The sequence below is a fragment of the Mirounga leonina genome, unplaced genomic scaffold (assembly GCF_011800145.1).
Source record: "Mirounga leonina isolate KUSES-001 unplaced genomic scaffold, KU_Mleo_1.0 Mir_53, whole genome shotgun sequence".
In the NCBI taxonomy this organism is placed as follows: Eukaryota; Metazoa; Chordata; class Mammalia; order Carnivora; family Phocidae; genus Mirounga; species Mirounga leonina.
Genome location: NW_023270807.1, coordinates 16,652,236 through 16,764,834, shown reverse-complemented (window position 1 = coordinate 16,764,834; position 112,599 = coordinate 16,652,236). Strand labels below are relative to the sequence as shown.

General features: G+C 39.6%; 1 protein-coding gene across 1 annotated transcript; it reads right to left on the bottom strand.

Moving 5' to 3' along the window:
* Window positions 1–28,242: 28,242 nt before the first annotated feature.
* On the bottom strand, window positions 28,243–89,403 carry TFAP2D (transcription factor AP-2 delta). Its single transcript, XM_034990830.1, has 8 exons — window positions 89,365–89,403; window positions 87,848–88,345; window positions 84,233–84,293; window positions 74,469–74,634; window positions 74,173–74,291; window positions 59,558–59,699; window positions 53,839–53,952; window positions 28,243–28,462 (listed from the first exon to the last, which is right to left on the bottom strand). Exons 1-8 carry the CDS (start codon window positions 89,401–89,403, stop codon window positions 28,243–28,245), a joined length of 1,359 nt encoding a protein of 452 aa, XP_034846721.1.
* Window positions 89,404–112,599: the final 23,196 nt, after the last annotated feature.

The window sequence follows — 112,599 nt, the reverse complement described above, 5'->3', positions numbered from 1 at the left end:
AAAACAACCCTCCAAACGGCAGGTGAGAAACCCTGCTAGTGATATTGGAATGTGCATTTGACGGACTGATATTTTTTATGGTTGTAGTTGAAGGTGGAGTTCTAAAGCTAATGAAGTGACTCAAGGTGAATTGGATTCCACTAGACACCCCCCAACCCGAACTTGGGTCCTGAAGCCTTTGTGTGCAAGGCCAGAGGGAAGCTGGCCAGAGCTAGGAGGGGTTCTGAGCAGAGAGACTGAGATCCTCAGGGATGTGGAAATGATGGAATTTTTAAAATTTATTTATTTATTTATTTATTTATTTATTTATTTGACAGAGAAGGAGCACAAGCAGGGGGAGCAACAGGAAGAAGGAGAGGGAGAAGGAGGCTCCCTGCTGAGCAAGGAGCCCGATGCGGGGCTCGATCCCAGGACCTTGGGATCATGACCTGAGTCGAAGGCAGACGCTTAACTGACTGAGCCACCCAGGCATCCTAAGAAATGATGGAATCTTCTTAACAGGATTGTGCTATGGAGACAGTCCACACCTTCAAAGTGCATTTAATAATCTGTTTCTTCATCTAGCCAACCATCTCACTCAGTGGGAGAAAAAAACCAAACAAACAAACCCACAATTCCATTTTCTCGGTGACCAGAAATGTGCATAGGATGAAGGCATAATTGGCTCACTGATGTAGTCAAATATTTTTGGTCTGCAGAGTAACTAAAATATTATGTATAGTGAATTAATAATAAAAAAAAGAGCAGCAACAACACCATCTTTGTTTTAATAACACTAGTTAATTAGTTTAAAACAATATTCTAGAGAAATTGTAACAAAATACTAAAGCCTAGGTATGAAATTTCATTTATGTGGTTCATTAGAAATATGTTAAAACTACATTCTACTAATTTACCATAATAATTGTGGGAGGAGGGCTACCTAAAGTTGACCTAATACAAGAGAGGTCTGGTTATCATCTTGTTCTGCAGGGAAAACAGGAAGAATGGTAAGGTTAAGGGACAATCCTGGGCCCATGCAGTGAGCGAGAAGCATCACTTGTGTCATTAGGGAGACCAATCTGTTTTGCAAGCAAATCTGGCTCTATTTTTACTAATTGATTTAGTGTTTGCTTTTACCTTCTTTGATTTTTTTTCTAGTGGCTCTCATTTGCCCCATTCCCTAGATCATTACTCATGTAATCTTTAAAAGGAAGTTATTAGAAGCTGTTGACATTCTCTGTCCACAGGATTTGAAGTCAGGAATAAATTATATGAAAAATCATATTTAAAAAGTTCTGTATAAAAGGGATTTATAATTAAAATCAGACATTCCAGATTAATCCCTCATACAAAATGAAAGGAATAAAATGAATGAAATACGGTGAAGGAAGATAAATAACAAATGCTGATAAAGAAAACATGTTTCTTTCATTTCCATGTAGCTTGGGTTTCATGAGGAATGAAACTTCATATGGCTCTGAAAATTTGAATTTTGGCATACTTTGCCATTAGACAATGGGAGAAAATAGAGCTTTCATTCTCTATGCAAATAATAGCAATAGTATACTTGGGCATTCATGGGAAAAAGAGACAGAAATTTCATTTTAACAAATACTTTAAGATTTTCTTAAAATATTTTGATCTGAGTGAGAAGCCTAAACTAATTTCAGGAATTGGTTCAAAAATCACACAATGAACAATATTGTGTCTTTCTAATTCTGAAACATTGGATGGGAACTAAATGTTCCCTTCAATTGCCTGGATTCTGGGTCTACATATTTATATACAAAGAAATAGTGAGAACATAGTTGGTTGGACACAAAGGGTGGAGCACATTATGGAAACTCAGAAACCCATACATGACCATGAGCAAGAAAACATACTTCGCATTCTTTTTGTAGCACTCACCCTTCTCTTGCAAATGATCTAGATCTTAAAGCAAATAAGGTAGTTGAACTCAGTACTCGTGATATAATTTCACATGGTTCATCATGCAATTACAACAGAGAGACAAGGGAAGCATGGAAAAGAAGTCATTGTGCTTGAATGGTTTTGGCATATTACAAGAAATAAAAGAATGACATTAGATTCAGTTTATGCATTTTTGGCAGGAATAGCACAGGAATTATGTGTTCTTATTGCATCATATCAGAAAGCAAATGATGTCAATCTGTGCTATGGCTGGTGATATTAATGTTGATCATTTGTCTCTAATGGTGTCTGCTGGGAGTCCCCGCTGTAAGTCACTCTTTTTCCCTTATGAGGAGGGAATGCTGGACAAAATTTAGAGCCATACTACAAAATAATTGCTAATATCATAAAAGAAAGAACAAGGACCTGTTCCATATTCAAATAGATTAAAGAGATATGACAACTGAATGCAATGTGAGATCTGATACTTTCTTTTAGTATAAAAGATGTTGTTGGTGTAATTGGCAAAATCTAAATAAGGTGTAGATTTTAAATAGTATTCTATCAACACTAAGTTGCTGATTTTGAGAATTGTGTTGTGGCTATATAAAAGAATGTCTTTGAATTTAGGAAATAGACACTGAGGTATTTAAGGATAAAGCATTATGTCTGCAATTTATTCTTAAAAGGATATATATATATGCATATATATATATATGAAGCACATGATGTTAATATTTGAAAAATATGAGTTAAGTGTATATTAACACATTCTCCAGCAATCTATAAGGCAGAACAAAAAAAAGGCCCAGTTTTGGTAGCTGGCCCTTATTTTGATTTCATGCCTAATCATAGGAAAAATATGTAGACATCTTGTTCTTTACCTCAAAGATCACTCTCACTATTTTGTACCACGGTCTGTTCCCATCTGTAAAGACTTTCTCAGATTTTCAAATGCAGTTACTTTATAGCCTTGGTGAGCTCAGTTTTACTAGGAATAAACCTTGTTGAAAGACTATCTTTTCCAGGCTCAGCTGATCATAGAGTCAACATGATAACTGAACTATCAGTGCAGTGTGGTCTGACATTTCAGGAAGGGTGCTCAAAGACAGTGCACTTTCAGCCAAGGAGGGCACATTTAAACTTTTCTCTCTCCCTCACTCCTCTTGCCTGCAAAATGGGTATGATAGCAGTCATCTTGGACCGTGAGTTGAATCTTAAAGATGGAAGTCAGGGCTCAGACGGTGGAAGTGAAGGCTGGAAAGAGCCTGGCCATTGATGATTGGAGTTACTGAGAGAAATAAACTTTTATCTCACTTAAGCCATTGATATTTTGGATTTTGTGTTAAACCCTTTCTCAGCTGATTGACCACATTACTCTGAGATTCTCAAGAAGACAGTTTCTCCAGGCACTTACTATATTAAGATATCAAACCTACGTTAATGATATTTTCCCCAGCTTTCCAAATTTGGAATGCATTATGGAATGAGTATACGCTGAAGACTAAGTTATTGTTCTTCAGTTTAGTGGAGGAAGATTGAGTCAAACTTTTGCTTCACCTTTTGGATCTTCCCATATAGGTACAGGTGGAGGACCCAGAGGTATAGTGATGATGGTTTTCTTCCCGTACACAGGTGGTACATATATATATGTATATATGTTCTTCTCTTATTCCAAGGCTTTGGAAGTTCACGAGGTCTTAAAAGGGAAGGCTTCCAATCATTGGGAGAGGCCAACAATGTCAGGACATGCCCACTCTTCAGAGAAACTTACAGTAGAATCGGTCTCCAGCACAGATCCTCCTAAGATAGCACTGTCAATGGCTCTCCTTCATGCTGAAGAATTCCACTGGCCCTCTAATGCATCAAACCCTCTGCTGGACTGGAAGACCTCCAACATGTTTTTCCATGCCCTTTATTTGGCTGATTATTTCTCTCAATCTGATCAAGAAATTCTCATCTTTGTAAATCAGCTACATCATTCCAGTTCCCATCACTAGACTTTTCTTACTCTCTGCCTAATTTTATTTCAGGTTTTATTTTTTAATCTTCCTAACTTTAATATTATTTGGGCACCAGTCCAAGTTTCACGTTCTCCTTGAATTGGCCACCAGTTAGCTGAGTGCTCACTGATTTCTCCAATTGCAGTGGGATCAGCAGCACACAGTTTAGTAATTAATCATCCTTATATCTTTCATGGCGTGGCCATCTCCTTGGACGAGATTAACACTTCCTTGAGGGTGGACAACACGGCTCTATCTCTCAATATATCCCATAGACCTATGGGATATATTCTTTTGTATACATGGCTTTCTGTATCCGTGCTGTTTTACTAGATTTCAAAACACTTGAATGAAGCAAGTAAAAGGCATTTAAAAAGACAATCACTTAATGGAAAGGAAAGCTGTGAGGCTAACAAAAGCAAAATAATTAGAAATAAATAGAAAATAAATTGGAAATAAGAATTAAAACTTACTTCCTAGCTCTTCCTCTTCCATTAGGTAACACATGTTAGAATGCAAGCTCCATGAGGGCAGGCACAGTAGTTTACTTTATTTGCTGATAGATCCCCAGTGCTTAGAAGAGTGTCTAGAGCATAGTAGGTCCTCAATAAACATTCATTGATTTACTGAATGGGGGCTTTTGAGCCTAGACAAGAATTCGGCTCATTATTAAAAAGGAACTTGGACATATTCTTCAAGAAGGTGCCAGAAGAAGTTTAGTCTATTTGACTGCAAGAAACAAATAAAAAATGGAAGGTGTTGGGGCACCTGGGTGGCTCAGTTGTTAAACGTTTGCTTTTGGCTCAGGTCATGATCCCAGGGTCCTAGGATCGAGCCCTTTGTTGGGCTCTTTGCTCTGCGGGAAGCCTGCTTCTCCCCCTCTCACCACCCCCTGCTGTGTTCCCTCTCTTGCTGTCTCTCTCTCTGTCAAATAAATAAATCTTAAAAAAAGGTATCATGTATAATAAAGAAAAATATGCATAAATATATATGAAGCACCTGTTTCTTTCATGTTCTTAGCTGATTAAATGAGGCTTCAATAAATAGGTTAGTAAATTTGCTATTTTTTTGTGTTTGTGAAACAAAGCATGTTTTTGAAACATGAAGAGAAATCATTTCATTAAAAAGGAAGCTAATAATTTAAGAAGTGAATAATTCTCTATACATGTGACTCTATCACTATATAAATTTGTCTAATCATATGACAGGTTTGCCTGAAGAGCAGCAAACTGATGATGAGGGAATGCGGACCAGGTTCTTTTACCCATCAACCTTCCACAAACATCCCACCCATGTTAATAGTTATCCTTATTGATAGATGGTGGGACTCCTAGATGGAAATATTTACAGGGTAGGAATTTAGAGTATGTTTTAAAATAGCGATATCACATGCCGCTGGGATGCCCTGATTAGTACCATGGAAACTCACCTGAAGTTAAATGGAAAGCCCCTCAAATTGCCCAACTTAGAGTCATAAAAGCCTGTTTCACCGAAGGGTTTATAAATGAACGATGTAATTTTGTGGCTCACAAGTAAGGTATAGTAATGACACCTTCCCATTTGGTATTTACTTCTACAGGTTGGAGCAGCGGACACCTGAGGAAAGATCTGAAAATTAACGTTTTGATCCTTTGGAGGAACCACAACAAATGGTGGGGGCACCCAAGGAGTGTAAACAGTCTCTACAGGAGGAGACATTATGGAAGGGTCACTGGAGTAACCAGGGCTGAAGACTTACTGCCAGGAAACAACAGACATTCTCCTAACACCACAGAAACTTCTGGGAGGACACCTGCATTGCCCAAGGGTGCTCTATGAGTCAGGAATGGCAATGAATACAGCTCTACTGTGGGCTCCGGATCTTAACGTTGCTTCTAGATAACAGCTCGAGAGAATAAACGGATTCTCACCTTTTCTATGCCTTTGCGACATGTAGATTCTTAGAATAGAAGTAATTAGTTCAATTAGAGAGAACTGGCCCCGACCTAGGTGAATCATGGGATTGCCCTAGTAGTTAAGATGGGGGTGCTGGAGGTAGAAAAATGTCACTTTTACAACCACTGTGGTTGTACGTAAAATTTCAAGTTGGGGAAGGGGAAACCATCTTAGGGCTGTGTCTACCCATCTTGGTCATGGATAGGTGAGGGGAAAGGAAGAGCCAGGGATGTCATGGCACATGTGAAGTGAAGGGTATTTTTCTCTTCCTTTCCAATGCCCCATGGGGACTCCATTTTCTCTCAACTTGTCACAGTCTCACGGACCTCCACAACGCTCTCAGTTAGCCCTTCCATCTCCTGCCCCCCATCTTTCCTTTATCCTGGATTCTCTGGCAGTGCTTGAGCTACTTTAGGGAGACAGGTATGCTTTTCTGTGCTTCTTTCTGTCCTCAGCAGACTGGCCAGGGAGGAGTCCTTGAAACCCACTGACCCTACAAAGTCCTGAGATGACCTCATTGTATGCGATTAACTCACCCCAAACTGCCTAGTGATTTCCATGGAGATTTTGCCAGTGTTGGAAAGGTATTATGATACTGAATCTCAATATGCTGCAATAAATTAAGAAATGGGATTAAAACCAACAATCCTTAGCACACACTCATACACATCCATAAATACTGCTCTGAAATTCAGAGGTCTCTTCTAGCCTCACAGTTCCCATTTTTACCAAGAAAAGGCAAAAGGAAACAGAAAGAGACAGAGAGGGAAAGAGAGAGAGATTATGGTGGATGGGGGTGGAGGGATGGTGGGAGAAGAGAAGAAAATTAGGGAATCAAAACAGACCCAGTCCTGGGGATGCAGGGATCAGAGATATACTTTGCTGCCCTCTCTGTTCTAACCTTAGCTCCCTGTTCTAAGGTAGTAATTTCCAAACTTGAAGGTGCTTTAATGGGGAGTGCACGGCTAATATGAATTCTCAGGCTCACCCCTAAACATCATGATTCTGTAAATCAGGAGTAGGACCTAGGGATTTTCCTTTTAACAAAGACTTCAGAAAATTCAGATTCAGGTGAAAGTTTGTAGGTGGTAGTGTGTGCGTGTGTGTGTGTGTGTGTGTGTGTGTGTGAGAGAGAGAGAGAGAGAGAGAGAGAAAGCTTGTTTGAAATAAATGTGAACATATTGGAAATTCAGGGCTAAGTTATTTTGACCAAAAAAAAAAAGGGGGGGGGAATGTCCAAATCAAAGAAGGAAAGGGAAAACTTTATCTATCAAATAGGGGAGATGTAGTGTAATTATTTTTCTGTTGTACTTTTTCAACGGACATATGTGATGTGATGAGGTTTAGGATCAGAGCTCACCAAAACTGCAGCCTAGGCTTCCTCACAAAACTTTCGGTTGGTGGGGCCATTCAGACAACAAGCTATATTAGGAGAAAAGAGAGTGATAGAAATGGCATACCGATCTGAAAATGCGGAGTTCTGGGTCCAGCTTTGGTGCTGCTGGGGGCAAATTTTTTGTTCTCTAGCATCATTACTCTTACCTCTAAAATGAAGAGTCTGGGAAAGATGGTCTTTTGGTTCTCTTCCAGCACTGAATTTTGAATTCTGCAGGAAGGCCCTATAGTGGCCTTATTGAGTGATCCATTGTTTTTAAAAACTGGATGTCAGGTTAGTCCATAGGCACCAAGTTGTTAAAAGACAAAATACTAGCAACAATTTTACTAGGCCTCTACCTGGTACCAGGATCAGAGCTTCACCCTTGATGTGTGTTTTCCCCATTCTCCCCCAAATCCAGTGAGCTGGGTTTCTTTACTATCATTTTGTGATTTAGGATAATATGACTGAGGGAAGAGAAGTGGCATAATGTAGGGCTTGAAAGCAAGGATTCTAGAACCTTGAGCCCTGGGCTTGAATCCTGACTCCACCACCTACTGACTCAGGGACTTAAGTCCGGAAAAGTTACTTAACACTCTCTGAGCCTTAGTTTCCTCATTGGTGAATGAGGATTATAATGGTGCTTCCCCCAGGGGGCTCTTGTACATGATACATATTATGCAAGTGTTTGCTTTAACGGTTATTAAATGTTTTGTTAGAGTTGAGATTCAAAGCCAAGTTTGTTTGAATCTGAAACCCATGCTAGTTCCTTGCCCAGCGATTGGAATAACGTTGCCGAGCGAGTGTCCAAGCCCAAACACAACCCCAGTGAGTCAAGATGCATCATTCAAAGGTGAACGTCAATAGTAGTCGGCAAGGGAGCATACAAACTGTCCCCCAAGTAGGACTGATTAAAATTTTAAGCCATTATATTTCATATAAACCTTCAGGAAGCTTTGAATGAAACCCATGGTTCAGATAAAATTATGCGATTAAATCTAAAAATCATATTATAAGAAAATTCACACATACACATAAACACTGTTTGTCACCGTCAGTCTGTGTGTAATGTTGGAGTAAAAACTTTGAAGGTCAGTGAACTGAGGCACAAAACCATGTAACTATTTACTGAATGTTAAGTGCTCTCTTGGACTCAATAGTCTAGTAGGGCTCATAATTAAAGAAAGAAATGTATTAAAGAATTGTTGTGATAAGGTCTTTACCCACACATTTATTATTTGTTTATTATTTGACACCAATTTCCCTGTGTTCTACCCTAGATCTTTTCCCTCTGTGGAGGAGCTTCAGTTTATCAGTTATCTGGACATCGTGTAGGATCATCTTCTTTCGCATTCTCTACTGGTCAAATGCTTATCATTTTAAGTGTGATCCCAGCTTTATTCTGCAGGTTTGTAGAAGTTTAGCTTAGTTCTGTAAATACATGTAATATAGTTGCAGAATATAGATACTCAGTATTGCCTCTAAATAATATTCGTATCTATCTATCTATAACCTATGTCAAATGATACAATGGCTAGCAGGTGGTAAATAACAACTTGTTAAATGAAATAAGAGAGTAGCCATCCTTCCGCCGGCTCCGGCATCTGGTTGGTGGGTGAAAACTCGCCCCATCTTCCAGCAGAGGGCAGTAGAATACGCTCTCTAGCTTATCGAGGCCTTCGAGCTACGGCTGGTACTTTAAAAAGAAGTACGGAGTTCAGATACGTTTTGAAGAAAAGAGTAATGTGAGAGTTTTGCTGAAAACAAATTCAGAGAAAAGTGGGGGTTATGAATCAAAATAAAAAATTATTTCTCACTGTAACTTTCTTCTTTAGGGAATTGGTCATTGGTGCCTCATTCTAAAACATTCATCACCACATAATCCTGTACTTTTCAAGGACCTTTGTTAATTATCTTCTATATTTAGATAATTTATCTGTATTGTATTTCCCTGTGAAATAGGTTATAGGGAATATAAATCTGCCCCTACGGTTACCAGTTTATTTAATAAAGTAAAACTGTGCCTTATAGTTACTAAAATATCTAATGGATAAGTTCATTTGTTTTTTATTAGTTTATTTATTAGTTATTCAAGAAACATTTAAAAATACCTTTAAAAAACATTTTTAGGGCAGAGATAATTTTCCAGAGCCCCACCTCTATAAATAGTTTTTTTCCCAAACCTTGTTTGTTCATGCCAAACCTGTCAATGTGATGTGTAGAAAGTTTTCTCAGTCCTTGCCCTTTGATCTCACTACCTGTTAGATCATATTTTCTTTTTTTTTTTTCTAAAGATTATTTATTTATTTATTTGCCAGAGAAAGACAAAGTGAGAGAGGGAACACAAGCAGGGGGAGTGGGAGAGGGAGAAGCAGGCTTCCCTCGGAGCAGGGAGCCCGACGTGGGGCTCAATCCCAGAACCCAGGGATCATGACATATTTTCATATTCTTTCACTCACGTGTACATATCTCCATCATCCACAAATACCCACACCTCCCTTGTCCTTCCTTCAACTGTGGTTATCAGTGTCGCTGCCAATTTTCAATGAGGAAGATAAAAAGTAAAAGAAGTAAGAAGGTCCAAACGTTCCTGCCGATCACAACTCCTTGAAGTATCCTGGTGTTGGAGACACTTAGCTGCTTCTTGGCCACCGTGAAGGTGAAACTGTAATTTGGGGGAACAAATGAATGGGGAAAGAGGGGCCACAACAGGAGAGAAAGAAGGGTTTGCTGAGCAAAGTCATATACACAGCAGCTTCTGTCCTGGATAAGATTTAAAGGCAGTATCACCTTAAACATTATATATATATTTAAGATTTTAAATTATATAAAATATATATTAAATATATATACATATATATTTAAGGTTTTATTTATTCATTTGAGACGCAGAGATACAGAGAGAGAGAGAGAAAAAGCATGAGCAGGGAGAGAGGCAGAGGGAGAGGGAGAAGCAGGCTCTTTGCTGAGCCAGGAGCCCGATGTGGGGCTCGATCCCAGGACCCTGGGATCATGACCCGAGCCGAAGGCAGATGCTTAACCATCTGAGCCACCCAGGCGCCCCGCCTTAAACATTATATTAATTCTTATTTTTTATAGGGCTAAGGGACTGGATCATATTCCATCTATGGTTCATTCCAACTTAAAATTATCTAAGTAACTCCTCTTACCTTAGTGTTTGAGCGGTTTGATGTAACAATCTTCGTCAACAACTTTTTCTGCCATCCCAGGCATTGTAGGGATAAGGTTTCTGTTCTCTTGTAGACTTTACAGTCCAGTAGAGATCATAAATGCATATAGAGAATAGTAAATAAAGAATTATATGGTAACAGATGGCAACTTAAACTTATCATGGTGATCATTTTATAACATATATAAATGTCAAATCACTATGTTGTACACCTGAAACTAATATAATACGGTATGTCAACTATACTTAAAAAAATAGAAGAAAATGCAAATACCCTCTGATGAAAAAAAAGAATTATAATGTTGCCCCTCCATTTAGCTTTTGTTTATTTATTTGACTAACATTTACTGATGACCTACTCTGTGCCATGTACCCCACCTCCATGGAGACAGGAAATAAATCATTCAACAAATAAACAAATAACTTCAGATAGTGGCGAGTGCTATGACAAAAGTAAATACAGTCACATAATATGGATTGAATGGGAGAAGAATGTGTCCTGATTGGATCTAATTTGGTTTAGAGGATAGTTTTGGTAGTGGTGAGGGATATCACAGAATGCTTACCAAAGGATGCGATATGTAAATTGAAGCCCAAAGGATTCATAGGTGGGAGAAGGAAAGGGAAGGTCATGGGTAGAAAGCATTTCAGTATATGCAAGATCTAGGTCATACTACTTGCCTTCTCAGGTTGCTGAAAATGTGCGAAATCTTCCCAGGATCTCTGATGAGTGTGGTGGGCGGTGTGGATGGGGAAGCTAGCAGGGCAAAAACAGCAGTCAGTGGTCTCTATACCTTGTTTAGGTATTTGGACTTGTCACAAGAGTCATGGGAAACTAATATTCATTGAAATGGAATTGCTTCAAGTTTTAAGAAATATTTTCCAAATATGCTTTGGTACAGGGTGCCATTTTCTACCTTGTGAACTCTTACTTTGGGATTGGCAGAAACTTTTTTTTTTTTTTGGTAAGAACCCTGTATTAAACATCAGTTTTCCAAAATACACTTTTTTTTTTTTTTTTTTTTAATGAGAGAGAGAGACAGAGAGAGCACATGAGAGGGTCAGAGGGAGAAGCAGACTCCCCGCCGAGCAGGGAGCCCGATGCGGGACTCGATCCCAGGACTCCAGGATCATGACCCGAGCTGAAGGCAGTCGCTCCACCAACTGAGCCACCCAGGCGCCCCCAAAATACACTTTTAATTTCATTCATCTATTCATCATTATTTAAGTGACTATTTCATATAAGACATTGTTTTGGGTGGTGGGGATACATACATTAGTGAACAAAAAATTTAAATTTCCCCACACGTTCCCTAGACTTCATTTGAAGGGATAAATTGGAAGAGAATTCCTTAGGGGATAGTTTTGTCAAGAACTGTAAATGGTCTGAAATTTTACTTTATTTGGAAGCTAACAATTTAGCCCAAGACAGTTTCACAGCAGCTGGCAAAAGATAAGAGACCTCTAGGTCAGAGACAAAAGACTTTATTATTTGTGGTCGTAGCTGTAGCCAGAATGTAAGCATCTGTGTCAGTTCCTAGGACCCCAGGACAATGTGAAGGAGCCAGTTGATACCTATACATACAGTGGGTCATGTTATAAGAGAGGAAATCTAAGTTAATGAAACATAAATCTTTTATAAAGTGCAATAAAAAAAAGCATGGCTCTCCTGTCCTCTAGCAGGAGATATCATCTCTGTTTTCCAAGACTTGGCAAACTTGCTCTTTGCTCCAGAGGGAGATACTATTTCTATTTTCCAGGCCTGTTCACCATATGAACATCCTTGAGGAGCTGGTTCAGATGAAAGTAGTTAGTGCAAAAGATGTGTGGAAACACGAGAGACCCATGCAGATTCGTCTCCCAACAGGTTTGTCTTTGTTTTAGTCAACTCAAAGCATGGGCCACAGAATTATCATACGGCCAAAGTAAGACTGAAACTTCATCTGCTTCTTTTATTAGAAATAGTATATCTGGATATATCCTTCGTGGGCCTACAAAGGTGAGCTGCATAGCTGGCTTCAGTGCATTGGATCTGTACGGTTTAGTCCTATCTACAGACATTTTCTCAGAGAGGCTAAGGGGTTTGAGGGTTCTATATACTCCCTTTTATACTGCTTGGTTTTTTTAACACCTTTTAGCATGCTTCAAGGCTGCCCGTTCTGTTTATGTTGAATTTGTGTGCTTATATAAGATGAAAAGAATTAGGTATCATAAAATGTGCTCAGAAATGAGTTTCTCCTCAAAAATTAATTTGTAAAATGGTCAAGGCATTTGTAGCTCTTTTGGAGCTAAACCCTGAGATCAAGACCTGAGCTGAGGTCAAGAGTTGGACACTTAACCAGCTGAGCCACCTACGTGCCCCAAGGTGGTACCTCTCGAGAAATGGTCATGAAGAACTTTCTCGCCAAGCTTTTTTTTTTAAATTTAAATTCAATTAGCCAAAGTATATTGCATCATTAGTTTTTGACATGATGTTCAATGATTCATCAGTTGAATATAATGCCTAGTGCTCATCATATTACAAGCCCCTGGCCAAACTTTTAATAGATACTTAAGATTGGGGGTCCTTTGGCTACTTGCCAGTGCTGTTAAATGATTTTCAATCTTATATATAGTATTTTAATTATGACTAATTACTTTTAACTCTAGCAGTCTAGTTAATTTGAAATTCAATATTACAGTATTTTCATAGAGCATATTTAGTTCTTTATGCAATAATTATTATGAATTTTTATTTCTTATTCTTTTTTAAAGATTTTATTTATTTATTTGACAGAGAGAGAGAAAGAAAAAAACATGAGCAGGGAGAGGGGCAGAGGGAGAAGCAGTCTCCCCAAGGAGCAGGGAGCCAGACACGGGGTCCCAGGACCCTGGGATCATGACTTGAGCTGAAGGCAGATGCCCAACTAACTGAGTCACCCAGATGCCCCATTATGAATTTTTAAAAGGAGAAATGCTACACTTGTGAAACATACAGAGACATCTAACTTTTTGGGTTGCCTGGATAAAAGTATTTTCAAAATACTATAGGAGACAAGACCAATGATGTACTTAGGTAGGCATAGGATTTTTTAGAAAAAAAAAATCACACTTGAAAGATTCATTTTGTTTAAAACGGTTGCTCAATCCAAAGAAACATTCAACTTTACACACTCTCTTTTTTTTGAAAAACAATTGCATGGTAAATCCAGAAGACTTTTACCTGAAGTATTTAAACAGGTGTAGCTTTTCCATTTTTTCTCTCAAAGATGATAGGGTTGGAATTCTTTTAAAAGATCTTATTTATTTGAGAGAGAGAAAGCGAGAGAGAGCGTGCTCACACATACGCATGGGGGGAGGGGGAGAGGGAGAGAGAGAATCCCAAGCAGCCAAGCAGACCCTACACTGAGTGTGGAGCTGCCCTGGACCTGGGACTTAGTCTCATGTTCCTGAGATCATTACCTGAGTCGAACTCAAGAGTGGGTTGCTCAACCGAGCCACCCAGGCACTCCTGACCTTGTCTGTATGGAAAATTAAGTTCAGTTAAAACAGTTGGCTATGTATGGTGATGCATGGTAACTAGACTTATCATGGTGATCATTTCACAATATATACAAATATGGAAGCATTATGCTGTAGAGCTGAAACTCATATAATGTTATACGTCAATTATATCTCAAATAAAAACAAAACAAAAACAAACAAAAAAACACTTGAGTATTGTTTCCAGAAATATTTGGAATATGTCTAAAATTTCAAGTTCACTTTCTAAGAAATCCACGCTGAAGATAAAAGATGATGTTGCTAATGTCTGCAAATCAATTGATTGTCAGAGCCACTATCAGCAAGCATCCTCCCAGGAGCTAGAAAACTTGGGCACCAAAGGGAATGGCTCCTTGATGATCTTTGGTTGGGTGTCTACACTGAGGACATCAGCAACCCTGGGTTTTGAAGAGGAGCATCATCTTGCTCACATCTGTGTCCCTGTGTCTGAGGGTTAGGGTGGGTGCTGAGGGCTGGGCAAATACTAGAGTCTCCCCTTGGGACCTTGCCCATGCTCCTTGTCTACCTGGTCCCACAGGCACATACTTGCTTTCCTAATAAGGTTTTATTTTATTTTTAAAATTATGTTCAGGTATATACAAATTCTATTTTGATTTTTAGAATATTGTAATTTGTTTGGACCCAATGTGAATTACACTTGTATCCCAACCAATTCAAAATCCATTTCTACTCCATAGATTTTTAAATTTGGCACCAAAATTGTTTTTAGTATGATGACACTCTCAGAAAAAAATTTTATTTGTGTTATTACTGAAAAGGGATTTAAAAACACTTATTTCCAAGCTCTCCATATCACCCATCTGCTTTCCAACTAGAAGCAAGCTGGAGGAAAAAAGAAAGAGTGGGATAAGAGGTCCAAAGGGTAGATGTTAAGAGACTTCAAGGACTGAAAACCTCAACTGGTTTCCCCACTTTCTGGATTTAAAACCCTCAATGGCTCCCTATCGTATTTGTGATGAAATATGGGATCTTCTGTGGGGCCACAAAGCCCAGAACATTTCTTCAGCCTCATCTTCACCCCCATTCCTAGCTCACCTGCCACTGGCTTGCTGTAAGGCCACCTCACTGACTCTGACCATTCCTATAAACTCCAAGCTCTCTCCCCACTCAGGGGCTCCACATATGCTGTTCCTCCACCAGAAATGCTCTTTCTTTCCCCCTTGGACTGGTTGACTACTACTCAACCTTCACGTCATTCTCCCACCCATCAGAGAGTTTTGCCCTCTCTCTCTTTGTCTAAATCAAATCTCTGTCATTTTGTTTATTAATTTTATAAAGTTATAGATAAATGAATATTTACTGTGAGTCAGGTATATGTTAAGTACTATACAAGATTGATCTCTTTTAATTCTCCTTCTATTATTTATCCTACCTTACAAGATTTAGAAGGGCTTTGGAACTCCCCAGGGCACACAGCTAGGTTGAGCCCATATTCCAACTGACGCAGTCTGACTCCAGCCCCCCATCACTCCTAACCCTTTGCAAAACTGCCTCCAGAATAATGTTCTCTGTGTGAGGCTCTCTGGTAAACAATTTACATGTACTTGTTTAGTCAAGCCTCACCACAGTCCTGGAAGGTAGTACTATTAGTATAATCATCTTTATATCAGAGATAAAAAAAACAAGGCCTGGAAACTAATTTGCCTTAGGTTATACCCAATTTGAAAGTGCATATTTGCACAGGCAAAAGACCTCACTGGAAAGTGGCCAAGCCAAGGTCACCATTGAGACAACTTGATTCCAGTTTCTACTTTAAACCAGTCCTATATACGGCCACCAGTGCTGCTCTCCGGCTCTGGCTCCATGGATGTAATTTTGTTTAGCATGACATACCCAGCACAATGCTAAGGTCGGAGGAGTAAATCAACGTGTATTTGTCCTATGAATGAAAAGACGGTGTTAGTCTTTTGAATCATGGTTGGAAATTTTGCTTGCTTAAGTTATTCTCCAGAAATTTACAAATACATTTGTTATATTAAGCTGTTGGAATGGTTTCCCCCATTTGACCACTGGTCCAACGCTTTTGACAATTCTATGGAGCATTTCAGATAGACAAATCAAAATCATCTTCTCACTCAGAGCAAAGGTGAGGCATCCGTCCTTGGTCCCTCAGTTTTTCAAAAAGGATGTCAACCTGTTAATAGTTTTGAATTGGCAACTGTATCAGTTACATATTGCTGGGTAACAAACCACCCCAAAACTTAGTGGATGTTAACAGCAACTATTATTTCTTACAAGTCCGAGGGTTGCCGGGGCCAACCCAATGATCTGAGTTCAGCTCCATTGTGCTTTGTTGTTACTCATGCATCTGGCTTGAGCAGGGAGGCATGAGCAGGTGATCACCTGGTAGGTTGCCTGGTGGCTCATCTCTTTTCCACAAAGTCCCTTCTTTTCTAGTTAGTTAGTCTGGATTTGTCCTCTAGACAGAGGCAGGAATTGAAGGGCTGGAGGAGGGAGAGAGAGGGAGAAAGGGAGAAAGAGAACAAGCAAGTGCTTTTTCAAGGCTCTGCTTACATCAAGTTTGTTACTTTCTCATTAGCTAAAGAAGGCCACATGGCTAAGCCCAGAGTTGGTGTGGGAGGGCACCACCAAAGGGTGTGAGTACAGGAAGGTGGGAAAAATTAGAACCATCAGTATATCAATAAGCAAAATGTCAAATAGTATTTACTTAGAAGGACAATTTTAAAGTCACTGCAACCCAATATCCGTTAGAAGTTCAGCTGAGAGGAATAGTCTTCTTAACTGGACATCAGTTAGTTACTCTAATTTTAACCCAGGATTAAGTCAGTCCAGTAGAGGGCTGAGTAACTGGCCAAAAAGGGTCTTGTTTTCACTGACCTATGTTTTGATATAATGCTATTTGTCTAAGAAACAGTCCTTTTTTGGACCTATTAAAGTGGTTCTTAATGGACAAAGCATGGCAGGGGACATGGCCTCCAGGGACAGTTAGCAATGTCTGGAGACATTTTTGGTTATCACAGCTGGGGGTGCAGTTCTACCATCATTAAATGGAGAGAGTCCAGGAATTGATGCTAAATACCCCATAATGCATGGGACATACCCGCACAGCAAAGAATTACCCAGACAATATATCAAGGGTGCTAAGGTTGAGAAACTCCAGTCTGCTGAAAGAATGTTGTCCTTGGACCTTTGTCCAAGGATTCATTTGAAAATTCTTTTTGCCCTCTAAGTGTCAGAAATAGTTGTATTTCTGCTGAGCAAATGTTTTGGCTTAATCTTCAACACAAATACAGTGAATTGAATCAGTGATCAACTTTTCCATTTTTCAATGGCTACTGGAAACCTCAGAGTTAGGGGTGCCTGGGTGGCTCAGTCAGTTAAGTGTCTGACTCTTGATTTCAGCTCAGGTCAAGACCTCAGGGTTGTGAGATCGAGCCCTGTGCCAGGCTCCGTGCTAGGCATGGAGCCTGCTTAAGCTTCTCTCTCTCCCTTTCCCTCTGCCCCTCCCCCCACAACAAAACAAAACAAAAAAAACAACAAAAAAAGAAAGCTCAGAGTTAAGTTTGTTATACACCTGTACGTAGCAAATACTCATAATTCTATTTTTATTAGCCTCATTTCTGACTCTATTTTTATTACTTTACCATTTATTTGCCTTTTTATTTCTCAGCTATTTCTAATTTACAGTATTTTATTATTTGCATAAGTTCCTGAAAGCTGCGGCACCCAGGTGGCTCAGTCGTTAAGCGTCTGCCTTTGGCTCAGGTCACGATCCCAGGGTCCTGGGATCGAGTCCCGCATCGGGCTCCCTGCTCGGCGGGAAGTCTGATTCTCCCTCTCACACTCCCCCTGCTTGTGTTCCCTCTCTCGCTGTCTCTCTCACTCTGTCAAAAAAAAAAAAAAAAAATCCTTAAAAAAAAAAGTTCCTGAAAGCTGTATTAAATCTTAGTTTTGAAGAGTTTAGAAACATAAATGCATAAATGCATAAAATAAAGTAAAGTACTTCTAGTCTGTGATCAAGACTTACTTAACAATAAATACATAATGAGAATTGCTTCTTAGAGCCACTGGAAATGAGCATGAGATCTCAGATCCAGGACTTGAAATTAATACGAATCTTGAAAAAACAAGACCAATAAAAACAAAGGACTGAAAAAGATCTAAAGTTCTAGGGCCCAATGTATGGAACATCTTCTAATATATAGTTAGCAGAGTGACTGGCATATACCAGTTCTCAATAAATATTTGTTGAATGGGGGCATCTGGGTGGCTCAGTCATTGGGTATCTGCCTTCACCTCAGGTCATGATCCCAGGGTCCTGGGATCCAGCCCCGCATCGGGCTCCCTGCTCAGCGGGAAGCCTGCCTCTCCCTCTCCCACTCCCCCTGCTTGTGTTCCCTCTCTCACTGTCTCTCTGTCAAATAAATAAATGAAATCTTAAAAAAAAAAAATTTGTTGAACGAACGAATGAGTTTAATTGGTCTCCATTCTGATAAAGGCTGTGAAAAGATTTTATTTTAAAAATTTCTGGGTTCAAGAAAGTCTTGTTGATTAAATATGATTTGTTGCTGATGATTAGAATTTTAGCTTAACCCATTTGTAAGGAAATCCAGAATTTCCAAAGTTATCATTATGCATTCCAGGAGTTACATGTCTATATGTCAATTAAATACACGCTTTCATATAATGCAAGTTTAGCCAGACAACAGGGGGAAAACATACACAGTGTGCCCAGAGCCCAGGGGTGCTTTTTCCTCCATGTCCTAAGGAAGTCACAGGCAATCTTCTCCAAATCCCTTCCCGTAAAACCATTACAAAAGTCTTCTGTCTCAAAGTCATTATAATAGCTTTATAACCTCTAGGATAAAAGACTATAATTTCCAGTGGAATTCTGTCATTCATTAAGAAAACAAAAACTTATCCAGTCTAAAATGGAAGTTAACTAATTAGAGAAAACATTTATGAAGCCAGAAAGGAAATGCAGCCTTTCCATACCCCCTCAGCTACCCTCAAAAAAAAAAAAAAAAAAAAAAAAAATCTCTACTGTGTTAGTAAATAGGCTTCAAATAGATAATTAGGATAATTAGGAACAATAAGCATTTATACCGATTTCAGTGCTGTTTGAGGATATAATTTGTACAAAGAATGCTTTGCTGTAGATGAGACAATAAGTTGTCAGTTTTATTTTCCATTACTCTTTTATTTAAAATTGTAGTTTTAACAATGTGCTTCCAGGATTTATACACTGGAGACTTGAGTGTGATAATGACTTTCTGTGTTAATGCATGAGATGTTTTGCGCCGATCACTTTCTACTCTGGCACTGTGAATCTGAAAACACTCCTAGGCTTCCAGTAATTTATGACTGTCGCCACTTCTTCCAGAGCATATGATGTATTTTCTCTATAGAACTTGGACTGGCATTGAATTTCATATTGATTCATTTGTCTCTCAGTCATTCCTGCCAGATAGGAATTTGCCAGGTAGGTACTGGGCTAGTTGCTGGAATTACAAAGATTGGCAAGATACATGGATTCCCTCTTCAAAACCTAATGATACTTAGTATTAACAATTCCACGGGGGTACCTGGCTGGTTCAGTCAGAAGAGCATGGGACTCTTCATCTCGGGGTTGTGAGTTCGAGCACCACATGTGGTGCACCTTAAATAAATAGAACTTAAAAAAAAAAAAAGCAACACAGGGGTGCCTGGGTGACTCAGTCATTAAGTGTCTGCCTTCTGCTCAGATCATTCCCGGGATCCTGGGATCAAGCCCCGAATCGGGCTCCCTGCTCCTCAGGAAGCCTGTTTCTCCCTCTCCCACTACCCCCGCTTGTGTTCCTTCTCTTGCTGTCTGTCAAATACATAAATTAAATCTTAAAAAAAAAAAGGCAACACAATTCAACTATTTGCAGTAATATATTAACAGCTAACATCATTTGGGCCCTTACTATGTCTCAGGCACTGTTATTATTGTTTTATATTGAAAATTTAATTTAATTCTTGTAACAGCCCGATGATGTAAATACCATAATCATCCTCATTTTACAGTTAAGGCAACTGGGGATCATCTAATAGGAAAGATAATTAAATAAATGATTATTAAAAAAACTTTAATAAGTGACATGCCTAGGATAAATGGTAGTAGGGGAGCACAAAGGAGAGAAAAGCAACTTGGTTTAGAGAATGAGAGAAGGCTTCTTTAGTAGGAAGAATTCTAAAGATGAACTTCCAAGATTTCCCATCTAATCCCTGGGACTCTGAATATAATGTAGTGTCACATTCATAATTATGTTACAACTTAGGGGATAAAGGAATTTTGCAGATGTAATTAATGCTACCGATAAGTTGGCTTTAAGTAAATCAAAAGGGAGATGACACAATTTAATCACGTGAGCCCCTTAAAAGCAGAAGTTTTCTCCACCTGATAGCTGAAAGGAAAGTCAAATTCACTGCTGATTCAGTGCACTGTTGCTGGCCTTGAACAGGGAGGGGGCCTGTGATAAAGAACTGAGAGGAGTCTGGGAGCTCTGAGTGACTCCTGGCTGACAACCAGCAAGGAAAGGGGGCCTTGGTTCTACAACCACAAGGAAATGAATTTTGCCAACCACCTGAATGAGTTTGGAAGTGGATTCTTCCCTAGAGGCTTTAGATAAGAGCCCAGCCTGGCAATTATCTTGAGTTCAGTCTAATGAGAGACTAAGCAGAGACCCAGTTGGGCCTGACTGGACTTGTGACCTACACAAATGGCACTAATAAGTGGATGCTAATTTAAGCCACTAAGTTTGTAGTTGTATGTTATGTAGCAATAGAAAACTCATATAGTTGCACTGAATTAGTGACTTTTAAGCTGATACCTAAAACATAAGGAGAAGCTGGCTTGGTTAAGGCGGTTAGGTAGAACCTAATGTTCCAGGCTTAGATGACTACATAGTCAGGCTTAGCTTGTGGATAGTTTCAGGAATTCAAAGACGCTTGACGTGACTGGACCACGGAGTGTGTATGTGGTGGGCCAGAGGAGGGAATATGATGAGGGAAGCCTGGATATAAATAAGATAAAGCTGGAGGAAGCTGGAGGAGGGGGCAAAGGCCAGGTAAGAAGGATATTACAAATCTTCTAGAAGAGTTTGACTTTATTTGAAGGGAACAGCAAGCCTTGGAGAGTTTTATTTAGGATGTGCAAATCAGAGTTACTTTTTAGAATGATTTTTCTAAGGAAGAGCAGGATTATAGGCAGGACAGCCAATTAGAAGGCTATTGCAATAACGCAATCAAGAACTGATGTTGTCTTGAACTAGGAAAATGGCTGCTTCATACAGCTGATCATTAGGTCCTGAAAAATTAATTTATTATAATATTATTGTATTAATTTATCAGAACCTAGTGATTAACTGTAGGAAGGGGTAGAGATAGGGAAATATTTAAGCTAACTCACAGGTTTACATCTTAGGCAACTGTATAAGGGCATCATTAACAGAAATGGAAAACTTAGAAAGAGGAAGATTGATTGAGATTGAGGGGGGGAATTGATTAGAAATCCCTATTTTGATATATGTTGATATATATCTATATATCTATATCTATATCTGTCTATTTGAAGATACTGTTTTTCATAAGGAGATACCCATAGAAAATTGATTACATGGACCTGGAGCGCAGCAGTAGTCTGGGATGAAGATATGGATTTGTAATTCACCAGCATTGTGTTAAGCTAGGCTAATGAATAGCAGCAAATAGACACTCCTGCCCAACCCACAATTTCAGTGGCTTAACATACTAGAAGTTTAGGTTGGAGTAACATGTACTTCTCTTCCACATGGTCATTCAGGGATCCAGGTACTTTCTATCTTGTGTTTCTGACATCTCTAAGACAGTAGTTCTTAACTAGAGTGATTTTGTCCCCCAGGAGACATTTAGCAATGTCTGAAGATAATTTTGACTGTCACAGCTAGGAGAGATGCTACTGGCATCTAATGCATAGAAGCCAAGGATCTGCTAAACATCCTACAACACACAGGATAACCCCTCACAATCAGGAATTATCTGGCCCAAAATGTCAGTAATGCCAAGGTTGAGAATCTTTGCCCTAGGGACTCATTATCATCTCATGCAGCTGGTAGAAGAGGACATAACATGGAGGCAAGTACATGGCTGATTTTCATTTGTAAAGTCTTTGTATCAAATATCACTTCCACTCCCCCAATGAAAAGAACTTAAGCACATAGCTAGGTGCTATTGCCCAGAGAGAATGTGTGAGGTGAGAAGATAAAAGATCCCAGTGTTTATGCACCTTATTATTGACTGCAAGAACATCCTGATTGGACTTGGAACACTAAACAGAAATATCACTGTAAGGTCCCTGCTCCAAATACCTCTTGACGTGAATGAAATAATTGAGGAAATACAATGTTAAGGGAAGAATAGCTTTGAAACTTACATCAGACTTTGGCAATAACTCACATGTACACATCTACTTGTTTTTATTCTTTTCTGCCTCTTATGGGGATTATTATTTCAAATTTTCCTACGTGTCTTATTCCTTTTGAATTCTCTGTGATGCAGATGGGAAGTAGTTCAAGTATAGTTTTTAAGTGTAGTAGTTATGAATGTCTGTCTGCCAATTTGGATATATGAGAAATGTCACTTTTTTCTGTGACATGATGTAATTTTTATATGTGAACCTTCATTTTAAATGTGGCAGAAATTTAATCTTCCATTTAGGGTCTTCTTAGTCCATTTAGGGTCTAATTTTCATATGTGAGCCTTCATTTTAAATGTGGCAGAAATTTAATCTTAGTCCATTTAGGGTCTTCTTGGGTTGCATTGATGTCCCACAGGTAGGGGAGGAGGGTTTATGGAGAACCATGTTGTGTGGAGGAACATATGGTCTGTATCTTTGTCTACTGATGCTTCATCTATTGGCACCTGCAGAGAAGCCCACTCTTGTGTATTGTGGGAGGCTGGGGTGGAAGTCTGCAAGCCATCTTTCTCACAACCCTTTGCCAGCTGGCTTCTAATTGGACTCTGACAATGGGAGACACTGGTAGGAATTCAAAGGAAGGAGGAGGTAAAAAGAATGCTCCATATATTTCTCATTTCTGTCAACTTCCCTTGAGCAGAAGCAGAAGGCTCTGGCTCCAGCCCCCAACTTCTTTTGTATTCCTAGAGTTAGCCATGCTCTATCCCCTCAGAGGTACCACCAGCATCAGTTTCTGAGGTTCAAATAACAAGCGTGGAGGGGAGGGATGTCTCAGGAGTTCCCAGAGGCAGGTAACCTCACCTCCTTCCTTGTGTCCTTCCATCTATAGGGGTGGTCACTGCTTTTTTCAATTCATAACGTTTGGGTGATTCCGTGTCTCATTTTTCATTCTTCTAGCCTTCTAACACCTGTCCAACCTATCCTCTTTAATAAATCCTTTCTCCTTGAAATCCCTAGCAGGTTTCTGTTCTCCTAAACAAACGCTAAGGATGTGCCTGAATTCCCATCTGGTCTTTGGCACACGTCTCAGGTTTCTCCTGGGCATGCTCGTGTCCAACCTGTGAGGACTCTGTATGCCTGTTGGCTGCCTGGGTTGCTCCTGGGGGCACCTAAAATATCCCCTTGCTGCTGCATCCCCTGGGGTGCGGGAATTCCTGCTGCTTTGTTGCCTGCTTGCACCCACATCGTCCTGGTACCTCTGCGCCATGTTGAAGAGAAGCTCTTTGGGAGAAAGCCTGCGGGGCTAAGACCCATCTGCCTACATACACACACACCACATAGACAGTTCTACTGTTTCTGCACTCTGCTAGGAGTTCTTCCTCCCTGGCCTTTCCTCTGGGATGGGGACATAGTTCCCTCTGCCCCCAACCTCACCCCCATGGTCCATTCTTTGAGAAATCAATCATAGCTGAGCTTCCTTACTTTTTGTGTCCTTCTTTCCCCAACATAGGGACTATTTTCTGGTCTCCAGTGTGTGCATGTGTGTGTGTGTGTGTGTGTGTGTGTAGGAAAGAAAAAGCTCCTGACTGAGATGCTTTTAAACCTCAATTCCTCCTTAGGGCCTAAGATTTTAAAACTCAAACTTATACAAAAGTTCAACTCTTTTGTTACCTGCATTCCATCAGGTCACATTCCTGCCTTGAGGCAGTACAGGCAAAATGTTAGCTGCCCAAAGATGGGGGAGGAAGGTAGGAATAACCAGAAATACAAGGTGCATCTGTCAGTTTTCAAAACAGCATCCTGCCCCAGATATTTTTAATTCACTCTTTTCCTGATCACTGTTCCCTGTCCCTGATAGTAATCCCCACCCCTCTAGTCTTTCCCCCTCCTCCCCAATTTCCTGGATGGTGCTCCAGTTTGTGTTGGGGCAACATGTGCCCATTTTCACTATGACACCATATTCTAATGGCTGGACTCTTCACAGGAGACTGTGAGAAGCTTGCAAAAAAAAAAAAAAAAAAAAGGTTCTATTCTACTCTGTATTTACAGCCTCTAGGACAGAGCCTGGCATATAGAAAGGGTCCAATAAACTGGGGATAAACTGATTTCTTGATTTTAAAAATTGTTTGTCCAAACTAAGTATTAGAGACAATAGCTAACATTCACATAGCACTAACTATGTCCCTATTTGCTCTTAGCAGATGGGATGCATTAACTCTTTGGTTCTGACAGTAAATATGAGAGTAGGGATCTATTATTGTCCTCACTTTACAGATGGGGAAATGGGCATACAGAGAGGTTCGGCACTTTGCCCAAGGTCACGCAGTAGCGAGTGGAGAAAGCCATGACTTGAACCAGGTGATTTGGCTTCAGAGTCTATGCTCTTAGTCACTAGGCCAGGCCATGCTTATTGACTTGGCTTTTATAAGGACACGGCATGCTCCTTGTGTAAAGGATTCTGATACATTTTTTAAATTGAGCTGCTCTAAAATGCCTCCAATGAGGCATAAAAGGAAGAACATACAGGGAAATGGAATTATATTATTTTACTTATCATTAACGAGGATAATTTCCTGATACATTTACCTTAAAAGCACCAGGTAACAGAAGGTCAAATTCTTATCACTGTCACAGTAGGGTCAGGATGCTCATAGGTGTGCTAAAGGGTCATGTTCTGTCCCAGACATTAAAGAGAATATACCCTCAAAGAAGGAAAAGGAAAAAGGAACTGCAAAGCCAGAAAGAATTATCCCTATTTTAAAAGCATATGAAAAGAAGGGAGCAGGAGAATAGACTAGGAATCTTGCCAAGGACTCTGATCTTTCCAGAGGAGATAAATATAGAGTAATTCAGTTTCATTTATTTTTCTAGAACCATTAAACTTAATTCAAATGGTAACTCTAATGAAATAGCCATGGAGATGGCATATAATTGGTTACTGAAACAGCCTTAGACATTTATTTTCATGGGAATTTGGCTTAATCTTTCACAAGTTTAAATATAAAAATTGTACATTTATTAATTGTGGTTGAGTATGAAATTTGGACAGTTTTTCTGGGCAAGTAATAGTTAACCTGAAAAACTTTTCCATTGCTTTATTATTTCTTATAACACTGAAAATCAAACAAATTTTTATGAGTTGCCTTCCTTTACTATAAATTATGGTATTGATTATAACTTCACTTTTGTTAAAATTCGGGTACCTACCTAGTGTTCTTTATTGTTCTATACTGAGTATATCTACTTGAAACTAATGTGATATAGTGAAAATGTTATCTTATTCAAATAAAAAGAGCTATTTATAAATTACTATGGAAAAAGCAAGCCAGATTGAAACACTGAGTATTGGGGGGGAAAAAAAAGTAGTAGGTCCTTTGGCCCATTTTGGACAAAGAACACACACACGTTCATTTACTCATTTATTTAAAAAGTGTTGAGTACCTATTATATACAAGGCAAAAGTTGGTATGTTAACAATGTCTGTTAGAATATGATAATAAATGACTCTAAACATGACCAGTCCATCAACTCATTTATGGCCTAATGGCTGGTTAAGTTAAACAATGGGTGCTGTCCCTTTAAGGCTCTTAAGACACCCAGAATCTTGGTAAATAATATGCACTGTAGTTATTTATAGCTATACTTTTGTTTCGAAGGCTAATAGATAATAACACCCCATTGAGGTGTTAAGAACCCCAGCTAGTCACAACTATGGGTGGAGAAAGTGGTACTATAAGCCAGATCTAATTTTTCATCTGATTATTGGTGAACATTTGACATGGTATATAACTACATTAAATATCTAGCAGATATGCATATCAAAATGCCATATTAAATACATATGTAATTGTTAATAATAAAAGGAATAAAAGAAAGCCAATGTGGAAATTTCATTAAGGAAATATTAGTAGCCCATATTATCTGTATAGAGCCTTCCTACTATTTATTAAACTGAAATATTCATCATTTTTGTTTCATGTGTATATTTTACAACATGGGAAATTTCATGTAAAATGGAATCATTTACTTTGTGATGAAATTTGGAACTGCAGCAGAATCCCTGCTTTATTCTATTTTATTTCAAAACTTTTTAATCCATGAATAATGGTAAAATTTAAAAAATGGAACTAGATAAACACATGAAATCACAATTCATTACTTTTACATTTATTTTAAGCTCTCCTATGGTATAACTATAAAACCCCTTTATCATAGAATTCCTTAGTAGTGTCTTCTCGTAATTGAATTTAGTTTAGAAAATTTAGTGTTTCATTGATTCTGGTTCTTTTCTGTACAAGATTGAAGATAAAGATCAAATAATTTTAAGAATTATTGTTAGGTACAAATATTTTGTGTGCTCTCTCCATGAAAAATCTCGAGCAGTTTCCTCTCAATTAAAACTAATACTAATATTTTCCATGGGATTATAATATGGCAGAGACTTTTTGAAAGTTATTGAAATGCGTTAGTAAGAGGACAGTATTTTCATGCTAAACTTGTATTAGGAGTCCAGATATTATTAAAATAATTTTTTTCATAGACGATGACCTACACCTTTATTTGCCTAGAAGTCTGTAAATTGTTAACAATAGAAAGGTCAGTACAATGTGGTACCAATCAGGTTTCTTGACACATTCAGGTTTAAAGGGACCAAACTTTCATTCAATCAGCCCCGGGCTTTTGCAGCCAGGAACCTCTTGTTTTCAGTGTCTTAACTAAAGGACAAGGAAGGTATAAGAACAAGCTATAAAAGAAGGAAGGATCTTAAAAGCAAAAGTCTTCTCTGATCATCCTGGTTTTGTTTTCTTTATTGAACACAGACCCCAATGCTTCTGTGCATCTAAAGGTTTAGAACACAGCCATGAGGCATGTTGAAGAAGCATAAAGGTAGAAAAAGAACGGCTCTTATTGTAACCACACAATCATTGGCCACTAGCGCTTCAAGGAGCCTCCACGAGTCCCCTGGGCTCCCCTCCTGTCTCTGAGGGGCAAGGGTTCCTGGAAACATCACTGTTCCTATTCCCATGCTTTTCCAGGCAGAACAAGAGCACTGCTTTCCTTCGGGAGCCCGAGAGTGGGAAAGCTACCCTTTCTTGTGTCCATCCTGCCCCAAGCCACTAAGTGCAAGTCTATTTCCTTGAACTGTTAGGTTGGGGACGTGAAGAAAATAAATAGGAGAGTGCATCTCTTAGCTCTTCCATATTATGCTGTCTCTTCCTAGTTATGGGTTGGGGAAGGTCCTAGGGTGGGGTGGGAATGCTCATACATAAAGAGGGCAGAGTTCTCTGGAATTTTTAAACACCACCAAGGCACTGGTAGTTAAGTGGGCTAGGGGTGACCAAAATTTTGGGATTTCTGTCAATTCATAGGATAAAGATTCATGACTGCCCTTTTCAGTTCCCAAAGCATTTATTGATGGATCGATTGCCAGACTGGTCTATTGAATGGAAAGAGGCACTCTTCTGTTACCAGGGGGTTAAGTGGAGAAACACTGGAGCGGTAAGCACTGGTGGCAGATTCCAGTTGGTCATGCTTTCTAATCCCTAACTACATAGTTGGATAAGAAAGTGCATCAGTTAGACGTGAAAAAGCACGTGCTGCCCCTCCAGAGTCCAGAAGTGCTTAAAAACTGTGATGTATAGAATCCGGAACAATAAGTTACGTGCACAAAAAGAGTTTATCATAACATAAAACTAAAAAGTGACAATTTCATCACACGGTTACACTGCTGTTTTCCTTTTTTTTTCTTTTTTTGGGGGAAGTTTTGTCCTTTTTGTTTCATTTTTCATTTCCATTCTTGTTTTTTATGGAGGGTTGGGGGAGGGTAGAGATGTAGTCCACTGAAGATTAATCACCCTCAATGATATATATATTAGAAAAAATATCAGCAGCAAGACTCTCTAGAAATAGATTCTGTTTGATGTAGCTAGTCTGTCTTTTCTGTTTTGCCCTCTTTCACGGCAGCCTCTGAAGTTTTCCGCAGGGGGGCTTTCTCCGAGTTGGCATGTCCTTGGCCAGAATCTGCCGCTCCGCCATTTTTGTGGGTAGTGTGCTTTTCCAAGTAGTTCAGCATTTCACTGAGGACTGTTTGGAAAGTGCTTAGGGCTGCACATATTGCTGGAGTCCCAAAGCCATGAGTGATCAAACTGGAAACGAGAAGTGGTAGGGAAAAAGAGATGAACAACTTACAGTATGATACAGAACAAGCATTTGATCCAGAACATTCAATGAAACAGGCCTTTATTGTGTTCCTAAGTGGTGTCAAGCATTAGAAAAGATAGAACACAAGTCAACGTATCGCTATTGACCATAAGAAACTCAGGATGCATTTAGAAGATTTGTCATTGATAGACTTGATATACACTAATGATCAGTAAGCCTAAGTAATTAACACATGATTTGGCTCTGATTCGCTCTCTCATTAAAAAAGCCCCAAAATTACAACTTTCTGTATGTGGGGATCATCTCATTTTTAAGAATGGCGTATATGCTGGTATGAGAACAGATCGCACAAGAAGTAAAGGCTGACTGAGTAGGCTTGATGGCTAGCTGTTCCTCCAACTTCGTTCTTCTCTTCTTCGTAGTAACAAAGTTTTATCTGGGTACACGGTCACATAGCTGGAGACTACATTTTTAAGCTTTCCTTGCAGTTACATTTGGACATGGGACAAACTTCCCACAATAGAACATGAGGGGAAGTGTTGTATGTGATTCCCACCTGCTTAAAAGGAAATTGAGTGCCCTTTATTTTTCTCTCAAAATAGTTAAGCAGCTCTGCAGATGAAGATAATCACCTTGGTGGAGGGGGAGGATAGAACAAGACTGAAGAAACCTACTCACCTTCAGTGTCCTCAGTGAGAGAAAAATAAAATTCTATCTTATGTAAGCCACTCTCTGTTTGGGTTTTAACGGCTAACTAATTAACTAATAATCAGAAATAATGAGAAAATGTAGGGAGTGTCATTGGCAACTTCAGCACAGATAAACCTTCCAGTCATGACAAATACCATCTCTAGCTGAGCAAATACGTAATTGTAGATTGACTCTTGTGAACAGAACCGCCCCACCCCCCAGCTTGTTCATTTGGTCAATTGTTTCTGAAGTGAAACTCTGCCAGGTTGCTCCCCATAATTAATACCCTGTAATAATATAAAAAGATATGCTTGACATATATTATGCATATGTTATAATGTATACAACATAGTATATATGTTATACATTCAATAAACAGAGCTATTAACTGCTCACAAGTCCTAGTATCATTGTTATGACATTTGCAGTTTTTAATCATCCTCCATAATATGTTAACTAGCTTGTTACCCTTCGTAAGGTATGTGATCTTTAGGAGCAAAAATAAGGAGATTTTAAAACAATGCAAATGAAGGATTTACGGTCCAAGGTAGCCTGCTGATATGCCTGAGTGGTGATAATAATAGGATCTATCACATGGAATTGCTTATATTAGTCCATAAAAAGGGCTCAGGATGATGCCAGACCTATAGTAAGTGTTCAGTAAATGGTAGATATTGTTGGCTATGGGATATTCATGGTAGGAGTAAAATTTTCTGCATGTCTCACATTATACTCCACAGGTTGCTAGCATCTTTCATCTGAACATTTTACAAAGCCTGCTCTGTGCCTAGGTCATAATCAACATATATTACAAAGGAAAGTCTTCAGTCTTCAATTATTTAGAAAATAAGAATGGTTAGTGCTTAGACAACTATGCTTGCCAAAATTTGAAGTATAAAACATCATCATAGTTCAAGCATCTGCATATCTTTGCTACAGTATCTTGCTTTGCTGAGCCGGAAAACTGACCTCAGCTCCATTTCTCAATGAGATACCTAGAAGGGAATCCATATGCTTTAAGATCTATCAGGGAATCTGGACAACAAATGGAATTGATAGGTGTGGTGGAAGAATTAATCATGGCTGCATCCACAAAGACAACTGAGTGAAGCCATTCATCAATGTCGAAATGCTTGGCTCTGGTTACAAACTGCCCTTCTTGCTCATGCTTTATTCCTGTTTCGAGCTCCTTGTACCCACTGGATGAATTTTATTTTCCTCTATAGTGCCATGTTCTCTTGGTGGGGACCACCCTCTTTATCTATGGCAGAGTATGCAGAATTTAGTTTCACTAGGTTAAATATTAAAGTTAATAAGCCAATATTTGAATTTTGAACATATGCCAGGCCCTGTTCTATGTGCTTCATTCTGCATCACCTTCTATAATCCTGGAAACAACACTAAAAATTAGGTATTATTTCCATTTTTACAGATGAAGACACTCATGTGCAGAGGTAAGTAATTTGTCTGAGAAATCTAATATTCTGTATTGCCTCTGTGCTTATGTTCTCAGGATGTGGGTGTGTTTTATTTATTTATTTATTTATTTTTAGGAAAGTCACATTCTGTTGGCGGTTTTAGCTTAGTTTCTCAAATTTTGTTCTGTAGGCAGACTTGTAGGCCCGGAAGGTGAGAATTCTTCTTACTCTTCTAAAGATCGGGGTTTTGAAAAATCAAGTACAAAATGAGTAGGCCTATAGAAATGCTTTAATTCTCCATGTGGAGAAGAGGTGTCCCCATAATGAAAGATTCTTAAGCTGGTCTCCTTTCTTGGCTGATGGCCTTGCTTACTTCTATACAATGCACTATCAGCAGGATGCCCTGTCACCTCTGCCCTGCACTGAGAACCAGGCATGCCAAGTCTTCACACCGGCTCTGACTTCAGGCACTTTGTGATCTGGAAGAAGTTATGTAGCTTGGTAAGATGACAGTGGTCTGACTAGGACATCTGCAAGTTCTTTCCAACCCTAACCTTCAATCCACAGGTGCTACTGCTCTTTTTTAAACCCAGGACATGGAGAGAAGGTTATGGATATTGGAAGACCACTGGGCTGAACAGAGAAGTCTAAAATTGATTGTGGAATCTTTAACACGAGAAAAGTAACTTTATGTTGTATACCTGAAACTTAATATAACATTATATGTTAATTACACTTAAATAAAAATAAACAAAACTTAAAAAAAAAGTAAAGTAACTGCTTGAAATGTTATCTTTCAACATGGGAAACAACACGTAAATTGTTAGTTTTCTTCATTTAACATCACCTGCACATCAAAAAACATACATGGCACACTGCATAGGATGATAATAAGTACAAAAGATAGCTTCTGTTCTAGCAGTTTTCAGTGAGGTTTATTAATCTAAGTAATTAAAGTAATTTAATATTGTATTAGAATAGCACAGAAAAAAAGTGTGAAATCACAGGATGATTAAAAGGAATTTCTAGAAATATCATGCTATTCTGTTGGCCCCAACCACTCCAGAAAAATAGGTGTATATCTCATTCATAGCGACATACAAAAAGGTGAAAAGGAATAATGTAGAATCTATAGAAAAATAAAAGAAAAAACAGAAATAATAAGGCTGACTTTCAGTCCTAGACAGAAAATAAACTGAGGTCATCTGTTAGTCAAATCTCTAAAATCTTTGATAACAGAGATCAATTTTTGCCTTTAGAAAATATTATTTTTCAGCCACAGACTTAACATTGACATTATACTTGGCATTTGCATATATTTTCATCAGATTAACAGGAGAGGGATTTCACAGGCAAATATTACCTGGGTCAAATAGTAGCCATGAACGGTTTGAAGTAGGTAGTCAAAATTTAGAAGTTCTTCTAAATTCAAATTCATCTAAAAGTGTATCCTCAGGAATGAGACAAGTGAAAGAGACTACTAGCATTGTGCTCAATGTGTCCTCTTCATGCCACATTTTCAAAATCGTTCCTGAAGTTGGCAGCCAGTATGAATGCTGTTATCAGATTTCCTATCATATTTGCATTTCTCAGTTCTCCTTCCTCCCCCCTTTACAGTCATGTGTTCTATTTCTTTATTTTTGAAAAGCTTATCTCAGGCTCCTCTCTTCTCTATCCCCAAACCTGTGATGGTCATTCCTATTTGGGCACCTTCGTTTGTCCTCCCTTTTCTTCTCAGCTGATCTAAAGTCCACTGACCCATCAAGTCTCCTTGGATGACATTGAAAAAAACGTGTTCATTTCCTGGTCCCTTAAGACACTGAAAAAGATTTGCTCCTGCCAAAGGATAGAAACTTGCCAAAATGATAAGAGAACTTAAATAGACTTTTTAGGAGAAAGGAGTAACATTCCCCCCCACCTCCACCCCCTACCACCACCAAATTGTAAAACTAGAGCCTGGAAAGACAATGGGAAGACAAAGACAGGGGAGGGTAAGATCTCGGTCACCAAAAGGAGGAGGACTGGAAGCCATATGCTTGGCCTCACAGCCCAGTGATAACCAAAGTATGCTAGATCTTAATAGAGTGGCAAATAAGATGCTGTATGTGTCTCTAAAAGTTTGCGGTTTGAGCTCTTACTATAAATTGGTAATCTAAAGTTATAGTCCCATCTTAAAAATACACAAGAGTTGTTAAAATAAAACAAACCACAAAGGAACAGCAACTACAAAAACAAACAGGGCTGAGATGGGTCAGTACTATCATCAGCCTATACTCTTCCTGACACTGTCAGTTGCCAGCACTCGGTTACCGAGGCAGGAGCCTCAGGGGAGAGTGGTGGTAGGGGGCGGGGTACCTCAGTGTCTGGAATGATTGGCTTACCAAAAGGCTGAAGTTTCCCTGGCTTCATTTGGAAGTCTCTGAAGCCCAGGCTGGTAGGATTCAGTGTAAAGTTAGGTTCCAAGAATGGGAAAGAGGAACGTGGCAGAGAAGGGAGGGGAGGGGAGGGACGATGGTGCGATCTCAGCAGAGGAAAGACTAAATGGTAATTAAGATACTTTGCTTTCTTTTCAAACAGTTTAATGTTTAAAACTGTCAGTGATATAATGAATGCAGTTGAGACTTTTTTTTTTAAGTATAGGAAACTCCTAATTCAGGACAAAGAAAACAGGCATGTGTTTTTGAGACACCGGAGTTGTTAGGTAATCTTTGAAAAATCTTGGAAGATAGAGAGAAGTTGTGAAATAGAGCAGAGTAACTGCCTTAATAATCAATGCAGGGCGGGGGGGTTGTTGGATGGAAAGAGACAGATTTTAGGAACTCTACCTTATTAAATTACATTTAATTAATCCCTTAACAAGTTCCTTGCAATGGGACATTTAAAAAAGAAAAGATTTATTTATTTTAGAAAGAGAAAGAGTAGGGAAGGACAGAGGCGGAGGGAGAGGGAGAGAGAGAGAGAATCTCCAGCAGACTCTGCGCTAAGCTGAACTCAGAGCAGGGCTCGATCTCAGGACCTTGAGATTACGACCCTGAGCAGAAACCAAGAGGGGAATGCTTAACCGACTGTGCCACCCAGGTACTCCTATAACAGGACATTTTTAACATCAGGTACATGGAATGTAAGTTTACATAAGGTAAGATTTATCCTTTTTAGGAATACAGACTGTTGAATTTTGACAAACCCATGCAGTTCAAACCACTATGATTACCCAAAACATTTTCTCATGTTCCTTGTCCATCAACCCCTCCTCCCCAGGCTCCTGGAAATCAGCACCCTAATTTCTATCCCTGTAGTTATTACTTTTTCCCAATTGTCCTATAAACTGAATAATAAAGTCTATAGACTGTTATAACTTGGCATAATAATTTTGAGATTCATCCATGTTGTGGTGTTTATCAGTAGATTATTTTTTATTGCTGGTTAAGTATTCCATTGAATGGATTTATTACCATTTGTTCATATAATGGGTCCTTACAATTCTGAAGTGTTAATATTTTAAAAAGGGAAGTGACCACAGAGGTGTTTAGTAAGGAGCCCAATAAAGTAACTGTATTTTTTAAAATATATATTTTTTTATTTTTAAGTAATCTCTACACCCCATGTAGGGCTTCACCTTACAACCCTGAGATCAATAGCTGCATGTTCCACTGACTGAGCCAGCCAAACACCCCAGTAACTGTATTTTTTTTTAACAAAGTGTTATTAAAGGACTAATAATGCATTTTACTATAGGATTTAAGCAATGCATCTGACCAAAATTTCCCCAAATACCATGTGATAAGTTGAGAGGACAAGTGAACTAGATGGGAGCCGACTTAGGGAAACTCACAGCTGGTTGGGCAATGATGCCCAAAGTGTAGACCTTGGACATTTGTCAACCTTGAAGCGTGTTTCCAGTGGAGTGCTGTAAGACTCTCCCATGCATCCCACTCTGCTTGCCATGTTAATTGACAATGTGATTGAAGGCATCTTAGATTTAAGTGCTGGCATTAAAATAGAGGGGAAAATTCCTACATTGGATAATGGAACCAAAATTTAAAAAAAATTTTTTGGTGGTAAAAAAGCATTGGTGGTGGGCAAAACCAAAGGTGTGAAATTTAGGGGAGATTAAGGAAAACCTATCCATTTGCAGTATGCTGACAGAGAGATCTGACCCAAGAGCAATTCTTAGGGAAAGGCTCACCAAATCAGTAAATCTAAGTTTAAAAAAAAAAAAAAGCAACGGTCAAAATTTGAGATTTGGATCACAGCTAGTCAGGCTTACAAGTTATATTCACCTTAAACTATTCTCTCTCTCTAACTAGATTCCAGCTCATTGATTTCATTTTCCTATTACTAATTTCACACTGAGGAGCAGGAAGGTTCTGACAACTTACCGGGAGCAACACAATTACCCACTGAGAAAATCCAGACTGCTGTAGTTTATGGCACCCGATGTCAGAGAAAATGCAACTTCTATTTAATAGTCATGGCCTTAATTTTATTCATGGTTTTATAAACTCCTATTCTGCCAGATCCCCCAATTAACACTCTCAAGAGCATCTTTGTGCAACATAAACCATCTTTTCAAATTGGCTGAGCTCAGGAAGACAGTAACTATGCTGGATCCAAAAGGTGAAATTCTACTTTTGACTTTCTCCCTGAGTGTTAGGATATGTTCACATTTCAGCAATTGGAGGGATAGCTTAGAGCAGAACCACAATTTTTAGGGAGAGAGTATGTTTGTGTGTGCACATGGACCTATGGACTTACACTGTTTTTTGTCTTTTTATAAGGTGGCATTCTGGGGGTACCTGGGTGGCTCAGCCTGTTGAGCATCAGACTCTTGACCTCAGCTCAGATCATGATCTCAGGGTTGTGAGTTCAAGCCACAAGTTGGGCTCCACATTGGGCAGGGAGCTTACTTAAGATAAATACATAAATGAATGAAGGAAGGAAGGAAGGAATGAATGAATAAAATAAAAATAAAATAAAATATAAGGTGACATTCTGATCTCTTCTTGACCAATGGGCTTGACCTGAGTAAGATATAGATTTCAACTTTTTAAGGGAAATGTATTGCAACAGTTCAAACTGTATTCTCTATCAGTAGGGCTAAAAATGAATAAATGGAGACAGAAATGACAGAGGTAAAAATAGAAGATGGAAAAGAAGAAATTGCTATTTGAAAGAGAATAAATTATAATCCTCTCTTCTTTTTCCCTGTGTGATTTTGCTAATAAGACATTAGGAACAATCCAGGTTTAACTCAGTGTTTATGCTTATAAACTACTTGCCATGAAAGATAAGAATCTATCAGGAAACTTCTGTATAATAGAAATTTCACAAACTTCTCTTCATACCTTGTGATCTCTCATTAAGTACATTTTTTACTTGTGGCTAAGGCCTTATAAGTTCATCTTGAAAATCTCCAGGGGTGGCTGGGTGGCTCAGTCGGTTAAATGTCTGCCTTCAACTTAGGTCACGATCCTGGGGTCCTGGGATTAAGCCCAGCATTGAGCCCCACATGGAGCCCCGCATCAGACTCCCTGCTCCATGGGGGGGACTGCTTCTCCCTCTCCCTCTGCCTGCTGCTTCCCCTGCCTTTGCCCACGTGCTTTCTCTCTGTCAAATAAATAAATAAAATCTTTTATTAAAAAAAAAAAAGAGAAAATCTCCAAAGCTTCAGTCCTTACTTGGAATATAAATTAATAGAGGATTCTGAAAAGACAACTACCTAAGAAACAAGAGCTATTTTACTTTCCTTAATCCAAGTAAATATGGTTTATACTTCAGTAGCTTTGTTGTATGCTAGAGAATTGTTACAAAGCTGTTTCCATATTGTTCGAGCTGTCCTTCAGAAATGCTTTATCATTACTTTTAATTGATTTGTCTAAACTAATTTAAATTAAAACATTAAAGCTATTTTCTAAAACATAGCCTAAAGCAAATGCCTATGGATTCTTCCGCTGAACTCTTCCTATCTAAAGAGCTGGGCTTAGGATCCAGCACATCCTTTCCAAATACTAATAAGGAAACACTGGTTTAAAACGTATTGAAAAGGTGGGGCACCTCGCTGGCTCAGTCAGTAGAGCATGTGACTCTTGATCTTGGGGTTGTGAATTCAAGCCCCACATTGGGTGTGGAGCCAATTTAACAAACAAACAAAAAAGTGAGGAATAACAAATAAATAATAAAATGTATTGAAAAGGAAATGGCAGCCTCATTAGTATTTCCTACTGAAGACTAGGTCACTCAGGTGTGTCTGACAACAATGGATGGCATTTTCTAGCTTTCTTTTGGAATACAAAAAGCTGAACATAATTAGATACTATTGAGCTACAAACTAGTAGACTGAAGATCAGTAGAAAATAGCCCACCGCCGGTGAGTGACAGCCTCGCGCTGCGGACGGGGCACAGACTCGCAGACCGGTAGCATCGGGAAAGAACTTTAGGGCAGCCCCCGCGGTGGAAAACCAGACCGGCGGGGTCGCACGCATGGAACTGCAGCCCCTGGACAGAAACCAGAGTGACAGTCGCACGCATGCGAACTGCAGCCTCCGAGATGGAAAATGGTGCGCAGGGGTCGCGCCGGTGAACTGCAACCCCCAGGGGTGGAAACCCCAATTGGCGGAGTCGCGCGCGCGCACACGCGCGTACTGGGAGCGGCTGGCGGTTTTAGAAGCACAAAGGGCAGAGATGTGCCCCAACCTGGAGGCAGGACTGGGAGCGCTGCGGAGGGGCGCACAACCCAGGCCGGTGCTGTTTATAGCAGCAGGGACAGAAACGGAGACAGTGTGGCCTGGAGAGCTCACTGAAGAACAGACTGCGGTCTCTCTGCTTTGAGGCAGACGGTTGGAAACGGTCTCTTCTGCTCTGACTCGCAGAAGAGACGTGGAAAGCCGCCAGGGAAAGGCGCCAGAGAACAAAAGCCCCAAAGACTGATTCCCACTGAGCCCATCCCCCGCCACAGGGGCGCAGGGCAACTCCACCCAAACAGGGTTGCCTGAGTAACAGCGTGGCAGGCCCTTCCTACAGAAGACAGGCTGGGAAAACAAGAGGCCAGCAACCCTAAGGTCCCAAGAAAACAGGTGCATCTTGCTTGGGTTCTGGTCAATAATTTGGACTCTATACATTCCCTCAAACACCCACCAATAGAATGACTAGGAGGAGGAACCCCCAAAACAGGAAAGACTCAGAGATTATGACTTATGCTGCAGATTTACAAATGGATGCAGACATAACCAAGATGTCAGAGATGGAATTCAGGCTAGCAATTGTGAAGACAATGGCTAGAATGGAGAAATCAATTAATGGCAACATAGAGTCTCTAAGGGCAGGAATAAAAGGTGAATTGGCAGAACTTAAAAATGCTATCAATGAGATCCAATCCAATCTAGATAATCTAACAGCTAGGGTAACTGAGACAGAAGAGAGAAAAAGCGATCTGGAAGATAGTATAATAGATAAAAAGGGAAAAGAGGAGGCCAGGGAAAAACAACTCAGAATCCATGAAAATAGAATCAGAGAAATAAGTGACACCATGAGGCATTCCAATGTCAGAATAATTGGAATCCTGGAGGGAGTGGAGGGAGAGAGAGGGCTAGAAGATGTATTTGAGCAAATCGTAGCTGAGAACTTCCCTAATCTGGGGAATGAAACAAACATTCGAGTCCTAGAGGCAGAGAGGACCCCTCCTAAGATCAAGGAAAACAGGCCAACACCCCGGCATGTAATAGTAAAACTTGCAAATCTTAGAACCCAGGAAACCATCTTAAGGGCAGTTAGGGGGAAGAGATTCCTTATGTACAGAGGGAGGAACATCAGAATAACGTCAGACCTATCCACAGAGACCTGGCAAGACATATTCAGAGTACTAAATGAGAAGAACATGCAGCCAAGAATACTTTATCTGGCAAGGATTTCATTTAGAATGGATGGAGAGATGCAGAGCTTCCACGACCAGCAGAAGTTGAAAGAATATATGACCACTAAGCTGGCCCTGCAAGAAATATTAAGGGGGGTTCTATAAAAGGAGAAAGACCCCAAGAGTGATCTACAACAGAAATTTACAGGGACAATCTATAAAAACAATGTCTTCACAGGCAACATGATGACAATTAATTCATATCTTTCAATAATCACTCTCAATGTGAATGGCCTAAATGCTCCCATAAAATGGCACAGGGTTGCAGATTGGATAAAAAGACAGGACCCATCCATATGCTGCCTACAAGAGACTCATTTTGAACCTAAAGAGACATCCAGACTGAAAGTGAAGGGATGGAGATCCATCTTCCATGCCAGCGGACCTCAAAAGAAAGCTGGGGTAGCAATTCTTATACCAGACAAATTAGATTTTAAACTAAAGTCTGTAATAAGAGACACAGAAGGACACTATATCATTCTTAAAGGGTCTATCCAACAAGAAGATCTAACAATTGTAAATATCTATGCCCCCAACATGGGAGCAGCCATATACATAAGCCAACTGTTAACCAAAATAGTCATATTAATAACAATAGGTTAATTGTAGGAGACCTCAATACTCTACTCTCAGCAATGGACAGATCATCTAAGCAGAAAATCAACAAGGAAACAAGAGCTTTGAATGATACATTGGACCAGATGGACCTCATAGATATTTAGAGAACATTCCACCCTAAAACAACAGAATACTCATTCTTCTCGAGTGCACATGGAACTTTCTCTAGAATAGACCATATACTGGGTCACAAATCAGGTCTCAACCGATACCAAAAGATTGAGATTATTCCCTGCATATTCTCAGACCACAATGCTCTAAAGCTGGAACTCAATCACAAGAAAAAATTTGGCAGAAATTCAAACACTTGGAAGCTAAAGACCACTCTGCTCAAGAATGTTTGGGTCAACCAAGAAATCAAAGAAGAACTTAAACAATTCATGGAAATCAATGAGAACGAAAACACATCGGTCCAAAACCTGTGGGATACTGCAAAGGCGGTCCTAAGGGGGAAATACATAGCCATCCAAGCCTCACTCAAAAAAACAGAAAAATCCCGAATTCACCAACTAACTCTACACCTTAAAGAACTAGAGAAAAAGCAACAAATGACGCCTAAGCCACGCATTAGAAGAGAAATAATTAAAATTAGAGCAGAAATCAATGAATTAGAAACCAGAAACACAGTAGATCAGATCAATGAAACTAGAAGTTGGTTCTTTGAAAGAATTAATAAGATTGATAAACCATTGGCCAGACTTGTCCAAAAGAAGAGAGAAAGGACCCATATTAATAAAATTATGAATGAAAGGGGAGAGATCACGACTAACACCAAGGAAATAGAAACAATTATTAGAAATTATTATCAACAACTATATGCCAATAAACTGAGCAATCTGGATGAAATGGAGGCCTTCCTGGAAACCTATAAGCTGCCAAGACTGAAACAGGAAGAAATTGACAACCTGAATAGGCAAATAACCAGTAACAAGATTGAAGCAGTGATCAAAAACCTCCCAAAAAACAAGAGTCCAGGGCCTGATGGATTCCCTGGGGAATTCTACCAAACATTCAAAGAAGAAATAATACCTATTCTACTGAAGCTGTTTCAAAAAATAGAAACAGAAGGAAAACTTCCAAACTCATTCTATGAGGCCAGCATTACCTTAATCCCCAAACCAGGCAAAGACCCCATCCAAAAGGAGAATTTCAGACCGATATCTCTGATTAATATGGATTCCAAAATCCTCAGCAAAATCCTAGCTAATAGGATCCAACAATACATTAAAAGGATCATCTACCATGACCAAGTGGGATTTATCCCTGGAATGCAAGGGTGGTTCAAAATTCACAAATCAATCAATGTGATAGAACACATTAATAAGAGGAGGGAGAAGAACCATATGGTCCTCTCAATTGATGCAGAAAAAGCATTTGACAAAATACAACATCCTTTCCTGATTAAAACTCTCCAGAGTATAGGGATAGAGGGAACATTCCTCAAGCTCATAAAATCCATCTATGAAAAACCCACAGCAAATATCATCCTCAATGGGGAAAAGCTGAGAGCCTTTCCCTTAAGATCAGGAACACGTCAAGGGTGCCCACTCCCACCACTGTTGTTCAACATAGTACTAGAAGTCCTAGCAACAGCAATCAGACAACAAAAAGAAATAAAAGGTATTCAAATTGGCAAAGAAGAAGTCAAACTCTCTCTTTTTGCAGACGACATGATACTTTATGTGGAAAACCCAAAACACTCCACCCCCAAATTACTAGAACTCATCCAGCAGTTCAGTAATGTGGCAGGATACAAAATCAATGCACAGAAATCAGTTGCTTTCTTATACACTAACAATGCAACTGTAGAAAGAGAAATTAAAGAAACGATTCCATTTACAATAGCACCAAAAACCATAAGATACCTCGGAATAAACCTAACCAAAGAGGTAAAGGATCTATATTCTAGGAACTACAGAACACTCATGAAAAAAATTGAAGAAGACACAAAAAGATGGAAAAATATTCCATGCTCATGGATCGGAGGAATAAACATTGTTAAAATGTCTATGCTACCCAGAGCAATCTATACCTTCAATGCCATCCCGATCAAAATTCCAATGACATTTTTCAAAGTGCTGGAACAAACAATCCTAAAATTTGTATGGAATCAGAAAAGACGCCAAATCGCCAAGGAGATGTTGAAAAAGAAAAACAAAGCTGGGGGCATCACGTTGCCTGATTTCAAGCTATATTACAAAGCTGTGATCACCAAGACAGCATGGTACTGGCACAAAAACAGACATATAGAGCAATGGAACAGAATAGAGAACCCAGATATGGACCCTCAACTCTATGGTCAAATAATCTTTGACAAAGCAGGAAAAAACATGCAATGGGAAAAAGACAGTCTCTTCAATAAATGGTGCTGGGAAAATTGGACAGCCACATGCAGAAGAATGAAACTCGACCATTCTCTGACACCATTTACAAAGATAAACTCAAAGCAGATGAAAGACCTCAATGTGAGACAGGAATCCATCAAAATCCTAGAGGAGAACATAGGCAGTAACCTCTTTGACATCGCCCACAGCAACTTCTTTCAAGATACATCTCCAAAAGCTAGTGAAACAAAAGCAAAAATGAACTTTTGGGACTTCATCAACACAAAAAGCTTCTGCACAGCAAAGGAAACAGTCAACAAAACAAAGCGGCAACCCACAGAATGGGAGAAGATATTTGCAAATGACACTACAGATAAAGGGCTGGTATCCAAAATCTATAAAGAACTTCTCAAACTCAACACCCAAAAAACAAATAATCAAGTCAAAAAGTGGGCAGAAGAGATGAACAGACACTTCTCTGAAGAAGACATACAAATGGCTAATAGGCACATGAAAAAATGTTCATCATCATTAGCCATCAGGGAAATGCAAATCAAAACCACACTGAGATACCACCTCACACCAGTTAGAATGGCCAAAATGGACAGGGAAAGAAACAACAAATGTTGGAGAGGTTGTGGAGAAAGGGGAACCCTCTTACACTGTTGGTGGGAATGCAAGTTGGTACAGCCACTTTGGAAAACAGTGTGGAGGTTCCTCAAAAATTTAAAAATAGAGCTACCCTATGACCCAGCAATTGCACTCCTGGGTATTTACCCCAAAGACACAGATGTAGTGAAAAGAAGGGCCATATGCACCCCAATGTTCCTAGCAGCAATGTCCGCAATAGCTAAACTGTGGAAAGAGCCGAGATACCCTTCAACAGATGAATGGATAAAGAAGATGTGGTCCATATATACAATGGAATATTACTCAGCCATCAGGAAAGATGAATACCCAACTTTTACATCAACATGGATGGGACTGGAGGAGATTATGCTAAGTGAAATAAGTCAAGCAGAGAAAGTCAATTATCATATGGTTTCACTTATTTGTGGAACATAAGGAATAGCATGGAGGACATTAGGAGAAGGAGGGGAAAAATGGGCGGGGGGAATTGGAGGGAGAGATGAACCATGAGAGACTATGGACCTGAGAAACAAACAGAGTTTTAGAGGGGAGGGAGGAGGAAGGATTGGTTAGCCCGGTGATGGGTATTAAGGAGGGCACGTACTGCATGGAGCACTGGGTGTTATACGAAAACAATGGATCGTGGATCTCTACATCAAAAACTAATGATGTATTGTATGGTGACTAACATAATATAATAAAATTAAAAACTACAAAAAAAATAAACAAAATAAAATATTTTATTAAAATTTATTTATTTTTATTAAAATAAAATTATTTATTAAAAATAAAATAAAATATGCAAAAAAACCCCGAGAAAATAGTCCATTTTCATCATTTAGGTAATCAGAGTCAAAGCTGACTTCATTTTGTCAAATTTCAATTTACTACCTGGAAAATGTTTGACAAGCATACATCTCTTCCTCTACTTCTTTCAGTGTGTATAAAGGCTGAAATAGTTTGGGTTATTATTCTCATTATTTTGTTCTGTTGCATCATTCCAATGGGTGTTTGCTATCATGTATCTTTGATTTCCTGAATCGCATAGAGATGCCACAGTCACCAACCTCAGCTCTGTTTTTTTGGCCTCCGGGAGGCATGCAGGCAGCAAGATTTAAGGGGAAGACAAGCCTCCTTCTCTTTCCCTCCTGGATTATTCAGCTATGGCAGACTTAGGTCCAAATGTAGCCTGAGGCTCAGTCTGTACTCCCTCCTATGGTTTTAGGTGGCAGCCAGAAAAATGCCTTCTTCCACGCATGAGAACAGTGGTGAGGGCAGCAGGCTGGGGAACAGCCTCTGGAGAACGCCAACCAAGGATTGTGGGGCTTCTCTGTAGAACCTTACTTCTTTTCCGAGCTGTGAGGGTAAGGCACTTCATCTCTTGGAAGCAGCACAAACCCTGAATATAGGCCATGGACGGAGACCTCACCCTGAGGAAAGTAGCTGGGCTTATCCTCCCAAAACTTGATGGCATCTATCCTTTGTAGCCTAACCAGCCGTGGACACAGAGGAAAAGAGAAACTGTCTGATTGTGTTTATTTTCTACATAGATTATATTGTCCCATGGCCCCAAATGCTTTTCAAATGGAGTTTCATTAAAGTGTATAATTAAGGTATACAGTTCTCTGGTGGTGAGAAATTATTGAAATCTACTCATTAGCAAGGCCTTGACAGCACTCATAAACATTCTGTGCTTCCTTCAGCTAGTGGTTCTCAACCTCAGATACATAGAAAAGTCACCCGGGGAGCTTATTAAAAAAATACCAACGTGTGGGTCCCACTCCAGAGATCCTGATTTAATTCGCTTGGGGGGATTCCACGACATCAGTATTTTTTAAACAGTACCCATTCAATTTAAATGCAGCCAGGGAGTTGGGTATGTTCCCTTAGGGCCAAGAAGTAACACCTAACTACCATGTCTGCTATCCTTCCCAGGAAAAAGAGAATGAAGAACTTTAGCATTTCCCCCAAGAACTTCTGTAGAACCTTAGTTTCATGGGCTGTTAATAGTGACTCTGAGAAAAAAAGAGTTCCTGTGATCATGTTTTAGAAACATGGGGTTGAGTATTTCTTCCATTCAGAAAGGGTTCTGGGAGCTTTTGATATGCTAATGTGTAACTGGTATAATTCAAGCACATTATAAGAGGCAGGGTTTCCCGAACCATAAAACACTTGACCATGAGACACTTTCAAGGAGCATCTCATGGGGCTAGAGTTCTACAAAACTCAAAAACTCCCTTTGGAGAAGTGTATTTATGACTGCCCTGAATCTCTGCCGGATTGGGACATGTGTTGCCCATCTACTGTCCTAAGGTCCTGTTCCCTGCTCTTCTCAGCCACTTACTCAGGTCCCAAAGGGGATTGAGTCCTTGTGATTCCATTTTACTTCAATCCAGCTCATTAGCAAAGGAGGCTATGGATATAATCATTGCACATGCATTAGGAAACACCAAAGTCAATCACATTCAAGTCAACTTTTTGAAGGTAAAGACATATTTGACATCTGCACCCTATTTTTGCATATAGCAATAGAGATTTTAGGAATAAATGAACTATCTCCTTATATTTCTATCAAGCAATTCATATTTTCTATTTAGAATAAGGGAATGGAATGGCTAAGCTTAGGGTCTTGTGCTATTTTAGATGAATTTTATTCACTTGTTGACTTTTTATTTTTTTCCTTTTTTTTTTTTAGATTTTATTTATTTATTTCAGAGAGAGAGAGAGCACATGAGCACAAACGGGGGAGGAGCAGAGAGAGAAGCAGGCTCCTGGCTGAGCAGGGAGCCTGACGCGGGGCTCGATCCCAGGACATTGGGATCATGACCTGAGCCAAAGGCAGATGCTTAACCGACTGAGCCACCCGGGTACCCCAATTGTTGACTTTTTAAAATGAACAAATTTCTAAAACATAAAGAGAAAAATGACATCATCATATGGAAACACAGCATAAGTAATGATTTAACATGGAGCGGTAAATGGAAAATGGGGTAAAATATCATTGGTCTAGAAGAAGCCTTAGAGATCATCCAGCTAAACTGTATCAATTTATGGATGAATGTACAGAGGCCAGACTGGTAAAATGTCTCCTCTAAATCCACACCAGCCGCTGTAACAGGAGTAGACCGAGTTAAGTCCCTGAAACCCATCCTGAGTGCTTCCCACAATCCTGTGCTGTCTACCCAGACTGTCCTCCGACCCACAGCTCAACAAAGATAGAAATTATTTAAATAAAAATTCCCAAATTTCTTTACCAACTATGCATTCCCCAATTACTCACACATGTTGTTTTTAGGGTGCCATGTTTGGAACTTATTAGAAATAGTTGCCTCTGGTTTCTGTTGTTTGAATTACTAGTCTCCTAAGTACTGCACCTAAAAATCATTTAAGATGTCATCAAGTGACCTTCAAGGGATGCTTTTATATATGTATCTCCTGCAGTCTTTGGTTTGGTGCCATGTAACTCGTGAAGTACAATAAATATTGGCAACTAATTTAATTATTCAATTTCCTGCTTAATGTTAAATGAACGTTAAATAATGTAATTTAATGTAGATTCATACAAGAAGTTCATCATAATTCCACTTGTCTACTAAGGGGATGAAAACTGTTGCCTGTTTTATTTTTAGTCTACATTTTTACTAGTGAAAATTTTACTTTAAGGGAGACTATTTTTACTCTTATGTAAGTAGAAACTGTCCATATTTAACTAGTGAATAAGACCTGACCATTTACAGGTATGTTTTTCTTTGCAACTGGGAATGGCACACAGGTTTTGAAGTTTAAGTTTTAAAGATTTTATTTATTTATTTGAGAGAGAGAGAATGAGAGAGAGTACATGAGAGGGGGGAGGGTCAGAGGGAGAAGCAGGCTCCTCGCTGAGCAGGGAGCCCAATGCGGGACTCGATCCCGGGACCCTGGGATCATGACCTGAGCTGAAGGCAGTTGCTTAACCAACTGAGCCACCCAGGCGCCCCTTGAAGTTTAAGTTTTAAAGTTGCATTTGAACCTTACATAAAGAAGCTTAAGTGGGAAATATAGGATTTTTTTTTCTTCACAATTCAGGCCCATTATTTTTAATATTCTTAAACAAAATGGTCCTAGAAGTCCTCTTGAATTGGCAGAACATCCTGAAGGAGGCTTAATAATTTTATTTCTTACATGCTAAGCCTCATTGTATGATTTATTTCATGATGTTTTCTTTTGAGATTAGAGATTGCACTGAAATTTCTTCATTTCTCTTCTGACACTAATGAGTGATTTCACAGGATTAATAAAACCATCCACTGCTGATTACCTTCCCTACCACTTTCCCATTCCCCCCAAATGAGAAAAATAAAAACAAAAAACAAACCTATACACACTTTGGGCTCCTTGGAGACAACCAAACAGGTCACGTTCAAGTAGAGACACACATGGTCTCCTGAGTGAGCTGCCGAGCATATGGCGCTCAGAAGATAGTAGCTGAGTTGACTGGAATTCATGTCATATGTGGAACATAAAGAAAAGGGGATGAATAGCCCAGCAAGAGAAAACCAGACACCAAAGTTGTCTTTAGAAATTGGGAGGGAAATGGAATTAAACTGACTGTGGAAATCCCCCAGGGAGTGGGACATTAGGGAGACAGATGTTGCCTCAATGGAAGGAAGGCATTTCAGATAGAGTTGTCAGAGATAGAAGGGATGTCTGGGCAATGAAAAAAGAGTCTGTTATTGAAACTTTTTGAGCCTGGAATGGGTGACAACCTGACAAGAATGCTGGAGAGAAGATCCAAATGTTGAAGGAGAGTGGGAAATGTAAGGGGCCTTCCAACATTGAGAATCAATGAAGATGTCATCACCAGCAAATATACAGATATCTGGGAAGTGCCTATACATTTCTTATTTCCAGGAATGATGGGAGAAGTATTTCTCCCATTTCTATGGGGGGGGTCTATTTCTAAGGAGGTGTGATGTCAATTCACTTTTTGACTGCAACAGAAGAATTAAGCATATTGATCATTTCACTTCCCTAGCCCATGGTTCGATTAAAACACCATGGCCCTGGGAATAACCCAGTGGAGAATACATCCAAGACCTAATAGAGATATTATCATAATCCACATTGATGAATATATTTATTGGGTACATACTATGCACTAAGTACTATGGATAGATAGATGAAAGCCTTTCTTAATTACTCCAGGTAATTACCTGTATTGTACTTAATCCTTTCTTACAAAATCTCTCATATATTATAAGTTTTTGTAAGTAATTTTCCTCCGCATTACAAGTTCCTAAAGAATGTGACAATCCTTGAGTCCCAATCTTTGCACCACTGGCCATTACCACTGTAAAATACAAGAAATAATAACATTTCACGGTCCTAAGATGGGTGCCAGGAAAGAAAACGTCCTCATTTTTCTGATAGACTGCTTTTTCTGAATGGAGCATTAAAGATAGTCTAATTCCCTCCCCTTGTCAGACGTGCTTTCACTTGACTTCAGATTCAAGGTGATTAGGAGAACGTAAGAGACCAAGAAGGGAAAAGTTGCTAAGACTTCCTTGAGATCGCAAAGAGGGGAGTTGCTAACATTGCAGAAAATGAGGCCCCTGGGCCTCTGTCTGAGCTGAGTCTGTTCTGTCTGTGAGGCCCCATGCCACCTTGGTCTAATTGCCATCGTTGTTCCTGGGAATTGTATCTGTGGGGTGTTGTGTAGATTTCAATCAATTCTCTTCCCTCTTCCAGTAGGTGTTACAGTGTCTGCTGTGTTCTCTACACTCTTGATGGTACTCAGTAAATTATAAATAACGACTAAGCCTGACTGCTGTCATTTTGATGGAAACAAACAACTTTCCAGGCTATAGATTGTGAGAAGAGTCACTGCTATATGGTTTCCCAGAGCACACAGATATGGCAACTACCGCAGAAAACTGGACGTAGTTATCTGTGCTTTATGAGGTCAGATCATTCCCTAGCTTTACGTGGACATATTCATTGGGCCGAAAGGAAACCACAGTCCTCAGGTGCCAAATCAACCACCCTGTAAGGAGTAATTCAAGTGGTCTACACTGGGAAGGGTATTTTGACCAAGTAAAATAATAGCAAAAGTCGATGTTACTAATTAGAGCATTCTCTATGCCTATCCAATCACACTCTCTCCTTACTTCTTTCCCAGCCAGAACTCAGCAAAAACAGTAGAAATATCAGACTCTGCCAAAGGACTGTTTTCAAAGTTAAATATGTTATGCTTCCTAACTAATTTTTCTCTTGAGCTTATGCTTCTATCAAAATTAAAGTTACTGCTGTCAGTCGGAAATTATGAAAGAGCCACATTCCATGCTGACATGTTTTTACCCAGATTATTAGCAGAATAATAAGTATAGAAACCTTTCAATACGTTGGTATACAAGACAGAACTTTATATAATTCTCAGTGTCACTTTAAAAATGAATCAGAACGGTTTTTCTTCCAAAGTTAAAAAAAAAATAAATAAAAGCTAATAGTCTAGAAATATCCTAGGGCTGTGGTTCTTAAAGCTAACTATTAGAATCAACTTCAGAGTTCTGCAAACAACACAGAAGCCCAAGTCCAATGCTAGACTTGACCTATTAAATTAGATCTTTTAAAGTATATTCCTGACCTTGAGATTTTTTAAAAACTCCAAGAGAGATTTGGAGCTGGGAAACCAGGTTTAAGGGCTACATTTAAAAAGTGTGAAGTCTGGGGAGCCTGGGTGGCTTAGTCATTAAGTGTCTGCCTTCGGCTCAGGTCATGATCCCAGGGTCCTGGGATCGAGCCCCGCATCAAGCTCCGCATCGAGCCCCGCATCGGGCTCCCTGCTTGGCAGAAAGCCTGCTTCTCCCTCTCCCACTCCCCCTGCTTGTGTTCCCTCTCTTGCTGTGTCTCTCTCTGTCAAATAAATAAATAAAATCTTAAAAAAAAAAAAAGTGTGAAGTCTTTTTCAAGGTCAGGCAGCAAGCTGACATTTATAGTCCTATTAAGTTATTCTATTGAGGCTTCTTTTAATAAATGCACAGTAAAAAAAAAAGACATACATTTAAACTTGATCTGTATCAGGAGACTTCGATTTGGGTTTTAACTGGAAATGTCAACCATGTATCTTTTGTTTAAAAAGACATAGTTTAAGACATGAAGAAAAATGAAGCTGGACACCTACCTTACCTTATATACAAAAATTAACTCAAAATGCATTAAAGACCTAAACATAAGACCCACAACTATAAAACTCTTAGAAGAAAACAGTGGGAAATCTTCATGACTTTGGATTTGGCAAGGATTTTGTAGCTATGACACCAAAAGCACAAGAAACAAAAGTAAAAAAAAAAAAAAAGGCAAGTTGAACGACAAAAATTTCTAGGCATCAAAGGAGATAATCAACAGAATAAAAAGGCAACCTACAGAATGAAAGTATTTGCAAATCCTATGTCTAAAAGGGGCTAATATCCAGAATATATAAAGAACTTACAATTCAACAACAAAAAAGCAAATAACCAGATTAAAAATGGGTAAAAGACTTGATTAGACCTTTCTCCAAAAAAATGGCATAGAAACGGTCAACAAGCTTATGCAAAGATGCTTCACATCATTCATCAGTAGGGAAATACAAATCAAAACCACAATGAGATATCACTTCATACCCATTAGGATAGCCACTATTAAAAACAGAAACAGTAAATAGTAAGTGTTGGCATGAATGTGGGGGAAGGAGAACCCTTGTGTCCTGCTGGTGGGAATGTAAAAGGGTGCAGCCACTATGAAAAACAATTAACATACTTATTGGGTACATACCATGTGCCAAGTACTGTGGATAGAAAGACGAAAGCATTTCCTAATTATCCCAGGTAATTACCTGTACTCTGCTTAATCCTCTATTGTAAAATCTCTTTCATGTATTATAAGTCTATGACAGTTTCTCAAAAAATTAAAAAAGAATTACTATATTATATAGTAATTCTACTTCTGGGTATATATCCAAAAGAATTGAAAGCAAAATCTCAAAGAGAGATTTGCATACCCATTTTCATAGCAGTACTATTCACAACAGCCAAGGGGTATCCATTAATGAATGAACAGATAAGCAAATGTGACATATACATACAATGGAATATTATTCAGTTTTAAAAAGGAAGGAAATTCTGACACATGCTACAACACAGATGAACCTTGAGAACGTTATACTGAGTGAAATAAGCTAGTCACAAAAAGACATACTGTATGATTCCACTTATATGACGCATCTAGAGTAGTTAAAATCATAGAGACAGAAAGTAGAATGGTGGCTGCCATGGGCTAGGAGATGGGGGAAAGGAGGGAAATGGGGAGTTTTTTAATGGTTACAGAGTTTCAGATTTGCCAAATGAAAAAGTCCTGGAGAGTGGTTGCGCAGCATTGTGCATACACTTAACACTGCTAAATTGTTCATTTAGAAATGGTTAAGATGGTAAATTTTACGTTAAGTGCTTTTCATCACAATAAAAAAAGATATAATTTAGGAAGTTTGCTATAAAGTGAATTTTAGTTATGATGAGGGGGCAGAAGGCTAGCTGAGGACAAAGCAGAAGCTAGTACCCCCCCCCCAACTTTGGGATATATGTGACATTCCTCAGGCACTCCTGGCTGCCCTAAAGGAAAAACAAATGGTTAACTGATGGAGATCACAGTCCTGCAGGACAGAAGTCTCCCTCAGTTTACAAATGTCCTAGTGACTTACAAGGAAGAGCTTTCTTATCAATAACCTAACTTCCAGAGACCCATAACTCAGTTTCCTGAAGCCCTAACATCCTCCCCTACATGAAATTGAGGGAGGCTGAGGCAGAGGAAATGTAAATAATATTGAATTTCTTTTGAACCTGAAGCCCATTGACAAGGACGTGTGATAGGAGGAATGTAACACTCCTCTAGGAAACTCCCAACTGTCTTCATGTTCGTGCCTCATTAGAGGGAAAAACAACCTTGGCTTGACAATAACCAGGCCTCCAATATCCTGAGAGTCTTTAGCATATGGCAGTCCTTCTGGACACCCCCTTTGTGCTCACTTCCCCACTCCTGAGTATATAATCAGCCACTCCTCAAGACCACAGGGCAGCAGCTCTTTCTGCCCACGGGTCTGTCCTCATGCTTTAATAAACCACCATTTTGTACTAAAGATGCCTCAAGAATTCTTTCTTGGTCGTCAGCTCCGGACTCCACCCCACTGAACCTCACCTATATTCCAAAACTCCACCAGTTAAATGATTTCTATCATCCTACTACCTTCCACTATGAAATCAGAACATCTCATCAAAATAAATAATCTGGAATATAGTTAAAGCAAAGTAAATAAAAAATCTGGAAAATATTAAAAAGGCCTAATAAATAGGAAATCATAACTTCCCGATATCAAAACACTTAATAATATTTATAACAATACAATATTTATGCCCATGTATATTAATATATAAATGATAATACCAAAATTTTTATAGATGATAGTTTTATAAGTAGATATACCATGTAGTTTTAAATTGTTTAAGGTATGGCTGTATATTTCAAATGGTTGTGATTGAGAATCTGCAGCCATACATAATCTTGAGAGTTGTATATCCAAAATATAAGCTCTTTTTTAACTGGGCGGGGGCAATTTTCAATATATGTAGCTCTTTTCGGGACAATACCAGACTAGTTTGTTACCATATTCTGCATAGGGGGGAGGTAAATGAGAGCAAATAAAGCCCAGGAAGGAAACACACAGCTCAAGCTTAGAAGTGAAAGTTTTCTCTAAGGAGTTCTGTGGCATTGATTTGGCAACTAACTCAAGTATCAACAAATTAGCAGATTGTGCCTATGCTGAGCAAACACATGGTTTGCCTACTTATTTCACACTGTCGCCAATATTCAATTTACACATTGATGCCGTATTTTGTTTTGTGCCTGAAAAAGGACAGCTCGCTGTCTGATGAAGGCTGCGGCACCTGTAATTGGAAATAACCTGGTAGCTATGATATAAAATCTGAATTCTCTATGTTTTAACAATAAATTCTTCCTTAGAGTGTATTTGTAACGTAACAAACTTCCTTAAGTCAAGACTTGAATTTGTATAAAAATTATTAAGCTTGGAATTGAACTTCTGTAAAAATTACAAATATCTTTAGTGTGGATACAAAAATATGGAAAACATTTGTACAGATATGACAGTGGAACAAACCATACCTTCTAAACTTGGATCGGTGGTGGAGTAAACAACCCATCATTCACTGAATGCTTACTTTATATTCATTATCTCATTTTATTTATTTATTTATTTATTTTTATTTATTTAAAGTAAGCTTTATGCCCCACGTGGGGCTTGAACTCATGGCCCCAAGATCAAGAATCACATGCTCTACTGACTGAGCCAGCCTATATGCATTATGTCATGTTTGCTCTCTACCACCATATAATAAAAGGGTTCTTATTCCATTTAAAGCTAGGGAAACCGAGGGTTGGAAAGAATGCATGTTACCCCAAAACTACCCAGCTCAGCTGTATGACGGTCTGGATTTGAAGATGGTTCTATTGACTCCAAAGCCTTTTCCCCTTAACTTCTGGGCATTGTAATTTCTACCAGTTTTATTACACTCACTTTCACTAACCCAATTGAGTGCTAGGAGAAAAGTCCTGTGAGATATATTTTTGGTATATCTGGTACATTTTTAGAAGGTAAACCCTAAATTTAGTCTCCAAAGATGTATCTACTACATCTTAAGGAGTCTTGTGGCATGATGCAAAATAAAATATTCTATTTAAAAGTCTCTGATGTTGCAGATAAAATTCCAACTCATTGAAATATCCATTATTTTATATAAGGGAGTATCCTCCTCAAAAGCATTATCATTGGTGAGAGGTACTGAAAACATTTTAAAATTTAATGTATAATAGTCTTTATTTAACATTGTTTTTATTTGTTTGCTTTGTTTTGTTTTAAGTAGGCTCCACAGCCAGGATGGAGCCCAGTGTGAGGCTTGAACTCAAGACCCTAAGATCAAGACCTGAACTGAGATCAAGATGCTTAGCTAACTGAACCACCCAGGAACCCCTGCTTAACATTGTTTTTTAAACTGAATGATGATAGTTAAAAGAGGACAAAATATTTTTTACATTGATGAGAAATATTATGTAAGGCATTAGAATTTTAGGGCTTTAAAACTGGAAGTTACCTGAGTAATTATCTTGTTCCTTTCCACATTGTCTCTAGGGCATAAATTAACCAGAAAAAAAAATAGTCTATTCTTTTCCAAAGCATCTCAGAAAATAAAATTTTAAATATGCTTTCAATAACACATTCTAGGAGCTTTAAAATATACTTGTGTGATCTAATTTAAGAACCATTTGCAGCTTCTAATTGGGCAGAAATTATTAACATATGCCTGTAAAATCAGTGTATGATATCCCATTAATTTGTGTCATATCTGTCCATTCAATAATGTGCTTCACCAAGATGAAGAATGATTTCAGAATCCTGATTCAAAAGTGCCATTACTTGAAATAATAGTGTTCACTTTCAAAGTCACAATTTCCTGAAAATTGCACAAAGACACTAAACTTTCTGATCTAAAGTGCTTCATGCATTAGTTATTTTTATAATTTGATCTTACATGCTTGCAATTTCAAAAGATTCAGTCAGTCACTATATGAATATATAAGCAATATCTCTAAACGGAACTGCGACAGGAATACAAAAATGTCTGGGTTAATAAAGATGGTTTAAGAATTTAAAAGAGAGTCTGAGGAGATTGGAAAGCCAGTCTTACCTGAAATGTGTTAAGTGTCTCTGGATGTCAAGGTCTAGAATTGGAGTGGGTCTGGAGGATCCCAATGGTGATCTATCTTGGCTCAAGAGGTCTTGGAATTCTTTACAAATTTGTCTAAAATGAAAGATTCATCATTGAAGTTGAACCCTTAACATGGGGCTTTAATTTCATCCCATGATATTTTACCAAAGGTTTGTTTTCTCATTTAAAAGAGGACTAGATTAAAATAATAAATAAATAAATAAATAAATAAATAAATAAATAAATAAATAAATAAATAAATAAAATAAAAGAGGACTAGGTCAACTTTCATAAATCAACCTCCAAAGTTCCATCTACAACATACAGATGAGGTTCACAACAGCAACTTTGCTCCCAAGTACTATAGGAAAACTTTGGAAGTGATCAACAGCCCACAAGCACTGACAAAACCGTGTTCATTTTTAAGGTGAATATTCACAGATAACCTCAGCACAAGGAAAAATCTATATGAAAGGATCACACTTAATCATTGTTTTTTTAAAATATTAAAATATTATTTTGGGAGGGGATATCACATTTGTAAAAAGTTTAAATCAAGTTATGGGCTTCTTTCAGAGCGGTGATTCAAGTAGGCTTTGGAAAATCCTGTTTCCCAGCATTTCATTAGAATTCAGACTCTTGTGAACTGAATTCATATTTTAATATTTAAAGTACGTAATCATTTACCACAATTCAGCCCATTAGCCTCACAAAAATGATTGTTATGTCCCATGTAATATGGTTTCTTGCAAAAGGTATGCTTAAGAGAAAATCTGCTGCTTTTCTTACATTAAATAATTGTGATTTCTGATGAGTTTTAATTACCACATTACTATATATATTGAATAACAGCAAAGCCTTTGTGATACATAGTCTAAATGATACATTCTAAAGAAGCAAAACATATAAAGAAAACAGTTTTTTTTTTTAAACAACAACAAAACTTACTAAATTAATACAGTAATTGAAGAATGAAATAAAGGACAGACAAGGAATTGCTCAAAAGAATACATCATCTAATATGAGGCCACTCCATAGTCAAGGGATAATGTGATAGTGATTAGGGTTTTTTTTTTTGGTCTGGATTTACAACGGGTAGTCATAAAAATCTAATCATTAGCCCTGATTATAATTATCAATGTAGCTAGCCAAAGACAAGTAAGTACAAGAGAGTCAAATTATTCCAAGTGAATGTTACTCCATGGACCCAGCCACTAATTTCTCTCCAAATCATTTGTGTCATTAACAAATAACTACCAAAAAGTGACAAAATGTCTTGAATCACAAATAATTTACCAGTGAGTTAAAGCCAGTAGAGTTTTATAATTAGGTGCTTCTAAATTTCTTCTAAATTTCTTCTAAAGACCATTTGTGATTTTTCAAATGAGCAATAATCCCCAGGGTTATTGCCAGTGTTATTTTCATATTGTGTGAGTTTATAGAATTTGCCCTTTTCTTTGTGAACACAGTTGAAAGTAAAAGTGGGTCATAAGGAGAGGAAAAACAAACAAAAAACCAGAGATGGCCCTTATCTGCTCTAAATCAAACAGGATCGTCCATATCCTCCAGCTAATGTTTTAGTCTCTGAGATACAGCATCTAAATGCATGCTTTTAACAACTGCATGTGTATACTTTCATTGAGAATATTTGATCTGAATTTATCACTTTTTCTGTTCTGAGTTAGAGACTTAGTTGATTGACTTGCAGGTGTATTGCCTATGTTTTAATAGCAATTTAAACTAAGTTTTTGATGCCAGTCGATGGCATCAAGTGATGCCATTTGGTAGGGCATCGTTATCTGTTGTGCTTTGTGTTACTGAATAGAGTTAAATATACTCTTATCTTTATTTTTTAGGAAAGTTCTAACTAATATTTTAAATCCAGATTCATGCTATCATTTTTCAGACTGGCAATATAAATTACTATTTGATAGACTATCAGTATGCTCCATTACTACAAAAAAATATATATATATATTGGGGCTATTTAAAGATGAGTCTTTTAATTTTATACCAGATTAAAATATATTTAAAAATTCAAATAAAGGTTGAAATGTTGCTTTAGTTCTTGTGGTATGATATCAGAATTATTTGGATAATTGAAAAAAATAGTTTATAAGCTGGTAAATCAACTTCCTTACTGTATAAACATTATAGCAAGTTACAATAAACTTAAAGGGGATGAAGAAATGAGGAAAAGACAAAGTGTGGAAAAATTTAACTTGTGCTAAGCAATTCAGCTACACTACACAGGAAGCTGTATCGGGAGAAGTTGCAGAATTCTCAACCTCTGGTATTTGATTCTGCTGCTCTTAATTCTGACTTAGGACAGCTTCTTGACTTAAAAACAGAGAACAATTCTGTAGTCCCCCTTAGGCAATTATGATCATCATCTCATTATGACAATTACAGAGATACTATTTTTATGACTAGTTTTGTCCTCATTTAAAATTTTATTTATAAGGCTACAATAAGAAATACTCATTTCTCAAAACAAAATGTCACATTATGAATTATGTAACACAAGATGATCTTTGGTGAATCACAAATTCTAACTTTATCACTTACGTCACTGTCCTTAAGGACATAATTTTTAAGCTGATGTCTGAATTTCAAGTTCTGTGTTTCTCCTTTTGACAATTATTGTTATAGTAACAATTAAAACATGTTAACGATTCTCCTTTACCCTGATGCAGATCAAATGTTAAGCATATTTAGTCCTAAATTCAATGAAGAAGTTTAAATGTGTTTTCCATGAATCAAAGGTTTTGTCCAGTACATTTTTAGAATTCAAAAATGGTCTAATTCAGTTTCTGTCCCTCCTATATAACTGTCTAATTACACCAACGTATTTGGTTAATCAACAAAACACAAGAAATTAAGAGGAATTAGGAAGCTCGACCCTTAGTCAATGGGCCTTTCATTTAATTATGCAGTTGGCAAAATAATTAAATACAACTGAATCTGTTATTCATAGAGTTAAAAGAGAAACATGTAAGCCAATCCAACAATGCAGATCAGTTATTGGATCTCTCATCCAATGATTTTGAATTTCATATGATTTTTGATGCAATTGTCACAGTCTTGTGAACAAAGATGAGCTAACTAGAATGTAATGAGTATCCGTGTAGGCTACTTAATTTCAACGTTGAGCATTTTAATTGAAAATATCCAAAGCTTTACTATTAGAAAATTAGAAACTTCTCAGAACATATGTTGGATCCATTCATATATTGCAGAAAAAGCATGTTATTCCTACACATCCCTTAATTTATCCACTTACATTGATGACTACTTGTCTTGTATATATTTGCTATGACTACATAGTCTCTCATTCTTGTTTCCCATTGTCTATAAGAAGATGGACGGATATACACAACCAAAAAGACAAAAAAAAATTATACAGCCTGTCTCTTAATTTCTAGATGTTTATGACCTATTTACTCATATAAACTAAGGTAACTGGAATCAGTGAACCCAATTCTTGATTATTTAATGGTTTGCAAATGTCCAGCTATGGGCAGAAGGATCAAAGTACATGTTCTCACCATATTTTATGAAGCCAATGTCCCAAATATCATCTAAAAATAGACATTATTGAGATCCTAGGTAAAAGGAAAATAGTACTCCTGAGTTGAATCCACTACTCTAAAATAGACGTCTCAGCATAACTTTGACAAATATGGAAGTACTTCTCTTAATCCCCTCAAGTTCTTCTAACACTGGACTTCAGTGAAAACAGAATCTCCACATCAGTTTGAACGCACAGACATTTAAATAGAGTATGGGAACTCTCCAGAAAGTGGGTACTTGTGTTCTGAATGTTAATGGTGGCATTGCTGTGGGTGGTAGAGATGGGCAGCTATGGAACCATCCTGGGGAAAGGAGGACAAAAAGAAGGATTTCTCTGGATTAGGGAGTGAAAGTCTTAGAATATGCATGATGAAACTATAACCAACTACTTTTGAGGCAGAAAATATAAAGGTGTCTTTTCTTGGATAATTTGTATCTGGGGATAACACTGTCATTCAGAGGTGTCACATGGGTACACATATTGGGAAAATCTGTATAATCCTGCCAGCTAGAAGGATACTATGCTTCGGGAACACCTGGAGGACACTACCTAACTTCTAGCAGTGTATTCTTCTCTTGATCTGTAACATGTCTTTATAGTTCTCCCCAGATGGTATTAAGGATTCAAACTGACTACGTGGACTTTCAGTGTCTCCTGGAGAAACTAAAATGTTACTGATGAAGACCCCTCTGGGTCTTGCCTTGCAAGAGGGCAAGAGTAGAAGCAAAACAGAAAGAAAGATCCCCCAGGAGATTAGCCACACAAAAAATCCAGGTTCAGCTCTTTCTACCAGCAAGTTTTTAGGAGCTTGCACAGAATAAGGTCTATCCCGAAATCTTAAATCCACAGTTTATAGCTGCCTTCTAATCTTCTTTCTCTAACCCTTGTTCTTCATTTTCTTTCTCTGCTGGTCCTTTCCCTTTCATTTCATTGTTTTACCCTTTTGCTCCTTTTGCCACCATCTTTTGTTTTCCTTCTCTCTGTTGGGTGGTAGGTTTCCCATTTAAACCCTTAAACTTGTAAAAACAAAAAAAGACCTATGTGACATTAGAAGTAGGTAGAAGAAGTATTTAGTTTTGGTTTTATGCATTTTGAGGCCATTTAAATTTTAGCCAACCTGTTGTGAAGTCCTTTTCCATCAGTTTCTGAGAAACAACGCCTTTAACACTTACCTACTTTATATTGTCTCTTTGAAAGTTTTCCCAAATAAGAAACTAATTTAGAAAAAATAACTTAACCCACCTGGGACTATTAGGTCTAAACTCTGAACATACAGTTAGGAAATCAGATAAGATTATTAATAGTCTATTATGTAGCATAACTTATTTTAATAAAGAGAGCAAGAATTAGCTATTGCCTGAAAAGTTTTTCTCTAAAAATTTGAACATGACTTGGCAGCAGCATTTACTGTTCTGTTGGGTTTTTACACACTCAGTGGTAGTTCTTCCATTCCTTATCAAAGAACTTTCAAGTTTGAGGGAATCTGAACTCATCTTATGCAAGCTCCCCTTTCCTATGTCATCTCTGTCATTATTTTAATTCACATTTTTGTTGAACTTTACACTTTTCAGAAGCTTTCACATACATTATACCTTTTCTTTTCGACAGTATCACCACAGGAGATGAGACAGTATAGGGATTATTTGCTTAATTATACACCAGAAAAGATAGGGACACTGATGGTGATTCTTGGCCCCAGAGGTCTCCATGTTACCTCTCACACACCTGGGTCCTCTTTTGTCATATTCTCCAAACATTCATAGTGTTTTAAGATCTTCACCCTCATGTGTTAAGATGCAGTGAGTGGTTTCGACCGAATCACATAGCAGCTAATGACACATTTGCCTGGAATCTACATTTCCTAAACATACTTTTCTCCTAAGAACTCCTGCATATTCTGGAGAGGTTTTCTAAAAACTTTCATCATCACTAAACAAAGATAGTTTGTAAATCTTGCTCTGGGTGCAAGGCCGGGGGTGAGGGTATGTCCTTGTGTAGTACATCTAGCTGCTGAAGCTTGAGACCCTCTGCTTTAGAGAACTGGTACTTTCTAGACTCTTTCCCTCACTCAAAGAAAATGGAAAACCTGAGAGAAGGCATATAGAGACTTCCCATTCTGCTTACTTGGTCGCTAGGATCATCTTTTTTCTTGCTGTCTGTTCTTTCTGTTCCATATGTTGTCTGGCAAGATGTTCTCCTACAGCTTTGGCTGGAAACTCTGTTTCACAAGTGTAGCCAAAATCCCGAGCCAAGTGTAAAGCTTCTCCTGTTGGCAGACAATAAAAGTCAGTTTTCCACAAATGTCTAAACTCAGTAAGAGTAGCACTTTATATTTTCCTCAAGCCTCATCCCTCCTTGTGGTCAGATGGATCATTTTTTCCTATTTATTCTAAATAATCCTAGGGAAAGGACTTTTGGAGTGGGGGTAGAGTAGGATGAGGAGAAATTGAGGAACAGAGAAGCTACTTACCAGGCAGATGTACGTGAAAAACTGAAGCTGAAAACAAGAACAATGATTTAGGAGTTTTGACTTCCCTAGAGGCTTGAGCCCAGTTTAGCTTCTCAGATCCAATACATTAATGCCCGAGGGAAAAAGCTCCATGGGCTTGCCATTCTGTTGTTGATCGACCTACAATCTATCCTTAGTATATTTGAAATATTCAGATAGCTTTCCCAGGGGATCTATCAAAATATTGACAAAGGGTCCAAATAACTTTCCAAAGAACCTGCAACACTTTGGAAAGGGGAGAGCAGTGAATGTTATCAATTTCGTACCATTATGTTTGCAAGGACGCTAGTGTGTGATCATAGTACCAGCATCATCAGGCTTCATAGTAGGCTTCAGTACCTCTTAGCACAGTGCACAATGCTTCATATGTACATTAGTAAAAACACAATGCTTTTTAAGTATAATAAAATCATAAATAACTTTTAGCCTTTCACAAACATCTTAAATCTGAGTAAATTGGTAAGAAGTGAAGTAAAAATGGCTTATCTGCGAAGTAAGGTTTGGCAATATAGTTCAACCTTGAAAACAATAGTAGTTTTAAAGCTCAAGTCAAATTTCACCTGAGCATGAAAACTTAAAAAAAAAAAGCAAGCTCTTATTGCACATATACCGAGCACTTACTTTGCTCAAGGTGCAGTGCTATGTAGGAGTAATGAGGGATATAAAAGGGCTGTCCCTGTTTCTAGGACAATGACAATCATCCCCATAATAGTAGCAAAAAACACCCTAGTAGCACTTTCTAATTTACATTGCAACCTATATGAACACTATCATCTGCTCATGTTTACTGACATTATGTTGCTATTATACATAATAAAGCCATTGTACTACACGTATCACATGAGTGTAACAGATAAAGTGTTTTACAGACATTCCAAGGGGGAGAAGGGGGTCAACATGGGGAATTAGATCAGATAATGTCTTGTGAATTACAGATCAATGATTTCCAACCCCCTCCCTCATTTCAAAGCAGTGGCAGGTTTTTAGTTAAGATTTTCATATTCATGTAGTAGGAAACATCCTTGTTAGCCATCCATTCTAAATAGGAAGAGGACATAACTACATGGAAAGGGTCCCTATATTGATGAGTCTGGGAAGTGCTAGTTATTGAAGGGTCACGGTTTTAGATAAAGCTGCAATGTACAGGAAATATTTTTAAAGTGCTTATTACCAGTAGTTTATCCCCCTAACTGATTAGGAAAGAAAATGTGTGCATATTTGGCAGAAAAAAATGGCACAAAGATTAAAAAAAAAAAAGACATTGTGGGATGCCTGGGTGGCTCAGTCTGTTAAGCATCTGCCTTAGGCTCGGGTCATAATCCCAGGGTCCTGGGATCGAGTCCCACATCAGGCTCCTTGCTCAGCAGGAAGCCTCCTTCTTCCTCTGCCTGCAGTTCTCCCTGCTTGTGCTCTCTCTCTCTGGCAAATGAATAAAATCTTAAAAAAAAAAAGACATCGTAATGCCATATAGGATGGCCACTTTTGCTAGAAAAATGACAGACGGGAGATAATTCAAGACATTTCAAAATTGAGGTATAAAATCTGAAACAGTGGCCATAGCACATGACTGAGGATAAGCTCATGTGATCTTGAGACTACAAGTATCTTGCCCCTAACACAATAACCCGTTCACAGTGTCATCTTCGTACATTATGTTGAGTTATGTATATTGATATATCTGCATATTGCAATATTGTCACCGAAAGATATTTGGGTAACATTTTCACAGACACTATTACATATATATTTGTCCTCCACCGCTTGTGCAGTAGTGGGAGAAGTGAAACGGTGCAAACAGGAGGGTGGCAGCTTGTCTCCTAAATTTTATGCTAAAACCTGATTCTGGCCCATTATATGCAAAGCTCTCACCGTGTGGTAGTTTTTAAAACAGTTTGAATGGAACAGCTGCTATTTACATTTATACTGACAGCCAGATCCTTCCTTCCCTTAGTTCTGTTTACTGCTTTCTCTTGCTTGCAATGTAACATTGTTACTGGATGTACAGCGATGCTACATCAAAAGAAGTGGCAAGTGAAGACACTCTGATACGTAGTTAAAATGTGTGTATCATGCCACAAAAGCTTTGTGTGTGAGGGCCCAAGAATGAATGAATAAATGAATCCATGAATTAAAATACACATGATATCCAGTAAGGAGGACAGATTTGTATTTAAATCCCGTACAGCAGGTATCTTAGAGTCAACGAGTTTAAGAAAAATAGAAATTTTAGGATCAAAAAAGCATGTGAAGGGGTGCCTGGATGGTTCAGTCAGTTAAGCATCGGATTCTTGCTATCCCCTCAGGTCATGATCTCCTGGGTCATGAGATCAAGCCCCACAATGGGGTCACCGCTCAGTGGGGAGTCTGTTTGAGATTCTCTCCCTCTGCCCCTGCCCCACACTTACATGCTTGCACGCACATGCGCTTTCTGTCTCTCAAATAAATAAATCAACCCTTTTAATTTTTTTTTTAAAGCATGTGAATAAGATTCTAGGGGATCTGACTGATTCATGAAGATAAAGATTAATGAGCTTCTCTGTCTTTGTGGTGGGACAAAATTCCCATGTGAACAAGAAGAGGGTGCAGCAACCTGTGGTGGAAGAGTGATTTAGGAAAGGCCGAGAACATTTTTCCTTCTATTTCCATACGGCAAATATTGTTGTGTCACCTCATATCTTTGTGATATGAAGTAGGATGCCCTAGTTCTTTTTTTTTTTTTTTTTTTTAGATTTTATTTATTTGACAGAGAGAGACACAGTGAGAGAGGAAACACAAGCAGGGGGAGTGGAAGAGGGAGAAGCAGGCTTCCCGTGGAGCAGGGAGCCCGATGCGGGGCTCGATCCCAGGACCCTGGGACTGTGACCTGAGGCGAAGGCAGACGCTTAACGACTGAGCCACCCAGGCGCCCCAAGATGCCCTAGTTCTTTGTTTGCAAAATAGGTTTAAGTCATTTTTACATTTTAATGCACTGTGCCACTTGACAAACCGGTACCCTCCCCTCTTTTTTACACAACTGAAGCAATACACTAACTTTAGCATGGATGGCCATTTTATATCATTTCATTTCAAACATATTTTAGAATTAGGATGGATGTTTGGGGGCTAGGGTTATTGCTTGTAGAGGAGTATGTTAAGTGCAAGGCTTTAGGGTCTATAAGCCAAATAGTGCTTACCCCCCTTCCAAAAAAGTAAAAACCCCTAAGAAATATTCATTCTTTTCAATAATAACATCAGTGGTAGGTGACTCTTACTGAGTAACTCTCTCAAAAAGCTAGCAGAAGTAAAATTACAGAATATGAAAATAGCATAAAAAAGAATTTTCTCCCTGATGTCAGGACACTCATTTTTCACACTCAAAAGCAAAAAGTAAACAACTAAGGGGAAAATATTAGGAAAAGTTTAAATGTCCATCACTGATACAGCCTAGAAGTGGAAAGTTAATGGGAAAATGTTTTCTGGATCACCTGTTTTACTGAGTTTCTGGGTTCCTACATTATTTTACAGGAAGAAGATCTAAATGTATTTTTAAGTAGAAATAAATACACCAGATTTTCAACCTTTTATAAGTCATTAAGGATTTTTCCTTCCTTTAGAGTTACTGTATTTTAGGGGAAAATGTACTTCAGACAATTAAAAATCAACATCTAGTACACTAATTTGCACTAAAGGATACTGCTATATTGTTATCACCATATAATTCTTACCAACTCTCAATGTAACAATATTGCCTTAAAAACAATTTGTTTAACTTAGTATTGCAATACCCAATGTTATTAAGTAAAAGCAACAATTCATATGTGTTAACTTCTAGTCACATATCTATGATTTCAATTTTATTTATATGTATGGGAAACTAGCACTTTGAAATCTATCTGTAGGATTATTCCAAGAAGTACCTATTAGAAAGCAGATTTGAGGGGTGCCTGACTGGCTCAGTCAGTAGAGCACCCGACTCTTGATCTTAAGATTGTAAGTTTGAGCCCCACACTGGGTATAGAGATTACTTAAAAATAAAATCTTAAAAAAAAAAGCAAATTTGAGAATATTTTCAAACCTGGATAAGATATTCTATCAACTAAACTGTAATATCAAGCCACAGTAAACCATCGAGCTGAAGGACAAAATTAATATATTATAGGTTTCCCAAACTATTCTGAAAGGAATGCACTCTGTAGCACTCCATATAATAGAGTCTATGATATAAACCATTGCCTTATAATGTGGTAGTTCCCTAGTTTAATGATGATTTTGTTTAGACACAAACACTTTGTTTCTCAAAGCAATAGTTTTGTTCCCCATTCCACACCAGACACTTAGCACAGCACCTGATTCATAATAGGTACTCAGTAAACATCTGTCACATGAAAAAGCTTTCAAAGATCTTATTGGTTAATTGCAACAATAGTCTTGTGAAGACTTCTAAAGAAAATGGTGATAAACTGGAACAAAGAATTGCTAGAAAGAATGAACTATACAGAAAATCCATAAAAATAGAGTCTATCCTTGTATCAGTGGAGGCATTTTATAAAATAGACTATACCTATATTTTTCAGCACTTTCTGCTCCCGTAACCTGGGGTTTTTTGTTTTTGTTTTTAATGTAGGGGTGTCAACCCATAACAATCAATCTCTGGGTATGAGCCTGTTTTGAAGCTCCTGAAGTAATCTCAGGCCAACATTAAGAACTACTGTCCTAAGGTGATGGGAAAGCATTATGTAGGGATTAATTGTACACCTTCATGAAATAAAAGAATTCTGTGGCTTATACAAAAGGAAGGCAGTCACTATAAAGTCAGTTATAAACCATAAAGACCTCTGTCTATCAGGGCTTTTGCATAAAGAATTCTGCCTTATTTGGCTGACATACTATAAACTCTAAAAACAAAACAAAACAAAAAGGAGAGGCACCTGGCTGGCTCAGTTGGTAAAGCATGTGACTCTTGATCTCAGGATCATGAGTTCAAGCCCCACATTGGGCATGGAGTCTACTTAAAATAAATGAATGAATGAATGAATGAATGAATGAATGAATGAATAAATAAATAAATAAATAAAATAAAAACAAAAAACGGAAACGTAATGGTAGAAGGAGAGACAGACAGCACTGTTAAGGAAACGAAGTCATTAGTCTACTGAAAAAGTGTACTTGTACAGAGAGATATAGTGTGAGATGAAGCTTGCTTTTCATACTAGCAGGGAAAAGATGGGTTTTCAAGAAAAAGTGCTGGGACAACTGGGTGGCCATCTGGAAATAAACAAATAAAATTGGATCTATACCATGCATCTAACAACAAAACAAGGTCCAGATGGATCAACAATTTAAACATAAAAAATAGAACCACAAAGTAATTAGAACACAGCAGAATTCTTTTATAGTCTTGGAATAAAAAAGTTTTTAAAATATTACAGTTAAAACTAAAAACCATGATATAAAATATATGAGACATATGATAATACTCATATCAAAAAGTCTGTAAGACATAGACCTAAACAAATAAGCAAACCAACAGAAAACTTGTAACAGCAAACAGACAAACCAAAGCTAGTGGTGGGGAGGCTTTGCAACACAGATCAGAGACATATAGCCAGTTTTCTGTTATATAATGAACACTTATCAACCATTAAGAAAAACATTTAAAAATATCCCATAAGGGCAAAGTAAAAGAATAGACAGAGAAGCTCATTAAATTCTTCTAGGAATACCTAACTCAACCTCCTTCATAACTGAGGTAGCCTTTTTTTTTTTTTTTTTTTTTTTTTTTACCCATCAAATTAGCAAAGATCCAAAAGCTGCATATCTACGGAGTTATTTATGTAAGTGTAAGGTTACTCATTGTAGCACGATATGTAATAGATTGAAAACATTTACATAATATTCAGTAGAGAACTGGTTAAATAAATTATGAGACACTCAAACAAGGGAATATCATGAGTGTTTAAAAGAATGGACAACTTGTAAGCCCTGAGAAAAAAACACTATTATAAGGTGTGAAAAAAAGAACCTGACAGCAGAATAGTGTGTATAGAATACTATAATTTCTTTTAAAAATTAAAAAATCCAATGCATACACACACATATCCTTGGAAGGAAATAGAGACACCATTTGTTTTCTGCCAGGAGGGGAACTGGACAACAAGGGAATAGAGTGCAAAACAGATATTTTACAAGATGCTCTTTTGTAACTTTTAAATTTTCTACCATTTGAATCAATTATCTATATAAAGTTATGTTAATTCAAAAGTAAAATTACTCTCTGACTCCATTCTTAGAGAGATTTAAATCTAAACTCAAATATTTATTGTAAATTAAAACACAAGCTATTCCAAACCTGCCATGGTTATTCAGCAGGATGTAGACATCAATAGGAAGAACTACAGTCTATAATTTTACTAAAATACCTATGGATTTTGATAAATGTAAATCATGGAAATAAAGCAGAAACTGCGTGTTTGAAAAGGACATTAGTCGAGACATATACATTGAAAGACAGAATAATGGAAAGAAGAAAATAAAATCACGAGGGAAGTAATGCAGAGACGTGTGTTTTTAAGTGAGCAGCACAATTTGCAAGAGTGAGCAGTGAGATGGACCAAAGCGGGCAAGGGCAGGCAGGACTCAGCCAAACAGGCTTGGAGACACTTGCCTTTTTGCAATGAGTAAAAGCAGGAATTTAAGGACGCTCCAAGCACACAGTCAGACCCAAAAGCATATGGGTAGTAGCCTATTTCCTCTACCCCTACACGTAAATACCTTTTTCCCCTGAAGATGAATGAAATCATAAGATGCAGATCAGGGGAGTAATATTACAAATGACTTAAGAACACGTCTCCTAAGATGGTGTCTATTTGTCCACAGCATTGTCTGATACAATCTCTCATTCATGGAGATCAATTCTTGAAAATTCTGGTAAGTGCTAGTTCCCAGATATAATATCTAATTGTTATCTAATTACCAATTATCAAAGCAGAGTCTCTCAGAAACTCTTCCATACTTTAGAATAAGAAATTTACAAATAACGTGATACCTTAGTCTGGGGGGGGGTGGGGCGGAAAGCTTTTCCAAGACAGATCTTAAAATGATTCACACAGGCCCTACTAGCATTTACTTTATTGAGCCCAATTCCACCGACAGCTCTGAAATGCAAAAACTGTGCTCAAGACATTGCCCATGACAGAGTGTTTGTATGCAAAAGGGAACACCAGGTTCTCCTAGTGACTGAGCTCTTCCATCTGATTGTCTGACCAAAGTGAGCACCAATTAGAGCTATTATTACAAAGGGCCAATTTATTAGCCTTTTTATGTCACACACAGTTTAAGAAGGAAGCTGGAAACCTTTATCCCGAAGGAGGGACTAACGTGGGAATTTGAGTCTGGAATGGCCAGACTCATGGGATGAAGGTCCTTTCAGACTTACAATCATGCCATGAGTCCCTGAAGACTAGCTTTCAGCTCCAGATTCCCATAGAAACCCACCGTGGTACCACGTGAAGGTAATGAGAATATCCGTTTTCTAAATTTCATGAGAAGAGCATCTAAAGCTGAGCATGCCCTGTGCATGTATTACCACTAATACTTGGCAAAGGACTTTGGTGTTTGAATCCTATGAGTCTCAAGCAGTGAACAATACTTCTTCCTAAAATAAAAAGCCATGGACTAATCACATCAGGAAAACTTGATATACCTATACTCACTCACTATACCTCCTCTCTAGGAAAGAGTTCATTGCCAAGTCAGTTGTCCTTGTCTACATGAGTATATTTAATCCTACATAAGATGTACAAAACAGGGGTGTCTGAGTGGCTCAGTTGTTAAGCATCTGCCTTCGGCTCGGGTCATGATCTCAGGGTCCTGGGATTGAGCCCTGCGTCGGGCTCCCTGCTCCGCGGGAAGCCTGCTTCTCCTTCTCCCACTCCCTCTGCTTGTGTTCCCTCTCTCACTGTCTCTCTCTCTGTCAAATAAATACAATCTTTAAAAAAAAAAAAAGATGTACAAGACAGATGTGGCAGAGTTGAGTGAAGGACCATCAAAGATTTGTCCTTTCTTTACATACTATATAGCGTTGCTGCTAAGAAGACTCTGCCCAGCTAGAGACTACATTTTCTAGTATCCCCCACACCCACCTCTGGAATTGGTTATGGACACATGACTAGTTCTTGGAATGTGAACAGCAGTAAGGTGGGTAAGAAGCTGTGTACTTTTGCCACCATGTCTCTCCTTATTGTGAGTTCAATGAACGGGCTCCTAGGACCTAGAGAAGGGAATAGCTACAGATGGAAGGACTCTGGGTCCTTGATTAAAACCGTGAGAAAAGGCCCCTGGTGAGGAACACCCACCTCAAACTATGCTGAGAAATAAGCTTCTATCATGGTAAGCCACTGAAAATTTGGGAATTAACTCTTATAACAGCTAACATTGTCCTAACCATTACAGATATTATGATCTTTATTTATAAACTAAGACAATGAAGCTGAGTCAGTTTAAGTAACCAGCTCAAAGTCTGACAAAATTTCAACGGTGAATTTATTCAGGACAGGGGAGGTGTACTTGCCTAAGGGAAAATACATTTTGCAAGTGGGACAACTAGGTCATATGAAGTAAGACGTGCAGGGCAAGGTCTGGAAGCTTACATTTTTTGAAACTAAAGAACGAAACAATAGTAATGAGGGATTTAAACTCAAAAAGAGTGAATAGAGATCATATGAGGTATTTGTAAATGGTCCCCTTTCTTTTGCTGGTATATATTCACACCCTTCTCTGCCCCACACTGTTTTGAAATACACACACACACATACACACACACACAGAGGATTTGACCCCCTGTCACAACAAACTGCAAGTCAAGGTATTTATGTTTAAGGACTTCAACGGTGCTTTCAGAACTCCTGGTGTAGCCTCAGAATGTTACATGAGCTTTTGCAAATTCAGCAGAACTGTCCCAGGAAAGCACTCCACTCCAGTGAACAAAACCTCCCTCCAGCAACACTCTGCAACTTTGGCCATCTTGGAAAACCTCAAGTGAGGGGTGGGAGCAATGGGCAGGAATAACTCCATCATTGACTCCTCATGTTTGTTTTAACAACCACCAACTCTGCAAAGGTTGTTCTGGAATAAAATACAGAGAAGACAGCTAACAGAAGGTGCTAATTCATAAATAATAAATACATAGTAAGAGTATTAGAATCAGAACAATAATATTGGCCAAATTCTTTGAATGTTTTCCAAAGATGGAATTATCACCACTATACAAGAGGCTGGGATTATCCCAAGATCTCAGGAAGATACGTGCCTTGGGTTAAACGACTCTAATCCACCATATTTTCCAGAGAGTAACATCTATTTGATGTCATATATAAGCAGAATGAGACAAAAAAGAAGTCACAGCAATATGACTAAAACAAGGGGAAACAAAAAGAACATCAAGTTTATGATAAAGTGGGGAAGAAGTTGTATCAACCATTAGTTATATATCTAAAACCCATTAGATGAAGAAATATGGATAAAAAGGGGGAAATGATCTACTATTACATTCTGAGGACTCTAGATTCAAACATTCATACCTCATTCTAGCTCAAATATGTCTGTTACATGGACCCAAAAAATCCCCACTCTAAATATCTGCCTTACCAAAATGTTCACTTTTCAATCAACTTTGTGAGGTGAAAGAAATCAGTTTCAAGTGAACCACTTCATCCCAGTGGTTACTAAGTACAATGATATTTGTAACAGAAATGTTGTGAATTACTTAAATATAAATTTGCATTAAATAGCCCTCTCCTTTAAATTTCTAAAATAATCCCAAAATAATTACTTTAATATGTTGATTTGAGAACAACGTTAGGATGGCACTATTAATTGAGTGACTCCATTTAAAAGAAATACAGGGGAAAATTATTATAAAACAATTAAAAACAGAATGATGGAAAGCCCAAGGCAAGCATGGAAATTTGGACTACCATAACAAAACTACTGTTATGTCAGTGACAGGGGTAGTTTTTGAAAAACAAATGTTCATTTGCTAATTTCAATCCTCATTATAAAAAGCACCTTGCTGTTCACCAATTGGATCTTTACAAAGGTTATATCACCTCTGCATGGAATGCCTACCAGAGTTTCCACGTACTACTCTTTTATTTTTTGGGATTTTTATCAAAATAGAAACAACTGGCAAGTCTGTATTCAAATCTTCCCCAGAAAAGCCCTGACAAGTACTGTAACATCATGATGAAATTTATTTCTAAGTCTGGTGTATGAGAAATAAAATCAATTAGATACTATCTCACTTATGCTTAAGTCCTATCGCAAAATGGAGGTGGGGTGTGTGATTGAATAGTAATAATATATTGGGCCATCAGGATGTTTGAGAAATAACTCTGTAAGAGTCTCAATTAACAGTCTTAAGAGACATTTAAGATACATCAAAATAAAAAGCTGCACAGCAAAAGAAACAATCAACAAAACTAAAAGGCAACCTACAAAATGGGAGAAGATATTTGCAGATGACATATCTGATAAATTGTTAGTATCCAAAAGATATAAAGAACTTATAAAACTCAAAACCCAAAAAACAAATAATCCAATTTAAAAAATGGGCAGAGGACCTGAGTAGACATTTTTCCAAAGAAGACATCCAGATGACTAACAGATACATGAAAAGATGTTCATCATTACTTACCATCAGGAGTTGCAAATCAAAACCACAGTGAGATACCACCTCACACCTGTCAGAATGGCTAAAATCAACACTAAAAACAACAGGTGTTGGAGAGAACATAGGGGAAAGGGAACATGGGTGTACTGTTGGTGGAAAAGCAAACTAGTGGAACCACTGTGGAAAACAGTATGGGGGTTCCTTAAAAAGTTAAAAATAGAACTGCTCTACCATCCAACAATCATACTACTGGGTATTTACCCTAATTCAAAGGAATACATGCACCCCCATGTTTATAGCAGCCTTATTTACAATAGCCAAGACATGGAAACAGTCCAAGTGTCCATCGATTGATGAATGGATAAAGAAGCTGTGGTATATATACAATGGAATATTATTCAGCCAAAGAAAATAATGAAATCTTGCCATTTGCAATGACATGGATGAGGCTAGCAAGTATAACACTAGGGGAAATAAGTCAGTCAGAGAAAGACAAATACCATATCATTTCACTCATGTGGAATTTAGGAAACAAAACAAATGAGCAAGGGGAAAAAAAGAGAGAGACAAAGCAAGAAACAGATTCTTAACTAGAGAACAAACCAAGGGTTACCAGAGGAGAGGGGGGTGGAGGGACGGGTAAAATGGGTGATGGGGATTAAGGAGTGCAATTGTTGTGATGAGCACCAGGTGATATATGGAATGATTGAATCACTATATTGTACACCTGAAACTAATATTATACTGTATCTTAACTAACTGGAATTAAAATAAAAACTTTAAAAGAAGAGAGCCATTTAAGAGAAGCTAAATTACTAGGTACTGGTATTCAAATATACATATGGGTTATTGCAGAAAATCTAGGAGGTAAAGGGGAGATAGCAATAAAAATGGTAAGAAAAATACTATTCCTTCCCATAAGACCACAGATTTATAAGAAAGTTGATGAACCATTTTTGATGACTAGGAATCTAGTTTTGGAATTTCTGAAAAAATTAATCTGAAATGTTGCTGGCTCTTACAAAATATGTTTGATAAAAGAAGAGAAGTATCACCCAAAGACATGGTCAACTCAAAGTCTTACCAACACCAACTGGTAAATATGGGGAAGTTTTAATTTACCACTTAAAACTATACAAGCAAATAAACCTGAAGGAACTGAATCAGTTCAAAAAGGATCAAGCTTCCAAAAGTACTGAAGAAAAGCATTAACTATGTCAATTTTCCAGGGGCTTGATAAATCAGAATTGAGTCACCATTATTTTGTATACAACCAACATCATCTACAGGATTCCAAAGACTATGAGCCTAATGCAGAAAATGGCATCTTGCTGGCTGGAAAGGAGTCATCAGCTGTCATCACCAACGTAACCAAAATGTAGGAATAAAAATATATAGGAGAGTCCTCAACAATAAAACTGCTCTTCTTGTCATCCAGAAATAAAATAAAGCCTATTTTAATTTAGATGGAATGTCCTTGTTCTTCAAGTATTAGGTTCTCTTCATGTCCTAAGACAACTTCGAGTTTTTTAAACTGTGGGTCATGACTCAGTGTGAGTCTTGAAATGAATTTAGTAGGTTTATCATCAGCATTTAAAAAGAACACAAAAATATGGAATAGAATAAAAATCAGAGAATATACACATGGTAATAAAACTTTTAAGTGTGAGAGAGAGAGACAGAGACAGAGAGAGAGAGAGAAAGTGTACATGTGCATTTGAGGGTTATAATATGTGGGGAGTTAAGGGATGCAAAAGGTCCCTTTGCCTCTAAATGTCTTTTTCTCAGTTCCATCACAGCGTCTGAAATTAAAGAAGATGTATTTCTCTACATCATGAAGATTTGGCTTGGCTACCATAAAAATCAGTAAGAAGATTTGTGAATATACCCTTTTATGTAGGCTCTTCAGCTTCTATTGGCCAGTATTTCACGGACACCACAGAAAAGAGTCTTTCTTAGGGCCTTTAATTTTCACACCAGTTACAAATTTCCTGAGAATTCACAGTCAGTCCATCCTAGGAAGTGAAAAGGATCTCGAGAAATACTTAGACCAATGATCCTTAAACCTCATTATACATCAGAATCACTGGGGATGTTGAAAAAAAGTATAGATGCCTGGGTCATACCCCCCCAAAGATTGAGTTTCAGCTGGTTTAGAGAAGGGGCCCAGGCATTTTTAAATAAACCTCCTGAGTTGATTCTCCTGCAGAGTTGGGAGTCAAGTCTTACCACCCATATGATTCTTAAATCCACCTCATTATATACTGAATAAGTGTTTTGTTCTATTGTTAAATAGTTATAATCATAATTATCTTCTTACTTAAATTGAGCAGGAATCTGTCTCCCTTTAGAATCAACCCCATGTGTCATTTTTTTCTACCTCGTCCTTCCCCCAGTACCCCCAGTCAATATGAGTGGATGACAGGTCAACTTCCTCTGCCATCTGTCAGTTCTCAGTATCAGCACACATAGGCAAACACATCACAAGACATAGAACATAGTAATAGTAACATTTATTAGATGTTTGTGGTCAATAATATTATTGTTGTTATCACTGTTACAAATAGGGAACAAAGCAAAGCAAAGACAACTATTAACAGCAAAATCACCAAAGCAATTTTGCCCAGACCAATGTCTAGAACACACTACTTCACAAAGTTGTACAGTAAATAGTATGAATTGATAATCTGGATAAAGGCAAGATGTTTGTTTTTGTGTTTCCCTTACTTTTCACTTCCTTTAGTGCCTTATAGACAAGAGAGTAACCAATGCAAGAAAAGTGTCACAGGTGTGTTCAGGTGAGTTTTGGTAAAAAGGCCCCTTTGTTCAGATTTAAAACAATAGCATTCTGGGTTATGGAAGAACTCTCCTTTGGCATTCAAAAGCTCCCCCACAAAGTGAAAAATAAGTCTCCAATAATACCTCTTCTTAAAAGAAGTTTGAATAAAATTATGTAGTTTAGTCCTTACAGAAGAAACAAAAAGGAAAAGGTGAGTTGGGAAAAAAAATAACTTCTGGGAATATATTTTTACCTCTGTCTCTATACCACTGATAAACCTTAACCCTTCTTTGACTCAGCTTATCCACTCAGAAAGCCATGGAACATCACGGTACTTTAAGAGATACATACTTGGATTAACACGTTATGCTCTCAGGCTTGGTATCATGGCTAGACTCCTGTGAACCCTATATAAAGGGTGATTATTTATCCTATAGATCATGTTGCACTGAATAATGAGTTAAGCTAGATTTATCTGAACTCTAAAATAAACAATCATAAAAATGACAATAGCCCAGCCAGTTTTCTTGTTGCTGTTATTTAGGAAATACTGGTTGAAGTACTTAAATCTTGCACTGTCTTCTTCTGTGTTATTGCCAAGATTAGTATATTAAATGACATTTTATGAATTATCTAAACCTGACGTTGTCTAATGTCATCATCTTTATCATGATTAATTGGGAAATGCACCTGTAAGTCTTAACTGTCTTGCTTAATACCATAGACAAAAATGAAACAGCATGATCTAACAAGCCTGAGGTCCAAAGAACTGCTAACCTTGTATCAGAGCTGAAAAATCGTACCTTCAACTAAGGAAGTAAGGAGCGTGACATTGGCCGCTTTCCGTCTCCCCGCTGGCAAATTCAGGCCAAGCCGATCCAGTTTCTCTCTCAGGCAGCGACCCCCATTCTTGGATTTCGCTCTGTCCGAAAACAAAAGAAAAACTAGGTTTTGAAAGTTCACATCCTGAGGGAAATGATGAGAAGACCTGACCAGATGGGGAATTCAGTGTGAGACCGAAGGCTTCAGGGCTGAGGGTGGAGGAGTATGATATCAGTACAGTTGGAAGATACGACATGCCAGGAGACAATTGTCTTACCTTCTCAAAATGCCTCCCAAGAGTGAAGCGTTGAGGCATTCAGGTGGTGAGAGGCGCCTCTTCACCTCAGCAATCGTCACCTTGTATTTGGAAGTTGAACTGAGAAGGGACAAACGGCCAGGGACAGAGCAAAACAAGTCTGTGGGGTTGACCACACAGGTGCCACCTTGAGGGAGGGGGAAAGTATATTACATATTAGTGACTGTGAGAGAAGATAATTGCACGAAAGACAGTTAACATCAAGGCACTATTTAGGATTTGGGAATACATGGCAACAAATGTTCTCATACATACGTCACCTGGATCATCTCAGAAAGCTGCTCTGAAGACATCCTTTCAAATAACAATATGGGTTTTAGCTTTCAAATATCATATAGAACATGTTTGTGGGGGTACAATTTTTTAATTTAAGCAAAAAATTATCATCCTACGTAGAGCTGGCTGGCCCATCAGCGCTAATTTTGACATCATACACACCAAAAAACACTTCAATTAATTAAAAACCCCAAACTCCACCAGTTACCCCCACAGAGGGTATGTATTATTTTTCCATGGCTCTGTATATGTGTGTGCATGTATGTGCAATAGACACAATGGATGGATATATTTTATCCATGACTTACTATATAGACAGAAGTTTTGAAAACTCTTTTCCAGATTGTTTGAAAACTGCCATCTCTTTTCTCTCATCCACCTACCAACTATAAGTACTGGAATCACTCAGTTCCCAGGTACTACCAAAAATAATCTACCCATTGTCGTAAACTTTCAACCCATGTGGGTGGATGATAGGTCACATCTCTCTACCACATATCAGGCCTCAGGATTGGCACATACAGTCAAATATAGCACAAGACTAGAACATAGTAAGAGTCACATTATGTTAGTGGCCAATTATATTATTGTTTGGGTTGTTGTTATCATTATTACTATTAGGGAACAAAGAAAAAATAACTGCTAATAGCAAAATCACCAAAGCAATTTTGCCATGCTGGGGCTACTGAAGCAGAAGCCTTTGGTCTCCAAGCTCCAGAAAGCCCCTTGAGCTTTGCTCTTCTCCAGGACAATAAGAGTACATTCCCTAAACTCAGGCACCTGAAGTAGACCTGAGGACCCAAGATGATAATCATTGAGGAGAGTTTCCTGCTGCCCAATCCTCCCATACTGCAAAAATCCTGAGCCAATGTCCATACTGCTAACATGGTGGCTACACAGCCCTGGCATTCAAGGCTGCCTCCTCATGCATTGAGCAAACTGAGGACAGAGCTTATGGGGTTCACTGGCAGGTTCAAATTCAAGGCTTGCTTTCCTGAGCATACATCTAATTTCTTCAACTATGGGAGATCTTAAGACTCCTCTCCATAAAAGGTCTTCTATGAGAGAAAAGAGAGAAAAGTAGGTGGAAGAAGAAAAACAAGCAGGAGAGTGTTGTCCAAAATCTTTTTACTCAAAGGGTTGTCCTCAACTGGCAACACTGGCATCTCCTGAGAGCTTGTTAGAAATGTGGGATCTCAGGCTCAACTTCAGACCTTCTGAATCAGAATCTGCATTTTAACAAGATCCCCAGGTGGTTCATGAATAGTAAAGTTTGAGAAGCCCTGGTCTAGGACTCACCACTTGCCTTCCACATAGATCCTCCCCTCCTTTACTAAGTGCTCAGGGAGAATGTTGTGTTGCTGACGTCTCTGGCATTCAGATTTGGGTGTGTTCTCTGAGCACAGTGGCTAAGGAACCTGGGAGGATGTTTAAAAAGGCGAAGAGGTCCTGGACCTGGGTTGAGAGAACAGGTTAACTTTACCCTACTCTTAAAGTGTTTCTACTCCTGTACTACCTGGAATTCTTCCAGGCTGTCTTGGAGTCATCCAAGTTTCCCCTGAAAGTACTGGGACCAACGTCTTTCTCCTTAAGCATTCTGAGGCTGGTGATCACCCTGAATGACCCCCCAAAACAGAAGAGAGGATGTTGATATCATTAGAATAGCCAGCCCTCTTTAGACTAGAAGATGAGTCCTGTACACTTGGCTAAGTTCTCAATGTGAATGTCTGGAAACTGGCCCTCAGGCTGAAATCTGAGAGGTCACAATCTCAACTGTCAAACCGAAATCCTTTTCCTGGCATTAAACTTGTGGTCAACATAGTGGAAAATCATGCAAATGTCTGCCTCAGAGCCCCAAATACAAATTCACCTGCACTTCCTCACTTTGCATTGCCACGGAGAATTTTAAAACTAATCATCATCATCATCATAGTTTTCCCAGATTTGGGGGCCTGGAACTATCATTATCCATTCATTAATGTTCTCCCTTTATACCTATAGATGCAAAATGCATTTTACAAATAAGCTCTTAAGTGACTTCTCAAAAACTGAGATGAACAGGATATCAATGAACCTGGCTTTTAGCATCATTTTGTCAGAATCAGGACTCTGATAACTTTAGGACTTAGGTCATTGTGGGGTCATCTGAAGCAAAAATGTTAAAGAATCATAATATCTATCTTCAAAATTCACAGAGCCCTGTTCTGAAAATGGGCCTCCACCCATGGTCATGGAATCATAAACAAATTTACATTCTTATGTAAATCCTCTTCTCTTGTACAATAGCCAACATGCAACTGAGGACACAAGGAATCTCACCCAATGGGTCTCAAATAAATTATGAGAAAAGAATGTTTGTGCATGTGTTACTTTCCCAGCAAGCCAAGGGAAAAAGGACACAGCTTTAGACCTTTCCTATATTTACTAATCTACAGTGGGTCAGAAACCTAATTTAGGGAGACACAGAAGATTATAAAAGATTTTTGTTAAAAAGAAAGGAGTAAAATCAGTCTTTCTCCAATTGGAAAATTGCCCCCTTTTGGCAAAGTGAACCCCATGTGGTGAAAGCCAGCTGCTCCCAGGGAAGTCACTGGATCTGCTACCCAGCCAAGTGCTATCTCCCTGGGCTCTGGGTCTTTCTCTCCTGCATCCAGGTGAGGCTTCTGGCTTATGCTCAAATAAGCATTTATTAGGTAAGTTACACAGGCTGCATATTAAGAGTATGCTTTATGCACACACAAACTGCCTGGAGGATTTATTTTGTATTCAGGATTAGCCATCAACTCTAGAGTCTTTTATTTTTTATGTCACAGCATCTTTAAAGGGAATTTCTGTTGCTTTGATAGTTGGCATTGCTGCAGCCTTGGGGAACTCTCTCGTCCTGGCTAAAGATTTGGCAACTTGTAGAGTTTACAGCAGCATGGGGAACCTGATCTCTTTCTTCCCAGCGGTTTATTTTGGGGGGAGGAAAAAAAGAGTAATAGTTCAACATAACCAGATTTTTGCATTTACAATGAAGGTCCAAGGAGGTGGGACTTCTTTAAGGGGATCCAGACTACAGATAGCAATGATGAGACTTCAAAGGAAAGCCATGAGAGTCAACCATGCCAAGGCATTTACAGTATTCATCCCCAGTGTTACCAGCTGAAGTTCTTCATGGTGCCTGTGTTGCATGTGGGCTCTTACTGAAATTATGTAACATTCATTCTAGATCCAGCACTCCAGTTAAAGGTGCCTCTGGTGCCAGAACCAGGCTACTCATGCAGAACTTCTCTAGAGTACATCTCTTTTCCATTCATAGTGCACTGAAGTAATACTTCTATGGAGGGCACTATTTTCAAAATTGAAATTTGGAGATGGGGCTTCCCATTTCCAGTGATGCTCAAACTCAGATCTGTAGCTCTAGAAACAGCATAAGAAATCGGGGTCTATTTACTTAAGGTCACTTGTCTAGAACATGACTATCATAAAAGGGATAACTTTGCCATAGCTACAGGGAAAAGTCAGCCAAAGAAACTGTGCAGGGAACAAAACTAGGCATGAAATACACAGATGCAAATCCTTCAGCTGCCAGACCTTGTTAGATCCCATGAAGACAAAGAAAAACGGGCCGAGCTGTGTCCTTCCTGGTGTGGCTGGAGACATCTGGCCCTGTGTTGGCAGGCACAGCGTCGGGGAGCGCAAAAAGTACTGGGCTGCAAGTAAGAGGTTGGCCAACTAGCGACCCATAGGACCTTTGATGAGTAACTCTGGGCCTTGGTCTGTCCATCTGAAAAATGGGGATGCTCACGCCTGCTCAACTTATTTCCCCAGCTCGTGGGAAGTGCAACGGGAAATGGACTCACACGTGCTCAGCAACCTGAGTAAAGCCCGCCCAACTCCACCACTGTTTGGGCAACTACCACCGCCCAGGGGTGCGAGCTGTGGAGCGCCACGATATCCCCACCCACCTTTTGCGAGGCTACGGGATAGAAAGACAAGCGCCGACGCATGAGTGCGCTTTTCCTCTTCTTATACAGGCAATTAGGGCAGAGGAAACAGCCGCGACCGTCTCCAAGGGGCTGTGGCTCTCCTGGCGCCCCCAAAGCTGCCTCTAAGCCACGCGCCCCCTCTGGGTGCCTTCCTCTCTAAGAACTGGGCGGGTGATGGCTAGAGGCCCGGCGCGCTCTCCAGGTGCGATCAATACTTGCTGGCTGGCTTCCGGGCGCGGGGCCCTTGCGCGCAGCCTCTCCGAAGCCGCAGCGCCGCCCCACTCCCCGCCGATTCGGTGTTGACATAATTAGACCAAATCTTGAGAGCAAAATAAATGTTCTGTTCGCCTTACAGCCAAACAGATGTTTACAATTCAAATGAAAGAAATACAAACGGCAGGGATTTTTTTCTCCCCTTCTTCATCTCCAGTGATCGCTCGTTTTTTCTGACACATTAAAAATGTGTAAGCGATTATAGGAGTTTCCTGTCCCTGTTTATTCTGGCGGGTGCATTTCTGTGAGGTGCGCGTGGAAGCTGGGTGGGATAGGATCGTTCTCGGCTGCTTGCTCTCTAGCCCCTCGCCCTTCTCCATCCCAAACCCCTCGGGTAATCCCCTCTTTGCTCCTCCGTCCCACCCCCCCAGCATGTATTAATTGTAATCAAACAGCAAAGGGATAGTGGTTTAATTGCAATCAAATAGGCCTCAAAGGATGCATCAGCCGCTAACTGCGCTGTTTGAGGGGAGGATATACCCTTACAGGTATAAGTGAATTACCAGGTTTGAACACGCTCCTCCGTGTGCAGATTCCAAGCAGAACAAAAGAAAGGGAGGTCTGCACGGAGAGACACTGCTTTAATGTGGCGGTGGGTGTGTAATTGTGTGTGTGCATGTGTGCATGTGTGTGTGTGTGTGTGTGAATTAATCCCCATTTCTCAATGCAGGGAGTGCTTTAGTTTTTGGTTATTTTAACAGCGATAAAGAAATTAGAGAGAAAGCAGTAGGCTACGGAAAAGGAGTTCCCCTCCCCCGCAAAAAAAAAAAAAAAAAAAAGATTTTTAAGAAACCATGCCTATAGATACTTTGGTATATGAATTTTAGTCTTCATATAAAGGAGATTGAATTCCGAACCTGCAGCATGTGTATTTGGGGACTAAAGAGGCGGGAGAGGTGTGTTTCTGGCTGTATTTTCAAAATGCATGAGCTATAGAGATGAGTTTTGGCGATTCTAGTAAAGAGAGATTCTGGGGGCCCTGACAAAAGTAGAGGAAGAAGCCTTCCCACCCCACTCCAATCTTACTCCTTCTGGAAGCCGCTGAAAGAGCCAGAGCCTCTTTCTAACTCGAGTTCCAAAGCTCAGGGTCCTCGCAAAACTGAAAAAGCAGAAGCAGCTCATCCTCCTGCCCAAGCAGCCCGTGGGCAGCCAGCTGTGGGGGCTGTAGAAGGGAAGAGCGGTCAGGTCCATCCACCCAGTTATTGGCAGGCTGGGCGATTGATGCTAAACTCCGTTTCACAGAAGCATTTTTAAAAAATTAAATCAGATCTGACAATGTTTGTACCGCAGCGTAAATGCCTCCTCCTTGGCGTGCCAGTCACCTCTAAGCGATCTGACAAACTCCAGCTCTCTTAAAACGTGCAGAGTTCAGATCATATTAATTCCCCAAAAATGTTTTGATTCAAAGTAGTTTGTATTTTGTGTAGCCACGGGCAATCCGGAAAGTGCTCCTGCCTGCCCGTGGCCGGGTCCGTTCCCTCTCCGCGTGGCCCAGAGGCTATGGCGGTATTTAAGCGTCTGAAATTAGCCTGGGGCTGCAAGGCAGAGTGATCACAAAGCGAAACAAGGGCACTTCCCCTCTTCACTTTTTTCATTTTTTTTTTTTTGAGTTTGCCATTCCGATTTCTCAAAAAAGACCAGGGCCAAAATGTCACTTCCCACCCAAATATGGAAAAGCTGGGTCTTCTTATCTCCTCTCCATCCTCGTCTGAAGGCCACAGCCCCCTACCCAATTGAACCCCTACCCCTGCCATTCCAATCTGGATCCATTCGTTATTAGCATCATCATGATCATCAACATTGTTCTCCTACTATTAAATTCTCAGAGAGAGAAATGAAAGGGACCAGCGCCTGACAAAGGGGAGGAGGCCATGAGGGAGCCTCAGAAGATTCATGGGGAAAAGAAGAGTGGGTTTTCCTTTCTTTTTTTAATGATTAAAAACACAGACGACTCCTGTAAATAGAAGCCTCATTTCTTCAAGAGACGCCTTTTGAAAGCCAGTATCTGAATATTCAACGAAGGCAAAGCTCCACTCTGTATGTACAACATTAATATGATCTCTGCAGAATTTGCTACTCAGAAATATTAACATATCAAAGCCGAAGCCGGAGGCGAGAGAAGCTATCGATACGCGAGCACAGGGTAAAGTAAAGATTATTGGTTCTGATGGTTGGATGGCGGAGCTGCGGGCAAAATCGCGCACACCATTAAGCGAGAGTGAGCGCGCAGAGTGAGCGCGCAGGAGCTGCACCTCCGAGGCGGTGGCAAATATTTTATCTGGGCGGTAATTACCTTGCCGCTACCCCTCTTCCGCGCTTTCTTTGGCTACACGGCCTTCATTATAAGCAAAAACAATGTAACTGCCACTTACCGAAGTGAGTCAGAGAAATGGTATTTTGTGTTGCAAATAAAAATGGCCAAATTTAAAGAACTGAACGCCTTCCCCAACAACCCCCCCCAAACACACACACACACACACCATGCAAACCAGGACAGCCTCTCCCTGGTGAACTCATATGGGGCACGTAGAGATCTTTCTTCTAGAAGAGCACTCAGGAGTCTTTGGAAGTGAAATCTGTTTTGTTCCTCACACAGTAAATTCTGGAAATCATTAGAAACGTAAGTTTATCAGAGAACTTACTTAGCACGGGAGGAAAAATGGCAAAAAAGTTGTGCTTTTCAAGAAATCATGTTTCCCATGGAGAGTCGCCTGTAAACATGGATTAGAAGAGAAACAGACATTCCTATCTAAACAAAACCATTGCACAATATGGTGATATGGCAGAGTGCTTGACTTAGTGCCCTCCTGGTTTTTGATGAACAAAGGTGACATGAGCTATTTATATTAAGAATCCAGTGCACTACCATGACAAGAGAGAGAAGGGGCTTCCTTAGCTTTTCTTCAAAAAACGGGGAGTCCTGAGAGGAGGGGCTGGCAGTCCTGAGATGAGGGGCTGGGCAGACTCTAGCAGGATGTACAAAACCTTTTAAGCAAGACTTCCTTGCTATCCATTTGTAAATTGTCATGAACATTGATTATTTCAGAGTAACAGACATACACTTGGTCTCCCGGGCTCAACCAAGTTAATTGGCATTTCTCTAAGACATGTGGAAATGGAATAAACTCAGCAGCTAAATTCTGAATTCCTTCACAGGGGGTGGCGGGGTGGGGGGGAAGGGGAGGACTGGGATTTAGTCAAACAATACAGATAGAATCCCCAAGTTACCATCCCTTTCTCTTTGGAGCTATGCTGTTCTCCTAAAAGATCAATATTTGGTTTAAAAATCACAGGCTCCACGCTGATTTTCAGGTGAAACGAAGTGACACCAAATTCTACAAGAACAATAAAACATCACCTAAGGAAGACCATTTCTGTGGCTCTAATAGGACAGGACGGCAGTTCCCATTTTGTAGTTACCCAAGAGCGTAGGCCTTTCTTGGGGAATGCTGAGCGGGTGTCCCCTAAATCTCTCTCCAAAAACTTCAACTGATTACACAGCCACCTCCCTGCCAGCTCCCGCCCTCGGTCTCAAATAATTCCCACCCTCTGCCAGCTACTGTAAGATCTGATGCAATTTCCAAGCATTTGAGAAGGTGATCTTGGAGCAAGTGCGGAACTGAACGCGTCGACCGCAGTAGCGCCAGTCGCGCTCTGGGAGGAGCCGGCTCTGGGCGCTAATTAGTGGCGCTGTCCTTCAGCACCACCGAAATCTCCGTGCGCCCAGAGTACTCAGCCTCACCTTTAGCGTGACCGTCCCAACAGACCCGGATCACACCTGACCCCTCTTTCACCATGCATTTTAACCCCTCCCTTCAACAGTATGTGTATTTATTTCAATTTTCCTTAGTCTTGGGCCTATTTCATGTCACTTCAACATGGCTGAACATTAGCTTGGCTGACAAGCCTAATATTACTCATTTAAAAAAATCCTTATGGAGCAACACTAATGGTTTTTTCTGAAAAAATAGTTTCAAATCTCCATGGAGCCGAATAGCTATTTTACATTTAGTGGAAGTTCCAAGTATCCACTATGACAATCGTCAAGTTCCAAAAGAGAGGCAATCTTTGTTTTCTTTACTCCTCAATTTAAATGGAATTTCACATTGAACACTGGTTGTAAAACCTGAAGTTTAAACATGAAAGAATCCATTGCTTTCTTTGGAAAAGCACTGGAATCTTTCAATAAGCTTTGAAAAGGATGGACAGGGACTGAAGGACATTTATTTGGTTCCATCAGAAGTGACTCAGTCTTTAGTCGTTCAGTTACTGAACACAACTGCGGCCCTCAAGCTGGAATTAGTCCTGGTGAATAGGCTACATCTTATTAATTCGTATGAAGTTGGGATAACAGCTGGTCCTCTTGCCTGTGTGCTCCTCGGGTTACTCAGCTTTGCTAGGAAAATAAGCTTCAGAGGCTCTGGGTACAGTTAACTGGGGAAGCTAGCAAAATCTGCACTGCCTTGAGGCCCTTAAAATGTCATAGTTCAAAACCTTTTGTCAAAATGGAACATCTGAGATGCAGCCCCCTTCAGTGTCTGAGCCAAAATCAACAGCTCTCGACTCTTGCCTTCCCCCCACCTTCCAATACCATGGGTAACTCTGGATTCAGATGTTTTCCTCAACAGATGGGAACAAGAAAGCTTTATCCGGTACAGTTAACACCACCTCCTCCTCCCACCTCCCTTAAAGAAAGAAATGTTCTGGACACTTAGAAAAATAAGGGCAGCTACAATATTGGTGTTTCATTAGCCTTCCCTGAAGCCTCAACGAATCTAGTCTTTCATAGAATCCTTCAAAGCCTCAAGCTAACACCATCACCTCAATCACCCAGGCTGTGGCTGGCACATTCAGGGCTAAAAGAGACCAGAAATTCTGCTTGAGGATGTGGTGATGGGGAGAGGAGGTGTGACAAGGATTTTTTCCCTGTCTTTTCTTTTTTCTTTTTCTCCTCCCCCCCAACTTTTATTCGGTCACTATTCCATGAAGAACAGCAAATTTCTTCTATCATAGTTCTTTGGGGCACAGGCTGGGTTCAAGCCTCAATGAAGGAAAGGAGTATGCCTGTGTAAGACAAAAGTAATCAACCAAGAGTAATTGTTTTCTTAATCATCAGACAAGGAATCTGATACTTAAAACACCACCAGATCTTCAAAACAAAGTATCAGATGAGAGAAGAATGTTTTGTTTTAACATGTCACTTACCTCTTCTTATCACTCCACCTTGACCATTGAGAACAAGCCCACACTGGGCTTCCACGGAGCCCTTAATAAAAGAAAAATAAGTAAAATCACTCAAATAGATTCTAATAGGTATGACCACATGAGTTAAGTCTTTCAATCTGCCCCACTCCTGAACCCCATATCCCCGTAGTAGACATTTAAAAGCAACCATTGAGCTGGAGCAAGTTTGGCAGCACACATGATTTTAAGGGAAAAAAGTGCCAGAAAAACCACAATCTAAAAGTTGTATAAATCTTAAGGTATGCATTTTGCAGCACCACACAATATTACACTTCAAAGCACCTGAGTGCCTTTCATCTTGGCATAAGGGAATGAGAAGCCCTTTGAGTCCCCATCAAGGCACATAGCATATATACAGACAGTCTCCACGGCACTTTCTGCGTGGAGTAAATTACACTAAAAGTGTCAAGTCTGGCACTGTGGGTTTCTGGGAGCTCAGAGGAGCCATTACAAGTGCAGCCTTCAAGATATCTGATGTTGGTTCTGCTTTACCACGGAAGTAGGAGTATCCTACCCAAAATATGCCTTAGAGAGGAAACACCTTCAGGTTCACTCACTGTAGATCTTCATGCTCCTAATCGATTGAGGGTTCATTTGAGCTGGGAAGAAGGAAAGGGTTTGCTGATTTTTGATTAAGAAAAATAAAAATTTCTCTCTCTGTCTTTTTTTCCCCCTGAGTTGAAATGTGTTAAAGGCTCATTTTCCTTTACAAACAAACGAGGTATTGGACATGAAAGAGGCCTTGAAGGGTGTTAACCTACCCAACAGCCCGTGAAGAGTTAAGTAAATGCGGAGAGAGTCGGTGCATAATAAAAACCCACTTTACAAAACAACCTTTACAGCCCTGGCTCCCTCTCGCTTCCCCATTTTCACCATATTGAGGCAGGCCTGTAAGACCCCCCTTTTCAACCTACTCACGAGCTCTTTCTTATTTTAAATGTTCTGCCTTAAAGTGATTATCAAATCAATATGAAAAAAAAAAAACTTGGAGACTGAGCATAAATTAAAGCGGTGATGGGAAAAGGTGTGACAGTTTCCTTTGTTGGCCATAGCAAATCTTTTTAGGGGACTCAAAGATGGAACTGAAGCCACAAGACTGTTTGCATCTGTTAGGCAGACTTAGACCGCCCTGCAAACCATTGGACTTTCACTTAAAATTCTGTGCAGGGAAAAGTATATTTACATTTGTTGCATTTGAAATGAGGCATATGCTGATGAATGTTTTAAAAAGGAAGAAATAAAAGGAGAGAGACGGGTTTCTCCCACACATCCCCTCCCTATTTCTCTTTTTAAAAGTAGCTATTACTTTTTTCTCTTTCTTTTTCATTCTGCCAACTAAGTCCAGGAGGAGTGCAAGAAAATAACTTGCCAGATTTACAACTTGGCTTCATATATATATATATATATATATATATATATATATATATATATATATATAATGTATATATATATACACACACAATGATATGTACATATATAGATATGTCTCTAGACATAGATACATAAATATATCACATATCATACTCCTCAATTTCTTCTAGGATCTTGGAGTGTTTCTCTCGGTATGAATATTCCCTCAGTATGAGCAATAAACTAAAAAAAAAATACTATAAATATAAAAAAGACATAGACTGAAAAAAAAAAGGTCTCAAAATATCTGAAATGTAGAAGGTAAAGGGTCCCGAAGTTCTCCAAGGGAGCGAACCACTCTCCCTCCCATTCTCTGGCGCACTGTTAAGATGTTTATTTTCTTAGAAGAAACGAATCTTGGTCTCTACACTTAACAAACTTTTCCCCCTCATAAGTAAAACATGTTGTTTGGTCGGATGACATTGCATAAATGACCAGTTGAATGGCACTAAGTCGAAAATTGGATAAACTACGGTGTTCTTTTTCACGGGATTCGCTCTTTGTCTGGTGCTTGCAAATGTTCTAATCCCCTCTTTTGAAAAATGCCCGGCTTTGTGCCTAGCACAGAAAAAAAATTTGTACAGATACAAAAAAATCAGCAGCAGACGTGGCTATTAAAAGGAGTAAATAGGTTTTAGTTGAGCTAAGCATTCAATGGCAGATTTTTTCCCCCTTGAGACATAAGGGGATCCTTGTGAAAAATGTAAAAATGTTCTGAGCGTATAAAATTATTTTGTGAATGTAAATGTAGAAAGTCAAGGTTTATGGAGCCAAATCTTTTTTCTTGTGTGCCGATCTTGCGCCCACGGCTCTTTGTTGGGACTGTAAGGGCTTTCACTTTAATTTTAAAATAATCCCTTGCTCGGAGGTAAATGAGGGGCAAAGATTTTCTGTGCGCAACAAGGGATCTCTTACGTCTCCAACTTGTGCTCTTGGAGTATCTTCCCTTTCGTTATGGAGGCTGTGGAGAGGGTAGCCAGCTTTGTGCGGACTGAAAAAGTGGGGACTCAGCTACAGTTGTCCTTTCAGCCAAAAGAAGCTACAAATTCATGTCTTTTGAGTTCTTTTTTGGATATTTGTGGGTTTATTTGTTTGAAATGTGGCTGTAACAATATGTTTGCAAAATTATAAATTCTATTGTTGGCAAAGAATGTGCAAAAATACATTAAGAAAGAAAGTAGGAGAGAGATCCTCTGATTGATGGCCTCCATAGTATCTGGATTCCTTCCTTCCTTCCCTCCTTCTTCTCTCCTTTTGCTCACTCCCTCATCCCTCCTTTCCTTTTCTCCTTTCTTCTTCCCTTCTTATTTCTTTCCCCTTTCCCCTTCCTTTATTTCTTCATTTCCTTCTTTTAAAGAAGTTGCATCTTGTGTAAAAGTTAATAACCTGGTGAGAAAAATAAAGTTGTGAATTACTCAGCTGGGTGGTGGGATTGGGTGCTCCTTAGAATTAGGCTCAACTCCACAACCTGGTGAAGTGCATTGTGCAGATTCTTTGATTGGTGTAAATTTTTGAGACTTTCATTTGCAATTCTTTACTATCCACAGCAATCTAGTATATTCGGGGAAACTTTTGCTAGAGCTCAACAAAGTTACAGAACAAACCAGCCCCCCAATTCTTAGTAAGTTTCCACAAGCTCAGTCTGGGACAAGCACCTGGGACAGGTAGGTAGACCCAGTAAAACGCAGAGACTGAGGGTGCGATTGGTCATCATCTTATCGGGTCTTACTCTGAGTCCAGTTGGCTCAACCCAGCCTCCATGATCTCCTCCACCCCATCCCTTCAGGGACAGAAATGAGGATTCACAACTGACTTCTGTGCAGACCGACTGAAAGTGGGGCCCGCAGGTAGCCAGACTCCCCGGGGACCAGGTGAAATGCCTTGATCCAATGAGAGTGACAGAATGGCACACGCCTCCTCTAATTGTTTTGATAACGTTCCATAATAAGTGGTGTGTGTGTGTGTGTGTGTGTGTGTGTGTGTGAGAGAGAGAGAGAGAGAGAGAGAGAGAGAAAGACAGAGACAGAGAGAGACAGAGAGAAGAGGAGAGGCGAGGCGAGGAGAGGAGAGGCGAGGAGAGGAGGTTTACAGTTAGAGCTTTAATCGAGCGGGAGGGGGAGGGCAAAGAGGGGAGGGCGCAGACAAATTCGCTGCATGCTTATTTACCTGCAAGTCGTCTGCTCCCGCGGCGGCCAGCCCCAGGCTGGGCCCTGGCAGGAGTCTTTGATCTGGGTGCATTCCATACTGAGAGCCATGGCTCATGAGGGACAGGTCGTGGCGGCGGTAGGCATCGAGGCAGCCCAGCTCCCGCCTCTGCTCGTCCAGGCAGGACGACTTGAGCGCCCGCGCATTGTGCAGGTTAATAAAGTCGGTGGGCTCCCCGTGGTGGATCTGCTGGTAGTACTGTTGCGAGTGGTGGAGCGAGTTCAGAGAGTAGGCGTCGGGGGTGACGGCTGGGTGGCTGTGCTGAAACTCGTAATGGAAGGACTGGTGGTGGAGCGGGGTGTACTGGTGGTTAGTGGAGAAGTAGGGGGACGCAAACTCGGTGCCGGTGGTGGAGTAAGTTAAAGGAGAGGAGGAGGAATAGGCGACAGTGGAATTGGCTACGGACTCCAGACAGCCAAGCTGCATCAAACGGTAGCTGTTTGATCCGTCGTGACGTATCTGGAAGGAAGAGGGGGAAAAGGGAGAGCAGAAAAACTTGAGGTTTGTCATTTTGCAACCGAGGCGCCGCTCTCCCGGAGCCAGGAGCTTTCTCTGGCTCTCCAAGGAGGGTGAGCACGCAGGGCTGGGGCCGAGCTGCAGCCCCGGCTCAGCGCCTTTGCCAGAGAGACTTTGCGAGCAGGCGAACTGGGGGTGGGCGGCCTCGTCCTCACAGTCGAGAGGGCGGAAAAAAAAATCCCCCACCCTATATAGGTGCGGGTGACACACCACACACACACACACACACACACACACACACACACACACACACACAGCCCCTGCCTAACTTGCACGGGGAGCTGGGCGCCGGGAGCCAGGTTTACGACCGACTCCGGGGCGGCGGGGAGCAGAACCAGAGTCCACACGCACAGAGCGCGGGCCGGCGTCTCGCCACCGCCACCAGGTCCCAACACCGGGATTCCGCGGTTGTCCATGCCAAGCTGCTCCGCCAGAGCTGCTCAAAATCATTATCCATATATTTACAAAATCCAGTCTGTGCAAATCGTTCAACTCGCTCATTTCCTGAACCACTTGAGGCAAGGAATCCGACCCCCTTTCTGCTTCACTTTCCTAGAATAAGCCCATTCCAAAAGGGGTGCGTTGTTCCCCCACCCCCCTCGTCCACCTACCGCCCCCCATCAATCTCTTTACTTCGCCTTTCTGAGTATCTTTTTTCCATCTCTATCTCTTTCTCCTCACCCCCCTCCTCCCTTTCTTTATTATTAGGATTATGTTTTCCCCCTCATTATGGCAAATGTTTCTTAACGTGGCAGAGAGTTGCCCTTCCTGGCGACAGATGTCATAACGAACTTTCTCCCCTTTCCTTCCCTAACTTCCCCCGAAAGCCAGATTATAATTAAACGTAACGGTCCAATATAGATTAGAGACAGGGAGAGCTGCCGCCGCGGCCGCGGCCGCCGCCACACACACGCGCGCTCAAAAAAAAAAAAAAAAAAAAAAAAAAAAAAAAGTAATAATACCTCGGCATCGTGGACTAGTCCCGGAAAGGTAGTTGACATGTTGGGTTTCTCCGAAAGCTTACGATGCAATTTCCCCCTCCAAAAAAAGAATCGGGAAAAAAATCCAAACTTCTTGTATTTTCCAATTTTTTTAAGGAAAAAAAAATGTTCTATAGATAGAGATCTAAATTGTAATGGCTTTGCCCGGATCAGATAGCTCCTTGCCTCGTACCCACTTAAAAACCTGTAGGAACAAAATTTTCCCTCTGCACAAAAGCAGCTCCCTGGAACAGATTTTGTACTTGCTGAGTATTTCTTTGGCTGATGTCGTAGGTCCCTTGGTAATATAGAAGTTTTGAAAATTAAGCATCAGCACTGAGAACTGGGAGGACAATAGGCAGAAGAGATTTATCCCAGGAGACAAGGAATAAATATTGTATCTTCGCCTAATAAGGAACTGGAGGTTCTTTCAACATTTTTATCCATTTTTTCCAACCTTTATCATGCTTTTCTATACTGACTGAGGTGGGGACTCATCTCTACAGAGGGCATTTGCACACATTTTATTGTGAAGATAAAGATCCAGCCCCGATATGTGTATATTAGAGATAGAAATATATATTAATTAAAGCTCCCTTTTACATGAGTAAGTGTTCATTCCTCCTATTGGTTCCACTCCCTAGATGCTGAAAGCTGCTTTTTCCAGCAAGCACCCAAATCAATTTCACCCAGATTGGGGTGTCTGCCTTTGCCCAAGTGGAAACAATACTGCTCTTTCCATATTTACATCGAATTTGGGTTCTTTTCCCTTTTTTGAAAGGCAACACCCTGCGGTTGCTTACACTTTCAGCAGCTTTTAAAATAAGCAGCCACGGTGGACAGCCCCAACTTTTCATCATAAAGAAATGGTGTAACTGGCAATATATTTAAGAAAAATACAAGAGAATAAAGATGTGTGACAAGAATCTACATTTAGGTAAAACGTTGTGTTGCACTCTCCGACCCAGCCCATTTCCCCCCTCTTTTGTGTTTTCCTTCTTCCCTTTCTGAAACAGTGCTGGATGGGGGCGGGGGGGTTTGTAGACCATTTAGCAGTGACACCAGATATTTGAACACTATTACCCCCAAATAATCCTTAAATGTTTGAAAGTTATATTTTACAAAGAGAGGGCAGAAAGGAGGCAGTGCACACCTATCTCTGTCTCTTCGGTGGATTTCTCGACTTTCAAACAGTATTTGAGCTTTACTTCGTTCAAAATTCTGCTTCCTGCACCAAGTGTTCTAGCACCTGGAGGGGGTAGCAGTGGCTACATGCCCGCAATACTGAGGCTTTGCGAGGTCTGCTCTCCAGCCCTGTCTATCTCATAAGAACTGGCTGGCCCCACAGACTCATCTCAGAGATAGAAGGGGTAATTTAGTCTTAATTGCCATTTCATTTGGTTAGCTTTTAAGTGTTTAAGCTGAGAAGGTGTCTTAATAATAAGCCGCAGGCAAACAGGCATGTGGCTTTTTTTTTTTTTTTTTTTTTAGGTCGGGGTTTGGGAGGGTTTATTAGGATCTGCTCATGCAGGCTAACTGGGGCTGTCACTCAGCACTCTTTGCTTTATATAAATGGACAAAGGCACACGACAAGAATTGAAATGCACTGTCTGAAATGGAGATCCGTGATGCTTCAGTCCTGCACAAGGGTCAGCAGCCAGCACTTGCTCCCTTTTTCAAGGTGCGCAAGCTCCCCCCCTTCCTGAAATTTTATATTTTGGTCTAATGAAGTCAGGAGAATGAGAGCCCCATGAAGATGAAAAGAAAGAATGCCCAACTTGATCTTTAAGTAGGAGGGGGTAAGATGAGTGCCCTTGGCATTGAGGGGCTGAATCCCAAAATGCTTGCAGCAGAATCTTTTGTTTGTCAGGACTGAGTGAGGCCTCTATATTCCACCCACAGAGGAAATAAATAATCGTCTGTGGGAGCTGGGACCTGCCGCCACGACCTTACCCCAGGAACCCCCACCTCTGCGAAGGTTTAACACCCCTCTCACCATGACCACCCCCACCCTGAGAATGGGTAGAGCCCGCAGAGTATCTTGGGAATTGCCAGATGCACTTTTCTAGGTGGATGATGTTGGTTTCCCTGCATATCGGAGCTCAAATAGAAAAGGATGGCTCCTTCTCAGACAAGCTGCAAACCCCTCCCCCAACTCCCCTACTGTCAGATACGTCTTCATTGAAAGTGAAGGGACCTTCTCTCCCCAGCTTAGGTCCAGGCAGCAGACGCAAAACCCTCTCCCCTGGGAACAACCAGGAGGCTCAGGATGTGGTGGCCGCCTGCTCTGCCTGCTGGGCCAGTGTGTTTGGCCCATGTGTTTGTCCCCATCCGGGAGAAGATCCACACGCAGGCCCCGCACTACTGATACTCTTGGTAATGAGCTCTGGCCTGGAGCTGAGTACATCCACCTAACGACCTCTAGTTGTCTCCTCCCTCTAAATCCTTCTGGACATCACGGAAGAATGGGCAATCTTAACTCTCCATTCCACTCCCTATCCTCATTTCATTTTCCTGAGTGACTTCTGGATAATAAGACAAAAGGCTTCCAGGGTTCATTTACTGTTTCTGGAACCCCCGTGGAATTAGAGGAAAGTAAAGATCTTGCAGAATGAGAAAACAAACAAACAAACTTGCATTTATATTTAAAGGAAATGAAGCAGGGAGGGTAAAGTGTGTCTCTTGGCTAAAGGGTCTACTTTGCCAGGACCCACATCTGCCTTGGAAAGCTCTCCTCCCACTCCAGTGTCCCAGCTTCCCACACCAGAGTCTGAACTGTAGGGAAACTCCATTTGGCCAACTGCTCCCTCTCGCCTCATCCCAACAAAAAGAAAAAAAAAAAAAAAAAAAAAGCTGTCTGTCCCTGAAAGAAAAGTTGGGGAAATCATCCGCGCCATATGCACATACTGGTCAACGCTCCCTTCCATCTGCTCTGGGGTTGCTTGGCGCGCCCCTATTCTAAAGAAACTCATCGAGGCAGGTGTGTGGCTGTGCTTGGTGTCTGTGTGTGTGTGTGTGTGTGTGTGATGTGCGCGCGCTCGGGATTTGTTTCTGTCAGACAGTCCCCCCCACCCCACACCATCTCCCTTTCCCATCCAATTAATAGTCTTGAGCAATTAATAAGTGCCATCCTGCTTGACCCAAAGGCTGGGCTTTTCAGCAAAGCTAATTCCTCTTTCTCTGCTTTGCCCCTTTCCGGGAGAGCGATTGGCCATACATTCTCCAGCGGGCGCATAATTGAATTAACTGGCCACGGCGAGTTGGAGACACGGTGACAATCGCCTGGGGCTCCCTCCCTCGGGAAACCGGTAGTGAGCATCCCAGCCTGAGCCCAAGGCCGAGCAGATCCCGCCCACTCGAGATAGCTCATAAAAGCACCGGAGAACCCCCGCCAGCCTCCCACCCTAGAAGCTGAAGAAGGGTCTCCCTTAGCACTCAGCGCTTCTGTTCTGCCGTCTGATTCCATGCTCCACACCCCAGGAGGGATTGTTCTACTGCAGTCGCTTTTTAGGAATCTGCAATCTTTATATCTATCATTACTGTCTTGGTTAGGATCTAGAGCTAGAAAAGAAAGGTTATGAACTGTTTCCTGCAGTTCAGATGTTGGTGTGGGAAGCTCAGGTCCCTTCCTGAGCTTCTGGGCTGGTATCATACAAGTCACCACAGTTTTCATCCAATGCCAAACATCTCCCCTGAAGGGGTCTGCCACCCCACTGTATGTTTGAAGTTGGTGTACAATTACCAGCAAACATGTGGCTACCCTAACTTATTAAACACATGTTTCTCCTTTTCCTCCTCCTCTCCCTCCTCCCCCCACTCCTCCTCTTTTTTCTTTTTCCTACTTAGGATTTCCTTTGCTCCTCCAAACAGATTTTTTGCGTTTTCCTGTTGCCTAAATAGATTTCCCCCACAAATAATGCTAAGTGAAATGGAATAAAGATTGTAATTATTCTAATTATTTGGACACTTTTAACCAAAATTATTTCCTTGGATATATTCATACATATGAATCAACTAGAGTATCTTCCTTCTTCTCTCCTTTTCCTTTCTTCCTTCTTCCCCCCTTCCTTCCTTCCTTCCTTCCTTCCTTCCTTCCTTTCTTCCTTCCTTCCTCCCTTCCTCTTTAGAGGAAGATAGAGATGAGATTGAATCCATTAAACTTATGCCTTATCAGGGCATGTGTGTACATTATCTAGTAATGAAATTTAGTGTCTTCTGCTCCAGTGGGGCATACAGTTCCATAACCCAGACATAAGTTTGCACAATAGGAGATAATTTTCATGATTACAAAGACCCAGCTTTGGAAGGGTACTAGTATGGGGAAAGAGCAGAGCACTAAAGATCCAATACAGTAGGCAGACCTTCTTTCCACAAAGCAAAACAAGGGGTGTAGATCTGAATATCAGTACCTTTCCTAACCCTTCCAATCCTTTCCTTCCACTTTTTATTTTGGATGCACATAGGGAGCAGAGGGACCTTTAGAGAGCCTAAAGAAAGCCAATGACTGCTGTGTCCTGTCTTATTCTCTTTTTAAGTAAGTTCTACACCCAACGTGAGGCTTGAACTCAGGACCAAGAGTTGCATACTCTACCGACTGAGCCAGCCAGGCACCCCTGCTCTGTCCTATCTTAGTGGTGTCTGGTTCTACCCTATTTCAGGCACCTTTCCCCCTGCTCTTGAGTTCCCTGCCCTCTGAGTGCCTCCACCCTGGCTGGATAAGCTTCTGAGCTCAGCCTGGGGTCTCCAAGAGCCAACAACAGAGGGAGCTCTCAGGGCCCTCTGGAGAAGGGGGTCCAAGGTTCACAATCTCTCAGGATTTTAATGACAATGGAGAGGTCTTATCCAAGGACATTTTCTGATGTGATTCCTCTAATCTCTCCCAGTTACAGATGCTGTGGATAGGTAGGTGGGTGGGGACAATCCTTCAAGTCATTTGAAAGGCAAATGTGTTGGGTCCACCACAGTATTCCAATCCCTGGTTCATTCATATTTTTCCTCATTAGTAATGAATGCAAGATGGAGAGAGAAGAGTGTTCCAAATACCATGAAAATTCTGGTCAGGAGCCAAGCAGCTAAAACTTGGCCCAGTTACCAGGGCTAGGATATTTGAAGAGAAAAGCCTTGGACAGCACCGGCATGCATAAGCACTCCAGGTCAGACTCCACCCCCCCGCCTCCCAGCCAAGAACGAATTGCTTGCCTTTCCTACTTCTGTTAGTTTGAGCTGACGCTGATCCCGGGTGTCTTTGGAAAGGTCCCTCCCGTCCAGTCAGGATGTGATAACTCTTCTACCTTCTCTCTTGGTATTCTCTTCCCCGGCCCCGATTCCACTTTCAACAACAGAAGGGCCACTTTGCGTAAAATGTTACCTAATTCCAAACGAGAAAAGGCAGACCATTTTTAAAAAGAGCTTTGGGATATTTAGGGGAAATTAACATTTCTGACAGACTCTCAGGTCATTTCAGTTTAAGGGTTGTCATTGATTTTTCTAAATTCTTTTTTCTTACTTACTTTTTTGTTTTGTTTTGTTTTGTTTTGTTTAAAAAAAAACTTTCTCCCGCACGACCCTACCCCGCCCTCCGCGCTGTTTGTCAAAAGCCTAATGCAGATCTGTATTCCGCTTCAGCCTTGCAGCCGACAGGCAACACGGATCCCATAATCGTACAGAGAAGATGCATTTGCAAGCAATTAAAAAGCCTTGCGAATGTGTTAGTCGAAAATTAAATAGAGGAACTCTCGTCTGAAGTCTTCTCTTTCGTAACAGTGCAACTTGGAGCCGAGGCCCTCATGTGAGAGGGCAGCCTCCTCACCCTTCTGCCTCGGCTGCCGAGCTGGACCCAGGCAGGGCACCGGCTCGCGTACCCTCTCCGAGAGACCGGGGCGCGGAGGGAGCCGGCCTCGCCAGCCCGGCGGCGTCCGGGGGCGCTCACCCCTGGCAGCCGCGCGAGCCCGGGAGGGCGCGGCGCCCCGGAGGCCTCCTGGCTGGCTGCGCTCTTTGAGGCGGGAAGCCGGCTCTTCAGCTAAGGCCTTGCTCTCTCCCCTGGGGAAACTTGCTCCTTTTCCGCAAAGAACTGCTGAGTTCACAGAGGGCCGCGCTCTGTCCTCTCCCCCTTCCTTCAGTGTTTCACCTTGCGGGGCGCTAAGGATTGTTTGAGGCATCCGGGTCGCCTATGGAGCCTTCCCTTGCTAAGCACCTTTACAAGTATTGACTCATTAGATCCTGAGAACACTCCCCTCCCCACGACGCAAGGAGGGAGGATTTGCATAGTTATTACTTTGTTTTTATAGAGCAAAGAATAGCAACAAAGTAATAGCCGGAGCTAGCTTTTATTGAGCACTTGCTATCTTCGGACTCCTCACAAGCATTACGTCGTTCTCTCCTGACAACAACCCGATGAGGTAGGTAGAGTGTGTACTAATATTAGTTGGAGGTAAGGCGGTGTAAGTGCTCCCCCAACCCCGGGGGAGGCGGAAACTGAAGCGCTCGGCAGTTGCTCAGGACTCTTCCGCCCCCCCGGGCAAGTAGGCAAGCCTCCAGAAAGTGAGGCTTAAAAGGGTAGGAGTGATCGCCAAGGTGTCCTACAACTACCTCTTCTGGCCCGTGCTGTTGCGTGGAAACTTTTCCCGTTTTCATTTCCTCCTTTGTATCCCTAGTCTCCCTTCCCTTCTAGACTCCTGACAGAAACCACTCACCTGGAGGCCCGGTCCAAGTTTCCTTTGCAGTAAGAGATGTGCCACCCTGACACCTTCCTGGGGAAGTCTTCCGGACTCCCGAGGCCTCAAATCCGGCCTCCCTGATTTTGTCCCTCTCTTCTCTGGTGGCGACCGTGTGCGGGCTTCCAGAGCCTGTCCCTTGCCCTGGTGCATTGGCCTCGGGCCCTACCCATGGGAGTCAGTGGCTCAGACCTGCTGGGAGTGCCGAACGCAGATGGAGCCAGGCCGCTGGGCCAACCGGAGGATCAGCCAGTCTCCCTCAGCAGCTGCTCCCCGGCAGGGTGGCGAGTGCCTCTCTGTGGATCCAGCGCTAGACTCTGGGACCCCCTCCTAAGCCCTGCAACCACAGCGCCTGGGGCTTCAATCCCGAGTCTACCTCAGCCAGTTACTTAATTTTCTCACCTGTAAAATGGGAAAAAGACTATGAACACTTAGCTTATCAGGACATTGTGAGGCTCAAGTGAATATATATATATATATATATTCACATATATATATATATATATCCCTTTGATCAGCCTGGAGGGAGGGAAGCTCTTAAGAAATGTTGGGTATTATTATTTGGAAGGAGGGTGGTTGCTAAGGAGGTAACTAAGAGAGGCATTATTAGCAGGGTATACTAGCTTCCTCAGAGTTGGATTTTCTAGCCCTTGGACAGATGGCACCAAAGAAAATCCAGCTGGGGGAGATGTAGGGGGTCATCAGGTCCTACCGTTTGCTGCAGTCACACAGCTAAGCAAGTGACAAGGCCAGGGCTGGGGCTAGAACTCAGAAGCTTGCATCCACTCAGTCCAAAGTCTCTCACTCACGATCCAGGGAATGGACAGCTCAGTCCTCCTTCTGCACACCCCAATTCCTTTTCCTTTATGGCTAATTATTTCCAGTATTTGCTCCTGGATTACTGAACATTTTGGTCTTTTAAATTTTTGAGTTTCATTTCTTCCTCTCTTCTTCTCTCTCTTTCTTCCCTTCCTCCCTCTCCCTCCCAGTCCCTCCTCTCCTTCCCTTTTTCTCTTCTTCATTCTTTTCCTCCTTCTCTCTCCCCAATTTTGCCCCAGGACCCCCATACATACGCCCTCCTGGGATTCTGCTCTGGTTTAGTTCCCTCCCTTCCAGTGTCCACAGGTTTCCATCTCTCTTTGGGCATCTTCTCAGTAACATGGGGGCTGGGAGAGTGTGGGTGTGCTTCTCCATTTGTAATACTTCATGTTCTGGTCACCCTAGTACATATCTCATTGTCTACCTTCTAACTGACCCCTGTTGATGTGTCTGGTGGCTGACCCTAAGCCCCTGCCTCTTCTCCCTCTTAGTAGCCTTGAGGAGCTTTGAGGCAATCAAGGCCTCCAGTTACTTTTTTTTTTCTTCCTGAAACAGCTTTGTCTTCCTCTTCTGTCAATTACCTCAGCAAGCCTCTCAGAGGTCCCGTTTATTTTTCCATTGACCTTTTCTTCCTTATGTACTGGAACAATGCCTTATTATTTTATTTATCTTAATCTCTGGTGCAATCGCCCTTTATTCTTCAACTTGGCTGTGCTAGTGTTTGCCTTTACACTTTCTTGACTTCATTATGTAATCTTGCCGAATCTCCACGCTCTGTGCATGCAGTTTAGACCTCACGTCTGTCTTTTACTTACCCTTGAATAGTTTTGTTTTGAAACTCCTGGTCCATCCATATTTACCTTATTCCTTTGTTTCCTGCTATCTGTCTGCTGCCTGGAATGTTCAGGGACATTGTCCAGAAATGTGTACCAGTTCTGCCTTATTATGTATCTTACCTAGTAGGACATTCCATTACATTTTTTCCCTCTACTTTGGCCCTGCCATTTTTGGTAGCCTGAGGTAATGCCCCTTCCTCCCAAGTCACTTCTGGTTATAGGCATCATATGGGCATTAGACAATTGCTAGCATAAATTTATCTCTTTTGATTTCCCTTTGAGCCTGTGGAGGATAACGAAGGATGCATAGATTCTGCCACTGATTGGCTCTATGACATCAGGTAAGTCACTTAACCACTTTTCTCTTTCATGGCCAGTTTATATTAAATGGGGGTAAATATATACAAAGGAACTTTGTATTTGATAGTGAGCTTTCAAATGATTAGGTAAGATTTATTTCTCAAATTACCTTCCTGCTGGTAGGCTGACCCTTCTCATGGGTTTGTATCAATTCCTAATAGTGATGAAGCGTATGGCTTCTCTTCCATGACCCATCCTTTCCCACACTAAATTCTGGTTTGTCTGTCTTCATTGGAAACATTTCTACTGATTTCCATGTCAGAGTACTACCTTTTTGAAGTCTAGATTCAGAGGAGACAACTTTGCTCAGGCCTCTTCTCCATTCTGGTGGTATGAAAAGCCTTGAGGGAACCTGCAGGCATACTCCCAAATCCCCTCTTGTCTCTCAATGTTCTCTGTAAAGGATGGAGGTAGCAATCCCGGAAACAACCTATCACCACTGCTGCCCTTTGGTCATCCTCTCACTATTAATATTTTTTCCTGCTCTCAGTCACTCCCTTTCTCTCTCGTTGTCCTCAGATAAAGCATCTTTACTGAAGAAATTACTGCGGAAAAAAAGACAACTCACTCTAATGATTCTTGGAGTCTTGTCCCCTTGGGAGTATCCTGCCAATCTGGCTGGGAAGAGGGCATGTCATGGAATGTCCATTTCAAGAAGTTCAATGAAGTGGGGATGTTATGGGTTAATGTAAATCTTCAGATGTAAAAATAACATCTCTCAAGCCCTCCTTTTGGAAAATTAGAGACTAAATCTAGCACTGAGACTTCTCTCTAGTATAAGACACCCGAAACACGTATAGACTGTGATGTATTAAATATGTACCACATATTAGAAATATCTGTAATGAATGCAGACATTCTGATAAATAATACAGTGTAAGGTTCTTTGTATGATTGAACACTATCTACTTCTCGTATATTTATGTGCCAGGAGTTAAGGAGAACATGTTTCTTTCCCTAGTTAAATACGTTGAAACAGCATTAGTCTTTTAGGAGTGTGTTCCAATCTGAATGCTAAGATTTAGATGGTGACAAAACTAAGCACGTGTAGATGCTTTGCTCTAGCACATCCAGTTTTGACTTAGAGGAAGATTCTCTTCCACTAATTATCTGGACTCTGGCTGTGGAGGAGGAGTAGCAATGCAGAATGTTAGAGACATCATTTAATGTACTTTTCATTCACAAGGTCAAGTGTGTCTCAGGTACAGTTGACAGCAAAATTCAAAATCCTTGAGATGTAGAAATTGTATACCTTGACATTGTGCTTATTTACCACCATTACATAGATCATGGTGGCCAGAATAACCCAAAAGGTTATTTTAAAAGGTCTGGGATTTCAAATTGTTCATGCTAACATTTTTTCCCTCCCTTTTCAAAATCAAAAAACCAAAGATCACCCCAAAATCTGTGATTTTCTGTAGAACATGGAACCTACTCATATTTCCACAGAAAAGTAAGACTACTGGCCTCTTAGGAAATAAGTATAGAAAGTTCATCCTGTCCCTTCCCAAGGTGGTATATCTAGCATGAGACAGAGGCTCTTTTATGATTCTTGCTAGGTTGGGAAGAATGCCACTTGGGTGGTTTGGAATGACAGAGTTAGGGTTCCTGTGACACTACAAAATCTATTCTCAAGAAGTGATTCATTGACTGGAAATCAGGAAATGTTAAAGGATAGGGAGATGTTTCACCCACTTTATTTAACTGCTCATGGAACTCCACCTTAATGTGAAAAATTGGGTCATCTTGACACCTAATTACAGAACTCTTTACCATGAAGTCAGTACATTACATTATGGGGAAAGGACATAATAAAAAGAGGGACCAAAAATATCCAGAGTTCCTTTTAGCAGTGAAACTTGCAAAAATTTTTTATTGCATTGATAAATGTCCCCAGTCAATATGAGTCTCTAGCACATAGACACAATCAGTTTCAAATTGTCTATAATTGTACTGTTTTGTGCCTAGCTACATGTGGCTATGGAGTGCCATTATGGATCAAATTGTTCCCTCCAAAATTCACATATTGAAGCCCTAACCCCCAATGTGACTATATTTGGAGATGGGGCCTTTAAGGAGGTAATTAAGGTTGTATGAGGTCATAAGAATGGGGCCCTAAAGTGGGTGGAGGATGGGGTAATTGGGTGACAGGCATTAAGGAGGGCACGTGATGTGATGAGCACTGGGTGTTAAAAGCAACTGATGAATCATTGACCACTACATCAAAAACAAATGATGTACTATATGTTGACTATTTGAATTTAAATTAAAAAAAAAAAAAGAGTGGGGCCCTAATCTGATATCACTCATGTCCTTCGAAGAAGAGGAACAGGAACCAAGAATGTGTACCCACAGAGGAAAGACCATGTGAGGACACAGCAAGAAGGTGGCCATCTGCAAGCCAAGGAGAGAGGCTTCTGAAGAAACCAAACCTCCCGACCCTTTGATCTTGGGACTCCAGCCTCCAGAACTGTAAGAAAATAAGTTTCTGTTATTTAAGCCTCCAGTCTGTGCTATTTTGTTATGGCAGCCCTAGCAGACTAATACAAGAACTTTAAGAAAAAAACTAAACTAACCTACCCCCCCATTCCCCCCTGCCCCAAATGGCTTCTGACATCCAGGAGTTGAACTAGTATTATCAGCTAGGCCATGGTGTTGCTACAGACTGGCCTAACTCACAGCCAGGTGTACAAACCATCTCACAGACATCAACGTTACACAGGGCCACTCTGTGACCATGACAGATTTAGATGAAAACAAGACTACTCTGCAATCATGTCAATACAGACAAGACATGAACATTTTTCACACCTGAAAATACCCAACATACTCCTTTCCTGCCTAATGAGAGGGACCGCTGCTTCTTTATTAATTACAGCTTTTGCTTTAGTCTTCTCTCAGTGTAAAACATTTATTGTGATACCCAATCACAAAGTTTTCCCCTCTTTCTGAGAACACTCAATCCAGTATGAACCTCTACTTCCTTGGACCATTCCTGAAAAAACCCAACCAAAGTTCAAATCATATAATCAATCCTTTCTAACTCCCTTTATTAAGATGTTCCATGATTCCCTATGAGGTGCATACAAGTTATAAACCCAATTTCTTCAACTACAGGTGTGTGTTTGGTGATTTTTGGCTAGAAGGCATTGACAATTTGAAATAAAGTTAGTCCAAATTGAGATGTGCTGTAAGTATAAAATACACACCTGATTTTCATATACTTATTTGAAAAAGAAAATTTTAAGCATATCATAATTTTTGTATTGATCATAATGATACTTTGATATATTGATAAATATATTATTAAAAGGAAATTTACTTGTTCTTTTTTCTTTTAAAACTGTAACTACTAGAAGATTTAAAATGACTTATGTAACCTGCATTTTATTTCTTTTGAACAACACTGGTTTATAACGTCCCAAGAAAGGTCAATCCTTGGCAATTCTGACCATGGGAAGCTTACTATTTTTTTTTTTCTTTAAAGGAGTTTATTAGTCAGATTAGGACGTGCTGCACTGTGGTAACAAATAACTCCCAAATCTCTGTGGCTTAACACAGCAAAAGTTTATTTCCCTCAAATATACAATTCATTGTGGATTTGGACACCTCACCAGGACTGCTATTCTCCATATGGAGGTTCAGGGATCTAGTGAAATCTTTATCTCTGCATTATCACAAGGTTATGTTGGGGAGCGGTCTGGAGGTTCTGGCAAAAGTAAATAAGTTCTATGTTCCAGGCCAGATCTAGTCACGTGGCTGTGGTTAACTACAGGGCAAGGAGAGCTCACAATTCCTTACATCTTTTTCTTATACCCAGATGAACTTTAAAACAAAGTTCAAATTTTGTTTGAAAGCAGTGTGCAATTGGAATAAATAAAATAAAATTTTCAAGATCATTGATATTTTTAAGTTGGTTGTCCATCTATATCAATGCATCTATTTCCATCTCTCTTTATATACATATACATATACATACTCGTATATACATACATGCGTACTCATATACACACTCACACATATGTATATATGCATACATACACACAGGTATGTATTACTTTATTTAACAAGGTTTCATAACATTAAAAACAAATGTGATCCTTGAGATTTCATTAGTTAGAATCCTCCCATCTGCAGGAGGGATTCCTAAAATGCAGGCGAACTTGCCTTTATCTTCAAAGGTTTCCTTCTAGCATCAGAAAAGTTGTTTGTAGTAAGCCCAGGGGAGGGAGGAGGGTCTGACAAGCTTTCTCCTCCCCTTTTGTGGCTGAACCGAGAAGGCTTCTAGTATAACTAATTTTACCAATATAGATCAGTAGGTTAATTTCTGAAGGAGGCAAGCCTATGGCTGTGTGGGCTATAAGGAAGAGGGGGGAGTCAGCACTTCATATCACTCTCCCGCCCTCTTTTCTCTCCTCTCTCTCCAGGGTCTGCCACTGCCCTCAGACTGCTAGCCCCCAGCGCACAGCCTAAGAGAAAGGAGCTGTCCGTTCAGTACCAGGACCACGTGCAAGCTGCCCGCCAAAACACAAAGAACTGAAATATTAATTAAAAAAAGCCAATCTGCTCAATCCTCCGCCCGCAGGCAGGCTCTAACGGAAAATCGCATATGCTTTCCCTTTCTCCTCAATAAATCTTCATGTGGGCATTAAAATACCTAAAAGGATTAGTCATTAAATGCTTGTACATTTGGCTTAATTCGCAAGAAACTGTATGTCACAGGGTTACATCAGAACTGCAGTTTAATCTAATTTGCAGTATTTGCGTAAATGCTTTATTTCTTCTGCTGATTGTTACAGAGGATAATATTAATATCCCAAGTGTCCAGAGGGAGAAGGTTAACACACCAGCACGGAAATGAGCTGCATGCTGACTGATGTATAAAAATATCAAAGCTTCTTTTAAGGTAAAACACAAAGAAGAATAAATGGAAGTGTGACTTTTCCTCCTCAAGCTGCATTTATTATTATTATTTATTATTTGATCCTCAGGTAATAAGGAAAATGCTTTTTTTGAGAAGGATTTTTGCACTTCAGTTGGTATGCTGTCTTACATATTGCATTCAAAAGCTGTCTATATGGAAACAGTGAAACAACTCTTCAAGGGATTTTATTGCAGAATCATTCTTATTTTCTTCTGAGACATTTCTGTTGTAGCAACAACATCCAGTCCAGTTATATGAGCCATCCCTTTCCCCACCCCCTGCCAAACATTTCTTCTTTCACTGAACTACTAGAGCATGCACTGTTGTCTGTATTATGCATCTGCATCTGGCCCTGATAATTTACCTTTTGGTGCTCCTACTTATTTTTGTACACAGTTCTTATAATTTTACTGGACAGTAAGTCCCCAGGCAAAAAGGAGCAAAACCCCAACACTATCTAGAAAAATAATTTTATTCATTAAATACATGTTTATTGATTAACTACTCTGTGTGAGCCCTCTGCTGGTTTTTACTCATAGTATATTTTCTGAAATTATTTTTTGTTTACATATTTGGGACACATCCCAAATTAACAAAAGAAGCCCTTAATTTGGGTTAATTCTTGCTTTCTTTTGCCAGAATGCTCATGGAATACAAGCTATTGTATTTATTAAATGCATTTTTTTAAAAAAATCAAAGTTTGCATTAATTTTAGTAGAATTCATTTTTAAGAATTCAACAAGATATTCAAATATGAAGTCAACGTTTGATTGCCCAAACTTTATCTACTGGGAAAAAGTAACCTTAGACAAGAGTCCATTTCAATTTAGGTTTTCCCTTTGTCCATGACGTACTGTATGACATAGACAATTGGTTAGCTGTAAAGACTCTATTGATATATTACGCAGGTGGTGAAAAAACGAAGATAAATGCACAATTTGAGGCATTCCTTGGAATAGAAGAAGTTTTTTAGGGGGTTCAAAATAACAGCATTTAAAATTGAGCCAATGTGCATTATTATATATAATAGATGAGTGAATGTCTGTCTATCGTGATAAAAAGGGCACATTGTGGTAAAAAGCTCATTTACAGAGTTAGAGGTTTTTTCTGTTCCCGGTTCATTCACTAATTTTCACACCCATAGCAAATCTCTTGGTCTCTGATCCCCATCTCTTATGTTAAGGAGGTGTATCAGATATCTTTAAGATTTCTTCATGTTCTGACCTTCTATGAGTCTAACTGAGCATCTTCAACTTCTGAAGTTTTCATTCCATGTCCTATCGTGACATTCTTTTTTAAGTTAAAAGGTGTCTTCTTTGAGATGCCTGGCTGGCTCAGTTGGAGGAGCACGCGACTCTTGATCTCCAGGTTGTGAGTTCAAGTTCCACACTGGGTGTAGAGATTACTTAAAAATAAAATCTTAAAAACATGGTGTCTTCTTTGAGTCACTCTTTTTAGTTTGTTTCAAATATGGATAAATAATATGGAAATTTTGGTCAACAATCAGAACTGAAATCATCAGATTATTTCAGCTTTTACTTATTTTCTCTGACAATTTATGGTTTATTTGTTATTTTTACTCCCATCTCCTTTATCTTGTATTATTACTGAATAATGAATTCTTTGTTGAAACATAAATGATATTCTTGCTTTCTTAAAGTTATTCAGGGTCTTGATGATTTATTTATCATCAAAGTTTTGTTTTTATTTGAAGAGACTGATTATATAAAATTAAACTGATTCTGGTACTCAAACCTAGTATTTTGCCCTCTATTAGATGTAAGTTTAACATGTTAATTCTCAATAGTTTAATCAAATTCTAAAAAATTAAGTAAACACCTATTTTATTTATACCTAATACCTCATTAGATAGTAGGAAGGCATTAGGAAGTGTATAAAGCATAATTTTCAGAATTTGGGGAACTTACAATCCAGTTGAGGAAATAATACTCACATGTTAAATCAATTATATGAATGGCAGTCAATTATATGAATGGCAAAATGTAACAGATGTGACATAATAACATGGGGCAGAATGATTTAGGTTAGTTTTCTGGGACTTGGTGAAGAGCGGTATTTTAAAACAACATGGTCATAGCCTAAGCATTGATATATGGCATTAAAAATCAAAGTTACATATCATAATAATCAAAGTAAATCATAATAAAGAATCATAATAATTAATTCACATTTTCTACCTCTAACTCTTATCTGACAGATAATTTTTTCTCCCACTTTTATACTGGAACATGGGTATCATTTCTATTTTGTCCTTTACATTAAGCCTTTCTCTTTCCAGGAAAATCTCATGTTTTCTTTGCTCTAAGGAGGGAAATTATACTCACATTCAAAGCATAAACCCAGCTTCCCATGGGACTGCTTGGATGATAACTGCATAAGAGAATTACATTAGGGTAGAAGTGTGGGTCATACCATATCAAACCAAAAACATGAGGCTAGAGTCAAGTTTGGTGAATTTTCCTTGTATCAGATCATTTTCAGGCCAGCTCTACTATTTAGTCTTCCTCAGATAAGGATAATATTCTTGCCAGTGAACAATAAATTGAATTTTTTCTAAAACAATAATCTAGCAGAGTACCACCCACTCAGGAATTAGATGTGATCTGGGCTGAATTGAGATAAATAACTCCTAATTAAATTAATGACAATTCAAATACGTGAACCATAAAATTGATTGTATGAGCTTTTAAGTTAAGGATACTGCTTTTTAGCAAGTGCATCATTTCTAATGCACTGGTAGTTCTAGGGAGGGAAGTTTTGGGGAAACATCTACAAGACTATTTAATATCATCTGTTGTCTACAAAAATACATAGCATTTACATCTAATTTGTATTTTTAACAATCATTTTGAGAAAGTTCTTGTTATGACAAACACTTTTTTTGCTAATATATTCTGTCCGTTACATTTGATACATATTTACAAACTCTGGAAAGAGAATTTAAGGTAACGGATGCCATTATAATTTAAAAATATACGTTATGTGTTATATAATGGCTTTGCTTAAATAATGTTTGAGCTGTAGTCTTAAATTTCAAAGTATGTGGAATGTTCAGTATAGACCCAGAATACATATATAACAACTTACGACCTGAGTCCAAAAATGTAATAATACATCATACAGAGATTTTAAAACTCCATCAAGAAGTCTGTGTGTGTTGCTTATCCTTGAATCTAAGCTGGTTTTAGTTATTCTTTTCAGCTAATAGAATGCTGTGGAGGAGATACTGCATGACTTACAAAACCAGAAAAGCTTCCATCCTGTCTGTGGGCTGGGATGCTTGCTTTGGAACATTTTTTTTTTTTTTTTTTAGAAAGTTGAGGTGGAGGGAGAGGAAAAGATAATCTTAAGCAGGCTCCATGCCCAGCCCAGTGCAGAGCTGAGGTGGGCTCGATCTGATCTCACAACCCTGAGATCATGACCTGAGCTGAAATCAAGAGTCATCCAGCTTAACTGACTGAGCCACCCAGTCACTCCACTTTGGAGCTTTTTATTTTCTTGTTCAGCCTAAGAATTCCTATATTATTCTAAAAAAAAGTTAAAGTGGGGAAGAAACTATAAGTGATGCTAGAGTTTTGTAGTATTCTCCAGACAAAATTTTATAGTTTAAGGTGGTCATTTTTTTGTTTCTTCTTGTTTTTGCATGTTTGTATGTCTGTCTTTCCTTTGATGCCCTCCCCTAGATATATTAAAGTCCTTATACCATCCTCAGCCTACGTGAAGGTGAACATAACAATATGACTATCTTTATGAGGTTTAATACTACTTTTAAGCTATTTGGTTTAAGAGCTGACTGAGGTGGTGACTGCCATGGTGTCCCACTCCAGTGTGCCTTTCTTGGGAAATAAACAGACCTATCTTTGCCTTACTCAGTTCCCACAGAAATGCAGTTCTTAATAATGATTGGTTTGGCACATAATATGTTCTAGATACTGTGCTAACTATATATAGTCTTTTTATTTATCACCAAAATTCTATGAAGTATTCGTTATTGTTTTCCATGATTCATAAATGAGGAAATTGGCTTAACGAGATTAAGTCACTTGCCCAAGGTGACCTGTATAGTAAGGACAGGAGCCAGGATTTAAACCTGTCTTACTCCAGAGTTTGGGATGGTTTCATTTTCTTAGAATCTTGTCAAACAACACACACACACACACACACACACACACAGAGCCATTGGTATAGCCATTATGAAAAATAGCATGGAGGTTTCTCAAAAGAGTAAAAATAGAATTACCATATGATCCAGCAATACCATTTGGGTATATATCCAAAGGAAATAAAATCCTACCTCAAGGAAGTATATGCAGCTCCATGTTTTAGCATTATTCATAATAACAAGTTATGGAAACAACCTAAATGTCTATCAGTGGGTGAATAGATAAAGAAAATGTAGGGTGTGTGTATATAAAGTGTATATATATGTATATATGGAATTTTATTGTATATATTCCATTATTGTATGAATTATAATTATTATATTAATATAATATGATGTAATACATTATTATTCAGTCTTAAAAAAGAAGGAAATTCTGCCATTTGTGACAACATGATAAACCTGGAGGACATTATCCTAAGTAAAATAAGCCAGGCATGGAAAGACAGACACTATATGATATCACTTATATATTGTACCTGAAGAAAAAAACAAAGAAGAACTCATAGTTTCAGAGTGTAGAATGATGGTTACTAGGAGCTGGGGTGGGGATGTCATGGGGAGTTATGATTTAATGGGTCTAGAGTTTTAGTTTTGCAAGATGAAAAGTATTTTGGAGAGAGATGATGATGATTGCACAACAATATGAATGCATTTAATACCACTGAACTGTAAACTTGAAAATGGTTAAGATACTAAATCTTCTTATGCATATTTTACCACAATAAAAAAACGGAAAAAGAAGAAAACATTTTAAAAAGAAATTGTACATTTTCCATATTCTTGCTTAACCACTCATATGGTAGTCATCACTTAGCTTCTACCAAGCAGAGGAAAACACTATCCCAAGTGTGAAAGAACAATGAGATGGCAAAAACCATGGTCTGAATGACCACACTGAAAGACCTGCTCCAATAGCGCGAGCCACTTTTCATGTGGACTATTATGTGTGAGAGAAATAAACTACTCTCATCAAAGCCATTGTATTTTTATATTTATTTGACACCATGGTTTAGTCTATAAAATAATCAATTCAGTCCCTTAAGGTCAGTTTTATTACTGAGAAATTAAATGATTGAGAGGAATTAAATGATTATTCTAAGATTACACAGATCTATCTGCCTATCTTCAAATTCCATGCTTGTTCTACTCCAGCATACCAGTTCCAGACACAATGGGAAGAGTCCTAGGAGCTACAGTGAAATAGATTTTGGGAGCTTGCTGAAAATCAGACATATATAGTCTCCATGTAGAAGCTGTCTGGGAGCTTTTCTTGTATACTTAGTTCAGACCCATCAACATATTCTGAGAACTTTGTGTGTGATAGGTATTTTGCTGATCATTGGGATTAAAAGGTGAGTAAGATCCAGCCTCTGTCTTTGGACTGCCATGTCAGTCGCGGTTATGGCAGGAAAGGGAATTCAGGTAAGGTGATGCAAATAATGAGACTTTCATGAAGGGACTATTTGTAGAGTTGTGGCTAGGGTTAAAGGAATGAAGGATGTTGAGTTACCCAAGGAAAAACAATCAGTAGATACAATAGTAGGAGACCACTGCTAAGACTGAAGGGGAAAATCAAGGAAATAGTGTTATTAGAGACTGGTGAGAGCTGCGTCAGATAGAAGGGGGCTCTGAGCAGGAGCTGAGCTGCAGCTTCTTCTGATGAAGACATTGTGCCCTTGTTGCCACCCATTGACCAATCCAAGGGGAAAAATAAATGGCCACAGAGTCCAGATTATAGGGTGAGCCTACTGGGGTACAGAGAAGGGCATAGAAGGGTGGAGAATAATCTTTTTGTTACCAGAGGAAGCTAATTGAGAAAAACTAGCACAGGATTTTTATAGTCTATTTTAAGAGGTGGGAGTGGGGCAGGGACCAAATGTGTTGATAGACAGAATGTAATTTTAAAAATGTATTTTAAGTCTTTAACTTTACCTAAAATCTACCCTCATTACTGCATAAAATAGATACACAGGCTTCCAGTGGCCTATTGAACTCAGTAAGTCATGGTGGAAGAAGCATGTCAAGGGAGAGCTATCCACTACTTATTTAGTTTAATGTTAGATGACCAACTATTACTATTTTATTAAGGTAGTTACAACTAGGAGTTTGTATGTCATGGTTCCCTCAAAGATTGCCAGGTACCACAGCTAGCATATGTCATACCTTGATATCTTTCCTGAAAAGCCCAAGTTTCTCATTGTTCACAGAATGGTGCAACTAGTCAAGATTCCTTGTAACAAGCAACCCAAACTGATTTTAGCGAATTATGCAGAAAGGAAGTTATTAAAAAGATTTTGAGTGGCTCACTGAATTGCCAGAAGATTGGGTAAATTGACTTGGAGAACAGGCAAGGTAAAGGAGCCAAGAAATGTGAACCTCAGGCATAAATCATGGCTTAGAACCATTCTGCTGAGGGCAAGACTACCTCTGCTTATTAAACACTGGAGGCTATCTTGAACCATTGTTACTACATCCAACATGCATTCTCTACCACTCCTGAGTTTTCTTCTACTAGAAGTTCTGGGAATCAGACCTGGAAGAGCTATGTCTGATTGGCCAGCACTAGTACATGTGTCCTGCTTAGCTGTAACAGAGGCCAAAGACGCAAGTATCCAGATTTTTAGTTCTCCGCCCCCACCAGGGGATAGATTCTTCCTCCTACCAGGACCCGCAAAATAAGGAATTCTTAAAATCTAGCCATAAGATTAAAATATTGGGGGTCATGCATGTTAATTTCACCTGGGTATCCATTTTGCATCTATATCTTATATATAATAAAATCTATTATATACATATTGTATTTATATACATATATAATGATAAAATGGGTGATACAAAAAAACTCTGTCTTAGGGGGAAAAGGCACTGACAATTATTGACTGATGTTCTCCCAACCCTAGATGTAATATTGATCTTCAATGATAAGATAACTTATTTAAAAGATCAAAAAGGTAACACTGGTGTAGAGTAAATGAAATCATTTAACACTTATATGAGTGCCTACATCTAAGCAAAGAGAGAAATACAAATCATGCATCCCAAGGCTTTCTTAGAAGGTCTAACATATGATTAATAACACTTCATAAATTTCATCTTAAATCTCCAAATTAGATTCAACAACTGTATGGATTTAGTTTCAGACCAAGCACATTATAAAATTCATACTGTTTAATGTGAAATTTCAGCAGCTATGCCTCTTAAAAGGACCTTATTATCAATACAACAGCAAAATTTCATTGTTTTCCAACTCAAAATAATTTACGAAGATGTAGCTTTTCCCCTGTTTTCTTACAGATTTGGGACTGAAACCAGGACTTGGACTCCATGTCAGTGTTTATTTTCCTTTTGATTTGTTTGAAGAGTAATTATTAGTACAATCTTTCTCTGTCTGAAGAAGGTACAACTTGAGTTACATCCCCCATCTCCTTGCAATATTGGCTATAATCACACCAATAATAAGAAAATCTGGTGTATTTTGAATAGGGTAGACAATGCTGGGACTTTTAAATTTCATTTTGAGCTGACACTGAAATACAGAGAGCAGCTTAGTTGTGGGCATAATATGTCAGAAAAATTTCATGTTTAATTTTCATATAGAGTAACAAGGATTTCTGCTTTTGAATAATGATTCAGGAGTGATTTGCTGATTGGAGAGACAATATGCTTCGAACATGTTATTCAAGATTGGAACAATTTTCAGAGTCCAGTCTTAAATTATTTCTGAGAATGTCCTGTGGAAGGAAAATGAATTAGAAAGGATCTGATAAGGGAAATTCATTTGCATCCCACGTACAACGGAGAACCTGTTGAATGACATTTAAAAGAGGATTAAAGCTGATTTCTTACAAGCTCTAGGATAATCAGATTTCTAAGCTAAAGCAGAATTAGGACTTCCAATTCATTTACAAAGTAACTGATGTCATTGACCAGAGGGCCCAGCGTGATGCAGTTGCTTCTGGATCCCTCTATCCTTTTATCTCTTTCAAGACTTGCTTCTTTCCAATATTTTTTAATGAGAGGGGGCTATGTGTTGTTGTTTTGTGTTGCTGCTATTATTGATATACAAACTTTAGAATGGTATTTTATAGTCAAGACAAATTAGGCCATGCCATGGTTCCTCAAGCTCTATTACATTTACTTGAATAGTATAGATATTTCCTATAATGAGTATTAATTTAAAGACATAAACACAATGTTGAGCAGAGTGTATTCTTTAAGTGAGTAACAGTATGACCATTTTCGTGATATCAATGTGATGTGCACTTTTGAGATCATGCCACTCCTTTTGGAAACTCTAGATACTGGGGTGTATTGGATCTCCTTGGGAATAGCCTGATGTTCCCATTATACTTTCCTTCTGTATTTATCTAATTTGACTCTGTGAAAAGCAGATTTTGAGTATGATTTCTGGGCTATGAGAGACATTGAGAGTCTTTCCCCACACTATTCTTTTTTTTTTTTTTTAAATTGAGATATAATATTGTGTTAGTTTAAGGTATGTGATGTGTTGGTTTGATACATTTATATGTTGCAATATGATTGTCATGCTAGCATTATCTAATACTTCTATAATGTCACATGATTATCATTCCTTCTTTGTGATGAGAAGTTAAGATGAAGTGTCTTAGAAACTTTGAAGTTTATGATATAGTATCTTTGACAATAATCACTGTGCTGTGCATTAGATCTCCAGAAATTATTTATCTACTAGTTGAAAGTTTGTACCATTAAACTACACCTCCCTAGTTCTGCCACCCCCTTACCCCTTGGTAACCACCATTCTAGTCTAGTCTGTTTTTACAAGTTATTTAGATTCCACATATAAGTGATACATAGTATGCACCTTTGTCTGACTTATTTTACCTAGCATAATGCCCTCAAGGTCCACCCATGTTATTGCAAATAGCTGGATTGCCTTCCCACACTACTCTTTCTTTTAAAATTCTTCTCACCTTCGATATCAATTGGTGTGATAGTTAAGATTATTGTTCAACATATATTCACTCTCTTCTCTTCTTACTGAGGGTAGAGTATGCCTTACTGCCCCCATTTAAGGTCATCTTTGGCCATGTGACTTGCTTTGGCCCCTGGAATGTTATAAAAGTCTAAAACATGCTTTCATAATTTTGCTTGGCTCTTGGATTTCTGCCATTTCCACGAGAATATGTCCTGGTGCTGTCCCTCAGCCCGACCCCAGAATCAGACTCATGGAACAGACTTAACCTAGCCCTTGTCTTAGAGTCACCTCTGGCTGAATCTGGCTGACATCAACGAAACTTCAACTCTTGTGAACAAGAAAAACAAGTACTTGTTGATGTAATCCATCAAGAATATGAGGTTATTTGTTATGCAGCATTATTGTGGCAATAGCTGATTATA

Excerpts from the sequence above, each read along its gene's own strand:
- TFAP2D (XM_034990830.1), bottom strand. The coding sequence starts at position 89,403 with ATGTCAACTACCTTTCCGGGACTAGTCCACGATGCCGAG. Across the intron at positions 74,635-84,232 it reads AGGTGGAGTGATAAGAAGAG|GTGGCACCTGTGTGGTCAAC; the intron begins GTAAGTGACATG and ends CCCTCCCTCAAG. Across the intron at positions 59,700-74,172 it reads CCTTACTTCCTTAGTTGAAG|GAGAAGCTTTACACTTGGCT; the intron begins GTACGATTTTTC and ends GTCTGCCAACAG.